We start from the raw sequence: 112,103 nt of genomic DNA on the forward strand, positions 1-112,103 counted from the left end.
ACACGTCTCGATGTTAGATCCGTTCAGTGTTGTTCATCTTATTTCAGTAAGGCTTAAAAATATGCGGACTAACATTGCAACTTTTCACAATAGGTAGTCTAGGCCTATCTGGATTGTGAAATTATTCTTTTTCTTTGTTCGGAACTGACCGTGTTACATTAAAGTGGACACCGCCCACAACCGGTCTACTAAAACAAAGACTTAGACTTTGTTAAGTTTCTTATACATTTAAATATGTAATAAACAACCATTAAATGTAAAACATAACAACATTATAACAAAAATAATCTGTTTTATTCATTGGAAAATAAAATAAGAGTTTTTACAGTATTCATTCACTCGAAAGGTGATTTTTAGTACACAAACTCTAACACGAAGACTACCGTGAACACATATGTTGCGACTGGAATTAGGGTGAGCTTGCAATAAGATCGCAAAATGTGGTTGCTCCAGTGACCATAACATGTGACTTTATTGCACATTCTTTCGAGAAAGTTGCGTCTCAATCATTTTACAGCCTCAATGCCTCGTGGCATGCTCTAAATAAATTTGCGACCTAACCAACAAATTAATATTCTACGGGCAACATATGAATGTACTATGATGAAAAATGAATTGTTTGGACTTCAAATTTGACATAATTATTTTATTTTGACGATTGATATTGAAAGTCCATGTTATTAAAGATTAGGACCAAAGCAATTGGAATTAGATTTGGCACACGTGGGTTTAGCCTCGTTAGCATCTTGGTCAAAATCAGTAGTCAAATTGGCCATCTTTTTCATGTTCATGATCGACCACTAGAATTAAAATGGTTCATAACGGAAATTGTGCCTGAATGAATAACTGACTCAACTCATTTTAAACAAAAATACCCACAAGTGTATGAAGCTGCTGTAGCAAATAGCAAGCAAGAGTATCATATGTCACGGACACATTTTATATCAACTTAAGTACCATAAACAAATTTTAACTAGTCCCTCCGTCCCCAAAGAATATGCACTTTGGGTTCGGCACGGGTTTTAATGTAAAATTAGTAAAGTAAGAGAGAGGTAGAGAGAAAAAGTAATTAAAGTATTGTTAATGGAGAATGGGTCTCACCTTCATAGAGAGAAAAGACTTTCCAAAATTAAAAAGTGCATATTCTTGGGGGACTGACTAAAAAGGAAAGAGAGCATATTCTTGTGGGATGGAGGGAGTACTATCTTGACAAACAAAATATTTTATCCATCCCACTCAAGATGTTCGCCTTTCCTTCCGGTTTTGTTCCACTCATAATGTCCACTTTCTATGTTTGGAAATAAATCCCCGTCTCTTCTCACCTCATTAAAATATTCAACTACATTTTTTTCTCTACTTACTCCACCCAACAACTCCTCTTAAAATCCTGTGAGGCTTACTTACCATTTATGGTAAAAGTGAAATGTGACTCTTATTGTGGGACGAACCGAAATGGGAAAAATGTGACTCTTCTTGTAGGACAGATAGAGTAACATTTACATATTGCATAACCAATTCCCATAAAGACAAAGATAATTGTGTACTACTCCCTCCGTCATGCTTAAGATGACACGTTTTCCTTTTTAGTTTGTCCCAACTAAGATGACACATTTCCTTTTATAGAAACTTTATCTCTCCAATTAATACACTCAATCACTTTTTTCACTCCTATTAAAATATCTATATTTCTTTATCTCTCTGCTTTAATACTTACACCCATATTTTCTCTTTCAAATTAAACACTTTAACTAATAACTCTTAAAATCCCGTGCCGGCTAAGAAATATATCATCTTAGCCAGGACGGAGGGAGTATAAAATAAACGTGACCCATATTTATAGTTTTATACAATAGGAGTAAGATATATGGAATATTAAAGATATTAGTCTTTTTAAATATTCTCTATATTTATATTAATATAATATTAATTTGAATTTTTATTAGTTATTAACATATGTAAAGAGTCGGGTATTTGGACCCGAAATATATCGGGTCAGGTATTAGATTGGAATTTTACATGATTTCTTTGGCAAGGGTATCTAGTTTTTTCGGGCAGGGTACCATGGTCCATGGATACATGTATTTCCACGCGTAACTGACGTTTGAATCTTGAAAATTATCTTACAATTATTAACAGTAAATTAGCCTCCCCTCCCCTGTGCGCGTCTTAGCTTTGCCGCTACTCTTGATACCAATAGTTGGAAAATAATTTCAGATACTTACAAATATAAATGAGATAAACATAAGAATAGTTTATCTAATTTAATATGATATGTATTTATGAGTAGACCGATACCACACTAGATATTTTTACTATAACATTTTCAAAAGCAATTTACAATGAAATAGTAACTCTACATGTATGCAAAATAGTGTCTCTTAATTCTAGTCAAACAAGCACATACTTATCTCTAAAGAAATACCCTAGAAAACAAATTATAGATATGGCAAGAAACTTATTGGATCATATTTATTTTCTCTCAGGTTCCACATTTAATATCCAAATGCATCCAATATGGGCATCTATGTTGGGCATAAAAATTGCCTTAAAATCTTCTACAATACATTTTCTCGTGGCTAGCCAGTATTTTAAACTACAGCCCCAAAATCCGTCCTAACCTATTTCACTATTTTTTACTTTTTTTTCAAAAAGTTATTGAGGAACAATTAAATTAAAATAGAAAAATACAATAAATTGAATACAATACTAAACCATACTTAATATTAAAAAACCGTACAAAGAAAAAAAAAATTTACGTGGGAACAAAATAAAACAGCTAGAAGAATAAAGAAAAAGACACATCAATTGTATCCAATTTTGTGTGAAGCCTATCCATCATGTTTAGCTACATAGTTATCATACCCTCTTCTCGGGTCTCTTCTAACAAACTCATAGTGTAGATCAACGACATCGTATACGATGCATTAATGATCCCCTAAATGTGGACTTCGGCCTGTGCTAATGTGAGTGGCTCGGTCGCCTTAGCCTTGCCCTTTCTATTCTCCGTTTTTTGGCCCATGGAACGAGTCTTTGTTAGCACTACTGTGCCTAAGCTCTCCTCCATATGAGATTTCATGTTGATGGCATCGCCCTGATACTGTTGCTGCTGGCACTAACCTTGGTCCTCTTCAGGCCACTAGCCTCTTAACCCGATGATAATTTCAGTAAATCCTTTACGAGGAGGAAGACGTCGTAGTACTTAAACTCAGCACTCAAATTGTTATTAGAGTACGTCTTTATTGCCTTGTTGTAGATGTCTTCCAAATTTTGGCTGCTGCCTCACATCATTTCAGTGTTGTTGTAGATGGCGGCAAATTTGGAGGCATCTTGTTGGACCTGGCTCCAATGCTTTTGAAGGTGGTTAGGGGAGTGCGGTTTTGCCCACGTGGGCTTACATCTAGTGGTACTTCTCCTAGATCTATCCCCAAAATTGGTTGAATCTTTGGTGAACATTGGGGGACCGCCGGAGAATATTGGAGATCCGTTGATATATGTTAAGGGATCATTCAAATTCATTTTTTGTAAATGGAGAGATAAATGAAATGGGAAGAGATTGGAGTGAAGCGGGGTATTCATAATGTAAAAATCATGTTAAAGACGACAATAGCTGGAGGCGGACACAGGATTTCGACTCTGAGGGGTCCAAATTACTATTAACAGTTGCATAGTGTTTTTTTTATATTTACCTCACTGCAAGTAGTTGTGGCATCATCGGTAAGAAAGTTGTGAGATATATAGATTATAGTGAATGACAAATAATAAAAGAGTGATGACAATATCTTGAAATGCATATGATATTGTCATTAAGAGTCATATCGACAATGTTATGAATATATGTAATATCAACTAAGTACTACGTAATAATAACCAAAATTTTTAAATAAAAAACAGTGTAAAATGGTATGCATGAATTAGACCCTTCATAGGGCTCGAACTCAGATCCCTCTGACAAAAAGGCTAGAGTGTCAGCCAGTTGATATATCTAATGTACATCTAATTCTTGCGAACTCAATGTATATATAATCAAAGTTATAAAAGTTGGGGGTTACATGGGACACCCATGTCCCCATGTAGGTCCGCCAGTGCTAGCGCCGGCAATTTTTCTTCACCCGGCTAGCGGAAAAGCCGGCGCTTTTGCTCATGCCCTAAATAAATATATCTATAGTAAATCTTTATCGAAGAGATGAAATTGATTTTCCATTCGTACCTGCTTTACAGCTTATAATATTTTTTTTTATCTCTTTCCATTTCTGTCCAACGTATACGTACTATCTAGACATTTTTGCTCGTTGCTATCAATCTAAGTTGGATTTTGTGGAAATATGAACGATAATCAATGCAACTCTGTTCATTGAAACAGTTCTGATAATTGGAAGAATGTCGAGAGAAAAAAATATATACTACTATCTCCGTTCCCCAAATATTGACACACTTGACCCGACACGGGTTTTAAGAAATGTAATGCAAAGTGAGTTGAAAAAGTTGGTGGGATGTGAGTCATAATTTTAAAGTATTAATTTTATAATAAAATGTGAGTAGAAATAAGTTAGTGGAATATGGGTCCACTACCAAAAATGGTAAAAAGTAAAATGTGTCAAACTTTCAGGTACGGACCGAATGGTAAACTGTGTAAAACTTTCAGGGACGGACGTAGTACTACTATATTGTCAATTTTTAATATACTACTATTAAATACTATCAAACTCGTCAATTTTTAATGTATTAAATACTATCAAACTGACAAACCCTCTCTTTCGAGGGTAAGGTTAAAACTTAAAAGCTCTATTTTATATTTTAACTTAAAAAATACAAATATTGCTATTCCGATAGTCCATGGAAATAAGACAAGGCTAAAATCAGATCAATATAAGTGGACGAAAGGTCAACGACGACATTGTTCAAATTCTGAAACTAAAATCAGAATTAATTAATTGTGGGCGTAGCGAGCAACGCTGGTTGGTGATTTTTGTCATTAGTTTGGACAAAAACCGTGTGCTATTTAAGCTATGAATACTTTTTCATTTGAAATATTTTGTTAGTATGATTGCTTAACAGAAAAATAAATAGAGAACACAAATGCTACTCTTTTTAGCTGTTGCAAGTCCTCGAGCTCTCTACCTACCCTTCAACATAAGTTCACAATTTATGGTTGCAATTTCATAAAGGTCAAAATATAGTAAACAATTTTTAGTGGGGGATTAAGCCCCAATGGGTCTAATTTAGGGGTGGTTTCCAACAAGTGGCAAAACTATATGCAATATTAAAATCAGTGTACGTATACGTGGTATGGTTGGGTAAATTATCAACGTTATATAAAGTGAGCAAATGTTCTCATACCTCAAAAACACACAAGCCACGTTGCTTTCAACCACCCCAAATGGAAAGGAAAAATTTTTTAGCTAAAAACATTTTCCTCCTATACTTCTTAGGATTAATTTTTCTTGGAGGCATAACACCAGTCAATGCTGCAGTTCGTTGCTGTAAATTTGAAGTAAGTATAAATTTTCCTTAACATTGATAATTGGTTACCAATTTTTCTTCTCTGGATAAGCTATAATCTGATTTGCAGGTGACAAGAGCTTCGCACACTAGGCTATGTACCAAAAAGAACATGCTAACAATAAATGGACAATTCCCCGGGCCAACGCTATATGCTAGAAAGGGAGACTTGATCATACTCGAGATTGTTAATCTAGCCGACCAAAATATAACCATCCACTGGTAAAAATATTGGAAGTTCGCATATATATAATCTAAATCAAATTAATGTAGCATTGGTATAAAACCCTAGATTGTAATTTCAGGCATGGGGTAAAGATGCCGAGATATCCATGGTCTGATGGCACCGACTTTGTGACACAGTGTCCAATTAGACCTGGAAAAAGCTTTAGACAACGGATTATCCTCTCCGATGAGGAAGGCACTCTGTGGTGGCACGCTCACAGCGATTGGTCTCGAAATTCAGTGTATGGTGCCATCGTGATTCTACCGCCGAGGAGGGAGACTTATCCCTTCCCTAAGCCTCATGCTCATGTTCCAATCTTACTAGGTATGTATGTCTAGGTGTGTTTGTTATGTGGGAATGCTTTATGAAAGATACCTATTTTTTATGTTTAATATTAATCATATAATGGTTGGTTGCCACTTGCCACTCATACTCAACTAGTAGCCACCTTTATAATTCTTCATTCTTTTTATTTTGTATTTTGGATTGATCTTCATTAGTTTATTTCCTAACGTTAGATCTGATTTTTCCATCTGTAATCTATTACTTCTCTTATACAGCGCATCTGCTTTTATATATTATACCATATCATTGTCTTTTCGTTTAAATTTTAGTTATTTTTCACTTTTGATACCTAACACTATATGCCTTTTTAGTTTATTATTTATTGAAAAAGACATACTTTTTCTGATAACATGATTATAGTAGTTTAACTAAACCTTAATTATGCTTGGACTGTTGCAGGAGAGTGGTGGAATGCTGACGTGGAACAAGTTTTCGGGAAATTTCTCGCCGGCGGTGGCGATCCCGAGGTCTCTGATGCTTTTCTAATCAATGGCCAGCCCGGAGATTTGTATCCATGCTCAATGCAAGGTGGATTTTATTTAGTATCACAAAAACAGACAACGTTGTTGTATGTGAGTTGACATAGTGATAAAAATGATACTCCCTGCGTCCGTCAAAACCTAACACGTTTGTCATTTTAGGGTGTCTGTCATTTAAATATACATTTACCTTTTTCCAACTTTTAGTAAATAGGCCTCATACTCCATTAACTCATTTCATTCACATTCTACTATAAGATTAATATATAAAAATAGGATTCACATTCCACTAACTTTTTTATTATTTTCATCATAAAGTCAAACAATTCGCACCGATTCAAAATGTATCTTTAATGGGCAGATGAAGAGAGTAATACCTAAGGCCAAAGATCTTGAGTTTAAGCCGTAATTGTTTATAATGCAGATACATACAAGCTCCGTGTGGAATTCGGCAAGCGTTACTTGATCAAATTAGTAAACGCAGTGATGGACAACATCATGTTCTTCAAAATCGGCGGCCACAACTTCACCGTTGTGGGCACAGACGGTGCCTACACGAAGCCGATCAAAACCGATTACGTGGCAATATCCCCGGGCCAGACCCTCGACCTTCTACTCGAGGCTGACCAGCCACCCAGCCACTATTACATGGCCGCTAGAATCTACGCTAGCGGCGGAGAATTCGTGACCATCCCCACCACCGCCACCATCGAGTACGTCGGAAACTACACCGTGCCGCCATCACCCCTCCTCCCATCCTTCCCCGAATTCGACAACTCAGCAGCATCAATCGATTTCACCAACCAACTCAAAAGTCTCGCAACCAATAACTACCCTGTCGACGTTCCTCAGAACGTTGACAAAACCCTCTTCTACACACTTTCGGTGAATCAGCTGCCATGTCGGGAAAGCTCGTGCCTCGGAACGACGAGGCTGCTAGCGAGCGTGAACAACGTGTCGTTGGTGCTGCCAACAACGGACATTCTTCAAGCTTATTACAGAGGAATCAGTGGCGTTTATGATTCTGATTTCCCAGACTTTCCGCCTTCGTTTTTCAACTACACAGAAGGCGTAAAGGTGAAGGAGCAGTCCGGGTCAAGATTCGGGACTGCGGTTCGTGTAATGGAATATAACACGACGGTTGAAGTGGTGTTTCAAGGAACCAACCTTGGCGGAGGCGTTGAGCATCCGATGCATTTACACGGATACAGCTTCTACGTTGTCGGGTCAGGGTTAGGAAACTACGACAGAGTCACGGATCCAGCTAGCTATAATCTTTTCGACCCGCCATTGATGGAAAACATTGCGGTGCCGAGAAATGGATGGACTGCTATAAGATTTAAGGCCAACAATCCTGGTAATTAATTAATTAAAATTAATTAATTAAGATTTGGTCTAGTTAAATTTGTGCATGGACTAATAGATGTGCATTGCAGGAGTGTGGTACATGCATTGCCATTTCGAGCGGCATGTGAGCTGGGGAATGGGAATGGTGTTCATCGTTAAAGACGGGGCCGGCACCAACGAGAAGATGCTGCCGCCTCCCTCGGATATGCCGCGCTGCTGAGGATCTCTCCCCCTATATTTTTTTACCAATTTTTTATATTCGAGTGAAATGGAGAGAAATGAATTGATTGAATGATTTTGTACTCCGTGTTGTAGTCCAGGCATCCTTTTTGAGTCAAAGTTCGTCTTGTATAATAATTCGTCACACTTCTCCGAATTTAATTAACTACTCCCTCCGTCCACAAACAATAGATCACTTTTGCCATTTTGGGACGTCCATAAAAAATAGATCATTTTCTTAAAATGGAAAGTTTATCACTCATACTTTTCCCACTTTTTCTTCTCTCTCATACTTTACTCACTTTTTCTCCATATCTCTCTTACTTTACCTACGTTTTCTTCCCCTCTCTCTTACTTTACCAATTCTATATTAAAACCCGTGCCATACACAAAGTGATCTATTTTTTGTGGACGGAGGGAGTATTCATCAATCTAACAATGATAATATCTATTATTCACACTTTTATACGATATTTAAATGTTTAAATTTGGTATCATTCATATTCTCTTAGTAGACTAATGATTTGAGATAATTGATATAATTACAAAATTATTTGTTTTTCAAAACGAAAGCAAAAGGAAAGAAGAAAAGGGTAGTCATTAGTCAATATAGGAGTGACGGCGAATATGGTGGGTGGTAATGCGCTTGCTGGTAATGTGGTTTCCATGATTCACAGTAATCTGGGATTCGATTCGATATTATTAAAAACAAGAACGATAGTAGATTACTATATAAATCTAGGAAAATGACTTTTGGACATTACTATAATAGGGTTATTTATATTTCCTTCTGTCTCATGAATTTTTTTTTTAAAGATGATTTTAGAAAATAATACTTGTTCCATGTTAATTGTGTTATTTTTTTATTTTTAAAAATAGTGATGATTTAGACTGGTTGCAATATCAAGGATTGGTAGAATTTTTATGCTCTCTTGTGTATGCCTGATGAGTATACCTAGATCTAGTTGTATCGTTGGGTTTGTGCTTAAATCTCTCAATAAAACCTCAACCCACTTTTGCTGGTTAATATAGTGGATGTAAATGATCGATCCCACAGAGATGAATGGAGCGTTATACACTTGCGATGATATTCTGCAAGAGTTGGTTTGAGACCACGCTTTTAGGGTTGAGTTAAACTAAACGTGAATTGAAAAGGGACCTATCCTTATCCTGACCGTTGGATCACTAAGTGCATCATGGTGTGAAATGTGCAGTGTGTGTGTGTGCTGGACTAACAGTGTGCATGTGAAAAGTGAAAACTTACTAAAAATGGATAAACAAAAGTAAAAGGAATAACAGACTATGCTAATGATAGGGCTCGTTCCAACATGGTTTTATGGTGGTTGCTACACTAATCGGACATTAATGTTAGAAAAAGTGGATATTTAAGCATGCAGGAACTGAAAAGCAACAAAGTGGTTAAGTGTTGGTGTGGCTTGATCAAGTTGGGATAGAAGCGGAAAAATTGCCCAGAATTGAAGCAAACTCAAAAGGCAAGAGGAGACGGAGCGACTGAACCTGGCAGCTGTGCGAGTTGATCAAGAGAAGTTGATATCAGGAAGCAGCAAATGATGAGTCAAAAGAGAGAGAAAGGAGAATGTCTTTCTATGCAAGGGCATTAATGCCAAATCATGAGGGTCTTGCCCTATGGATTGGTGCCCTACGCCGTCCTATAAATAGAAGAAGAAATGTGGAAGAAATCATCATCTAACCATTCATCCTCACCACCTCCTGCGGAGAGTCACCCACCATCACTAACCTTACATTTTCACATACACCACAGAGTCAGCATGGAGCAGGGAGATTAGCAGCAGTTAGCATCGAAGTTCGACCACGACCACACTCTCTTCTTCCTCGTCTTGGAGGAAGAGAGCTTAGTTTAGAAAGATCTTTTGTTCGTTTACGATTTCCTAAATCTCGATGGGTTGATACATTTGTTTACTTTATTTTCCGTTCATTTTGAGATGTTTTGTTGAATCCACTGCTACCTTTAAGTTTCCTTTCAGTTAGATAGTAATTTTCAAGTTTCTTTATGTTTTCTCTTGAATCTGAAGTTTGATTGTTGTTTGAGTTGAATTGTTGGCGTTTTTGTTGATTGAAATGGAGTTTGTGATGGATGTTGGTTTTGATCTGGAGTTTTCGGAGTTGGATTTTGTTCTAATCATGTTCGGTTGTGTTTAATTGCTGTTGATTGCTTAGATCTAGTATCGTGATGCTCTGATTGTTGTTTGTTATTTTAGATTTAGTCGTTTTTAGTAGATTTACGTTGATCTGAGTTTTACGTACGTTAGTTGCATGAAATTAGGATAAATACTGTTGATCGGTTTTTATTGTGTTCAAATCGCATGGGTCTAGCTCAGATTTACTTTGTTTCCTATTTTATGTTAGATGCTCTGTTCAGATTTACCGTAATTGCTTAGCTAGTTTATTTTGGTTGTTTAGAGAAGAAGAAGATCGTGGTTAGTTAGAGCAGTAGTCTTTGTCACCTCTTCATGCTTTTCAGCTTTATTGTAGTGCGTCGCTTTGAGTCAGTGATCCCGACTTACTTTATGCAGTGTACTGTCGGTATGTCGAGTTTAGTTGATCAGTTGAAGTAGAAACAGAGTCGTCAGTCTGAGTTTAGTTTAGTTTAAGTTGATCAGTTTAGAAGAGTAAACTTAACCCACTTTGAAGCGCGAAGCAGCCAATTCCCAAATGTATCAAATACAGAAAAAACACCTTCGTCCCTGTGGGATTCGACCTTACTTCCCTTTACTAGTTAATAGTATTGTGGGTTAACGTCTTGAAAGTGAGTTTCGTCATGTTTTGCGTACCCAGCGATAGTTAGATTGGCTAGGGTTGTCTTGATCCGTTGATTAGCGTCTCTTGATCAGTTTGTGCTAAATTTGCGTGAACACTACTGTACACATTAGCGAATACCGCTCTTTCAAATGGCGCCGTTGTCGGGGATGAATGGCGTGATATGTGCATGTGTTTGAAGTTTATGAACAGAGACTTGAAGTTTGGACACTATAATAACCCTGCTCACTAGAGAGACACTGAGTCTAATTGGAGGATCAGGGAAAGAGCAAACCCTGTTACCACCATATCAGGGTTTAACACAGGCGGACAATCCCATTCGAGTTCAGAAGGTGACGAGGATCGGCTCCCGTTTACCTAACCCAAGGAGGAACTTGTTGCAGAGGAAATGCCAGTCATAATGGCTGCCATAGTGGAGGACAATCCTAAAATTGGATCTCTGAATGCTTACTTGAGTGGTAAGCTGGTCGACCAGGCCATTGTGGTGACTCAAGGGCAGTCCAATACTGAGGTGACAAACAATGTGTTAGCCGTTATGCCTCATTTTTATGGGAGGAAAATCGACAACCCATATGAATTCCTGCATGAGTTCTGTAAGCTCTGCGGAATACAGAAGCGACCAAATGGGTCAACTGAGGAGGACTACCGTTTACGAGCCATACCCTTCGCACTTAAGGGGGAAGCGGATACATGGTTCATGAGGCTGCCTCCCAATTTCATCAGGGTGTGGGCCAATTTCAGATCCGTATTCCTAGATTATTTCTTTCCCTCCACAAAGACGAATACCCTGAAGAAGGAGATACAAGGAGCCCATCAGAAGAGCGATGAGACTCTGAGTAAGTATTGTATTGGAGTAGGTTTAAAGGGATGTTGGATGCTTGCCCCAACAATCACATGGTGGAGGTAGAAATTTACAACAATTTCTATGAAGGGATAATACCCAAGAGCAAAGACTTGATGAATTCCTCAAGCGGTGCGGATTTTTTCAAGCTGCGGGTGAGTGAGGCCAAAAAGGTTTTGGATAGATTGATCAATGCCAAGAAAGCCTATGATACGCCATGCACAACACTCCTTAGGCGAATACCAACCAATGCAACCAATGAGCAGCAAAGTGATGATAAGATGGAGGCCAGAATTGATAAACTGGAAAGGTTCGCTTGAAGGCTATGGAGAAAAATACCCAGTCCACAGTTGTTGAGAAAGCTAAAGTGGCATCAGGGTCAGAAGAGATATACCCATACTGTAGTCCGGCTAGAGAGGCTGAATATCCGGTACAAGTGAATCAGTCGGAAGTTGGAATCAAAATGGAAGCTGGAATCCTAAGAAACAAAGGGATGCTCCTTCGATGGATCACCCAAACTTCCGGTGGTCTGATGCCAAATTTGAATCTAAATTAGAATAGATGGAAGATTACGAAAGGAAGAACATGGAAATGAAGATAATATCATTGATGGAGAAGCTTAAGGCAAACTTACACCATACTAATACTATCCATGGCTACAAAATCAAGGATCCACAAACCTTGAAGAAAACATCTATTTGATCCATACTTGAATAACAATTGATGAATCAAGCAACCTAGCAGCTGGAATTGGATAAACCCACAAAAGGGGAAGAACAATCTCTCGGTTCTCAAATTTAGCAATCAACGAACTAAAAAATGAAATAAAATGCTATTTATAATTAAGGCTTCAATCACAAGAAAATGGCCAACATATCTAGCAAAAACATGCGACACCCGGTAGGGTGGCCTTTATTGGCTGCAAATCACCCGTCCGGGTGACACTTTTTTGCCCTTGGATGCCTGCATCTTGACACGCGGTCGGATGGCTTTTATCGGCTAAAAGTCACTCGTCCTGGTCACTTTCTGCAATGCGTGACTTGCGTTAAACGTTCATATTTCCCTCCACCGGACTTCGATTGAAGCGTGCAAAATACTCACGTGAAGCTCTTTCAAAGATGAAGACATCGGTGGCCGTTTTAGAGAGTTTGGATGTTATCCCGATAGACCGATAGTACTTTCAAATGATATTGGTGGACGTTATCTCGATAGCTCTTTCAAAGATGAAAACTTTGGATGTACCCCTTCCAGGATCCTATCATTAATAAAATTGTAAAAGTGAAGAATGAATAATTCTCTAAATCGTTCTCTCTCTTACTTTGTTCTCTCTCCACTTAAACTATTAATTACTCTCACTCATTCCTAAAATTTTGTCACCATTTGACCTAACACGGGACTAAGAAATGTAATACTAGAAAATTAGCTGAAAAAGTTAGTAGAATGTGAGTCTTACTTTTATATATTAGTTTTATAATAAAATGTGACTGAGAATTAGTTAATGGAATGTGGGGTCCACTATCAGAAAAGATAAAAGTGAGAGATGACAAATTGTTTGGGACAAATGAAAATTGAAATAAGTGACAAATTTTTATGGACGGAAGAAGTATCATTTTCCGAAAACTCGTGCAAAAAAGAAGTGTCTCACTTACTGTTCTCCATCCGTCCCATATGGATAGACCATTTGGCAACGACACAAATTTTAATGAGTAATTTACAAAGTAAGAGAGGAGAAAAAAATGTAATTGAAAAGTTGTTAGTGGATGCTGGGGCCCATAAATAATAGAGTATGAGAAAATGAGAACAATAGTTGAAATTGTGTTAAGAGCATCCGCAGCGGTGCTCTTAGCTAAGAGCACCCGTTGTGACGTCGGCGCGGCACATACCATGCTCGTCACTGTGCTCTTGCCGACGGCATGGCCCTGCTGATAGCAAGAGCACCGCCGTGCCGAAGAGCGCGCCTACATGGCGCCTCCTGATTGGCTCAAAAATTCGAAAATTTTCGGAAAAAAAAGAAAATAAATATTTTCGGATTCCGAAAAAAAAATATTTTCAGAAATATAGTTGTTCTGTTACCGTTTTTTTCAATTTTTATTATTTTTAAAAAAAATTTATTCCAAAATCATCTATAAATACCCACATTCATCATTCATTCTTTACATCAAATTATCTCTCATTCATACTTCAATTTTTTTTTTTGAATTTAATTTTAATTTTTTAATTTAGGTTTTTTATTATGTAAGGTTTTATTTTATAGTAATTTGTAATAGTATTTCGGGTATTTTTAATGCATTTTGATATTTTGGAAATGTTTTTAGTGATTGAAATATTTAAATTGAATAATAGAATGTTGGGACTCTTGAGCATGCTCTTGCAGAAGAGCATGGATGTGGGTGTTGTGCTCTTACGGAAGAGCATGGATGTGGATGCTTTAATGGAAGGTTGGGTCGATAAATGATAAAATAATTAAGAAAGAGAAAATATTTTCTTAAATTGATATGAACTATTTATAAGAGACTGACTATTAATAGAGTATAGGCTATGTACTCCCAAACTAGGGAATATTTTCTCCCTTTATAGAGGTTTGAATCTTTAATGTATATTAAATAAAAAGAATATACGTCTAAAGAAGGTGTGATCAATTGTTAACTTTCTTAAGTTGCTAACTTGCTAACTCATCAACGCAGTGTATTAAAAATGTCAACACATAATTTTGTTGAACTTCAATATAATGTGTTGTTATTATGTGTTGACATTTTAATGTCACCGTGTTGACATTTTTAATACACAGCATTGATGAGTTAGCAACGTTAACAATTTAAATAGTTAGCAATATAACGCACCCTCATCTAAGAATAATACATATTGTGAACGTAAGCTTCCCCCAATTTTCCTCTATGAATGTTCTGCCATAGTTTGTGTGATTTACTTCCCTTTTCTAATACTCTCTCCCTCAAGTTAATGAATGAAATTTCTGATACTTAACTTGTCAAGAACTTATGAAAATTTGACCCTATTGCTTTCGTTTGAAAATCTGCGAGTTAATTGGATCGAACAATGAGATTTCTACAATTCCAACTTCAATCATTTTTTTTTATAGATGTCTATTTGCATTCACATGTTTTGTTAAATCATGTTGAATTAAATTTTCTAATATACTCATTGCGGCCTTGTTATTAGAGTGTGACAAGAATTTCAATTTCTCACATTAGCCTTCTAAACCATAATATCTCAATAAATCTATTTTTGACGTATCTGAACTCAGCTTCAGTATTCAACGGTGCTACAACCATTTGTCTCCTTGCTTTGGAGAGACCATGATGGAAATCCAATGCATCATCAACTAGATTTATTTACATGTCTCCGTCGGCAGCATATTGGAATCATGATAATTGAAAGATTGGGATCCGATTTTCAACATTTATTTAATGTGATTTTGTATTTAATTTTGCGTACCTCTCTACGTAATGCATGTGTTATGCATTTTTTTTACTATTCTTTGATTTTGAGATCACATTCGGAAACAGTAGATGTAAAGTTTGTATGCAATTTCAAATATAAATATACAGAAAAACTATTAGTTGATCAAGAAATTTACAGGTCTCAAAATCATTCAACTTTATAACTTTTTTAGTTGAAGGTTAATTTTTTTTTATAAACTAAAACGTAAATCTTCTAACTTTAGGTAGAATATTAAAAATATTAAATTAAAACAACTTTTTTATTTATTTATTATCATTTGGGGATAATTATGTAAAATATCAATTACATTAATATAATTCGTGAATGACTTTTAGCAGTATTGCAAATTCAATAAAAAGTACCCCAATAGTGATTTTAGGAGTATTATGTTACTATTTCAGTGCTCACTAAGAGATTAATGTACATAGCATATGAATTGTTCAAGTTCATGATATTATGAATTGAATTTTTAAATTTGAATATATGATAGTAAAATTTAGTAACACAATGTATTACAAGAATTGTTCAAACGTACTCTATAATAAAGTCCATGCATCCAATTATTATGTTTTCTCATCTTTCATTTTTCTTTTTTCCTTTCCCATCTATAATAAAATGCAGGCATCCAATTATTAAGTTTTATTATTTCTCCTTTCTCTTTTTTCCTTTCCCATTTATCATTGCTCCAACTGGTGTAAGCTGGTAGGTGTTTGATTTGGGTAGGTGGGAACTGGATGCTTATGAAGATGGTGGACATGTAGGTGGATGATCAAATGCTTCAAATATTTTATTTCATTCCTCAACCAAAAACATTTAATGTTTAGTGGTACAAGTTCTAAAAAAAAGTACTACTACTATACTAGTAAGTTTGATTGGTATTTATGTAAATATATTCATAAACAGATTCGTATGAGTAGTGATCCTAATTGGAATATGCATATTTTTTTATGGATAGACGAAAGTGTAAAGATATGAAGTAGTATGTATTTTTTTCTTACAGATAGAAATCATAAAATATCAATAATTTAGTTTTATTTCAGTTCAGAAAACACGTAAGTTTAAATTTTTTGATATTGCCACATTAAAACGATGATAAACAATAATTAAAACATGTTATCAGTTCCAATACCATTTATAATTAATTTTCCAAATTCAAATACTCCCACTGTCTCAAGGTAGTTGAGACATTTCTTTTAGGCACGAGATTTAAGAAATTGGTTTATTAAAAGTTTAAGTAGAGAAAAAAAAAGTAAGAGGGGAAATAAAGTAAGAGAGATGAAGATTTGGGTGTGGAAATAAGATTTTGTGTTGCAATAATAATATACGCCTTTCTATACTTCCCCCGTCCCACAAGTCACATATTTGACGTGGGCACGTGTTTTAAGAATTGTAAAGAATAGGGGGTTGAAAAATTAGTGGAATATGAACTCCAATTTTTTATATTGGTTTTATTATAGAATGTGAATGAAGTGGGTGTGTGAGACCTATTTACTATTTATGGTAAAAGTGAAATGTGACTTTTATTGTGAGACAAATTGAAATGACAAAATGTAACTCTTATTGTGGGACGGAGGGTATATATTACGTATAAGAATTCGTGTTGATAGAATATCTGCCTCTATGCATACGTACACACACAAAAAGAAACACTTAGTTATACACGTTGATAGAATTTTCTGCCTCTATGCATACGTACACACACAAAAAGAAACACTTAGTTATACACGTTGATAGAATTTTCTGCCTCTATGCATACGTTAACACACAAATAACATGCGTAATATAGTCATGTTATCCGTAGCACTGTATCACCCATTATTAACACTACGATAAATTTGGACGCAACAAATTAAATAAAAGTAATAAGTCCCTACTTTGAGTTTGACCCATTGCTGTTTATAGTTTTATAGTTTTTTACGTTTAATATGGAAACGGAGGTCCCCATTCAATTACTTTAACTGAATGCTTATGCAAAAACGCAATTCCGCACTGTCTTTCCAAAAATATTGAGTAGAAGTGGAAATACGTAAACTCAACTAGCACTATAAATACTGAACTATTTTTCTAAATTTTCATTAGAAAAAAAATATGAAGTGTTAATAGTACTAAACAAATTTTTTTAAATCTTAACAAAACTACCCAAAAGAAGAACAAAAATGTTTACGGCTATGAAGAATTTCGTCCATTGCTTGTTCACTATTGTTATGCTCGGAGGCGTAATGGAAGTCCATGCCTCAGTTCGTTTCTTTAAGTTTGAAGTAAGCACAAAGTTGGACTATTTTCTCCACATAATTATAATTTGCGGGTTTTTTTTTATTTAGAAAAACTTAATTTTCTTTCTATTTCTTTCCAGTTGATAAATTCATTACATACTAGACTATGCAGCAACAAGAACTTGCTAACGATAAACGGAAAATCCCCGGGGCCGACTATATATGCTAGAAGGGGAGATTTGGTAATAGTCGATCTTATTAATCGTGCTGACCAAAATATAACCATCCACTGGTAATAATATCTCAACCTTCACCTATGATATAGATCATATTAAATTTAAATTAGCATACAAACCTTAATTAGAGTTATGGTAATTTTAGGCATGGAGTAAAGATGCCGAGATATCCATGGTCCGATGGTACCAACTTTGTAACACAATGCCCAATTCGTCCCGGGAAAAGATTTAGACAAAGGATGATCCTTTCTGATGAAGAAGGCACATTATGGTGGCACGCTCACAACGATTGGTCACGGAATTCAGTATATGGCGCCATCGTTATTCTACCGCCGAAGAGGGATACTTATCCTTTCCCCAAGCCTCGTGCTCATCATCCCATCTTAATAGGTATATCCACACTCTTTTTTTTATATATAAATAAAAGGCTCAAACCAAATGATGGTGAGATTGAGCAATGAGAAAACCAAATACAGACTCTAAACCACAAAGCAAAAACATGCATACAACTAGGGATGTCAATCGGGCCAGCCCACCGGGTTTCGGGCCAACCCTATCCGGGTTGCGAGTCAATCGGGTGCGGGCTAATCGGGTTGTGATTTTTTCGGGTTATAAAAGTTCAACCCTAACCCTAAAAGCTCGGGTTTCGGGCTAGCCCAGCGGGCTAATCGGGTTGCTACCGATAAAATTAACATGCGTTCAATCCAATAAATAATGGTGAAAATTAGTTATATTTATAAAATGTAAAATATTTAATTATGATAAATTTGAGATATATGCTTAAACTTAACATAAACATGATCAATTACTAATATTTGAGATTTATGCAAAATAAAACATAAACATCAAGAAATTTTAAAGCATGTTTTAGAAATTTAAATATATTTTTTAGGGAATTTGAAGTTTCTAGTTTTTATATCTATTATTATGTTAATAAAAATTTAATATATAATTTATATATTTAATATATAAAATTGAAAGTTATTTTTTTAGTAATCTATATTATAAAATAACCAATGAAGTGTCGAATTAGAGTCAAACAAATAGAACGATAGAAATTTTATCGGGTTTTCGGGCCAGCCCATCGGGTTTTCGGGTATGGCCCTAACGGGTTGCGGGTTAATCGGGTGCGAGCTAACCGGACTGTAATTTTATCGGGCTAGAAATTTCCAGCCCTAACCCTGTAAATTTGACGGGCTATTCGGACCGGCCCACGGATTGCGGGCTACATTGACATCCCTACATACAACCACGCCCAAATCTCACGCCTCAAGCAACTAATCAAGATTGCTTTATGTGCTGAAATTTTTCGGTGGAGGATTGTGTTTGGCAGATTGGACACTGAACATGTGAGTGTGTGTTTCTGTAGAAAGACACTAAATACATAGCTTTAATTTAATGGCTGACCACTTGCTTCAATGCAGAGAAATTATCGGCAATTGAAAAGTATGGGGCACCTTGTAAGTTGTAACTAATAGGCTACTAAATACAATTCGGCTATTGAATTTATTATACCTTGCCAGACCAACAACAACAAACCAACATTAAAAACCTAAATTATTATCTTCTTTCCTATACATAATAGTAGGGGTGTCGAAACGGGTAGCGGGTAACGGGTAATTCCCATCCCGACCCGATACCCGCCGGGTATCGGGTACCCGCTACCCGGTGATAGCGGGTAACGGGGCGGGTTCGGGTATCATGATTTTTGGTGTAGCGGGTATTGGGTATCCCGATATCCGCACGGGTATACCCGAAATACCCGATACACCCGATTAATATAGGATTAAGGACTTTTAGTTTTTATTTTAATTAATTAATTTCAGCATTTTTGGTGTAGGGTTTATTTTTAAATCTCGTCTCCTCTCTTCTCTTCTACCTGACTCCTCCGTCCACCCACCGGCGCTGGAGTTCAAGGGAGTTATGAGTGTATTTATTTCTTTTTCCATTCTATATCTTTCGTTTTCTATTTTTCCAACACACAACATACAACTTCTATTTCATTTTTTATTTTTTTCATTCTATTTCTTATAGAGATTTAAAGTGAGTAATGATTATATTATATATTACTCCTACCATGTATTAATAGTACACAGGACGCAACACACAGTTATATTCATACAATAGTTCTAGCACACAGACATAAATTATCTATATACTGTATTATGGAGTATATAGATTCATTTGCTTTGCAATTTAGATTTCAGAAGTGTGCCGACTAAATATTAAAATATGGAGTACAATTAACAAAAAAAATAATAGTCCTGTCGGGGTCGGGTACCCGCAACTTCGGGTGCGGGATACCCGACTCGGGTATCGGGATTACCCGATATGTAGCGGGACGGGTATCGGGACTAAGGTTTTAGGTTAAATCGGGTACGAGTACCCGACGAGTCGGGTGCGGGTATCCGCGGGTACCCGTTTTGACACCCCTACATAATAGCTTTCATAACTAACGATGTAACGCCTCTAACGTCTATAATATCACGTGGTACTAATAGTCCAGCGCCGGCCAAGCCCTTGTTGGAGCGGTGGCTTGGTCAACGCTGGATCCGTCAATTTTTCTTTTTAATAAAAAATAATGTATTTATTTTCTTTTATTTTAATTTCTATCCTATTTTATTATCAATATTTTTTTTTTCTTTTTTTTTTACTCAATAAATATTACTGTATATTCTTAAATCTCGTTCCAAAAAGAAATTCACCACTTGGAAGTGGAAGAAATAATTAAAACATGTTGCACACCCGTCTCTAACATCTGGTTCATGTGACGCATTTAGATTCGTATCTTAAGGCTGTCATGTAACTTAAATTACTCAACACATCCTTAAAATTAACATATAGTCAGATTTTATGAGAACGTATGACAATAACTAAACAAGAATGGTGATAAAATAAGGTTTATATATACACGTGTTCAAATAGTATATTCTTGATGTGAGAATGTGAGATCGCTTGTGCCCCACAGAATAATTTATATATTTAGTGTAATTAGTTCTCACGCTCTCCAGTTAAGATTATTTTAAGTGTTTGGTTCGTAATTGAAAGTGATAGGAAAAATAAGTGGAATTTCGGTTCTATTTTAATATATAGATTTTATAATAAAATATTTTATCCATTTTTTAAAAATAAAAATTCTTTTTTTTTTGTCCGTTTTCTAATAATAGAAACTTTTCATTTTAAAAAATGAACCCCATAATCCATTATTACTAATTTAACTATTCCCTCCATTCCATAGTAATATAGTCATTTTGTCATTTTGGTACGTTCCATAGTAATAGAGTCATTTCTCTTTTTAGTAAAAGTCAACACATTTTTCCACACCTACTTTACTCTCTCTTACTTTTCTCTCTCTTCATTTCTCTACCTTTTTCATTTTCCACTATATTATCTATTTACTTAACTCACCTAACACAATTTTTTTCTTAATCTTCGTGCCAAAAAGAAACGTCTTCATTACTATGGAATGGAGGGAGTACTTTTTTCTCTTCTCATCTCTCTTACTTTTCTCATTTTTTCCTTCCTCACTTATACTTTACCAATTTTGCTTTAAAACACATGCAATTTTCAAAGTTCATATTTCTAGGAAGCGGAGGGAGTATGAGTTATGTGAGTTAGTGGAATGTGGGGTCCACTTGTAAAAAAAACACTTTATCCATCCCTGAAAAGTATGAACTATTTCCTTGTTAGTCCGTTCCTGAAAAGTGAACTACTTCCTTATTAGTCCGTCTCTGAAAAGTATGAATTTTCTAATTTTATAATAGTCAAACAACACATTACCCTGACACATAATTTATTTTCAACTTATATCATTACACTACAATACTAATGATTTAGACCACACTCTCCACAAACACTACTTACATTGCCATTTATCTATTTTTCTCTTCCTTTACCAATTATTATACATTAAAACTCGTACCAAATCAAATGTTTATACTTTTAAGGGACGGATGAAATAGTAAAAATGAAAAGAAACTTCTAATAGGAAAAAAACGGAAATAACAAAATGGAACTTTTAATGGGGACCGGAGAGAGTAATTTGTAAAGAATTTTTAAGAGAATAATCTCACCCTTTTATTTTTCTCCTAGTTAGATTTTACTTAATATTTTCTAATTCACAATTCTAAATATTTATTGTGTTATATTTATCCAGAATATCGAAATTATTTTTTCCAACAGTTTTGAATCCTAAATGAATAGCAATGTTAGGCGAGTGGTGGAAGGCTGATGTACAACAAATGATGGAAGCATTTCTAAAAAATGGAGGTGATCCCCAAATGTCAAATGCTTACCTCATCAATGGTCAACCTGGAGACTTGTATCAATGCTCAACAGAAGGTGGATATAATTAGGGAAAATTATCTTATAAATAATGAACTTTTTTCAAAATTTAATATTTTCCATAAATTTTAAAAGTGGTCAAAAATACTATTCCCTCTATCCCAGATAATTCGACCTAGTATTTCATTTCGGGCCGTCCCACATAATTTGTCCATTTCACTTTTACCATTTTTGGTAGTGGACCACATATTCAACTAACTCATTTTTACTCACATTTTATTATAAAACTAATACTTTAAAAGTAGGACCCACATCCCACCAACTTTTCAACTCACTTTCCATTAGATTTCTTAAAACCCGTGTCGGGTCAAAGTGTTCCGAATTATCTGGGACAGAGGGAGTACTCATAAACTTGGATAGACGTGTGGATTTCTTAATAAATGAATTTTCCGTCCAAGTTTATTGACTTTGAGGAATGTAATTATAATTGTCGATAAAGTTCGAATGACAACATTTTGCTGTTTTAAAAATATCATGTTTTATCCTATTTCTGGAGGTTACGAGTAGGACATCTGGCGAGTCACGTCACTTAAATTTAATCAGAAAATTCATTTTATGAAAAATACGCACATCTATCCAGATTTATAGTATTTCCCACCACTTTTAAAGTTGTTGAAAAATAAGAAATATAAAGAAAATTCAGGTTATTTTCCCATTTATTTATACATGGTCTAAATAGGTATAAATTAGACATTTTGATAAATTAGCATAAAATATTCAAAATGTAGCCACTTTGTGGTGCAGATACATACAAGCTCCAAGTGGAATTCGGCAAAACTTACCTGATCAAACTGGTAAACGCAGTGATGGACAACATCATGTTCTTCAAAATCGGCAGCCACAACTTCACCATCGTTGGCACCGACGGCGCCTACACGAAGCCGATAAAAACCGATTACGTGGCAATATCCCCGGGCCAGACCATCGATCTTCTGCTAGAGGCCAACCAGCCACCCAGCCACTATTACATGGCCGCTAGAATCTACGCCAGCGGCGGAGATTTCGTTACCATCCCCACCACCGCAATCATCGAATACGCCGGAAACTACACGCCGCCGCCATCACCGCTCCTTCCACCTTTCCCTGAAGTAAACGACTCCGCGACGTCAATCAATTTCACCAACCAACTAAAAAGTCTAGAAAGAGGCGTGAACGTTCCGAAGAAGGTGACAAGGAAGTTATTTTTCGCTCTCTCGATGAATCGAAAGCTCTGTCGTGGGAGTTACTGCTTGCGAGCTACGAGGCTCGCGTCGAGCGTCAACAACGTCTCAATGTTGCTGCCGGGGATTGACATTTTGCAGGCCTACTACAGAGGGATTAGTGGAGTTTACACCACTGATTTCCCTGACTTCCCGCCTTCGGCCTTCGACTACACGCGAGATGCAATGCTCGGGGAAAGTTCGGCCACGCGATATGGAACGGCCGTTAGTGTTCTGGAGTATAATACGACGGTGGAAGTGGTGTTTCAGGGGACCAACATTGCTGGCGGAGTTGAACATCCCATGCATTTGCATGGATACAGCTTCTACGTCGTCGGGTCCGGATTGGGGAACTTCGATGGAAAAAGAGATCCACCCAACTATAATCTCATCGACCCACCGTTGATGGAAAATATAGCTGTGCCTAGAAATGGATGGACCGCTATAAGATTTAAGGCTAATAATCCAGGTTCGTTACTATATCAATTATCAATTATCTGATCTAAAATAATCTAAAATGTGTGTTAATATCGTAATTTGTCTTATCTGTCTTCCCAATTGAACTGCCCCTAATGTATGGTATAAAGTAATTAATGTTGCATTTACAGGAGTTTGGTACATGCATTGCCATTTCGAACGTCATCAGAGCTGGGGAATGAAGATGGTGTTCATCGTCAAGGATGGGGAACAACCCCATGAGAAGATGTTGCCGCCACCGCCGAATATGCCGGGCTGTGATGCGCAGCCTCCCCAATTATTGCTTAGGATTTGAAGGTTGTTTATTATGTTATTTATTGGTTAGGGTTTGAATATTCTTTTTTGTTTGAAATACATGAAACATAAGTAATCAAATCTCAATTTAGAAGAAAATAGGTATAGTTGATTTGCTAGACATAGATACAACACATTGTGTACTCTTCTATATAGGATGGATGGTGTCAGTGTTTTAATCCTAATAGAAAACATGTTATACTCTCTTTTTTAAGCAATATCATAGAACTTATTCAGATTAAAATAGAAAAATGGGACTCTTATTCATGGACAGAGGGGGTATATTAATATATCTATTGAAATTACGAAATATATCAACTCCTTATTCAATATTCATACTTTGATTTATGAATATTAATTCAGAGATATATTAATATCAATTGAATTTCAAAATACATCAGTTCCTTATTCGATATTAATACTTTGATTTATGAATATTACTCCCTTCATCCCACTAAAGATGACTCACTAGACCTGCCCAAGGTTTACCGAACCGGCGGTTAAAACCGAAACCGTAACCGTCGGTTACGATTCCGAACCGAAACCGTGAAAATTTATCCGAACCGAAACAGTCGATTTTTGAACCATGGTTCGATTCAGGTTCAAAAAATTTCGAACCGAAACCGTGTCGGAACCATCGGTTCCGGGCGGTTCCAAACTAGAACCGCAAAAAACAGCCGAAAAACCATGAAATCAAGCCGGAACCGCAAAAAACCGACGGTTTGGAACCATAAAAAACCGTCGAAAAACCGCCGGTTCAGAACCGAAACCGAAATCGGCGGTTTTGGAACCGTAACCGTAACCGCGAAACACCCTCTATGAACCGGTTCAACAATTTACAAAACCGGAACCGGCGGTTCCGAACCGTAACCGCCGGTTCATGAACCGTGTGCAGCTCTATGACTCACTTTCCTTTTTGGTTTGTCCCAATCAAGATGACGCATTACTAAAATTGGAAACACCTTTTATCTCTATTTTATTCCCCTCTCTTACCTTACTTTATCTTACTTTACTCTCTCCGCTCACACAAAATTAAGGTGCATAAAATCTCATACCGCCCAAGGAAGAGGTTATTTTTTTTGGAACGGAGGGAGTACCTCTCAGCTCAATATGAGTTGACTGATACCAAGAACTAATATTTGTATTGTGTCAAACTGTTATTATTGTTAGCAAATTGATATCCTTTTTAGTTCTCTAAATTTTACTCCCTCTGTCCCTCGCTGAGTCGTATTTTAGGTTGTCCCACTGTAACTGAGTCATTTCTTTTCTTTTTTTTAACAAAAAACAAACTTATTTACTTTATTCTCTCTTACTTTATCCTCTCTTCATATCAACCTTTTTCATTTCTCACTTTAGTCTCTCTTTATTTAACTCACTTTTAACACAATTTCTTAAATCACGTGTCAAAAAGAAACATCTCATTACATAGGGACAGGGACGGAGAAAGTACTACTATTTTAAACAAAGTTATCACTGAACCCCTCTACTAGATAAGATTGTGTTAGAAAATATACATATAAATGGGAGCATTGGGGTACATCATTCCTTAAAATTATAACATACTTCCAATCACATGCTTCCACGTGGTACGTAAAATAAAAAATTATAAACGCAACAATGCAATATATATTAATGGACGATGTAGATATATTACCACAAATTGCTAAAATTATAAAATACTTCTAATCTTGTGCTGCCACGTGGCACGTAAAATGACAATTGTAAACGCTACAATGCAATATATATTAGTGGACGATGTAGATATATTACCACAAATTGCATTATAAATATAAAATGATTGCATTATAGACATAAATTCTTTATAACGCAAATTAAACAATCTATGCTTACAATCAATGGCAGATCCAAGAACTAAATGTCGTGTGATCGACCAAGAGGAGTAGTAAATATTTATAATAATTATTTAAATTAATTATTTGTATAAACATATGTTTTTAATTTAAATAATTCATGCAAGTGTCAATATTCTTAAAACAACATATTCCACTTTCTTCTTCCCAACATAAGAGGGAACTAGTATAAATTTTTTTGTAACATTCCAATTTTTTAAATATTAATCTATCCATCCCACAAAAATATAAATATATATAATTGGTAAAGTAAGAGATATAAAATAAAAGTAACTATAATATTGTTAGTGAAGAATGAGGCTCATCTTAGTAGAGAGAAAGAAGTTATCAACAATAGGAGTATTTTTATAGGACATTCCAAACCGGAAAATGTCCTTATTTTTATGGGACGGAGGAAGTAAAATAAATTAAATATGAATAATAAGGTTGTAAATTTATACTCCCTCCGTTCCTTGTTAATAGTGGCGCTTCTTTACGGCACTAGATTAAGAATAGTGTGTTAAGTGGATAATGAATGACGTAAGAAAGAATAAAGTAAGAGAGATGAAGACAGAATAAACTAAGGGAGAGGGTTTTTTTGCCAAAAATATAAATTACTCAATTTTCTCAAAACTTCACAAAATAGAAAAATGACTCATTTAACATGGAACGGAGGGAGTGTTATTATAAAACTAAAATTAGAAGAAATTAAGAAATATTTACATGTGTCTAATTTTGATACATAAAAGACATTACTCCCTCCTTTCTGCGGTAGTGGAGGTGATTCGTTCCGGGACGCGATTTAAGAAAAATTGTATTAAGTGAGTTAAGTAAAGAAAGAATAAAGTATAAAATGAAAAAAGGTAGAGAAATTAATAAAGAATAAAGTAACTGGTAATAAAATAACTAAGAAGAAATGTATTGACTTTTACTAAAAAGAAAAATGACATTACTACTATGAAATATATCAAAATTATAAAATGACTACACTACTATGGACAAAATTATAAAATGACTACACTACTATGGAATAGATTGAGTACTATTTAACATAACTGATATTTTAAGATGGAGAATATATTGTTAATGGACTTCTAAGTTAATACAAATAAAGAAAAAAAATTCAAATCCCAATTTAAGATATTTAATCTTTTAAATTTAGTCCGTGTGTTCATGTATTTTAGTTCACGACTAAATATATGGAAGAGAAAACAATAAATGACATCTCCATCACCATTTCTCTCTCTTCGAAAACAAAATCCGGAAGGACTCTTCCCTCCAACTCCTTTCGTTCACGACAATAGCCTCCCCTGCCGAGATGCCGAACCGGACGCCTTAGGGCCGGAGTCCTAAGAAAGTAGCTATCCCGTGGCACTCCGGGACCAGTGGTGGGGTCAGCCGACCCCACCCAACCCATCTGGATCTGCCGTTGTGTACAATGCAAAAATAAATTGTAAATAATGCAATCTTTCTATATATAATGCAATTGATATATGAAAATCCATCTAATCATATAGGATTTTGGAGCGTTTATAATTTTGCATTTTACATGCCACGTGCCATCATGAGTTTAGAACTACGTTATTTTGTAATAAAAAGAATTTCAGCCTCTCTGCACACGTAACACTAATAACATTGGTTTGTTTGTTATATAATTATGGTGTGCGCAAAACTATATCTCCCTTTGTTATTTTACACTGCATTCGGAAGCAACAAATTAGATGAAAGCAATTGGTCCATACTTTGAGTTTGACCCTTTGTTGTTTATGTTTGGATATTCTTTTACGTCTAATATGGAAACGAAAGTCCTATTCAATTACTCTAACTCATTGATTTCAAGGAAAAAACGCAATCCCGCACTGTCTTTCCAGAATTAATGAGAAGAAGTGAATGTAAACTGCAATCAACACTATAAAATACTGAACATATTTTTTCTAAATCTCAACAACCCTTTAGCAAAAAGAAAAAAATTAATAGGGATACACCTAATATTTGAACTACCCGAAGAAAAGAGCAAAAATGTTTACGGCTACGAAGCTTTTCATCAAATGTTTGTTCTTCTGTATTGTTTTGCTAGGAAGCGTAATGGAAGTCCATGCTTTAGTTCGTTCCTATAAGTTTGAAGTAAGCACATAGTCGAAATCGATTTTCTCCACATAATTTATAATTGGCAAGTTTATTTTGATTTACTTTATTTATTAAAAAAGAAAATTTTGATTTTATTTCTAATTTTTTTCAGTTGATAAATTCATTACACACTAGACTATGCTACAGCAAGACTATGCTAACGATAAACGGACAATCCCCGGGGCCGACTATATATGCTAGAAGGGGAGATTTGATCATAGTTGATATTGTTAATCGCGCAGACCAAAATATAACCGTCCACTGGTAAGAATATTTGCAATCATATTGATATTGGACTAATATGGAAAGTTCAATGAAGTAATGGTAATTATAGGCATGGAGTAAAGATGCCAAGGTATCCATGGTCAGATGGTACCAACTTTGTGACACAATGCCCAATTAGGCCCGACAAAAGGTTTAGACAACGGATTATCCTCTCTGATGAAGAAGGCACATTGTGGTGGCACGCTCACAGTGATTGGTCTCGGAATACAGTGTACGGCGCCATCGTGATTCTCCCGCCGAGGAGGGAGACTTATCCATACCCCAAGCCTTATGCTCATCATCCCATCTTAATTGGTACATCCGCGTTCTACTCGACAAAAGTTAATCTTTCTGTTTTTTCGAATTTAGGTGGCTTCTATTCTATCCATCCTCATAAAATAGTGTCATTTTGCCATTTTGAGATGTCTACAAAATATAGTCTCATTTCTAAAAAATACTAACTTTTTCTCATTGTCTTTCTTACCTTACCCACTTTTTCTCCTCTCTTACTTAACTAATTTCTCATTAAAACTCGTGTCACGCACAAATGAGACTAACAGAGGAGTATTAAAGATTGGACATTTTCAACAGGTATGTGTGTCTACGTAGATAGACAACTGTAACCTTCTACTCTTTATTGTAAAGAGAAGAGAACAATGCATATCTGTGTCCCCGTATATAACAGCTACTCCATCCGTCTCACTTAATATGACAAGTTTTCCTTTTTTGTTTGTCCCAAATAAGGTGGCAGTGACACATTTCTAATTAATACACTCAACCATTTATTCTCACTCCTATTTAAATATATATCTTTCTTTCTCTCTCTATTTTAACACACACACCCACTTTTTCTCTCTCCAATTAAACACATTAACTAATAACTCCTAAAATCCCGTGCCGGCCAAGAAATGTGTCATCTTAGCCGAGACGGAGGGAGTACATAATAGTATGACACAAGTAATATGTTTATGTTCATTGAGTATAAACTCGTAGCCTGTCATTAGTTGTCACTAGTTTATTTTTTTCTATCCGCTTGTAGGGCTGGCAAACTGTATGGATTGAGTTGTTATCGAATCAGTATGATATCGACCCAAACCAATAAGGTCAAACCTAACCCAACTCTAAATCATCGGGTTCTTATCGGGTCTCAGCCCAATAACTTCATGCGGATTATTGTGTCATTTTAAAAATGTTAGTCTTATTGTTATATGATAATGACCAAGAATGATATTACACTATAAAATATAATTTTACACTAATAAAATTAAAAGTTAAATATTTTTTTAATAAAAATAATTAAAATAATAATTTTATTTCTTAATGGATAACTCGAACCCGACCCTAACTCGACCCTAACCCAACACAAAATCGTCGGGTTCTTATTGGATTGACCCTATAACCCAAAAATTTTGTTTGTGTCAACTTAACTTCGTGCATGTCCTTGTCGGGTTATCGTGTTAGGTAAAAAATTGTTAGTAGTATTATGTTTGTCAATACTTGTCACACTTATGTTTTTACTTCAATTAATAATGGACCTCACATTTCACTGACTCAATTCCAGTCACATTTTAGTATAAAACTAATATATAAATTTAGGACCCACATTTCGCTAACTTCTTCAACTCATTTTCCATGACATTTTTTTAAACTCATGTCAAGTTAAAGTGTTACAATTAACGGAGGACAAATTGAGTATATAATATATGTAAAACTAATAATTTAAATACTCCATTTGTCCCATAGAAATATACCATTGAGGGTTGGTATCGGTTTTAATATGTAATTGATAAAGTAAGAGAGAAGGAGAAAAATAGTTGAAGTTGTATAGTGGATGGTGGGATCCATAAATGATAACGTAAAAGAGAAGGAGAAAAAAAGTTCTTATTTATGGATATGAACTATTTCTATGGGACGGAGGGAATATACTTTAAAAGGCATATGTACTAAAGATTACTCCATTTGTCTGTCTGTTATTAGGAGTTTGGTCCGTGATTAGGAATCTCAATTCACTTTTATTATAAATCGCAGGTTGACCTCGTATTCCACTAACTCATTTCACTCACATTTTATTATAAAACTAATATATAAAAATAGGTCACACATTTGACTATCCACATTCCTAGTATATTATTCATAAAAAACTTAACTGTAATAAAAAATAAAAATAAAAATAAAAATTCTCATCAGGTTTGAATTCTGGAAAGGGACTTATGAGCATCATTCTTGTTTAATCCGTTGGCATTATTTATTTTGTTCGATATAAAAAGTTTGTTTATAATACCTCGAAACATCTTGTTGGGATAATAATTTTACAAATTGCATGATATCAAAGATAGATTTTTCTTCTCAAAATAGTTTAGATCACCTTAAAATTTGAGGCCTTAAAAATTTGAAATGTCAGGAGAGTGGTGGAGTGTTGACGTGCAACAAATGATGGAGGAATTTCTAAAAAATGGAGGCGATCCTCAACCTTCGAATGCTTTCCTCATCAATGGTCAACCCGGAGACTTGTATCAATGCTCATCACAAGGTAGATTTATCTGCCGCATTAAAAATTAAACGTTTTTCTTTTCTGATTATCCCATTAAAAATGAAAACGTTCGCTAAAATGGAAAGTACAGATACATACAAGATCCATGTGGAATTCGGCAAGACTTACCTGATCAAATTGGTAAACGCTGTGATGGACAACATCATGTTCTTCAAAATAGGAAACCACAACTTCACCGTCGTCGGCTCTGACGGAGCCTACACCAAGCCGATGCAGACAGATTACGTGGCGATATCCCCGGGCCAGACCATCGATCTGTTGCTTGAAGCCAACCAGGCGCCCGGCCATTATTACATGGCCGCTAGAGTATACGCCAGCGGAGGAGAAGTCGTGACCATCCCCGCCACCGCAATCATCGAGTACATTGGAAACTACACACCACCGCCATCGCCGTTGCTTCCATTGTTTCCTCAAGTGAACGACTCGGCGGCGTCAATTAATTTCACCAACCGGCTTAGAAGCATAGGAAACAACGTCGACGTTCCTAAGAAGGTGACAAAGAAGTTATTCTTCACCCTTTCGATGAATCGAAAGCTGTGTCCCGAAAGCTGGTGCTTGAGTGGCACTAGGCTTGCTTCTAGCGTCAACAACTTATCCATGGTGTTGCCCGCGACCGACATTTTGCAGGCTTACTACCGAGGAATCGATGGAATTTACACCCCTGATTTCCCCGACTTTCCACCTTCTGTTTTTGACTACACACGAGATATCATGCGCAAGGAAAAGTCGGCCACGCGATATGGAACAGCCGTTAGTGTTTTGGAGTATAACTCGACGGTAGAAGTGGTGTTTCAAGCGACCAGCATCGCCGGAGGCATTGAACATCCCATGCATTTACATGGATACAGTTTCTATGTCGTCGGAATTGGGCTCGGGAACTTTGACCAAATCCGGGATCCACGCAACTATAATCTCATCGACCCGCCATTGATGGAAACCATAGGCGTGCCCAAAAATGGATGGACCGCTATAAGATTTAAGGCTAACAATCCAGGTTCATTATTACATCATGAAATTCTATACAGTTTGGTATGGTAAATAACTTCTCTGTCTTGAAGTTATTTGACCTAAAATGTGCGTTTTTATTATATTTTATCCTATTTATTCTCCCTATTAAACTACCCCATTAGTATTGATGTTGCATTTGTAGGAGTTTGGTACATGCACTGCCATTTCGAACGTCATCAGAGCTGGGGAATGAAGATGGTGTTTATCGTTAAGGATGGAGAACAACCCCACGAGAAGATGCTTCCGCCACCGCCAGATATGCCGAGCTGTGAGACGCCGCCTCCCCAGTTACTGTTTAGGATTTGAATGTTGTTTATTATGTTTATATTTTTTTTTTGTTTGAAATACATGAAACATAAGTAATCAAATCTCAATTTAGAAAAGCTGACTTGCTAGATATTTGATATGATACATTGTGTACTCTTCCTAGAATAATGTGTTTTCCATATAGGATGGATGGTGTCAGTTTTTTTAGCTTAATAGAAAACATGCTATACTCCTTTTTTAAGCAATACTACAATATAACTTATTCATACTTCATTATTATCTTCTTTCTTCAACCTCCTTATCAATGTTTAATGTATGATATTAACCAATGATTTAAAAATCGAATCGGCCGGCGAACCGGCGAAGCTACTGGTTCATGGTTCAACCGGTCCAACCGGTCTAATCACTGGTTGAACCGTTATACTATTATAAATGTGTATATATATAATTAAATAATATACCAAATATTTTTAGTATATCCCAAAAACATTACACCTCCACCTATAAAAGTTTAGTGAATGATAGAATTTTATTAATTATTTTAATAGTAAATATGATTAAATATATAAATTATACTACTAGTAAGTTATTGTAAATAAAAATTTTTAATAGTTTATGTATAAAATAAATAAGTTCATAGTATTATTTTCAAAAATTAATGCAGCAAAATAATACTATACATAAAGATATATTAATAAACATGAATTAAAAATATATATTGAGTAAATAGTATATAATCAAATAGTAGTACACTTTAAGTATAGTTAATCACATATTCATAATATACATATACGTATTATATAAATAATAATAAAATAAGCAATTAGTGATACATAAATAAAGTGGATGATAGTTAAATATCACTACTAATTACTTTGCCATTTAACACGAATTATTAGTTTATATAGATAAAATATTTCTTGTTTAATATATAAAACTAACTTATGTTCATATTTCTATCAGGAAGTCCTTATAGTGTGGTGGTAGAATTGTTGGTAAGTTTACCATGAGGTCTTGAGTTCAACCCCTATCAAGATTGAAATTTTAAAATTAAATTTTGAAAAGCATTTAAACCGGTTCCCTCCATCATTCTACTAGTGGGATGAGAGAGATCTCACATATTTTCATGGATCAAACATGACACGAAACAAAAGTTACTCAAATAACTCTCTACGTCTATTATAAAACGTCACATTTTGTCATTTCGGATTGTTTGTCATTACATGTCCGAATCCCACTGGGATTATATAAAACTAATATGCAAAATTGAGACTCGCATTCCATTTATCATTTTCACCTAGATTCCTTCATATTTATTAAAACTCCCAAATGTGACAATAATTCATATTTATCTATGCATGCCAAGCTGATCCCTTCCTACTATATAACTTGAAGGTTTAGTCAAAAGAAAATCACGCAAGGCCATAACGCAATTCAGAAAAGTTTTGGAGGAAGATTGACACAAGGTAGTCATAATCTCTTGAGGATTGTGGAAACTATTAATTCTTGGCTGGGCGAAGTAAGGGGTTTGATCAAATGTGGCAAGAGATTCTAAACAACACCCAAAGTCCAAACCCGTCGTTGGGAGCCACGTTCACAAATTTAAAAACATTTGCAAAATAAAGAAATTCACATAAAGAATGTATTTAAGTCCTTATATATATGATTAATTCATTCGTGCATAAAATCACATATTGCAAGCGAAGAACAGTACATTTAATTTATATAAACAAAATTAAATCCTAAATAATGAATTATACGGTCATAAATGTTTACTGTTTAAAGTTTTTCAAAGAATGGAAGATGGCTCGCAAGTTTTCGTATTTGAAGTCAATTATAATAGAATATTTTTTTCAAAAAATATAAAAAATTATGTTAACTACTTGTTCAAGCCTAAATTATGAATAATTGATGCACTATTTTTTAACACTAAATAAGCCTGCAAGTATACAGAGTATATATAATATAGCTAAAGGTCAGTACCGGATATCGAACACGGGTAAAACAAACACAAAGTGTCTATCCTCTACTAAAACTCAATTACTATCTGGAGAACCGAAAGTTTTGGAAATTTTTGAAAACAGAAAACAATAGAAAGCAAATAACAACTAATTAATTGCAAATAAATCATGGAGATAAAATATAGAGATAAAGGGGAATTTCAGGGATGTGCGTTCACTGTTATGGTTATACAAATTCCAAACTACAATACCCTAGCACAGTTATTACTTTGATAAGACGAGTCACCTAGCTTATGCTCATGCAATACAAACGTTGATTACAATATTAGGGTTGTCAATCCTAACACGTAACTCCATAAAACTCCTAAGACCTTTGAAAAGTCCTCACTCTCAATTAACAGTGTCGTTTTAAAGGAAGCTAACTGTAGCGTCTACTAAGTGGATGTAACTCGCTAGAACTCTCTCACAGTTATGAAGCAAATTATATTAAATCATACAAGATTGTGTCACTCAATCATGCAGCATCAAGATTACTTAGGGAAGAAACAAAGTAAAAATAAAACGGATATTAGATAGAAAACTGGAATTGTATAACCAAAGTCGTTACTAACACATCCCTAGAATCCTATGAGTTTAGTTACACATAGTGAAATAAGCTAAACACATAAATTGAAGGGAAAACAATTTGAACATAAAACTAAAGCAAATAAAATCCGTAGGTTGAATCATTGTCGTTCTTGATGTTCTTGAAATACTTCTTCAACTCCTTGCACAATTGAAGTATTCTAGCTTTTGATCTCTGTGAATTATTTTTGCAAAAAGAAGCTCTAGGATTAGGGTTGGAGGAGGAGTCTTGGAGACTCCCCTTTTGGGAGCTATGGAAGGGTGAGTTCTATGAATTAGGTTATGGGGTATATATAGGCTTGAGAAGGATTTAAATTTGGTAAATAGTCTCCTCCAAGCAATAGGAAAGATTTAAATTTCGTTCCCCATAGTAGAAGGAAAAGACTTGGCTTCACAAGGTAATATCTTCTTTCCTTCTTCAAATTTCCGCCTAGACTGCATTTGACAGTTTTGCGCGACTTTGGTAAAACGACCATCACTTTCTCCACAGAACTCCGATTGAGGTGATCTTAGTACCAACTTGAAGCTCTTTTCAAGAAAAAGAGAATGGTTTGTAGAACGCCCTGATCGGACTTCAGGATCACCAGAAAATTGAGTTTGAATACAACTTTCTGTGGCGGGCCGCCGCACCTTGGCCCGCGGTCGCCACGCGTTGTCCTGAAGCTTCCGACTCCTTGTGGCGGTCTCCACGCACTCCCCGGCAGTCGCCGGGCGTGTCTTTGTCTCCGCTAAGCGCCGGCGGTCGCCGGACGCCACCTGAAGCTCTCCAGATTTCCTACTTCACATTTTAACTCCCTTTTTAGGCTGAAATATGCACATTTCTCACAAAACATGTCAAAATACCAAAATGTATAAAATATGCAAATAATGGACATGTAATGCAACTTTGGAATTAAAAACGGGCCAAATTATTACCTTAAAATCTTGCAAAATCCGAGCGTATCAATAATATATATTTCTTCATTACTTAATTTATTTTTCATCTTTAAGATACTAGTATCTATTCATTTGATTGGCTTCTTAATATATAGTTCGCTTTTGAGTTTTGAGTTTTTCATATTTACTACGAAGAAGAAACAATTCAATTCATTAAAATCACTTCTACAAATCAGAGAATATTTTATTTTTTAACTTCATACTACTAGTACTATAAATTATGGCTGCCGACGACTTTTCGTTACACGGATTTTCCACAAAGTTATCAACTTTTAGTAAAAGTATTCTCTGCAACGTCAATTTTTATTTTTCATTATTTTATTACAAAAGTGATCAATTTCTATTTTCAATAAAATAATTCAATTCTTTTTACTTTCTCATATTTTATTCTTGCTGATAATTTTATTATCTTTTTATCTCTTATTTTATTTACTCAACTCATGTTAATAATAAATACTCCCTCTGTCCCGCTTAAGATGACACGTTTTTCTTTTTAGTTTGTCCCAACTAAGATGACACATTTCCTTTTTTAGTAACTTTCTCTCTCCAATTAATACACTAAACCACTTTTTCTCACTCCTATTAAAATATTCACCTTTCTTTATCTCTCTACTTTAATACTTACGCCCACCTTCTCTCTCTAATTAAATACTTTAACTAATAATTCCTAAAATCTCATGCCGGCTAAGCAATGTGTCATCTTAGCCGGAACGGAGGGAGTATTATATTCTGAAAATTCATCACATAAGAAAATAAATCATTTATAATGGGACTGAGGGATAAAAGTATATGGCTTGTTTTGTAATGCAACTTTGGGATAAACTTGAAACTCGTTCAATTGAAAAGATTCTTCGTTCTATTTTATGCGGATTAGCTACGTCTCCAAAACCGTTGCGAACTAGATCCTCTCTTCTCCTATGATCTTCCCATTCATTCCTCATCTGCTCTATATGTTTCTGGAGCATAAGTACAATCTCCTCTTACTTAATGGCAGTAGAGGCAGAGGACCATTGCTGTTCTCATAAAAACCTATCAACATCAGAGTTGGACTATAATCAACAAATAAAAATAAAATAAAGCAAAATTAATGAAAGCAATAGTACGTATATTAGCAAAACACTTAGACTCTAAACACATGCAATAACCATGCACATCAAAGTTATTTGTCATCCGTTGACATCCAATTTGAAAATCTAACATTCCAGATTTTAGTTTGCCATATGTAGTAAAGATGCAAATAGTGTATACTAGGACTATGGGAAGGGGGACTTAAGATTTTTTCTTTTTTAATAATATTTTCTGATTTTTTTAATTTTTAAGAATTTAAAGAAAAGAGGCCAATGGCGAGCTTGCGCCATGATGTGCCGATGGCACGAGCATGCTCTTGCGTAAGGCACGCGTTGTGTTTGCTCTAAGTTTAAGTTTAATATAAATGTAAAATTAATATTTCATACTTTACTCCCTCCAGTCCTGATTAAATATCTCATATTTGATCGGTGCAGGTTTTAAGAAATTATGTAATTTTGTGAAGGAAAAATGGTAGAATTAGTTAATGAAATACGAGTCTCAGTATTTTTTATATATTAGTTTTATAAGAATTATATTGTGATGAAAATGAATTGGTGGAAAATGGGGTCCACTTGAAGGTGAAATGAGACATATATTAAGACATTTTATGAGGATAGGAGGGGAATAGTATTTTTTTTATTTTTTGTGTTAAAAAATTATCCCAACTAAAGTGAGCCGAATGAAAGATAGATACCAGAATATTCAAACCTCAACTTTAGATATAAAATTCAATACCAGAATATTATTTCAAATTCAACCAATCACAGCCCATTAATTTGTTTTAACACTTTCAGGCACATGTGATAATACTAGTAATAGGTAAGCATGGCTTAGTTGTAGGTTAATCAGGCACATGTGATTTAAAACTTCATTCCACTATGAATTATAGCTGCCGACGACCTTTCATTACATTGTTTTTCCAAATTTGCTGTACGCTTTTAGCTATATTCTCTTATTTGATTGAAGTTCAACGGTTTTCATATTATTTAAATAAATTGTGGAAAGTTCAGCAAAGTTAACCACAGATTCATGATCGAAATAGTTCTAATTATTTATCAAAATTTATTAAGGTTGGTTGAAATGTTTACTTATCAAAATTAATTATATCAAAATTTATTAAGGTTGGTTGAAATGTTTACTTATCAAAACTAACTAAGGTTGGTTGAAATCCAATATTGAATCATTAGTGATTGAATTCAAATAAAACCCAGCACTCATATGCTATATTAAAATTATCCAAACTTAATTATTTTTAACTTTTTGGTAATGAAATATACTCTTTTCGTTCCGCCATAGTTGAAGTGTTTCTCTTCGGCTGGAAGATTAAGAAAAAAATGTTTATTGTATTAAATAAGGAGAGAGAAAAGTAAGAGAGGAAGAAAAATTGAGAGAATAAAGTGGAAAAATGAATAGAGTAAGAGGCAGAATGATTATAGAATAGAGAACGTCCGTTAGTATCATATACTACCTCCGTCCCACTCAAGTTGTCAATATTTTCTCTTTACTTTCTCCACCTAATAATTACTCATAAAATCTCGTGCCACTCAAGAATATGGACATCTTGAGTGGAACGGAGGGAGTATAAAAATGACTTAAGTATGATAGAACTTCTTTAATAGAAAAATGATTCAACTATGAGTTAGTTACAAGTGGTTGATATTCATATTTTGGTTGCGACTCTACAAGTGATCAATTTCTATTTATAATAATAATAAAAAAAATCAATACATTCACTCTCTCTCATGCATTATTCTATCTCATATTTTATTATCTCTATTACTTTATCCTCTCCACTTAACTTAATAAATATTTTTCGTAGATTTGGTACCGAAAAGAAATCAATCACTTATGTTATACCGAGAGTATATATGACTTGTTTTTTTAATCGGTAAATATGTCGAGATATTTTCTTCACTGGAATCATATTTTTAGAATGTAATAAAAAAATATTTAATCACTACATCCGTTCTTTGCAACTTTTGGATCAACTTAAAACTCGTTCAATTTAAAAGATTCTTCATGCTATTTTATGCGGAATAAACCCAGGTTATCTAATACGAAGGGAAGAGGAAAGTTAGAGACTAATTACATTTACGTAATGGATTAACATTGACCATCTATGAGTCGACGAAAAGTAATTGTGGAAAAGATCAATTTGTGTAAAGTAGTTGATAAAATTTAACTAACGAAATGGTCAAATTCGCTGTATTTAGAAAATTCAAACAAATTAATGGATGAAAATAAGAAAACCAGAGTTTCTTTAATTGTATCACACGTAAATATTATGGGCCCTTTTCACTTAGAAAAATCTACCATGCACTTTCATCACCATCCTACATCTATAAATACTTCGAATATCTCAAAAAAAAACATACACAGATTAGATTCAAACGTCCTAATAGAGGTAACAAGAAGAGGCAAAAAAAAAAAAAAAAAAAAACTAGCTATAAAATAGAATTAGGAAGCATGAAGTACCTAGTCTTGTTATTTCTTTTAACATGTGCATTCGTTGCTACCCATGCAAAAATTCATCGTCACAAATTTGTTGTAAGTAATATTCTTATTCTTTTGCATTATATCTTTCGCCAACACAATATGTTTTTGAATTTACAATTTTCATGTTGTTTTAAAAACTTTGAAAATCAACCTTTCATTTTGCAATTACTATGTCTCCAAAAATAATTACTACAATATTGTGTCGTTTATCAGTTCATTAAATATACTCCCTACGTCCCCTAAAAATAGAAACTCTCTCCTTTTTGGTCCGTCCCCTAAAAATATAAACTTTCTATTTTAGGAAATTTATGTCTATCTAATGAGATGAGACCCGTTTTTCACTAATACACTTTTCTTTTTTTACTTCTCTCTTACTTTACCAATTTTGAATAAAAACTCATGTCATTTCAAAAGTTCTTATTTTTGGGGGGACGGGGGTGTAGTTGTTTTAGGTGGACATGCACGCATAACATCTTTGAAAAACATAAAATGTTGGTTTTGAAATTGAAAGTGAAAGAAAGGTTGTTTTATAATCTAAAAATGAAACAATTTCCAAGCTATGCATTACAATCCTATGTTCCCTATTCCTATAATTGCAGTTGAAGGATACTCAATACACGAGGTTATGCAGCAACAAGAGCATATTAACAGTGAATGGGGAATTCCCAGGCCCAACATTACATGTTAGACAAGGAGATACTCTTATTGTTGATGTTATCAACAGAGCAACCGAGAACGTAACGATTCACTGGTAATTACCACTACCTAATCATAGTATCAATGTGTTCAAAATCGAAGAGATTTTCGTAAATTAGTTGATTTTATAAATGCAGGCATGGAGTGAAACAACCGAGATATCCATGGTCAGATGGTCCCGAATACATAACCCAGTGCCCGATTCGTCCTGGGACCAGGTTTAGCCAAAAGATCGTATTTTCTGATGAGATAGGTACTCTGTGGTGGCACGCTCACAGCGACTGGTCTCGAGCTACTGTGCATGGTTCGCTCATCGTCTATCCAAAAGAGGGCGATTCTTATCCCTTCCCCACTCCTGCTGCTGAGATTCCCATCATATTAGGTGTGTTGATTTTTTGTTTGTTAAGTCGCTTTTCCATCTTGAATCATCATTTTATAGTATTATGATCATATGCACCTAGTACTACTATATAATATTTCTTTTAAGTTAGTGTAATTTCTAAACATAACTAATTATTGAATATAGAAAAGTGATCTAGAAACGTGTAGATAATGATTAAATAATAAACCTTAGTTTCTTCAAAAATGTAAACAACCGTATTAATAAAATATTGCATTCAAAACAAAGACACCCGCTATTTATAAGCGACTAGAAAACCCTAGGGACCCAAAAGGAAATAAAACGAAAACTAGAAATTAAACGATTAAGCTTGAAAAAACAGTACTATATTTTTGTATTTTTTTCGACCTCTAATCGATGTCTGGTGGCCAAATTCCGTTGTAATCAGTATTAATCTCTTATTGAAAAATATTTGTAATATAGGAGAATGGTGGAAAAGAGACATCCAGGAAGTCTTGTCTGAATTTTTGGCTAGTGGAGGCGACCCAATCATTTCTGATGCCTTCCTCATAAATGGTCAACCTGGTGATCTCAATCCCTGCTCTAAACCTGGTAACAAACCATTGTGACAAATTAATACATGTATATGTTTTATTTTTATATAGTAGGTTTTAGTCTTAATTTTGGAAATGAACACAGATACATTCAAGGTGAAGGTCGATCATGGGAAGACATATCTATTCCGAATGATCAACGCAGTGATGAACAATATAATGTTCTTTAAAATCGCCAACCACAACATCACCATAGTCGGATCGGACGGCAGCTACACGAAGCCATTCGCCACAGACTACATTGCAATATCGCCCGGCCAAACCATCGATTTCCTGTTGGAGGCCAACCAAAACCCTAGCCATTACTACATGGCTTCGAGAGTGCATAGCGTTGCCGGAAATTCATCAGAAAACACGACCACCGCCATTGTCGAGTACACTGGAAACTATCCCAACTCGTCTTCCCCCCTGTTCCCTACACTCCCCCCGATAGACGACACCATAGCCTCTGATAGTTTCACAGCGCGGCTGAGAAGCTTAGGTGGCGAAGATCACCCAATCGACGTCCCTCGGGAAGTAGAGAAAACGTTTTTCTTCACACTCTCAATCAACACATTTCCTTGCCCTGAATGTACTGGGCAAGTGACTGGCCAACGGCTGAAGGCAAGCATCAACAACATCACATTCGTTCAACCGAGAATCGACATTCTTGGAGCGTATTACAATCAGATTCCAGGAGTCTACAACGAAAGCTTCCCTAGAAACCCACCTTTCACATTCAACTACACCGCGGAGAATATCTCTAGCATCTACCGTACGCCTCAAAATGGGACAGAAGTTGCAGTGTTGAAGTATAATACGACAGTGGAGGTTGTGTTCCAAGGTACTAATCTTGGTAATGGGGTATATCATCCGATGCACTTGCACGGCTACAGCTTCTATGTGGTTGGAATGGGGACCGGAAACTTCAACAGGAAAAGGGACTCGGTCGGGTATAATCTTGTTGATCCTCCTCTGCAGAATACTATTGCTGTTCCAAGCAATGGATGGACTGCCATTAGGTTCAAGGCCAACAATCCAGGTAAATCACATTCACTTTTATTTATATAGGGATAATCCTAACCCTAACCCTAACTCTGTACCTTTGTTGTAGGTGTTTGGCTAATGCATTGTCATTTGGAGAGGCATGTTAGCTGGGGAATGGAGATGGCGTTCATTGTGAAAAATGGCAAGACTCCGGATGCGAAGATGCTGCCTCCGCCTCCGGACATGCCCAAATGTTGAGCCGTCTAAAGGAAATATTGAACAATTTCAATCTTACTCTTCGTGTGCTTCATTTATTTTTATTTCTTATATGTCAATTGTGTGTTTAACATAGTTTGATTTCTTAAGTGTGATATTAAATTGCTATGTCAGTTTGTAAGCTAAGAGTGAATTCATTTTCAAGAATTAATAAAATTTGTGTTGTGTGTGCTTCTAAAGTCAGATCTTCTATAGCACAATTGTGTTTCATCTTTTAATGCACCCATATACAAACATCATGTGGCGATTTTGTGTATTAAAATTAACGGTGTTAACTAACTATTGATTAATACATCGTGCGTGTCGGGTCGTTATTTGGCCAACCTGTTAACGACACGACCCAATAAGGACAAACACGAACACAACCCGTTAAGAAAACCCTAAACCCAAACACGAACACAACTCGTTAAGAAAACCCTAAACCCGAACACGAACACGACCCACAACCCTCAAATCCGAACACGACACGAACCCATTAACGACACGAACCACTTTGGGTCAGGTCAACACGACACTATTACAACTCGATAAGAACCTGATAACACGGTAAGAACCTAATAACAACTGCTATTGATTAACAAAAGTTACAAACTTTGAATCTGATCATTAAGAGTCTAATTAAAAACCTAAAATCTGATTACACAATGTGATTTGATGAACAATAACATCAATAGATTCATAGCAAAGAAATCAAACAAAAAAAATACTCCTTCAGTCCGTGAAATGTTGTCCAGTTTTGTCATTTTGGTCTGTCCGTGAAAAGTTGCCCACTTTGTTTTTTTCTACTTTTGGTAAATGAACCTCACTTTCCACTAACTCTTTACACTCACATTCTATTATAAAACTAATATATAAAAGTGGGACCCTCATTCCACTAACTTTTTCAACTCACTTTTCTTCACATTTCTTAAACCCGCACCGAGTCAAACTTGGACAATATTTAGTGGATGGAGGGAGTATCATTTTTAAAATGCTAAAAATTAATAATATTATAATATTATTTCTAAACGGGTAACCCGAACACAACACGAACACGACACGAATTTTTCGTGTCCTTAAGTGTCGATCTGATTAGGACACGAACCCAATAAGCTTTGACCCAAACCCATTAATTTCGTGCGAATTCGTGTCGGGTTATCGTGTCGTGTCAAAAATTGACGGCCATAATACGTATAGAGAAAATTTCAACTCTTCCTTCTAGCCATTATTCTTCTCACATATAACCAAAACTTGACACTCTCCATACACCATTCCTAATAAAATCACCTCTCTAGAAAATCACATAAAATTCATGTGTGATTTGGCACAAATTTTAAGAAATGTAAAGGAAATTGGTGGAAAAGTTGAGTAATGTAGGTCTTACTTTTATATACTTCATCTAACCCATATAAATAAAGATATTAGTAACAACACGTATTTTAAGGCATGATTTCTAATGTTCACAGAGAATACTCACCTCATTAGAGAAAAAGAAATTACCAAAAATAAAAGTGGACTATTTTTTGGGAGGGATCAAAATGGAAAGAGTCTCTATTTTTATGGAACGAATGTAGATTAGTTTTATAGTAGAATGTAAGTGTAAGAATTTAGTGGAGCGTGGGATTCACTACCTAAAACAAAAAAAATGTAAGTAAAACTTTAAATTGTGTACGTCCCAAAATAGTACTTTCGAACACTATTTTGTGGATAGAGGGAGCAACAAAAATATCTCCACCTTTTCCTTTGAAGGATATAGTATTACATGGCAGGTTTATATCAAAATGACAACCCAAATGAAAGTGACAACCTACCACCATTTGTAGCCATTAGGATCTATTAAATGGATGGATGAAATGGTTTTAAAGGATTAGAGTACGGAGTGCTTGTTTATGATAAAAATCTTGATTGTAATGGTAATTAAGAGATCGGATGGCTATTAATGGTGGTAGGTTGTGATAGCTCTTGGTAAAGGTTTAAAAGTGTAATAGACTCTGTGTCGTGCGCCAACTAGCCAGGAGGGACCCAGATCTAGTCTTGTCGTTGTACCTAAACCTTCGTATCAAAACTTCAACCCACTTACACTTGTGATTCGGAAAGGGTTGGCTTGCTGCCACGTTTTATGTGGGTTGAACTAACTAGGATGGACTGAAGCGAAAAAAAAGGATCTATACCTAAATTAACTAGGAGGTCGGGTGTGACTCAAAATGCAACGTGTCATGAAATGGAGTATGTGAATATGAGGAACTCGACTACTAGTGTGAACCTGAAATGAAACTGCTAGATGAGACTTACTGAAATTAGGCTTGACAAAAGGTAAAAGCAACAAGCAACCATAGATCCTAAATAACTACCTAGGTGTAGAAAAGCTTAAAAGTATAAAGTACAAAAGCACAAAGCATATATTTGGTCCCTTTCTTTGATTCTGGTATTTTCTTCCTCGCCAAGCAAAACTAACATAAATCAACAACTTCCATGGATGATCAATCTTAAACCCCCGAAATTATAAATGCAACGAAAATAGAACAGAATTGAAACCATGCATTTTCTTGTTGCTGCGTCTGATTAAAACATGCAAAACACTCGAGAACCGTCAGATCTACCTTGAACTAGGCATAACTAAAACAAGCACTAAAATCTAAGCTAAGATCAACACAAGATAAACCAAACAAAAGCTTTATATCTTAAAACTAGATCAAGATCCACGATTAACAAAACAAAATCAACCACGAATCCAACAACGATACGAAATCTACCACGAGATTTAACTAAGGAAATCTGAAAACTAAACAGTAGAAAGCTTCAAAAACTGAAGTGGAAATTCAAAAGAGAAAGTAAGAATGTTTATGCTCATAACAACATTGAAACTGTTTCAGACCAGCTGCGATGGTTGGAACGAAACTGGCATGGTGAACGTCCCCTTCAGCTGGAAAGGTGTTGAACGGAAAAAAAAATGAGGCGTAAAGAATGATTTTCCGAAACTCTTTATCTTCATGTTAAGCCCCCTATTTATAGGACGGTGTGCCCCAAATGCCTACAATTATCGCTCTATTGCATTGACATTTTTACCCCTTCAAAATCTTATATCTAGTCTCCCTAGGGTCTACTGATCAGTTTGCACTTTTTTTTCTCGTTTTCCACTTAGATTTTTCTACGGCTCCCCTTACACAAGTCTAGACCCTCTTCCTGCACTTAGCAAATAAATTGTGCATATTATCTGTTTAAGCACGATAAACAAACCAGTAATCAAGACACAAAACTCGACTTATAAGGTTTAGCAAATAAATTGTACATATTATTTGTTTAAGCACGATAAACAAACCAGTAATCAAGACACAGAACTCGACTTATAAGATTGTTATTCTAATTATGGTGTTAACATAGTGTTCCCCGTATATAGCATCCATATGAGTGTGTGACCAAATGGAATCTAAAATGAGAATCAATCTCATCCCATTCGATATCAAGATCCAAAGAATCTTGCTTTTACCACTGCAATGTGTCGTTGGATTATTTTATTTATTTTCCTTTAATTTCATTTGAAAATAGTTTTAGTGTCGAAATGTCGATGCCTTTTTCCATCTCAAAGTAAAACAGACATTATCTAGTATTGAGCATATCAGTCAAAAGTTATTTGTAATTTTTTACACTAACAACATAAGTGAACATATTAATTCACAAGTATTAAATTAAACTGCCTTTAATTTGATACACTTTCTACGAAAAAATATTTTGAATTCAAAATTTATGTAAAATCAAAGTTTGAAATATTATTCTAATTAAATAAAAAAATAAAATTAATTACTATTATCAACAATGTTTTCTATATATTTTATAATTTTATCCCAATAATGATATTCTAGAAATTACTAACTGATACTCCCTCCGTCCCCGATTAAGAGTCACACTTTTCCATTTCGGTTCGTCCCTAATTAAGAGTCACACTTCATTTTTACCATAAATAGTAAGTAGGTCTCACATTCCACTAACTCAATTCACTCACATTTTATTATAAAACCAATATAAAAAAATGGGTCTCACATTCCACTAACTTTTTCAACCAACTTTTCTTTACATTTCTTAAAACTCGTGTCCGGTCAAAGTGTGACTCTTAATCGGGGACGGAGGGAGTATTTAAAAGAAGAGCAAATTGCATATAAAGTCATGAACTTCCAAAATAGTTTGGTTTTTCTCGTGAACTTTAAAATGTTGCATGAAAAGTCATAGTGTATTTTATCAAGACTGTAAATTTCTCTTTCGACCCGACTCGATAGATTTTTGACAAAAACTTATTCTACGTGGTGCGCCGGAGGCATGACTTGGCAAATGACAAATTTAGGTTCAATTCGAATTGTGGAATTAATGCTACTTTTATGCTGAATTAGACTTGTATTGTCACGACCGCACTTTCTAAGGATAGAAAGCTCGGTTGATCGCGACTAGGGGAGGATGAAAGAAGCGGGGAAGAAAGGGGGAAAACGGTGGCACAACTGAACTTGAACTGAAATAACTTGGAATAATATATATCAGAATGCATAATACAAGGAGTGTAAACTCGACTTTTACATTGCAGCGGAAGAGTCAAGAGCAGATGACATCGTGTATGGAGACACGACGCATCCAAGTACTATTCTATCGAAGGATCTTCATTTTCCTGTGCTCAACACCGCCCGCCGTCATCACTGCTCAACCTGCACATTTTTAAAACATATGCAGGGCTGAGTACTTGGTGTACTCAGTGGACACGTGCCGAAATATATTTTACTGAAAAGAAAACTGGTTTTGTCAAGCCACTACTGAGTGAGCTCGGGGTTTTATCTTAAAAGGCCCGAGGACACTAAAAGCATTTCTATATAAAAACTGTGACTGTAGTCTATTTTTCCTGGAACAAATACCATATCTGGAACTGAGTGAACCGGGTATGTATGGGCTGACCCCACTTACAAACCGCATTCACTAATTCCTGGTGAACCGAAATTCACGAACTCTTGGTCTAGTAGGGACGTCGCCCTTGCTAGACAAACAGATAGGCAAAGTTCAAAACAAAACTTGGCAAGACAAAACATACTGATAACTAAAATAACTGAAAGAATTCGTACTGGGAACGTAAATAACTGTACTGTATTCAAACTGCAAAACATACTGGGAACATAAATAACCAAAAGCACATTCGTATAAGGCTCACGTAATATCATATCACAATAGCACTTTTCATAAAAACTGTACTTTAAACATAATACTTCTCATAAAAACTGTAACATACTTTAAACTGAAAGCTCACTAAAAATATATTTCTCGTAAAAACTGTAACATTAACAGAAAGCCCATAATATACTTATCATAAATACTGTATATTAAACAGAAAGCCCACGTAAAATACTTCTCGTAAAGAACTGTACTGTAAATAGAAAGCCCACCTTGTTCGCTTAATTTCCTTTAATTGAATTTCTCGCTCTGGTCTTAACTTGCGGAGATAGTCCTTTGTGAAAAACATAACATAACAACATACTAATTAGACTCGAGACAAAATCTCATACTTATAGGAATGCATGCCCTAATTAATTTCTTTTATTCTTTGCTTACTACTTGGAAAATTCTAGAACTTGCATATTAATTAAATCGGGAAATTTAATTAAATCGGGAAATTTAATTAATAGAACTTCTTTATTAGGTTTAATTATTTCTGTGACCTGAGAATGTCGTCTCCCTCTTTCTTTCTATTTCCTTAACAGCAGACCCTTCAACATTTTTTTGTCTTCGAAACTTGCAAACAATTGCGCATTTAACCGGGCTCCCAAATAAATTCCATAAATTTCAGCCCAATCATAAATAATTTAATCTGGCCCAAAATTCCAATCAAATTAAAAGGAGCAGCCCACTTACAATTTTGTTTGGGTCCATTTTAATTTCCCTCACCATTCTTGCCCCAATCCTCAACTAAATTAAATCCTCCCTGGCCCAAATCTCAATTAAACAACTAGCCCAATTAAATCAACAATATGAGCAACCCACTTATACTCACTTCATCGGTCCTCCTCCCCCAAAATCACTGAAATCCCTAACTCCTTCTCTCTCCTTTCTCCGGCGAACTCCCTTTCCAATCTGAAATTCCTAGACCGGAGAGCCGAAAGGCATCGCCTCCCTCCTTCTTGCCGCGACGCAGCGCTCCAGGCTGCTCGTCCTCGTGTAGCGCTCGGGGTAGCTGCTGTCCGAGAGCTTGGAAGCTGCTCGTCGCTGTCTCCCGTCGCCGTCGCCGACGTCTCCAACTGCAGCCGGCGCTGCTCGGTCCGCTTCTCAGACCAGCGCTACTGCCGCCTCTCCCATCCTCCTCTTCTCCGTCGAATTCGCGTCGTCCTGACGGATTTCCGGAGCTCCTTTGCTCGCGGTCGGCCACAGCCTCCGTCGCCGCCGGTTCGTCGCCGGACAGCCCTTCGGTTGTCGGCCTAAAGCTAAGTCTTCTGTCTTATAGCCTATTTCCCTTTTGTTTACTTCGATTCTTATTAAGTGTGAGCTAGTTTCTGTTCTTAAACATGAGTTTCGTAGCTGAGGTTAATTGTGAAAATCTGTTGGGCGAGAAAAGGCCTAAGCTGGTTGTTCTTGTGCTTACTGTGGTGTGCATTAGAAGTGAAATAAAGCTTTAGGTTTTCTTATCCTAAGCATGACATTTTAGAAGAGGCAGAGGGTGTGCAAGTGCTTTACTATATCCTTCCATTTATTCCCATCATGTTATTAAGATCTGAAATGGTGGTGCTCTAAACATGCTTGTGCTTGGTTTCTACATGAGCATGAAATGAGGGTGTTGTGGAACTACCTGCTGTGCTGTGGTGATGAAACTGGAAGAGAAACTGATGTGTTCTTGCTAGCTTAGTCTACTCACTGCCCCTTTCACAAAGTTCACTCTCACTGTTGCTGGAAAATTCTCATGGTGTTTATGAGAGTGTTCATAGGTGGTGTGGAGGGGAATTTATAGGCAGAGTGTGTACTCGTGAGGCCTTAATTGGAGCTGTTGTATTCCCTTGTTCTCTTCCTGCAGCAAATCCTCTTTATTGTGATTCTGCAGCAAAACTTTAACTGAAAATTGGCTCCATATGGGTACCTAGTACTTAGCTATTAACTTCCATTGTTTGCTTGTGGCTGGTGAGAAAACAGGTGCTGCATTAGTGTGGAGGATTTGCAGGATTGACTTGCCCCTTTTGGGTAAGTCTTTGGTCTTTCAACTAAAGGGAGGTTGTCTCCTTCCTCATGGTAAGAGTTCCTTTTAATTTCTTTTGTTCTTTAGTAACTAAAGCTGGTCTCTACTTTGCAGGTTGGGAGAGGACTTGGGCTGCCAAGCTGCTGTCCGAGACGGGCTTGATGCCTCGGGCCCAACAGGCTGATCGGATAGGGCCGACTTATTGGGCTTCAAAAGGGCGTGATGCGGTTCACAAGATTAGGCCCGTTGTTTATAGTCTTGTGATTGTAGTCATGATCTGTTTTTTTTTTCTCAAACTCATAAATTCATGCACTTAATTTTATGTAATCTGAAACATGTTCTTGATCCATTATTTATTTTGGGCTTAACTTCTCTTGTACTAAATGAAATTTGAAAATACTCTTGATCAATCTTAATGTGAAATTCTCCTTTGATCGTCTTAACGATCATCTTGTTAAAAAAAAATTTTGTCTAGCCATTCGGCGTTCCTTTTAGAAGAGCTTAAAAGATGTCCAAAAGTCGGGGTGTTACATGTATGTTTATGTTGATTCGTATTCTGAATTCAATTTGTGAAATTCGATTAGTATGTTTTCATTTGTGCTACTTGTATATTTGTGATAAGTCCACGGTCAGGGATTGCAAAGATAGAAGAGAAACAATCAGAATTAATGGAGCTGTGCGCCACGTAGGATAAGTTTGTGTCGCAAATCTATCGGGTCAGATGTGAAATTTACACAATCAATAAAGTTCATGACTCTTCATGCAACATTTTATGTTCACGCAAAAAGTCAAACTATTTTAAAAGTTCATGACTTTACATGCAATTTGCCCTTAAAAGAATAAATCAACATCATCTAGTTTCCAATCTAGTAGTCATAATTAGTTTTTATGTACTCCTTCCGTTCCTTCATAGTTGGGTCATTTTTCCATTTCGGGAAGTTTATTCATAGTTGAGTCATTTCCATATATAGTAACTTATTTCTCTTTCTTACTTTACTCTCTCTTACTTTATTCTCTCTACTTTATTCACTTTTTACTTTATTCTCTCTACCTTTTTCTCTTTCTTACGTTTTTATCTATTTATTTAACACACTCAATATTCATTTCTTAAAACTCCGTACCGAAAAGTTCCGCCTCAACTATGAGGGAACGGAGGGAATATTGATTAAGGATCGATCTTAGGAGACAATGGTTGACGCAGGATTTTAATGCTAGGTCCATATTATTGTTAATATTTTTTACATATTTTTAGCATTAACTAATGAAAAAACAATTCCGACTTGAATATTACATATCTAAAATAGAAATGAATAATAAGACATAAATCATTTGAAAATCAACAATATAAACTAAAAAAAAAACCAACTATAGTGTCGGTGTCAAAATAAATTAAGAATATTTATTTTTGTTAAATAAAAACATAAGTTATAAATTAAATTTACTAAGAGTATGTATGTGGTATTTTATATTGCTAACTTATATCCTTAAATTGCTAACTACAACTAAATGATAGGCATTAGATCATTAAATCAAGGTATAAAATCGAGTATCAATGCAACGTGCAAAAAATGTCAATCAGGGGTATTCATGTCAATTAACAAAAAATTAATTATAACTAACTTTTTAAAAATATCTCTAATCTTTAAATAATTATAACTATCTCAATTTAAATTATTTTTTCACAGAAATATCTTATTAACTCCAAGAGTGGACTCAGCAAGAAATTCATAGAGTAATCAAACTCCAACTAGCTAGGTTCTGAATAATAAAACCTTATTTCAAGCTCCTCTTGAGGATGTTATCAAACGAGACTCACCTGGCGCACGATTCAATATAATAGCAATCCTAGCACCGCTAGATATTAATCACCACTACCCAATATACCAGTCTTATTGGGTTGCGAAAAAACCCGCACCATTTGGTAAGTCAAAGTAGTGCATCATCAATACCGTATGCTCAATGCTAACGTACATTGATTAAGAAACAATAATTAACAAGACCTCGTCTTTCAGTAGATAGCATAAAGATATGTCTCGCTGTTAGATCCAATTCAGTGTTGTACCACACCAACGTCATCTTATTTCAGTAAGGCTTAGAAATAATCGGACTGACATTGCAACCTTTCACGATAGGTAGTCTAAGTCTATCTAGGTTGTGAAATACTTCTTTTTCTTTGTTCAGAACTGACTGTGTTACCTTAAAGTGGACGTCGCCAACAACCGGTCTACTAAAACAAAGACTTACACTTTGTTAAGTTACTTACACATTTAAACATGTAATAAACATCCATTAAATGTAAAACATAACAACATTATGACAAAAATAATATGTTTTATTCCTTGGAAAATAAAATAAGAGTTTTAACAGTATTCAATCACTCGAAAGGTGATTTCTAGTATACAAACTCTAACAAATTATTATGGGACGGATGGAGTAATCAGCAATAGCGAGAACAAATCTGCAATCGTTTGAATAAACTATATTAGGAACAAGTATAATAAAGTAATATGTAAACTGCAAATACTACTTGGTAACACTGCAATTTAGTAAGACAAAAAACTGTTACAAATGATGTAGGAGAGTAACACTGCAATATTCGTAGGGTAAAACTGCAATCTGGTAAGGTAAAAAACTACTCCCTCCGTCCCATTATAGGAATCAATCTTGTTATGGGCACGGGTTTTAAGAAAAGTAAAGAATAGTGGATTGTAAAAGTTAGTAGAATATGGGGCCAACTTTTTTATATTGGTTTTATAATAAAATGTGAGTAAAGTGAGTTAATAGAATGTGAGACCGACTTACTATTTATGGTAAAAAGTGAAATGTGACTCTTATTGTGATACGAACCAAAATGACAAAATGTGACTCTTATTGTAGAACAGAGGGAGTATTACGAATGATACAGGAGCGTAACACTGCAATATTCATAGAGTAACACTGCAATTTGGTAACTAACTGAAAATAGGAAAATGCCGATTTTGCCCTTCAGCGTTTTTTATGTTCCAATTTAAATAAAATGGGTTTCCACATGGCAGCTTGAGAATCACACGATCTTCAAATTTAATGATCTGAAATAGTGGTATGGTGTTACAATAAAGAGGGTTGTCATATTAATATACCTCTATATATAAAGATTTGGTGTGAAGAAAACAATCATTAATAGCTATACAAAATTAACCAACTAAAATCAAGCAAAGAACGCTTGCAACGGGATTCAACACCTGATCTGTGGTTGCACACCACCTGCGCGCGCTGTTAAAGTATTGTTTATTATAGTATGAATATACAATATATAGTAATATTGAAAGGGACATTGGTCCCTAATATCATGGAACTTTCAAAAAGTTGGGTTTTTCCCACGAACTTTCAACTTGATAAATAGTATCACGAACTTTACCTGAGTTTGTTTTTTCCTACCGGCGATAAAATTTCGACTATAGTAATGAATTGAAAAACAATTTTGAAGGGTGTGCTTAATGAAAAACTATCCTCAAAGATTAAAGAACTGGAAACTCTCGAAGTTGTTGAGAAATTAAGAAAAAAAATACCTAACTTATTAAAAGTTCCATGATATTGAGGGCCAATATCCCATAACGAAAATAGTTGGGGTTCCCAAGGACCCACCATGTTCCGACGTGTGTATCATGACCATGCATGCACATGTATAACAATACTTCAAAATTTTGTGGTGTTTCTTTTTCTCATTTCTATATTAATCCTTCCGTCCCGGCTAAGATGACACATTTCTTGGCCGGCACAGGATTTTAGGAGTTATTGGTTAAAGTGTTTAATTGGAGAGATAGTTGGAATCACACAAGTTTTAATGCATGATTGGTAAAATTATAAAACTAGAAAGAAAATTTATTACTCCCTCCATCCCATAAAAATAGTTGCAATGGGTATGACACGAGAATTAAGATAAAATTAGTAAAATAAGAGAGGAGAAAAATTGTATGGTAAAGTAAGAGAGAGGAGGAGAATGGTAGTTAAAGTAGTGTTAGTGGATAGTGGGACCTACATTATTAAATTGATATAGACTTTCAAAATTGGAATGCGCATATTTTTGTGGGACGGACGAAAATGGAAAGTGCACATATTTTTATGGGACGGAGAAAGTACTATATATTAGTGGAGAATGAGACTCAACTCATTAGAATGTTAGTACAAAAATTTAGCCAAAAATGATATTCAATAAACTACTAACTACTTCCTCTGTCCCACAATAATTGTCACTCTTATTGTGGGCACGGATTTTAAGAAAAGTTGGTTGAAAAAGTTAGTGGAATGTGAGACCCATTTTTTTATATTGGTTTTATAGTAATAAAATATGAGTGGAGTGAGTTAGTGGAATGTAGAAGCTACTTATCATTTATAGTAAAAGTGAAGTGTGACAATTATTGTGGGACGGATGGAGTATATAAAAGAATAAATCTACATCATCTATTTTCCATTCCACTAGTCTTAACTAGTTTTAAGTTATTGATTAAGGATCGATCTTAGGAGATCATAACCATGCATGCATATGTATAACAATACTTCAAAATTTGTTGTGTTTCTTTTTCTCATTTCTTTATTATGTTTGACGAAACTGTCGAATTTAATTACAAGAGTTTCATGCAAGTTCTTTCATACAAATTTGAGCGTGAAGTGATCAAGACATTGATAAGAAAACAGGAAAAGAAGCTAGGAAGGGAGAATAGGAGAAGTACAGAGAAAATGTCATGATGTTGCAATTCTAGAATGTTTCCATGCCAATATATAGCTCTGTTCAATTGTGTTTTTGCTAGGAGATAGTACTTTATTTGCAGGCATGCCATTCCATATTACTAAAATCGCAATTCCAAAGTCCTTGTGAGAATTAACTGAAGCTGTTCTGATCTGCCTTCACCTTGTTACACACATAATGTCAAACAAAGAAGTGGTTCTTTTTCCATTGCACGTTATTTGTCGCCAACTCAATTGCCCGCCGTGCCCTGAGAAGCATGGTCAACAAAAAAAATATGTAACAGCAAATCGAGGATCGGTGAAGAATTATGGATATCTGGTAGGGGTGATAACTCATCCAGGGATGGAATTTTATGAAAATGTTCATAAAATTCCATCCCTAGATGAGTTATCACCCCTACCAAACATGCCATTAAATATAAAGGCACTCTGCAGTAGAAGTTACCTCCCGGATATAGTATCAGGTATGTGTATAACCCGGTATAGGCACTCCTGACTCTGAGCACAATTTTGTATACGCGTTTTGCAATCTTCGCGTCACGGGTCCCACCATACCATCTCCAACTATACGTTCATCAAATTTAAGGACCTAATAAGGTTGAAGCAATGCATTAAGGGGGTGTCTGGCTAAACTTATTTTAGAGAGGTTTCAAGAGCTTATAGGATGTAATGTCTTAAAAGCTTATAAACTGTGAAAGTGTTTGGATAAATAAACTTACTATAAGCTAGTGGGAGAATTATCAGTAAGAGACAGAAAATGAGATGAAAATGAAAGTGTATGTATTGAAAATAAAAAATCATATAAAAAAATAAGTTAGAGTTGAGGAACTTAGAAGCTTCTAAGCTCTTTAAGAGAGAGTTTTGCCAGGCATTTTTCTAAAGGTTATAAGATCCTAAGTAGCTTATGCCAAGGCATCAAGAGTTGGAAAGCTAGAAGCCGAGAAGTTTATCTTTAAAGGTTAGGAGTGTATAAGTGTATCTTTAAATATTATCTTTATTTTATTTCCTTAATATTATCTCACATGGGCCACATATATACATATATAGTACAAGAGACTAAGCTAGATTATTCACACCACCGATGGGATACTAATATTCCTAGCAAAAATGTACCAATGCTATGGCAGGAATTTAAGGCAATAAGTGCACAGGTAATATGTTTTCTCTTAGTACCTAGAATCTACAAAAATGCACATCCTGGATATTTAGGACTAGAAGAAAATAAGGGAACAAAGACTTCTCAAAAAAGTGATAAGATGATCCAACATAAATCACAATATTACGAAGCATGAGATATCGGAGAATAACATAATATCACGAATAACTTACTGGACTGAGCTCTCCCATGGTTCCTGTTGTGAAGACCTGCAACAAAGCTGTCAACTTTAATATATTTGAATTACAAAAAATAAATTAAGTAGAAAACTTTAGAATGCAATGGCTCTTAATAATTAGTTCATCCTTATTGAACTCTATATAGGATTACAAAAAACAGACCTCATCTGCTGTATGGAACTCTGACAAACTGATACGTCGCTCAACCATAACTAAGTTCTCATTCACTGCAAGGTCTATAACCTATGGAGAAAGTTTTATCATAAAGAATATCACAGAAATATGTACAATTCTTTGGAGCAGAATATTGTGAATCTTACAGTAGCACGAGTTACACCAGGAAGACAATAATCACTGTGGGGAGTAGCTACACAACCTTTCTTCACCAAAAACTGCAGTATGCCAATATCAAAAGATTAAAACGTTTAATATTAACAGTAACAATAAATGTAAAATACAAAAAACAGGACCCATTTAATCCAACCCAAACTCCCCTTAAAAGATAGAATCATATAAAACACTTGAAGTCTAGATACTAAGGTGGTGTTCGGTGTGAGATTATTTTAGTTAGAGGGGGTTGGCTATGCCTAATTATCACATGCTTATCCATCTTGGATTGAGTTGTAAGATTCAATTTCATGAACCAAACACACTACATATTTAATCCCGAGATACAATCTTGCAAACCGAACAGCCCAACCCCTAAGAGTATAGATAAGATAATACAGTACAACTGTATAAGGCAACACCAAATTCTTCCAATTCCCTCATCTTACCTCTCAATCTCAATCTAGTAATATATTGCATTTGAAAATGAATATTAACATTACAAATCAAATACTCCTGGAGTATAAGATAACAAAAAACGACAAGAAAAACAAATAATTCATCAATTAAACTCTTTATAGTGGGATCCTGGAAATAGATTTTGACAAGAATTATTATTAGTTTGCAGCTTCAGCTTTCTCCACTTGATGAAACTTCAAACAGCTTATGAATTGGAGAATCATGCAGCTGAAAGGGATGTGGGAGATTGTAGATTTTTGGTCAAGTGAATGAACTTACAATGTTTGTTGCATTTGTTTCTGATACATATCCATCTTTATCAAGCATGATGGCATCATCAGCATGTGCATTATTCCCTTCTATCTGCACAAGTTTAAAATATGCCAAGTGAAGCTAAAGACGAACTGGACAGCATAATGTTGAACGGCCTCATATAAAAGATCCTTCTGTTTAGAAAGGAGTGACATTAATATTTAATCTACTATCTAGAACATTACTTACATGCAGGCAAGTTATTTTGTATTAAGGCCTTGCTCGTGGACATATTAAATAAGCGAGTGGTAAAGAAATTCAAACACAGAACATTCATCCGCCAATCTATACAATGTTCAATTGCCATCTCATCCAGAAACTTAAGCTATAAGAGAGGACATTATTCAAATTTTATATCTTCAGCATGTCATAAAATTTGTAATGTCTTTAATATCATTTGAGAACTGGCAGATACAAATTAACTGAATTTGCATATGACCGACCTTGGCAAGAATATTGTTAAGCAGATTGTTGTGGTGGATTTTCGAATCCAAATTCTGCAAAATAAAATAACGGTTGCTCGTCAAAGCATTGTAGTATTAACTAAACACAAACATATGAGTAATGACCATGGAACCACAGAGAACACTAGACATTCAAATGCCCTAATTAAACCACAAAACTATATACCATCAGATTACAGTAATAGTCAGTAGTGAATTAGCAATTGTTAATCTCCTGATTTATGATTCAAGTGGTGTATTATGATTTCCGAGTTCATACAAGCTTTCTTATGTGAAATAGCTAGAAAGTAGAATCATAACTCAAATCCAATGCATAATAAGCAAAACTCAGGCAAGCATTTGCAGCTAATTAAGCAGCTCAGGTGATCATATATAAGGTGAAAACCACATAATATAAAATATAACTAAAGTACCAATCTTGTTAGTGGAGTCATGTTCAAAGCATGCTCAATAGATTGTTGTGAAGAAAATTATAATAACTGGGATAACAATTTACACAATACATAATATTTTGTTGATATTCTCGTGTTGGATTTGGATGATATGCTCAAGTGAAGAGCAGGAGAAAAGAACTACATGGAACTAACAACAAAGCAATCATGTGAAATAAGAGAAATAGTGGGAACATGTACTGCAAAGATCTTACATTGGGTGAATTACGGCGTGTGGTAGCCGTCACCAAAACTATACCCTTTTCATTGTCATATACTGGTGGCTTCCATTCAGCAAGCACTGCAAAACAAAGAGATTGAAACTGTCTTAATTTAAAGGTGATTTGTGATGTTTAAAAATTGACAGTGTTGCATATAGCAGCCATAATCATATTATAAGATTTCTAGCTTATTTAACATTGTTTTAAACACATTGCATCTTACCAATCAAAGTACATCCATATTGGTTGAAAGTTGGGCTCATTCCAGATGTGACCTACGAAATAGATAAAGGAATGATGAGGAGATCTTGAATATCAGCTGATAAATTTATAAAGAAAGTTGCTGCAACATGAGCTGAAACCTTAAATACGATATCAGGAAATATAAATGGTAATTAAGGAAGAAGGGCAACCTTACACGACAATGCTTATTTGTTAACCAGGGATTGTGCAACTCAAATATTTGCATGTGAAAATTAGGTTCTGATTTTCTGTTTCCTTAGCGAGAAGTTTCACTTGCTTATTATACACAAGGAAACCCAGAAACTTCCTACACTGATGCTCTCACTGAGTTAAACTAACACTCTATATGTTTTATACAGAAAAAATAACTCTCAGTTCAAAGTATCTTCAGTGCAACAAGCTATGAACCAGAATTTTATGCACCACCACTGAGTGCCAAAATCATCAATTCCATTATCCTCTTAGGATGTATCAGAAGATTCCATTTTCTATAATGAATGTAAAAACTATCACCTCCACAATTAAAGTAACTATGTGAAGAAGCTCCCAATAAAGGGGAATAATATAAAATAATGAACCTTTCACTTCTTTCAAGGGGTGGGAAACAAAGAATTAGGGGACAGAGGATAAGAATTTCCATCTCTGCCCATACTGTTGTCACAGAATTTAGGATTGGCAAATCCAGATGCTTGTTAGCATAATGTTTAAGCTTTATCATTTCTTGATGGATTGATAAACTTCTGACTAAACCACTGAGGCATATCAGTATCAGGAAATTTCTATTCAAAAAAGTTTTTACCCAGAACTAATAGCGACGTAATCCCTCCTTCCCAACAAATCAAAATGTGTGTCCACTCCACTTTCAATAATTTTCTATCATACGATACCCAAAAGAAATAGGAGGAACAAAGGTAAAATATTACTGCGACAAAGAAGTATTTCCCGCACATATCAATTGAAATCTGAAATCGTTAGAATTCATATCATTAAATACAAACACAAATAAAAGGCTAGGTGACAAACCTTCTTGTCACGAGTCAGAGTCAATCTGACATGCGCATTATTAAACATTTCATTTCTTATCAAAGTTTTGAAAATTGCTTCCTTCACCTGCAACAAGTTTCACATAGAACCAAGGCATTAATAGGTGATTCCAAGCACTATTCTATCAAAGTAGGTGCCATCTTGTATAATCCATGTAGCAAGTTCATATCTCCATTTGCGACGATTAAAGTAATGATTAAAGGACTTTGGCTAACCTGCTCACGAGTTGGTACATTGCTAAAAGCCAGCGCTTTCGCAGAATCAAACAACCTGGACAAAGAGAACCAAATACATAGTCAAACATAGCAGACACAGGCACACAAGTATATAATAAGCAGAACTCGAGCATAATTTAATAACCCTTCTGTGAAGAAATTTCCAAACCATAAGAGATGTTAAGAAGATGCCAATTTTTCTTAAATTAAAATTTTAAGAGTACTGCATTAGTTCATGTTTAGAAAAATCAACTTAACTTGTTTGGGTGCACTACATGGACCTTGTTTTCTACTAGTCTATATCAAAACCATCTCCAAAACCAAACCATCACTGATGAAATATAATACTTTGTTATATCTTGTTTATTCACCTGTCTAAATGCTCCTCCAATTTGAATACTTTGCCGTTATAAATTCGAAGACCCTCCCAAACTCCATCTCCACCTTGGACAATTGAGTCAAATACTGAAACCTAAAGCGTCCACAAGAAGGAAAAAAGGATATTAAGGGTTGCATTATCTTTAGTGAGACCAGCAATAAATATGAGTTTTGACTTCGGAGTAGAAAACAGAAAACAACTCATACACTGTTAATTTCAGATACATAAATAAATGAGATTTAGTAACAATGAGAGGGAATCTAGCAATGCTATAAATCTCAAAAATTAACAAAGTATCATACTTTTGCACTTTCTCGAGGCATAATCTGATCACCAACCCAAAGAAGCAACTTCTCATTTGTAGAAACAGGGAGTTCAGGTTGGGCACAGTTTGATGATCCCCTAATATAGCACCTAAGCAAGTTGTACAAAGGTAAACTTTGATCCAGCAAGTTGTACATAGATGATGGAAATGGCTGAAAGTAAATTGAGAGATCAAGAATTAGTCTCTAACCATAAGTGTTCAATAATCCATTTAATGGATTCAGCAGCATTTGTAACATATCAGTGCCTTTTACCAATAGGGAGCCCAGACGCCATCAAATGGTTTTGGTCCAGATTCCCATCTGAAAGGAAATTTCAAAGAGTCATGCACAATGTGTTTGCAATTTGAGTAAAAACATAGCAGTTTTATTTATTTTAAAAATACCTAAAGTCATTTGCTCCCATTTGTCTTTGTTCCAAATTTAACTAGAAAATAATTCAAGGTAGTCAAGACAAAATCCCCACTCCAAAACCATAGACACTCCTAAATCTGAGCAGGCACCGGCGATCAAGCATAAATGGAGAGTGTGTGTGAGAAAAAGGACTTCTCATTCCCCTCCCAGGAAGAGAAGATCCTCTCATGGTGGACAAAATTGGCACATTCCAAATCCAACCTGGATACATCAAAAATTGCAAGGAATATGTCTTCTAAGATGGTCCGCCTTTCGCCACAGGCCTCCCCACTGAGGTCCCATTCTCGCCGGAACAGTCAAGGATATTGTCACACACTATCGGTCGATGATGGGGCTGCCCGTGGAGCATGAAACTGATCAGAAATTTGGGGCTAAGAGCTTTTAGAGGATTTGGAAAATCGATTGGAGGGAAGGGGACTCCATTGTTTGGTTAAGGAGCTTCTCTAACAAGCTGGTGAAGGACCACAGGGGTTGAAGAAAATTGCAGAAGATAAAATGAGAAAGGAGTATAGGATTAGTATACTTATTGGGGAAAAAAAACAGATTGACCATCAATTTTGATGATTCTGTCACTAATCCTAATCTATTCCTACTCCACACTCACAGCAAATTAAAATGGACCCACCATCACTTAATAAAATTGGTCATGTTTATAAGATTATTTTATTTTGTTGTGAGTGTGGAGTAGGAATGGATTAGGATTAGTGGAGTAGGTGATCCTTACGGTCAATATCGGGCAAAAAAGCGGACCAAATCGATAAGTTAAGGACACATATGTACCAAACATAATCTCATCTGGACCAAAATCATTAAACATCCATATGTATGTTAAGACCAGAAATGGACTTTAGTCTATATGACATCAAAATATTTGTTCCTCATTAGATCATGTCGTTATTGCTCTAGTTTAGCTGATCTGAGACATTTTGTTTCAGTGAAAGCTTGGAAATCAATAGTGCCATTAGAATTGAAGGTCTACCAGTCGTCATGTTATGAATTTAGGACATGTTCTTACTTCTTAAAATAAGTTGCTGAATATCTAAGCATACTTTGGGTTCATCGGAGAGATGTTCTGCTCATTGTCATTTGGTATATACTGATAAATACGACAGATCTTAGTAGGCTGACATCTGTCACCTTTCAAAGATCTATTACCATATTAAGACATAAATAATGACTCCTAACTTTTTCCTTACTTGATCGATTAGCGTCATTTAACTCTATAGATGTCCAATTAAGGTGCAGTGCTTCAATGCTATACGTTGATAATTACCCGTCTTCACTGGTTACCTAAGGGTGGCATAGGAGTGCTTTCCTATTTATGACACAGCTACAATCAAGATTTATAAAATGGGTTCCTTTAGAAAGCCGTTGAAGATCACAATGAAGGAGTGAAAGTTGAAATAATGCAAAACAGAACATAGCACTTGTTGAAACAAAAGACTTAGAGTGGTGAATAATTACCTTAACGAATCTGTACTTCTTTTCTCCAGGAGCGAAAATGATCTCTTGTATAACCTTATTTCCATCTGACTCCTCCTCATCAATACAGATAGTGCTCTTTGTTCTTATATCAATTTTTTTTTGGGGGGGGAGGGGAGGGATTAAAGGATAATCCTTCAAAAAATTCATAAATACAACAGTTCCCTTCTGAATAAAAGTCATCATAAATAAGGAGTATTCAAATTGAAACAAGCATCAGTTCAATTTCACCAATCACATCAAAAATCGTATTGACAATCGGAAGCTCACCCATTTTGACAGGAGTTCTTCTCTGTAAGGCGTTTGCTCGCTTGTAACTTGCAAATAGTTGGCATATAGAGGTTCATCCAGAACTTCCGTGTCATCTCTCTGGCCGAATCAAAATAAATCCAGGTTTACAATTATAATCATCACAGAACAATAATACTAATACACTCCATGTGAACTAAAGAAATCGGTAAAATTAAACTCCAAATCTATGTCCATTTTAAAAATTGGAGGGAAAATGGCAGAGAAAGACCAGAAACCGCCATGGAAGAAGAAGAAGAAGAAGAAGAAGAAGAAGAATTAGAGATGCCCACGGTCCAGTTCAGAAAACCCGAAGGGAATCGCGAGGGTGTTTCGCGGTTCTGGTTTAGATTCCCAAACTGCTGGTTTCGGTTTCAGTTTCGAACTGGTGGTTTTTATGGTTTTCACTGTCTCGAACCAATGGTTTTTTGTGTTTCCTGCTCGATTTTTTGGCATTTTTTTTGCAGTTCCAGCACGATTTCAATTTTGGAAATTTGGACCTGAACCGACCCACAATTTAAATCTCATAGTTTAATTGGCAATTGCTAATTACAATTTTACGGTTAAACGTCTGAATCATTAAAAAAGAATTAACCGCATTTGATTGACAAAACGGTCGACAAGGAAAGAAGAAACAAGAGTAATTTTTATTTATGGACAACGGGGAGTGTTATATTGCTAACTGATAACTTAATTACTAACAGCAACTAATAATAGCCATTAGATATTCAAATTAAGTCCCTAAATGTCAATACGATCAACGAAAAACGTCAATAAGGCCATAGGATTAATTCCAAAAAAATATCAATAGGGGTATTAATGTCAATTAACTGCATGTAGTTATAACTAACTTTTAAAAGAAATCCCAAAACTTTAAATTCATATAACATATATCAAATTAAAGATAATTTCATAAGGATTCCAACGATATCCTACATGCATATGTTCCGACGTTAAAATTTTAAAAAAAAATCGAAATTTTTTTATTTTTTCGTACAGCAGAAATGTCAACATACTATATAAAATATGTCAATATAATACATGTAGAATGTCAATATAAGCAATGAGTTAATATTCTCAAAGCATTGTGTTGATATTTTCAAAACACTATATTGACATTTTCATCAAAAACTCTAATTTGGAGTTTATTTTATCTTTTTTGCTTTTATTAATAAAAACGAAAACTACACATGGCAAATTTAGACCACACATTTTCTAAAATCATATGGTCTTAAATTAGTTGTAAAAAGCAATCAAATGTTAGTAATTGATCCCTCCCTTATAGACAACATTGTAAAAAGTTACTTATACAAATTAGTAAATTACTGTAGGAGCCTTAAATAGGCGAGAAAATTGTTAATCAGTTATAACTAATTACATTTTTAATCCTCAATCATAATAACTAATTACATTTTGAATTCTCTACTATTTCAACAGTCCTCGGTCATGAAACATACTCGGATTAAACTCAAGCAACAAGATCCTTTAGTGCAAACTAGAGGATGTCAATTCAACCTGAAATTCGTGGGTCGGCCCAAATAGCCCGGTAAAATAAGTGGGTTAGGGCTGTAATTTTATAGCCCGGATATAAAACGAGCTAAACGAGTTGACCCGAATAGGTTGTCGGGTTAAACGGGTTGACCCGACGGATTGCAACTTTTAATTAAAAAATATTGAGTTTTAGGGACTTTTGTATTTTGAATTTCATGTGGCACAATCATTAGTCTTTTTCAATCACATTTTGCATATTTCCACTCAATCTCATACTATCAACTTTCAAATTCCGTATTAACTCATTATTCGTCCCATCATTTGTCACTACTGTCATACGACCACCAAAGTAAGTCAATACAAAACTAAGAATTAAACCATCAAAATTTCAATATATTTATCATTTTAATAATGATTCATGTAAGATATGATTTTTAATTTTCATAAAGAATTAATTATGAACAATGTCAAAATAATGACACAAGTACAAGCCTTAATTGAAATTAATTGATTTAATTTTGATTTATCTTTGTTTAGATTGTAGTTGATCGAGATGGAAGGCTTCTCTCCAACTATTTTTGAGGTAAACTATAAAAATTTTGAAACTTTTATATGATTCTATCACTAGGAAGAAAAATATCTAAAATTTAAAATCATTTTATTGAGGAAAATTTGATTACAAGAGATCAATTTTGAAACTTATTAGGCCCGAATAGCCCGATGGGTTAGCCCGGAACCCGGCGAGTTAGGGTTAGGGTTGAAAATTTATGACCCAAAAAATTCATAACCCGAATAGCCCACACCCATATAGCCCGAAAACCCGAGTGGATTGGCCCAAACCCGAAAAGGTTAGCCCGATTGACATCCCTATAAAATACAATAACATAACCAGGGTCTATGTTCACGGGGGCAATTTTCCCACTTCAACTTTCCATTATACATAAATATATACTCCGTATGTAATTTTGTTATACTATATTTCTTTTGAATAAATTGCCCCCTAGTATTTTATAAAAAAAAAAACGTGTTGCTCTTAGGAAAAGAAAGAGAAGTCCAGACATATAGTTAATCATAAAAAACTTAGTTGCCTTCCATAAAAGAATACGAAAATTCAGCGCAGTTAAAGTAACAAAGACGCGAGTATCTAGAACCGATTGAGAAAAATATTTGAGAAGAGAAAAAGTTATGTACAAATTTTAAACATATTTATATGTATTTATATTTTGCCTAGGGCTGGGGAAAAATACCGAAATATCAAAATACCGGCCTTATTGTACCGAAAAATTACCGAAAATATCAAATTTTCGGTATACCATGACTTTCGGTACGGTATGATACCTTACCGAAAGATTCCGATAAGGTAACGGTATGAATTTTCAAATACCGCGGTATACCGTTGCATAATGAAATTCGGTATTTACCGTAAATTAAGGTATATACCGTAAACTAAGGTATATACCATAAAAATATAAACACAATAAAATATATTTTATATATTTTTAAATTATAAAATCTATTGTGACATATATAAATATAATTATGAATAAATTATAGTATTTAATTTATTTTTAAAATTATAAAATATAAATAATATTTTAAAAACTCTAATTTTCTATTTTAATTGATGTTGAAAGTCAGGTATACCGCAAAAGTAAGGTATATCGAACTTCGATACGGTATCGGTATGGGAATTCGTCATACCGAAAATAAGGTATACCGAAGTTCGGTATACCGGAAACTTTGGTAAGGTAAAGGTATGACTTTTTTGCATACCGTATTTACGGTAAGATATACGGTATGGTGGTTTCGGTAAGGTATACCGTACCTATCCACCCCTAATTATGCCCCCTCTTATACAATATCCCGGCTCCGCCCCTGAACATAACATAGAAGAAGAGAAAAATATGGTACCTGAGCAAAAGCATACATAAGGCTTGTGCTGAAGGAGCGCGGCGAGGACCACAAGTGTATCACCTCAACTTCTTGTTTCACCATTTTCGACTCCACCGTCTCAATCTCACACGCTCACTCTCCAAATTTTTTCTAAGTATGCAAGTCAACGAAGCTATCATCTATTCATGTCTTGTCTGATTCCCCCAACCGATAAAGCGGCCGACACCAAACTTCATCTTTTTAATCATGTGCTCAAATACACACATATTTTATTTAGTGCTTTGAAAACCACTCCATCTTATCTTATGATGCACTAAACTTGGTTATTTTATTTGAAAAATGATTAGGAAGACAACGGTTTGAGATTTTAATGCTACTCCCAAATTTTCATACTTCCTCCATCCCAAGAAGATGAATTCTTTCTTGGGTGATATGAGATTTTATGCAGTTTTTTTATGTGTATTAGATGAAGAGACAACTGAAAAAGAAGAAAAAAAAATAGAAATAAAAGAGATTTTATTTTTATTAAGGGGTCCTCTTGGATTGAACAAACTAAAAAGAAAAGTGAATCATCTTCAATAGACGGAAATGGAGTATTAGAATTTTTTTTTTTTAACAAGGAGAATACTAGAATTAGCCGTTAATTATTTTAAATGAATAATGATTTTATTATAGGGCAATTGATTGAATTGTGAATTTTTACACAAAATTAAAATTTGATCCCTTAAATATAAATTTTACTACTCTCTCCCTCCCACTATGAGTGAAACATTTCTATTTTGACACGAGATTTTACGTAGTGTTATTTTGTGAGTTAAGTGGAGAGAATAAAATAAGAGAAAGGAAAATAGTAGAGAGAATGGTGTTTGTATTTTTAAAAATGTGTCATTTAGAGTGGGACATCCCAAAAAGGAAAACAATTCACTTAGCGTGAGACGGATGGAGTATTATTTGTTTGGGATTTCCCACAATTAATTATTCCGGTAAACTATTCATCTTTTGTGTTCTACTTATACGTGCATGGCATGAGAATAATAGAAAAATAAAATTAAAAGGAAAAAAATTAAAACATAAAAAAGACAGTCTACTTTCTTTTTATTTCTCTTCATCAAATGCACCATGTCTATGTTCTTCTAATTCTCATCCTTTGCGCAAGCGTAGTCATCTCCTTTCCCTCACCTGGCAGGCCGGTTAAGGGTAGCGGCAGCCGGCAGCCACGACACAAATGTGTAAGAGATCCATTCAAGTATTTATATTGTTCAAAAAAAAATACAGTACTTTCAATAACAATAAATTAATACTACAGCCTACATTTAGGGAGAGAGATAATGTACTGGCATGTAAGTTCACCTGTGTTGAGTGCAAAATGCAAGTCGTAATTAAATTGATTTGTTGAAATCAACACACTTTTACCCTAATGAGAGACTCATATTCATCTTGGTTTTAGGAGCTAGATTTAGTTTGATTTATTAGTTTTGGACTAGTTTTTATTGCTTTTGTTGTCTATCTTTCTATCAATTGGTATTTTTTGAGTTTGCTGAGATTTGAAGGAAATAAAGGGTAAAATAATTATTTCTAGTCAATATTTCAAAGTCATTAGTCTCTTCATCTTCAAAAGAGCTTCACGTGAATAGTTTTAACGTCTCAATCAGGATTATAAAGAGAAATTTATGGTCATTTTGCAAAGACTAAGCAACACTCTAATGAGGTCCACTCAGATGAGTAATTTAGAGCACTCACAATAGAGAGCCCTCCCAACAGCCCTCCAAAAGCCCTTCCAACAACCCTCCATTTTTATTCATTTTAATTGTTGATGTTTATCAAATATTAAAACAACAAAAATGAAATTAATTGAAAAAAAAAACATTGAAACACTTAAACATGCTTCTTTAAAATTGAAAAAAAAAACTTCTAGTACAATTAAAAAAACAACCATCTACCAGCTTCTACACGCCGCTCGGCTCACTCGTTGGCATCCTCCCCATCATCACTAGCATGCATCCCCATCGATGGGCAACCTCATATTGCGCTTCATCATTTGACAAGAGCGTATCTTTCTTAATGACGGGTCGGTTGTCTCGGCCAACGTGATACCATGTCCAACAGGTGCTTCGACACTTGGATCTTGACAGTTTGGGACAGATCCGAAGCGGCCGAGCTCGATTGGACTTCCGCAGACTTGCTGGAAGTGCTTTCGACATCCGCGTCGCCCTTTTTGGCCCATAGGACGCCGGAGGCAAGGAACTGGGTAAGGTTTTGGATCGGCATTGTCTATGAGGTCGACAGAGTTACTGCCAGTGCTGCTGCTGTAGGTGCCGGAAACCCGAAGCTTCGTCCGCTTCGTGCCACCCGCCTCCAACCCCTCTGAAATTTGGGGAACTCCTTCAAGACCAAAAAGGCATCACAGTTCTGGAAAATCGGGTAAAGCCTGTTCCTGGAAAACTGTCAGAAAAACAATTCTTTCACGTCATCCATACTCTGGCCGATGGTCATCGAGCGGATGTTGTTCTCGTAGATGCCGCTGAATTTGGAGGCGGCGGTCTTTATCTGGTCAAACGTATCCTTCCCTGATACGATTCCATAACCCCTCCGTGTGTGATTACTCGGCATAACAGGGTCCTCCACGACAGAGACCCAAATCTTCGCAAGAGTAGTGGGTAGACCGTCCTCTTGGGTTGACCTGCAACCTATGATGACTCGCTGAATAAGTCATTGCTTGACGGGACGGGATCATCCGCTCGAGCGGCCAACCATCTATGGGCCAAAAGACATTGTCCCTGACATTGGCACCGCCGAATACGCGGCCAAAGGAAAGGTGATACGCTCAGATTTTGCACTGTTTTAAAGCCATTATTAATATTAATAAATTAATATAAATAATTGATAGTAATGAATTAATATAATCAGATTTGGTGTGAAGAAAACAATCATTAATATCTATACAAATCCAACCAGCTAAAATCAAGCAAAGCGCGTTCGTAGCGGGATTCAAACACTTGACATGTGGTTGTAAACCACATGCGCTATTAAATTCTTGTTTATCGTAGTATGCATATACAATACTCCCTCCGTTCACCAATAAGTGTCTCATTTTGCCATTTTCGTTATCCACCAATAAATGCATCTTTTATACTCCCTCCGTCCCACATTTAGAGTCACTTATTGTTATGACTTGGATTTTAAGAAAGGGTTGAAGTGTAATAAATGAAGTGAGATAGTAGAGTGTGTAATAAATGAAGTGAGATGGTGGAATTGGTTGAAGGTGGGTCCCTTTTGGCTTTTGATTTTTGTTTTGATTTATTTTAATGTAGATAATGACATTTTTATGTAATTTTGATGAAGAATGAGGTAAAATTGTATGACCAAATATGGAAAATTCTAAAAGTGACTTTTAAACTGAGACGGACTTTAATGACAAAAAGTGACTCTTAATCTGTGACGGAGGAAGTATTACTTTTGGTAATGGATCTAACATTCCACTAACTTTATTTCACTCACATTTCAATATAAAACTAATATATAAAAGTAGAACCCATCTTTCACTCGCTTTCTACTATATTTCTTAAAATCTGTGTCCGGTCAAAATTGGCCTTGTATGGAGAGAGTACAGACCCACTTTCTTTTTTAGGTTGTCCCATCCAAGATGACTCATTACTAATAATAATAATCCCTTATCTCTACTTTATTTACTTTGTTACTTTATTCTCTCCACCTATCACACAAAATAAAAGGGCATAAAATCCCGTGCCGCCCAAGGAAGAGGTCATCTTCTTTAGGACATAGGAAGTAACATTGAAAATAGTTGGGGGACCCAAGAACCCCCCATGTTCCAACGTGTGTCTGCCCCTGTTAGGAGATCATGACCATGCATGCATAAATGAGCATAGCATATCAAAATTTGTGGTGTTTCTTTTTCTCGTTTCTTTATTACTTCTGACCGAACCGTCGAATTTTATTTTACATGCAAGTTCTCACATACAAATTTGAGCGTGGAGTGAGCAAAGACATAAACATTGATAAGAAAACAGGGAAAGAAGTTAGGAAGGGAGAATAGGAGAAGTACAGAGAAAATGTCATGCAATTCTAGAATGTTTCCATGCAAATAGATAGCTCAGTTCAATTGTGTTTTTGCTAGGATATACTTTATTTTCAGTCATGCCATTCCAATGATTCCATATTACTAAAATCGCAATTCCAAAGTCCTAGTGAGAATTAACTGAAGCTGTTCTGGTCTGCCTTCACCTTGTTACACACACAATGTCAAACAAAGAAGTGGTTCTTTTTCCCTGAGAAGCATGGTCAACAAAAAAAAATATGTAACAGCAGATAGAAATCAATTGCATTGCCGTGGTTCAAGTCATAATTCAGTTACTATAATTTATAAAATAATATCGGTTTCTTCTAAATATAAAGATACTCTGCAGTAGAAGTTACCTCCCGGATATAGTCTCAGGTATGTGTATAACCCGGTATAGGCACTCCTGATTCTGAGCACAATTTTGTATACGCGTTTTGCAATCTTCGCGTCACAGGTCCCACCATACCATCTCCAACTGTACGTCCATCAACTTTAAGAACCTAATAAGGTTGAAGCAATGTATTAAGGGGGTTGTATGCCTAAACTTATTTTAGAGAGATTTCAAGAGTTTATAGGATCTAATATCTTAAAAGCTTATAAACTGTATGAGTGATTTATAAGCTAGTGGGAGAAGAGATGAAAATGAAAGTGTATGTATTGAAAATAACTAATCATACAAACAAATAAGATCCTAAACAGCTTATGCCAAGGCCAGTGATACGCATCAAGAGTTGGAAAGCTACAAGTCCAGAAGTCTATCTTTAATTATTAAAAGCCTACAGTCTATCTTTAAATATTACTGTATCTTTATTTCCTTAGGTTTTTTAAGAGTTCAATAAATACATCCCTTCAGGTTTGAAAGCGATGTTGAATCTTGAGTTTAGTTTAAGGATGGTAATACACCTATCATGCCTCGTAAGAGGATTGTTTATCAATATCTACTCTGTTACGCCACCGATGTGGGATACTAATATTCCTAACAAAAAGGTATCGATGCTATGGCATGAATTTAAGACCAATAAGTGCACAGGTAATATGTTTCTCTTAGAACCTAGAATCTACAAAAATGCACATCCTGGATATTTAGGACTTGAAGAAAATAAGGGAACAAAGACTTCTCAAAGAAGTGATACGATGATCGAACATTAATCACAATATTACGAAGCATGAGATATCGGAGAATATAACTTACTGGACTGAGCTCTCCCATGGTTCCCGTTGTGAAGACCTGCAACAAAGCTGCCAGCTTCAATATATTTGAATTACAAAAAATAAATTAAGTAGAAAACTTTAGAATGCAATGGCTCTTAATAATTAGTTCATCCTTATTGAACTCAATATGGGATTACAAAAAACAGACCTCATCTGCTGTATGGAACTCTGACAAACTGATACGTCGCTCAACCATAACTAAGTTCTCATTCACCGCAAGGTCTATAACCTATGGAGAAAGTTTTATCATAAAGCATATCACAGAAATATGTATAATTCTTTCGAGCAGAATATTATGAATCTTACAGTAGCACGAGTTACACCAGGAAGACAATAATCACTGTGGGGAGTAGCTACACAGCCTTTCTTCACCAAAAACTGCAGTATGCCAATATCAAAAGATTAAAACATTTAATATTAACACTAACATTAAATGTAAAAAACACACTTCAAGCCTAGACACTAAGATCTGTACAAGGCAACACAAATTCACCAATTCCATCATCTTACCTCTCAATCTCAATCTAGAAATATATTGCATTTGAAAATGTAAAACATATTAGAGAAATGAATATTAACATTACAAATCGAATAATCCTGGAGTATAAGATAAAAAAACGACAAGAAAAACAAACAATTCATCAATTAAGCTATTTATAGTGGGATCCTGGAAATAGATTTTGACAAGAATTGATATATATATAGTTTGCAGCTTCAGCTTTCTCCACTTGATGAAACATCAAACAGCTCTAGCTTATCAAATGGAGAATCATGCAGCTGAAAGGGATGCGGAAGATTGTAAATTTTTGGTCAAATGAATGAACTTACAATGTTTGTTGCATTTGTTTCTGATACATATCCATCTTTATCAAGCATGATGGCATCATCAGCATGTGCATTATTCCCTTCTATCTGCACAAGTTTAAAATATGCCAAGTGAAGCTAAAGACGAACTGGACAACATATTGTTGAACGGCCCCCTCATACAAAAGATCCTTCTGTTTGGAAAGGAGTGACATTAATATTTAATCTACTATCTAGAACATTACTTACATGAAGGCAAGTTATTTTGTATTAAGGCCTTGCTCGCGGACATATTAAATAAGCGAGTGGTAAAGAAATTCAAACACAGAACATTCATCCGCCAAGCTATACAATGTTCAATTGCCATCTCATCCAGATACTTAAGCTATAACAGAGGACATTATTCAAATTTTTATATCTTCAGCACGTCATAAAATTTGTAATGTCTTTAATATTCATTTGAGAACTGGCAGATACAAATTAACTCAATTTTGCATATGACCGACCTTGGCAAGAATATTGTTAAGCAGATTGTTGTGGTGGATTTTCGAATCCAAATTCTGCAAAATAAAATAACGGTTGCTCGTCAAAGCATTGTAGTATTAACTAAACACAAACATGAGTAATGACCATGGAACCACAGAGAACACTAGACATTCAAATGCCCTAATTAAACCACAAAACTAATACCATCAGATTACAGTAATAGTCAGTAGTGAATTAGCAATTGTTAATCTCCTGATTTATGATTCAAGTGGTGTATTATGATTTCCGAGTTCATACAAGCTTTCTTATGTGAAATAGCTAGAAAGTAGAATCATAACTCAAATCCAATGCATAATAAGCAAAACTCAGGCAAGCATTTGCAGCTAATTAAGCAGCTCAGGTGATCATATATAAGGTGAAAACCACATAATATAAAATATAACTAAAGTACCAATCTTGTTAGTGGAGTCATGTTCAAAGCATGCTCAATAGATTGTTGTGAAGAAAATTATAATAACTGGGATAACAATTTACACAATACATAATATTTTGTTGATATTCTCGTGTTGGATTTGGATGATATGCTCAAGTGAAGAGCAGGAGAAAAGAACTACATGGAACTAACAACAAAGCAATCATGTGAAATAAGAGAAATAGTGGGAACATGTACTGCAAAGATCTTACATTGGGTGAATTACGGCGTGTGGTAGCCGTCACCAAAACTATACCCTTTTCATTGTCATATACTGGTGGCTTCCATTCAGCAAGCACTGCAAAACAAAGAGATTGAAACTGTCTTAATTTAAAGGTGATTTGTGATGTTTAAAAATTGACAATGTTGCATATAGCAGCCATAATCACATTATAAAATTTCTAGCTTATTTAACATTGTTTTAAACACATTGCATCTTACCAATCAAAGTACATCCATATTGGTTGAAAGTTGGGCTCATTCCAGATGTGACCTACGAAATAGATAAAGGAATGATCAGGAGATCTTGAATATCAGCTGATAAATTTATAAAGAAAGTTGCTGCAACATGAGCTGAAACCTTAAATACGATATCAGGAAATACAAATGGTAATTAAGGTAGAAGGGCAACCTTACACGACAATGCTTATTTGTTAACCAGGGATTGTGCAACTCAAATATTTGCATGTGAAAATTAGGTTCTGATTTTCTGTTTCCTTAGCGAGAAGTTTCACTTGCTTATTATACACAAGGAAACCCAGAAACTTCCTACACTGATGCTCTCAATGAGTTAAACTAACACTCTATATGTTTTATAAAGAAAAAATAACTCTCAGTTCAAAGTATCTTCAGTGCAACAAGCTATGAACCAGAATTTTATGCACCACCACTGAGTGCCAAAATCATCAATTCCATTATCCTCTTAGGATGTATCAGAAGATTCCATTTTCTATAATGAATGTAAAAACTATCACCTCCACAATTAAAGTAACTATGTGAAGAAGCTCCCAATAAAGGGGAATAATATAAAATAATGAACCTTTCACTTCTTTCAAGGGGTGGGAAACAAAGAATTAGGGGACAGAGGATAAGAATTTCCATCTCCGCCCATACTGTTGTCACAGAATTTAGGATTGGCAAATCCAGATGCTTGTTAGCATAATGTTTAAGCTTTATCATTTCTTGATGGATTGATAAACTTCTGGCTAAACCACTGAGGCATATCAGTATCAGGAAATTTCTATTCAAAAAAGTTTTTACCCAGAACTAATAGCGACGTAATCCCTCCTTCCCAACAAATCAAAATGTGTGTCCACTCCACTTTCAACAATTTTCTATCATACGATACCCAAAAGAAATAGGAGGAAAAAAGGTAAAATATTACTGCGACAAAGAAGTATTTTTCCCGCACATATCAATTGAAATCTGAAATCGTTAGAATTCATATCATTAAATACAAACACAAATAAAAGGCTAGGTTGACAAACCTTCTTGCCACGAGTCAGAGTCAATCTGACATGCGCATTATTAAACATTTCATTTCTTATCAAAGTTTTGAAAATTGCTTCCTTCACCTGCAACAAGTTTCACATAGAACCAAGGCATTAATAGGTGATTCCAAGCACTATTCTATCAAAGTAGGTGCCATCTTGTATAATCCATGCAGCAAGTTCATATCTCCATTTGCGACGATTAAAGTAATGAAGGACTTTGGCTAACCTGCTCGCGAGTTGGTACATTGCTAAAAGCCAGCGCTTTCGCAGAATCAAACAACCTGGACATAGAGAACCAAATACATAGTCAAACAAGTATATAATAAGCAAAACTCGAGCATAATTTACAATTTTTCTTAGATTAAAATTTTAAGAGTACTGCATTAGTTCATGTTTAGAAAAATCAATTTAATTAACTTGTTTGGGTGCACTACATGGGCCTTGTTTTCTACTAGTCTATATCAAAACCATCTCCAAAACCAAACCATCACTGATGAAATATAATACTTTGTTATATCTTGTTTATTCACCTGTCTAAATGCTCCTCCAATTTGAATACTTTGCCGTTATAAATTCGAAGACCCTCCCAAACTCCATCTCCACCTTGGACAATTGAGTCAAATACTGAAACCTAAAGCGTCCACAAGAAGGAAAAAAGGATACTCATTAAGGGTTGCATTATCTTTAGTGAGACCAGCAATAAATATGAGTTTTGACTTCGGAGTAGAAAACAGAAAACAACTCATACACTGTTAATTTCAGATACATAAATAAATGAGATTTAGTAACAATGAGAGGGAATCTAGCAATGCTATAAATCTCAAAACATTAACAAAGTATCATACTTTTGCACTTTCACGAGGCATAATCTGATCACCGACCCAAACAAGCAACTTCTCATTCGTAGAAACAGGGAGTTCAGGTTGGGCACAGTTTGATGATCCCTTAAGATAGCACCTAAGCAAGTTGTACAAAGGTAAACTTTTCTCCAGCAAGTTGTACATAGACGATGGAAATGGCTGAAAGTAAATTGAGAGATCAATAATTAATTAGTCTCTAACCATAAGTGTTCAATAATCCATTAATGGATTCAGCAGCATTTGTAACATATCAGTGCCTTTTACCAGAATGGTGCCATAAACTTAGCAAAGTTATTTCAAATTGAAAATATTGTTCTAACTCTATCTATTTGTTCAAATATTGCTCCATGAGCGAAAAATCTAGCAAAAATGTAACTCGTGCATAAAAATGCAGACAAATGCAGGTGCTCTATCACTTACAGAGGGATACTCATTCGGTGGCTCAAAACCTGTTGACTTATGCGTATTCTTATACCAACAGCGAGCCCAAACGCCATCATATGGTTTTGGTCCAGATTCCCATCTGAAAGGAAAGTTCAAAGAGTCACGCACAATGTGTTTGCAATTTGAGTAAAAACATAGCAGTTTTAAATGGATTTACCAATGTAGTAATCTATGAAAACTAAAGCATCTGGTCCTAAACATATGGTCATTTTATGATTTTGTTCCTAACTAATCGATTTGGTCCGTTTTTTGCCCCATTTTGTTGGAACCGACAAAAAAACGGTCAACCCATTTTTTACTCAAGTAATATACTAATCCGGCTAATTAGGCACTAAAACATCTTTAACTAAGTATTTTATTTTTATATTTTAAAATTATTATTTTTATTTATAGTAAAGGTCAATTTTGGTCCTAAACATATGACTAGAATACGAATTCTGCCCAAAACATTCACTTTTTAAAAAAAATGGGTTCATAACAAATGAAAAAAACGTAGCTGAAGTAGTCCTTTTTTACGGTTCCGTAAAAAAACTAAATGTCAGCGCTAATTGCACAGTGGCATGACCGTTAGTTTTTACAGAACCGTAAAAAAAGGACCACTCCGACAAGGATTTCATTTGTTATGGACCTGTTTTTCAAAAAGCGAATGTTTTGGACCAAATTCGTATTTTGATCATACATCTAAAACCAAAATTGACCTTTACTCTTTTATTTATTTTTAAAATACCTAAAGTCGTTTGCTCTCATTTGTCTTTATTTCAAATTTAACCAAACTCTCATTTGTCTTTATTTCAAATTTAACCAGAAAATAATTCTAGGTAGTCAAGACAAAATCCCCACTCCAAAACCAGACACTCCTAAACTTAAGCTGGTATACGTTGATAATTACCCGTCTTCACTGGTTACCTAAGGGTGGCATAGGAGTGCTTTCTTATTTATGACACAGCTACAATTTAAAAATATGTATACCACATTATGCCAGTTACTGAGCAAATAAGTCTTCGGCTTCGAATGTTAAGATGCAAAGGGAAGTACATGTACACAACTCTGAGTTCTTAATCGAGAAAACTAAAACAAATGAAGCCAGCTAAGAACAGTTTCTTGGCATTATAGAAAGCCATTCAGACAGATGTAATATTCTATAAGATTGTTTTGCCAGATCATTGCATATCATGAAACTAAAAAACAGACAGAAATTCATAAAATAGTGGAAACTTCTAAGCAGACTCAACAAAGCATGCCAGATCACAGTAAAACTACATTATCTATATTGCGTACTCACTTGAGCATAGCAGTTTGAAATGGAATACCAAGATCACCACACAGACCACGTAATGTAGCCTGCAAGAAGGAGACATGAAAAATCACTCATACAAAATAAGTAAACAGGAAACTGCCACTGAGTGTCTAGATACAACAGCTACTAAGTGAAGAACTTCAAATATGATGGGAATATTGAAGGGAATAAATTCACTGGTTAAAATTATTGGATTCATCTAGGGAAAAACTAAGAATACGAGATCAACTAAGGAGTAAGGATCCAGAGTTGACTGTTTATGCTTGCATAGAGAGCCAAGAATGAAAGGCTATCACCAGATTAGAATGCATAATGTTCATCGATCATAAATTCAATAAGTTACAACAGTCAAGGAAACCAGAGTAATAGCTTTTGAGTATCAACTGGTCTAAACCTCAGGATCTTCTCGCATCATATCTGAATCAATGACAGGAGGGGTTTTTCCTTGATCACAGAGCTCATGGTAAATGGATACCAAGTTACAATACCCCAGCATATTAAATGATGGTGGAGAAACCTTGTTGTAGGATGTCTGACACAAGAACATATCAAATGTCAAAAACAGAATGAAATATTAGATTCACAACGAATAAGTTCCCCCACCAAGTGAAAGAGTTCAATCCACAACATTTAGGTTTACTTAAATAGTTTTAGGGTTAGTTCTATGAAGAATATCATAGGTAAATTATCCAGTGGGAAAATTACTGTAAGACAGTGGAGTGAAGCAAGTAGATTCAAGTATACAAGTGATTTTAGACATATAGGCAAGCTCAATTACCACCACGTCGAGGGGATTCCTGATCAGCATGCAGTGCTTTCCTCTCTTCAATAAGTCCGATGATAGGCCTGGCAGACGTTGACTAGCTATATGCTGAGAACAACAAAAATGAAGATAGACCAAAAAACTTAGCATATTCTTATTACAATATCTGAATTCTTCCAGATCAAAACCATAATATCATCTTACATACCGGACGTGACACTGAAGATCAAAATAGAAGGTTCAAGGTTCACAGTTAAGGTACATATACATGTTAATCCTAAGTTCTTTTAAAGAACTAAGAATATATTTTTAACTGGATCATCTAATCAAGATAGGTTCCTTTAGAAAGCAGTTGAAAAGAAGAAAACCACAAAAGAAGATCACAATGAAGGAGTGAAAGTTGAAATAATGCAAAACAGAACATAGCACTTGTCGAAACAAAAGATTTAGAGTGGTGAATAATTACCTTAACGAATCTGTACTTCTTTTCTCCAGGAGCGAAAATGATCTCTTGTATAACCTTATTTCCATCTGACTCCTGCTCATCAATACAGATGGTGCTCTTTGTTCTTATATCAATTATTTTGGGGGGGAGGGGAGGGATTAAAGGATAATCCTTCAAAATATTCATAAATACAACAGTTCCCTTCTGAATAAAAGTATCATAAATAAGGAGTATTCAAATTGAAACAAGCATCAGTTCAATTTCACCAATCACATCAAAAATCGTATTGACAATCGGAAGCTCACCCATTTTGACAGAAGTTCTTCTCTGTAAGGCGTTTGCTCGCCTGTAACTTGCAAATAGTTGCCATATAGAGGTTCATCCAGAACTTCCGTGTCATCTCTCTGGCCGAATCAAAATAAATACAGCTTTCTAATTATAATCATCACTGAACAATAATACTTGTAATACACTCCATTTGAACTAAAGAAATCGGTAAAATTAAACTCCAAATCAATGTCCTTTTTAAAAATGGAGGGAAAATGGCGGAGAAAGACCGAGAAACCGCCATGGAAAAAGAAAAAGAATTAGAGATGCCCACAGTCCGGTTCGGAAAACCGGAAGCGAACCGCGACGGTCTTTCGTGGTTCCTATTTCGGTCCAAAACTGTCAGTTTCGGTTTCAGTTTTGAACCGGCGGTTTTTCGATGGTTTTTTTTACGGTTTTCACTGTAATGAACCGACGGTTTTCTGCGGTTCCCAGAGTTTTTTTTTGTTTCTGATTTGGAACCACCACCAAGAACCGACGGTTCTGAAAATTTGGAACCTGAACCGACCCACAATTTAAATCTCATAGTTTAACTGACTATTACGATTTTACGATTGGCTCGAATTGTGAAAAAAGAATAACTTGTGAAAAGTTGCTTAAACAAATTACAATAAGTGCCTTATATAGGAGAGAAAGTTGCTAACGATTAACTAATAAAATGGAATAACAACTTTAACGAATAAAAGACTAACTAATTACATTTTGAATTTTCTACTATTTCAACAATCCTAAACATACTTGGATTAAAGTTATTAAACTCATGCAACAAGATCCTTTTGAAATTCATTTTAGTACAATAACATAAAATAGAAGAATGAGAAAAATATGGTACCTGAGCAAAAGAATACATAAGGCTTGTGCTAAGGGAGCGTGGTGAGGACCACAAGTGTATCACCTCAACTTCATGTTTCACCATTTTCGACACCACCGTCTCAATCACTCACTCTCCAAATCTTTTCTAGCTACACCAGTCAACGAGGCTATCATCTATTCAATTTATCTTATTCCCCTAACCAATAACGCCTGACAACAAACTTTATAGTATATTCAATCTTATTTATCATGTGCTTAAATACACACCTACTATTTTATTTATAAAAAAATAATATTAAGATACTGAATTTTTTATGGAGTAGTACAAAATAATGGTCTGTACGAAACAGCATCCCTGCCTGGCTTTGAGATCCAATCTCATCTTTTCTTACCATGAGATCCAATCTCATCTTATCTTATCATGCTATCATGCACTAAACTTGGTTATTTTAATTGAAAAATGATTAGGACGACAACGATTTGAGAGTTTAATGCTACTCTCAAATTTTAATACAAGCATTAGCTGTTAATTATTTTAAAAGGATAATGATTTTATTATAGGGCAATTGATGGCTATTGTCATAAATTTTGAGTGAATTATGAATTTTTACACAATATTAAAATTTGATCCTTAAAATATTAATTTTACTACTATTTGTTCAGATTTCCCACAACTAATTATTCCGGCAAACCTGTTGCATCTTATGTGTTCTACTTACTACTTACATGGACATTATATGGCATCAGAATAATAGAAAGTAAAATTAAAAAGGAAAAAAATTATTCCCAAGGAAGATGACCCTTTTCTTAAACGGCACGAGAATTTATGCAACTTTATTTTATTATGAAGTGAAGAGAGTAAAGTAAGAGAGACAATAAAATAAAGAAAAATGTGTTTATATTTTTAGAAATGAGTGAGACAAACTAAAAAGGAAAGTGAGTCATCTTCAATGAGACAGAGTGAGTATAAAAAAGACCCATTGTGATTAACCCGAATGTCCCAATCTAATTGACCCAAAGGTCCCAATATGATTTCAGATCTAGGGCAAGACTATCACAGATCCTCTTTAATCATATGATTCATATAATTCCAACACTATATGTCAAATACATTCATTGCACCAATCACATATGCATATAATATTATACCATCAAATTATCCAATATACTACCTCTGTCCCATCAGAAAAGAAACATTTTCTTTTTTTTGTTGTCCCATTAAAAAATGAAACGTTTCCTAAAATAGAAACAATACTTATCTTTACTTTTCTTCTCTCTCTTTACTTTACTCTCTGCTCATTAACTCACAAAACAACATTGTATAAAATCTTATACTAGAAACCAAATGTTTCATATTAATTGGGACGGAGGGAGTAATGTATAAAACATACATATTGCACCAATCCAATATTCACTCTAATTCAATATATAGTAATCAATAACATAATATATGTAAAATAAAAAATGTGATTTATATATTCCTTAATCCTAACTCACAAATTTAGCCGAACTTCTTGTTCCACTCCTTTTGAATATTTTCCTTCTTATTTGGCATATCTCCTTTATATCAGCCGATATTTTCCTTCTTATTTGGCATATCTCCTTTATATCAGCCGAGAAAATATCTCTCTCCGGCTCCTCCTATTGTGTAACCTCCCCTCTTTTTTCGTCTTCTTTTCGTCTAACTATATAAATATATAGACAAGTTATCAAAGTCGGTTCTTTTTGCCAACTTTTAAATCATTTATATATCTTTTCTATTATATATACTTTGAGACTAATTTTAAATTCTTAAATATTTTGGAATTATCTTTAACAATGACACCTTATGCATGAAACGCATGTAAGGATTTTAATTTAAACACATAAACTATATATATTAAAACATGTCATATTTCCCAATTCTAGTAAAGCTAACGTGTAATCATATACACGCTTCGTGTACAAATATACTAGTGTTTATATTTCCATGCATGCACACCATTATATGTATTCATATATATCTACTTATGCTTATCTTTCATTGCTTATAGCATCATATTCAAAAGGGTTTTTGGCTTTTTAAACCAAAACCTTTTCCCGAATTCTGGTTTTTCCCATGAACTATGAGATTTGTTTTTAAAACCACGAACTTTCATTTCGTTAGGATTTTCCCAACCCGATCCGAATAACACATTTCTGGTAGAGAAGTTGTCGAAAAAATGACATAGACGCCAGATATATGACCCTGAAACGATGTCGTTTTACGACTCAATCACATTTAAACATTACCCAACTCACCTCAAATCGAATTCAACCAGCAAATTAAACCCTAAAATCGAATTCCGGCATCCTCGTTCATCCGCTCACTTCGAAATCAGACGTCTTCATTCTATATCAGGTAGGTGAGGAGGTTGCTTTTGGCAGTCCTCGTTTTGGGCGTGCCGGCTGCGGATGTCCTGGCAGTGGGCGACCTGACCGTTAATGACAAATAGGATTAAAATTGACACGTAGACAACCCGGGTTTCGCCGTTGACCCGCTAGGGGAAAATCCTAACAAAATGAAAGTTCGTGGTTTTAAAAACAAATCTCATAGTTCATGGGAAAAATCGGAATTCGGGGAAAGATTTTGGTTTAAAAAGCCATAAACCCTATCCAAAATTAAGACCAAATCTACATCCTTAGATTTTAAAATGAGTGGATGAGATTGAATCTTACGAATTTCATAAATAGTAGACAAAATATCAACAAAATGGTAATATCGTCATTATGTTATCATATGATCATTTTCGTGAGTGTTTTTTTATATCAACGTAGTGTATTACAAATATCAACAATATGACATAAGAATATCAACACTAGTACAAGAAAATATCAACACATATTTATTGAGATTTTTACATGGTTTTATTGAGATTTTATATAAAAAAAATATCAAATTTCATCATTCGAACGTCGTCGGAACATATGCAATTGAGATCTCGTTGGAATCCTTATAAAATTATCTTTACTTTGATATATTTTTTGTGAAAAAATAATTTAAATCGAGAGAGTTACGTAAATTTAAAGTTTTAAGATGATTTTAATGAGAGAGAATTGACATTAATACCCCTTATTTTTATTTAATAATTTTCTTAATTAAAATTATAATCCATGTGGCATTATTTCAACCACTAGATCTCCTAATCTAATGGCTAAGATTTAGTTTTAATTTGGGATTGCTAATTAGTTAGCAATTGATCACTCCCCTATCTAATTAAACCAGTTAACTAATAGTCTATATATGGGGATTGATCAATGGCTAACTAATTAATAATCCCAAACTAAGACTAAATCTTAGCCATTAGATTAGGAGATCTAGTGGTTGAAAGAATGTCACATGGATTATATTTTTAATTAAGAAAATTAATAAAATAAAATTAGAGGGTATTAATGTCAGTTCTCTCTCATTAAAATCATCTTAAAACTTTAAATTTATGTAACTCTCTCGATTTAAATTATTTTTTCGCAAAAAATATATCAAATTAAAGATAATTTTATAAGGATTCCAACGAGATCTCAATTGCTTATGTTCCGACGACGTTCGGATGATGAAATTTGATATTTTTTGTTTTAGTTTTCGTAAATGTTGATAACCAGATTTTTATCAACAAATAAATCAAAAAATCTCAATAAAATCATGTAAAAATCTCAATAAATATGTGTTGATATTTTTTTATACTAGTGTTGATATTCTTATGTCATATTGTTGATATTTGTAATACACTATGTTGATATAAAAAAACATTTACGAAAATTATCATATGATAACATAATGATGATATTACCCTTTTGTTGATATTTTGTCTACTATTTATTGAGATTCGTAAGATTTAATCTCATCCACTCATTTTTAAATCTAAAGATGAATATTTGGTCTTATTTTTGGATTAGGGTGCTATAAGCATTAGAATATGACCCGTCTATATATATATAATAGTCCATATTTTTGTTTTGTTCACATATAAATATATATAATAAATAACTTGAATACTACGTACAATTATTATATCAATTCTCCGTGATTGAATAAAACTATCTTCCATTATATCCGAAAAATATGTTTGTAATGCTAATAGCAATAGTAATATGTTGTTATAAAATTATATTTTCAGGCTAGGGATGTTCTTCCCCTTTTTTGAATTTTTTCTGCAAAATTCTATATCCACTATGCTAGCAGAAGAGCCATAACCAAGATTATACCTATTACTTTAAAATAAAACTAATTTCAAAACCATGTGCAAAATTCTATATCCATTATGTTAGCAGAAGAGCCATAACCAAGATTATACCTATTACTTTAAAATAAAACTAATTTCAAAACCATGTACTGATTTTATAAAATGCTAAGAATATCACATCTGATGACTAAAGCAAAGTCTAAAAATTTGGAACAACATTTAAACCATTGGAATATAATAAAAACACATTTTCCAACATTTAATACGACTTGAAAAGACAAAATTTATTTGGTTTCTTGGTTTATAGTGAAGAGATTTAGATTATATGCAATGGCCAGTTCCACATGATTAATTTCTTTGTCACGGGAACTCTATCCCAGGCAATTTTTGACTATGAAATCTTAGAATTCTTATTTCTCAGATACTTTGGTTCTAACAAAAGACCCTCAAAGAAATTTATAAAAACATCATAGCTTTATGAGATTGACACAAGATCCACAACACTAGAGATATCAACACTACCTCTTCTGTGGGACAAACTAAAAAGAAAAGTGTGCCCAGAGTATTTGTCCTAGCGACAAGGAGCTTAGACATTATTGTATGAGGTGCTGAGTTCGAGCCCTCTTGATATCATTTGTAATTTCCTCTTTTATATAGGAGATTATTTAAAAAAATAAAATAAAAAAACTGAAAAGGAAAGCATGACATCTTTTGTCGGAGACCCAAAGCTTCGTCTACTTCGTGCCGCCCGCCTCCAACCCCTCCTAGAATTTAGGGGACTCCTTCAGGACCAAAAAGGCATCCCAATATTGGAAAACCAGGTAAAGCCCGTTCTAGGAGAACTACCGGAACAACAATTCTTTCACGTCGTCCATACTTTGGCCGCTGGTCATTGAGCGGATGTTGTTCTCGTAGATGCAGCTAAATTTGGAGACGGTGGTCTTTATCCGGTCAAACATATCCTTCCTTAATACGGTTCCACAACCCTTCCTGTGTTTGATTACTCGGCATAACGGGGTCCTCCACGACAAAGACCCAACTCTTCGCAAGAGCAATGGACTCCTCCGGAATGTAGACCGTCCTCTTGGGTTGACTCGCAGCCTTTGACCAATGCCCAACGCGCTTGGAGCATACCAAAAGCTCACTCCACATCCTTTCGCGCAGCCGCTTGTCGTTTGGAAAAATAAGTCCTCTTCGGCTCAGTTGGGTAACTGATTATCTTCACAAAAACGGGCCAAGTGAGGTATATGTCATCTGCCAAGTAATACCTCATATGATACTGGTTGTCTTTGGCGTTGAAGTCGGCCAAGGGGCTTATTCCTTGGAATTGGTCGTTGAAGAGAGGCGAGGACTGCAGAACACTGAGGTCGTTGTTTGACCCGGACACATCGAAGTACGCATGCCAAATCCATTGTCGCTGGTCGGTAACGTCTTCCAGAGTGATGGTCAGGGGCATGCCTTTGAACCCGGTAGTAAACTGGCCTCTTCAAGCAGTCAGACAGTTCTTCCAATGACAATTCATACAATCTATGTTTCCCAGCATCCCGGAAAGTCGTGCACCCTCCCGCGCAAATCGAGCAGGAAATGGAATCTTGTGCGGTCGGCTTCCGCAGATAGGAGGGGCCGAAAATCTGGATCACGGGTTTACAATACTTCTTCAGACACTCGCGACCAGTCGTGTCAGCGACGTGAAGATACTCGCCGAACATGTTGGCAGCTCCTCCGCAGGCCAACTACCTAATTGCAGTCGTGCACTTCTGTAGCGGCGACAATCCGGGCTTGCTGGAACTCCGAGTAACGCGCAGGAATAGCTCTCCCTGCATTTTGAAATGCTGATGGAATATCGTTGGGCCCCAACGTGGCTCCTCGACAAACACTAATCCGCGTACAACCAGTCGTGAGCCGCGGAGTGGTCACGGGCGACCGATGATGCTGCCGGATTGGCCTAGGGACCACCTCCTGGTTCGATTCTCGACGGCGTTGGTCCACCCTTGCTATCACGCGTTGTATTACACGGTTTATTACTTCGTCGTCAGAGCTACCAGAAGCCATTGATATTTTCAAGAGAGAAAAATTATAGAAAATGTGAGAAGATTAAAGATGTTGGTGTGGGAAATGGAAAGAATGGGATGAAGTATTTATAGTAGAAAATATGGAATAAAGAAATTCAAAAAAAAAAAACGTATGGGCTGATCACTGCAATGGAAGGTTGATCGTCGGCCAAGGCCGATGCATCGGGCATATGACGTGAGGAGGGATGGGTCGTTCACCGGCTCGTCTCTTGCAATGGAGGGCCGATCTTAAGGCCTGGATATCGGCACTCCCTTTGCTATTGCTCTAAGGAATTACTTGTGTTTCAAATTACTCCACTTTTTATGTTGTACTTATGTCAGGAATTATTTGTCTTTGAAACGATTATGCTTTTTGTAAAGATGAAGCTTAATTATTAAGATGTTTCTCTTTCATCTAATATGTTGGGATTCAACTCATCACAAACATAAATTCTCCGTCCCATTAAAATAAGAACTTTAGAGACGGCATGAGTTTTAATTCAAAATTGGTAAAGTAAGAGAGACATAAAAAGAAAAGGTGATTGAAGTATTATTAGTGGGAAATAGGGTCCACCTTATAAGAGATAAAAGACTTGCCAAAAATAGGTAGGGGCTATTTTTGTGGGACAGAGTAAAATAGAAAAAGACGACTATTTTTTTGGGACGGATAGAAAACCATTACGGATGATCTTTAATAAAATAATACTCACTCCATCCCTCATTTGAAGTTCCCGGTTCGATTTGGCACAAATTTCAAGAAATGTGAAAGAAAGTGGTAGAAAAAATATAATGGAATGTAGATCCCCCTTTTATATACTTCACCCATCCCATAAAAATAGAGATAGTTGGAATCACACAAGTTTTGATGCATGATTGGTAAATTATAAAACTAGAAAGAAAATTTATTACTCCCTCCGTCCCATAAAAATAGATGCAATGGGTATGGCACGGGAATTAAGATAAAATTGGTAAAATAAGAGAGAAAGAGGAGAATTGTATGGTAAAGTAAGAGAGAGGAAGAGAATGGTAGTTAAAGTAGTGTTAGTGGATAGTGAGACCTACATTATTAAATTGATATAGATTTTCAAAATTGGAATGCACATATTTTTGTGGGACGGACGAAAATGAAAAGTGCACATATTTTTATAAGCTGGAGGGAGTACTATATATTAGTGGAGAATGAGACTCAACTCATTAGAATGTTAGTACAAAAATTTAGCCAAAAATGATATTCAAGAAACTACTAATTGATACTCCCTCTGTCCCACAATAATTATCACTCTTATTGTGGGCACGAATTTTAAGAAATGTAAAGAAAAGTTGGTTAGAAAAGTTAGTGAAATGTGAGGCCCACTTTTTTATATTGATTTTATAATAAAATGTGAGTGAAGTGAGTTAGTAGAATGTAGAAGTTACTTACCATTTATAGTAAAAGTAAAGTGTGACTATTATTGTGGAACGGAGGGCGTATGTAAAAGAATAAATCTACATCATCTATTTTCCATTCCACTAGTCTTAACTAGTTTTAAGTTATTGATTGAGGATCGATCTTAGGAGATCATAACCATGCATGCATATGTATAACAATACTTCAAAAATTTGTTGTGTTTCTTTTTCTCATTTCTTTATTATTTTTGACGAAACTGTCGAATTTAATTACAAGAGTTTCATGCAAGTTCTTTCATATAAATTTGAGCGTGAAGTGAGCAAAGACATATTGATAAGAAAACAGCAAAAGAAGCTAGGAAGGGAGAATAGGAGAAGTACAGAGAAAATGTCATGATGTTTAGAAAATGGACAAAAATATCCATTCCCACTGTTGCAATTCTAGAATGTTTCCATGCCAATAAATAGCTCAGTTAAATTGTATTTTTGCTTGGAGTGATTTTATTTGCAGTTATGCATTCCATATACTATTATTTTACTAAAATCGCAATTCCAGAATGCTAGTCTGCCTTACACACAATGTCAAACGAAGATTTGCACATTGTGAGTGGTGACCTTGCCAGCGCTGAACGAAGGTTTCCGCCCTTTTTATTCTTTGTAATAACTTCGTGTTAGCCAACTCAATTCCCCGCCGTGCCCTGAGAAGCATGGTCAACAAAAAAAAATATGCAACAGCAGATAGAGATTTAAGTCATAATATCTTACAATAAAATTCGATAGTTCAGTCAAATGATAATCTCCGTTTGAAGAATTAGGGATATCTAAATATAAAGGCGCTGTGAAGTAGAAGTTACCTCCTTGATATATAGTCTCAGTTATGTATATAACCCGGTATAGGCACTCCTGACTCTGAGCACAATTTTGTATACGCGTTTTGCAATCTTCGCGTCACAGGTCCCACCATACCATCTCCAACTGTACGTCCATCAACTTTAAGGACCTAATAAGGTTGAAGCAATGCATTAAGGGGGTGTCTGGCTAAACTTATTTAGAGAGGTTTCAAGAGCTTATAGGATGGAATGTCTTAAAAGCTTATAAATTGTGAAAGTGTTTTGATGAATAAGCTTATAAGCTAGTGGGATTAGTTAGAGAGAGAAAATGGAAGAGATGAAAATGAAAGTGCATGTGTTGAAAATAACAAATCATAGTAAATTATTTTTGTAGAAAGATTGTTCCTTGTAAGTACAAACAAATAAGTTAAGAGTTGAGGAAATCATTTTTATAAGCTTATAAGCTCTTTAAGTGATAATTTTGCCAGGCATTTTTCTAAAGGTTATAAGATCCTAAACAGCTTATACCAATGCCAGTGATACGCATCAAAAGTTGGAAAGCTACAAGTCCAGAAAACCATTAATTTTATAGAAGTCTAACTTTAAATATTACTGTACTTTATTTCCTTAGTATTTTGAGAGTTCAATAAATAAGTCCCTTCAGGTTTGAAGGCGATGTTGAATCTCAAAGAAGTGATAAGATGATCCAACATTAATCATGAGATATTGGAGAATAACATAATATATCACGAATAACTTACTGGACTGAGCTCTCCCATGGTTCCTGTTGTGAAGACCTGCAACAAAGCTGTCAACTTCAACATATTTGAATTACAAAAAATAAATTAAGTAGAAAACTTTAGGATGCAATGGCTGTAGGATCAGTCTCTTAATAATAAGTTCTTCCTGATTAAACTCTATATAGATTACAAAAAACTGACCTCATCTGCTGTATGGAACTCTGACAGACTGATACGCCGCTCAACCATAACTAAGTTTTCATTCACCGCAAGGTCTATAACCTACGGAGAAAGCTATCATAAAGCATATCACAGAAATATGTACAATTATTTGGAGCAGAATATTATGAATCTTACAGTAGCACGAGTTACACCAGGAAGACAATAATCACTGTAGGGAGTAGCTACACAGCCTTTCTTCACCAAAAACTGCAGTATGCCAATATCAGAAGATTCAAACATTTAATATTAACACTGGCATAAAAAGTTAAATTATAAAAAACAGGACCCCTCTAATCCACCCCAAACGCCCCTTGAATATTAAAAGATAGAATCATATAAAAACAACTTAAAGCCTAGATACTAAGAGAATAAATAAAACAATATAGTACATTTGAAAATTCACCAAATTTTCTCGTCTTACCTCTCAATCTCAATCTAGTAATATATTGCATTTGAAAATGGCAAACATATTATAGAAATGAATATTAACATTACAAATCGAATACTACAAGATTAAAAAAGAGAGACAAGAAAAAAATAAAAATAAAAAACAATTCATCAATCAAACTCTTTATAGTGGCATTCCTGGAAATAGATTTTGACAAGAATTAATATATATCTAGTTTGCAGCTTCAGCTTTCTCCACTTGATGAAACTTCAAAGAGCTCTAGCTTATCAATTGGAGAATCATGCAGCTGAAAGGGATGAGGGAGATTGTAGATTTTTGGTCAAGTGAATGAACTTACAATGTTTGTTGCATTTGTTTCTGATACATATCCATCTTTATCAAGCATGATGGCATCATCAGCATGTGCATTATTCCCTTCTATCTGCACAAGTTTAAAATATGCCAAGTGAAGCTAAAGACCAACTGGAATAGCATAATGTTAAACAGCCACCTGATATAAAAGATCCTGCTGTTTAGAAAGGAGTGACATTAATATTTAATCTACTATCTTGAACATGCCTACTTACATGCAGGCAAGTTATTTTGTATTAAGACCTTGCTTGTGGACATACTAAATAAGCGAGTGGTAAAGAAATTCAAACATAACATTCATCCGCCAAGGTATACCATGTTCAGTAGCCATCTCATCCAGATACTTAAGCTATAACAGAGGACATTGTTCAAATTTTACATCTTCAGCATGTCATAAAATTTGTAAGGTCGTAAATATTCTTTTGAGAACTGGCAGATACAAATTAACTCAATTTTGCACTATAACCGACCTTGGCAAGAATATTGTTAAGCAGATTGTTGTGGTGGATTTTTGAATCCAAATTCTGCAAAATAACAGTTGCTCATCAAAGCATTGTATTGTAGTATTTAGCTAAACACAAACATATAGTAATGACCATATCAAGGATAACTATTAGGTTTCATCTCTTGGAAAAACAGAGAACATTAAACATTCAAATGCCTAAATTAAACCACAAAATTAACATCATCAGATGACAGTTATAGTCAATAGTGATTTAGCAATCGTTAATCTCCTGATTTATGATTCAAGTGGAGTACTATGATTTCTGAGTTCATACAAGCTTTCTTATGTGAAATAACTGGAAAGTAGAATCATAACTCAATTCTAATACTCCCTCCGTCAGTCCGTCCCACTCAAGATGTCCACCTTTCCTTTTTAGTTTGTCCCACCCAAGATGTCCACTTTCTATATTAGGAAATAATCCCTCTCTCCTCTCTCATTAAAATATTCAATCACATTTTCCACTCTTCTTTATCATACAAACTACTCCACCTAAAATCTTGTGCCATTCAATAATGTGGACATCTTGAATGGGACAGAGGGAGTACCTAATAAGCAAAACTCTGGCAAGCATTTGCAGCTAATTAAGCAGCTCAGGTGATTATATTTAGGTTGAAAACCACATAGTATAAAATCTAACTAAAGTACCAATCTTGTTATTGGAGTCATGAAGTAATATCACAATAATTGGGATATCAATTTACACAATACATAATATTGTGTTGATACTCTTGTGTTGGATGATAAACTCAAGTGAAGAGCAGAAGAAAAGAACTATATGGAACTAACAACAAGCAATTATGTCAAATAAGAGAAATAGTGGGAACGTGTACAGCCAAGATCTTACATTGGGTGAATTGCGGCGTGTGGTAGCTGTCACCAAAACTATACCCTTTTCATTGTCATATACTGGTGGCTTCCATTCAGCAAGCACTGCAAAAGAAAAAAGATTGATACTGTCTTAATTTAAGGGTGATGTGTGATGTTTCGCATGCAGCAAAGCTACAGAGAATTATAGTATTAAAAAAATGACGGTGTTGCATACCAACAACTACAGGCACACATTTTTGGATATAAAATCTGAAGAAATAATATATAGCAGCCATACTCACATTTTAAGATTTCTAGCTTATTTAACATTGTTTTAAACACATTGCATCTTACCAATTAAAGTACATCCATACTTGTTGAAACTTGGGCTCATTCCAGAAGTGACCTACTAAATAGATAAAGGAATGATCAGGAAACCTTAAATATCAGCTGAAAAATTCCAACAAGAAAGTTGCTGATACATCAGCTGAAATCTGAAATAAGATATCAGGAAATATAAATGGTAATTATGGTAGAAGGGCAACCTTACACGAGATGCTTATTTGTCCAGGGATTGTGCACTCAAAATATTTGCATGTGAAAATTAGGTTGTGATTTTCTGTTTCTTTAGCGAGAAGTTTCACTTGCTTATTATACAGACAAGACAAAATTAACCCTCAGTTCAAATTATATTTAGTGCAACAAGCTATGAACCAGAAGTTTATGTACCACCACCGAGTCCCATAATCATCAATTCCAATATCCTCTTAGGATGTATCAGAAGATTCCATTTGCTAAAATGAATGTGAAGACTCATCTCCTCAACTAAAATAATGGTGTGAAGAAGCCTCCATTGAAGGGGAATAATACAAAACAACTTAGAAGTTTAGATGGATCACTCAACTTATTATGTTGCAATGACAGACACTTATGCTAAAGTTTGCTTATGTACTCATGTAAATGTGTATGAGAAACCTATCTTCCGCAATTGATCACCCAATAACCATTAATAACAGGTAACTTGGTCATAAGGTAAATAAGTTTTTTATATTCCTTGTCTGTCCAATAAAAGATCAATTACTTTGATTTTGGAAATGCATTTCCCTTTCAGTTATTTGTTCTTATGGATCCAAGGGATGAAAAATAAAGAAGTAGGGGACAGAGAATAAGAATATGCATCTCCATCCATACTGTTGTCAAAGAATTTAGAATTTTGCAAATTCAGATGCTTGTTGGCATAGTCTTTAAGCTTGATCATTTCTTATCAGAAAATTTCTATTCAAAAAAGTATTTAACCAGATCTAATAGTGACGTGGGCCTTCCTCTCAACAAGTCAAAATGTGTGTCCACTTCCAATAATTTTCTATTATACGATATTCAAACGAAATGAGAGAAATAAAGGTAAAATATTACTGCGACAAAGAAGTATTTCCCGCACATATCAGTTGAAATCTGAAATCATTAGAATTCATATCATTAAAAACAAACAAAAATAAATGGCTAGGTTGACAAACCTTCTTGCCACGAGTCAGAGTCAATCTGATATGCGCATCATTAAACATTTCATTTCTTATCAAAGTTTTGAAAATTGCTTCCTTCACCTGCAACAAGTTTCACATAGAACCAAGGCATTAATAGGTGATTCCAAGCCCTACACTCTATCAAAATAGGTTCCGTCTTATATAATCCCTGTAGCAAGTCAATATCTTCATTTGCGATGATTAAAGTAATGAATAAAGGACTTTGGCTAACCTGCTCACGAGTTGGTACATTGCTAAAAGCCAGCGCTTTCGCAGAATCAAACAACCTGGAGAAAGAGAACCAAATACATTGTCATACATAGCAGACACAGGCACACAAGTATATAATAAGCAAAACTCAAGAATAATTTAATAACCCTTCTGTGAAGAATTTTCCAAATCACAAGAGATCTTAAGAAGATGCCAATTTTTCTTGAATTAAAATTTTAAGAGTACAGCATTAGTTCATATTTAGAAAAATCAACTTAACTTGTTTGGGTGCACTACATGGACCTTGAATTCTACTAGTCTATATCAAAACCATCTCCAAAACCAAACCACCACTCATGAAATCATTATTAGATAAATTGGGTTCAACAACCACGCAAGAGAGACTAAGAGTATAACACTTCGTTATATCTTGTTTATTCACCTGTCTAAATGCTCCTCCAATTTGAATATTTTGCCGTTATAAATTCGAAGACCCTCCCAAACTCCATCTCCACCTTGGACAATTGAGTCAAATACTGAAACCTAAAGCATCCACAAGAAGGAAAAAGGATACTCATTAAGTGTTGCAATCTCTTTAGTGAGACAATTGCAGCAACAAATACGAATTTTGACTTCAGAGTAGAAAACAGAAAGCAACTCTGTTCATTTTAGACACATAAATAAATGAGATTTAGAAACAATGAGAGGGAATCTAGTAAATAATAATGGTAGAAAAGGTTAACAATATAAACCTCAAACATTAACAAATATCTTACTTTTGCACTTTCACGAGGCATAATCTGATCGCCAACCCAAACAAGCAACTTCTCATTCGTAGAAACAGGGAGTTCAGGTTGGGCACAGTTTGATGATCCCCTCACATAGCACCTAAGCGAGTTGTACAAAGGTAAACTTTGCTCCAGCAATTTGTACAAAGAGGATGGAAATGGCTGAAAGTAAATTGAGAGATAAAAAATTATTCCCTTTGAGATAGCAAACCATAAGTGTTCAATGATCCATTTTATGGATTCAGCATTTGTAACATATCAGTGCCTTTTACCAAAATGATGCCATAAACTTTGCAAAGTTATTTCAAATTGAAAATAATGTTCTAACTCCATTTATTTGTTCAAATATTGCTCATTGAGCATAAAATTTAGTAAAAGTGATAACCCATGCATAAAAAAGCAGACACATGCAGGTGCTCTATTACTTACAGAGGGATACTTTTTTGGTAGCTCAAAACCTGTTGATTTGTGTGTATTCTTATACCAATAGGGGGCCCACATGCCATCAAATGGTTTTGGTCCAGGTTCCCATCTAAAAGAAAAGTTCAAAGAGTCATGAACAGTGTGTTTGCAATTTGAGGAAAAACAAAGCAGTTTTAAAGGGATTTACAGTTACCAATGTAGTAATCTATGAAAGACTAAAGTCCAAATCTGGTCCTAAGTATACGCTCGTTTTATGATTTTTCTCCTTAACAATATATTTGGTACCTTCGTGTCGATAACTTATCGATTTGGTCCATATTATTGCCCGTTTTTGTCAGAACCGTAAAAAATTAATGGTCAACCCATTTTTTACTCAATTTATATACTAACCCGACTAATTAGGCACCAAAACATTATTAACTAATTATTTTATTTTTATATTTTAAAATGATTTTTTTAAAATCTAGTCATTTTCTCGCATTTGTATTTATTCCAATTTTAACAAGAAAATATTTCAAGGTACTCTTCACAAAATCCCCACTCCGGGCACTCTGAAACCAGAGATGGCACCCATCAAGCTTAAATGGAGGGTGTGTGTGAGGGAAAGGACTTCTCATTCCCCTCCCAGGAAGAGAAGATCTTCTCATGGTGGGCGAAAATCGGTGCATTTCAAACTAAACTTTGACTACACCAAAAATTGCAAGGAGTACGTCTTCTACGACAGTCCGCCTATCGCCACAGGCCTTCCCCATTGCAGTCACATTCTCGCCGGAACAGTCGAGGATATCGTAACACACTATCACTATCGGTCAGTGATGGGGCTTCCTGTGGAGCATGAAATTGATCAGAAATTGGGGATTAAGAGCAGAGAGGATGCGCTCAAAATGGAGATCCAGAATTACAATGAAAAGTGTCGCAGGATTGTGCAAGGGTATGTCAGCGAATAGTAGTAGATTGAGATGAGGTGAAGACGGGAAGGTGGATCGATTTTAAGAATGATTATAAAACTATGGATTTGAAATTCATGGGAGTGTGACTGTGTGGTGGTGAGAATGTGGGGAATTGATTGGTCAGGGGAGCGGACTACATTGTTTAAGGACTACAAGGGTTGAAGAAAATGGCAGATGATAGAATGAGAAACGAGAATAGGAGAAGACCGATTTCTTGTCTTAGTTTTGCAAAATATTTTCTGATGTTTTTATTTCTTTTTCATTAAACTGTCAAATTATTTTTGAGAAAATAATGATTCAATTTAGGCATGGATTAGTACACTGATTCGTCAAAAAAAGGATTACCCGTCAATTCTTTATGATTCCGTCAATATCGGGCAAAAAAAATGACCAAATCGATAAGTTAAGGACACGAAGGTACCAAACATAATCATCTCGACCAAAATCATAAAACAACCTTATGTTCAGGACAATAAATGGACTTTAGTCTCTATGAAATCAAAATACTTGTGCTCATTAGATCATGTCGTTATTGCTCTAGTTTAGCTGATCTGAGACATTTTGTCCCGGTGAACACTTGGAAATCAATATTGCCATTAGAATTAAAGGTCTACCAGTCCTCATGTCATCCTTTTAAGTGCAAATCATTCTATTATGATTGCATTATGGCAGACACCTAATTCACAATTTCCGTTCCATATTATATGAATTTAGGACATGTTCTTACTTCTTAAAATGGGTTGTTCAATAACCAAGCTTACTTTGAGTTCATCAGAGAGATGTTCTGCTCGTTGTCACTTGGTATATACTGATACATACTATAGATCTTAGTAGGCTACATTTGATACCTTTCAAAGATATAGCTATTAACATAACAAGACATAGATAGAGACTTTTTTTAACTTTTTCCTTACTTGATCGATTAGTGTCATTTAACTCCTTATGACTTTGTACAATTCAGCTGCAGTGCTTCAATGCTATACTTGGATAATTACCAGTCTTTACTAGTTACCTAAGGGTGGCATAGGAGCGCTAGTCAATCTTTCCTATTTATGAGACAGCTACAATCAAGATTTACAAATAAGTATATAACTAAACTAATAGATTATTAGTATTCTCTTGTTATAACCACATTATGCTAGTGGCTGAGCAAATAAGTCTTCAGCTTCGAAGTTTAAGATTCAAGGGAAGTACATGTAATCAACTCTGAGTCCTTAATCGAGAAAACAAAAAACAAATGAAACCTGCTAAGAACAGTTTCTTGACATATAGAAAGCCATTCAGACAAATCTAATATTCTATAAGATTTAATTGCCAGATCATTGCAAATCATGAAACTAATAAACAGGCAGAAATTCCTAAAATAGTGGAAACATTTTAGCAGACTCAATTGAAGAGGTCGCAAGCATGCCAGATCACAGTAAAAACACATTATCTATATTGCGTACTCACTTGAGCATAGCAGTTTGAAATGGAATACCAAGATCGCCACACAGACCACGCAATGTAGCCTACAAGAAGGAGACAGGAAAAATTACTCAGACAACATAAGTAAACATGAAACTGTCACTGAGTGTCTAGGTACAACAGCTACTGAATGAAGAACTTCAAATATGATGGAACCCTACATCATATAGAAGGGATGAAATTCCCTGGTTAAGATTCTTGGAATCATCTAGTGAAAAATTAAAAATATGAGAATAACTAAGAAGTAAGGATCCAGGGTTGATGTTTTATGCTTACATACAGTGCAAATTGTTTACATTAAGTTAGAGAATAGAAAAATATTTATAGTCCTGAATATACCCACTCAACTGTATGAGATATACAACAGTTAAGGAAACAGAGCAATAGTTTCTGAGTTATGAACTGCTCTAAACCTCAGGATCTTCTCGCAGCAAATCTGAATCGATGACAGGAGGGGTTTTTCCTTGATCACAGAGCTCATTGTAAATGGAGACCAGGCTACAATACCCCAGCACACCAAATGATGGGGGAGAAACCTTGTCGTAGGATGTCTGACACAAGAACATATCAAATGTCAAAAACAGAATGAAAGATCATTTAGATTCACAATGAAGAAGTTCTCCCACTAAGTGAAAGAGTTTAATCCATAAAATTTAAGCCTACGTAAATAGTTATATGGTTAGTTCTATGAAGAATTTCATAGGTAAATCATCCAATGGGAAAATTAGTAGTATAAAATACTGGAAAAAATAATTACTGTAAGACAATGAAGTGAAGCAGGTAGGTTCAAGTATACAAGTGATTATAGATGTATAGGAAAACTCATTTACCAACACGTCGAGGGGATTCCTGATCAGTATGCAGTGCTTTCCTCTCTTCATTAAGTCCGGTGTTAGGCCTGGCAGACGTTGACTAGCTATATGCTGAGAACAATAAAAATGAAGATAATAAATTTAACATAATCTTATTACAAAATCTGAATTCTTCCGGATCAGAACCATAATATCTAGAGATCCAGCCTAAACATCTTACATACAGGCCATGACAGATAACTAAAGATCGAAATCAAAGGTTCAAGGTTCACAGTTAAGGTACATATTTAAAGAAGGCCAGGAGATGTAAAAACCCAAAGACCCTCAGTTCCTTGAAAGAACGTGAGACAGCTTTCTACTAAGAATATATTTTTAACTGGATCATCTAATCTACATAGGTTAAGCAGTTTGAAAGGAATAGAATCACAAAAGTGTTGACTTACAAAAAATTTACGAGGACGGTCACAATAAAGGAGTGCCAGTTTCTCCTTCTAAAATAATGCAAAACAGAACATAGCACTTGTTGCAACAAAAGATTTAGAGTGATGGATAGTTACCTTACAGAATCTGTACGTCTTTTCTCCAGGAGCGAAAATGATTTCTTGTATAACCTTATTTCCATTCGACTCCTGCTCATCACAAAAAATAATTATACAAATGCTCTTTGTTCTTATCTCAATTTCTTTTGGGGGGAGGGGAGGGGAGGGATTGAAGGATAATCCTTCAAATAATCATAAATACAATATTGACAAGATCCCCTCTTGCAAACATCTCACTCAGTTTCCCTTCTGAATAAAAGTAATCATAAATAAGTATTCAAATTGAAACAAGCATCATTGTAGCCCTTCAGTTTCTCAAATGTCTATACTATCCTCACATCAAAAATCGTTTCACAACCGATCAAATGTATTGAGAGAGATGATAAGATCAAACTCACCAATTTTGACAGGAGTTCTTCTCTGTAAGGCCTTTGCTCTCCGGTTACTTGCAAATAGTTCGCATATAGAGGCTCGTCGAGAACTTCAGTGTCGTCTCTCTGGTGGAATTAAAAGGGCAAAAACAAATTTCATCACCAAAACAACGCATGCAATATGTGCATCTTCAATACAGATCAATAACTGAAGAAATCGGCAAAAAAAAATTGCACATTATTCCCAAATCCTCAATCCTAAATCTCCAGCAATACTGTAAAATCAGATAGAAAGGGGGAAAACTAAAACGAAAAATGGTACCTGAGCAAAAGAATACATAAGGCTTGTGCTGAGGGAGCGCGGTGAGGACCACAAGTGTATCACCTCTACTTCTTCAGTCACCATTTTCGACTCCACCATCTCAATCACACACTCACTCTCTAAAATCTTTTTACTGCAAATTTTGAAACTTTACTAGTCAACGAGGATATGATCTATGCAATCTTATCTTAATCCTCCAACCAATAGACGGCTGACACCGATCTTTAACTTAAATATGAAAATTCAAACAAGTGGTCGTCATGCATTAAACTTGGTTATTTTAATTAAAAAATGATTAGGACGACGTTACTGTGAGAATATTGAAACTGTTTGAGATTTTATGGTACTCTCATTAACGGTTGACTATTTTATTCTATTTTACGGTACTCTCATTAACTATTAACTAAATAAAATTATTCATAAATTCTGCATTCATAATACCTTTATGTTTGGCACGCGATATTGGAATTGAAATTTATGGAATTGAATTAGATTGTTCGGTAAAATGAAGTATTCGTTCCGTCCCACTATATAACACTTATATTTGATGTGAGATCTAATTATCATTAATGATAGAAGTGAAATAAAATTCTGACAAAATGTGACTCTTACTGTGGGACGGGAGGGTAATTAATAGTATAATATTGAATTTGAAGAATTTGTTAACACACACAATACAAACACTTCACGCAATACATACTCTACGCATGTTATACACAAAATACATACTCCCCCCGTCCCATTTTAGTAGTCCCGGTTGAGTTCGGCACGGGATATAAGAAATATATAGGAAAGTTGGTGAAAAAAGATAGTGGAATGTGAGTCCTACTTTTATATATTAGTTTTATAATACAATGTGAGTGGAAAAAGGTGAGTGGAATGTGGGCCTATTACCAACTATGGAATATTCTAACCGGAACTCCTATAGTGGGACACCCAAAAGTAGTAAACCGAGACTGCTAAAGTGGGACGAAGGGAGTATTACATACACACTATAAACAAAATACACACACTGGCACACTATATACAAAATACACACATTCCACACACTATACACAAAATGTGTGAACTGTGTGAAAAATATGCATAGTGAAAAGTGTGTAGTGTGTGAAACGTGTGTAGTGTGTTTGAAATGTGTGAAGTGTGTGTAGCTAATATGCTCGGATTTTTTGCACTATTTTAATGTCATTATCTGGTCCATTTTGAGTGTCAAAGTTGCATTACATGTCCTTTATTTGCATATTTTATCTATTTTTGTATTTTAACGTGTTTTGTGAGAAATGTGCAAAATAGAGCATAAAAAGATAGCAAAAAGTCGAAGATGGAAATCTGAAGTATTCAAGTCAGCCATTGACCTCTGGCAGCCATCGACTGTTGTCCTGTAGCGGTCCGCTTTAAAAAATTAGAGCTAAAAAGAACACACCCGGCGACCGCTGGGTTGTGCGCAGCGACCGCTCTGTTAGATCCAGTAGCTACGGAATACTTTGCAGCGACCGCTGATCGAGATACATAAGCTACGGGATGATTTGCAATGACCGCTGGACAACGTGCAGCAGTCCACTGGAAAACACGGCGCACATATTTGTCCTAATTTCTCTCTAAGACTTGCCATACTAGAAGAATGATTTACCATATTAGAAAAATTCGGCCATTAAGCTATAAATACCCCCTCAAGCTTTAACAAAAAGGGAGTCTTTTTCTACATAATTTCCAGAGTACATTCTTGAAGTTCCTTCCATTGTTCATCAAGATCCAAGCCGTTTGGAGTGTGGATTCAAGAGAAGATCGAGGCTACTGCATTCAACCTTTGGGTTTTATTATTTTAGTTCTCATGTTTTCATTGTTTTCCCTACAAACTATGTGTTTAACTTATTCCATTATATGTAACTAAACTCATAGAATTCTAGGGATGTGGTAGTAACGACATTGGTTGTACAGTTACTATTTATTTAACATCCATTTTGTTCATTACTTCACTTCTATTCTAAGTGATGGATAATTGCTTCACGTTTGAGTGACATATTTTTGATGATTTATTGGCTTGCAACGAAATCATGTGAGGAGGTTTGCGAGTTAGAAGAGCGAGAAGATCAAGAGTCTTATGTTCTTTTGGGAGTTACAAATCTAGGGATTGACGCCCCTGGTGTCTGTAATCTACTTTGTGCCGCATGGGCAATATTTATGTAACTCGTTCTAGTAAAGTATGTACTGTGCTAGGGTGTTATAGTTGAAACTTGTATAACCATAACTATGAAAGCACATCACTGGAATTCTCTATGATATTTACTTGCAATTGTTCTTTATTTTCGTTGTTTTTACATTTTTTTACTTTAAAAAATCCATAAATCTTTGTTCTTCCAGATAGTAGAAAAAGCTTAGTAGGCCTTTGTTTGATATCCGGTACTGACCTTTAGCTATACTATATATACTATGTATACTTGCATGTTTATTTAGTGCTAATAAATAGTGCATCAGTAGTAAGTGAAGTATGTGTATTGTATGAAGTATGTGAAGTATGTGTACTGTGTGAAGTATGTGAAGTGCGTGTAGTGTGTGATGTGCGTGTGTGTGTATGAAGTGTTTGTAGTGTGTGAAGTGTTTGTAGTATGTATGAAATGTGTAGTGTGTGAAATGTGTGTAGTATGTGAAGTGTATGTAGTGTGTGTATTGTGTGGAACGTGTGTATTATGCAAAGTGCATGTAGTGTGTGAAATCTATGTAGTGTATATGAAATGTGTGTATTGTGCAAAGTGTATGTAATGTGTAAATGTGTATAGTGTGTTTGAAATGTGTGAAGTGTGTATAGTATGCGTAGTGTGTGAAGTGCGTGTAGTGTGTGAAGTGTTCGTAGTGTGTGAAGTGTGTGTAGTGTGTGTGAAGGTGAAGGGTCTATAATGTGTGAATATGCTATAACTGTGGGAGAAAGGCCACATAGCTGGGGATTGTCGGTCGGAGGATAAGCCACTAGAAGGTCATGTTATGATAACCGGTGGAGCATTGTCTTATGATGAAGAACGGGAAATGGAAGCACTAGTTTCTCTAAGTGACAGAGAATTGGAGTCTCAAGGATCAGCAACTAAAGAAGAAGAAGAAGATTCTGTGCCACAAAGTATCTAGATTTAGAATTGAATTACAATTCCAATTGTTATCAATTTCACAATTTGAATTCCATATCAAAAGTACAAATAAGTACCTGGATATACTTTACACACACACCAACAAACACTCACAAACACACACACACACACATTTACAGTCACACACATACATACAAAGTTACACACAGATACAATTACACACACAAACAAACACACACACACATACACACACAAACATACACACACAGTTACACACATACTCACACAAAGTTATACACACATACTCACACATAGTTACACATACATACACACAGTTACACCACACACACGTTCACATACCCACATACAGTCACACACAGTTACACAGACACACATGCACACACTTAGACACACAGTCACACACACACACATAGTTACACACTTAACACACAGACACATACTTACACACACACACAACATACACACACAGAGCGCACACACACGACACATACTACACACTTACGTGAGTGTGTGCATAATTTCTATAAATTCAATTTTTTTTTATCATTTTTATCAAACAAAGGATTTTGAATAGAATTCTAGTTCCAAATTCGTGTATCGAATGGATATTTTTGCAAAAGATTAAAAAAAAGATCGAGAGAGGAAAGAAGAAGTGTGTATGATTGTGGATTTAGTTATGAATTTGGTTCATGCAAAAGGCACTGCCGTGTTTATAGGAAAAATGGATAACACACACTTCCATCAACATTAAAAAAATTGTGCCTGACCCGGTTACTGTGATTATCCTTACAACATTAAAACAAAGTCTTTTCTTAGAGAAAATGATGCTTTAAACTGTTTAAAGATTCCTCTTGCAACAGAAGAAAAAAATGTGATTCGATACATGATGACTTGATATTTTATTGTCTTGAGTACCACTTCAAATTTGTTGCATTTTGTTTATATCAATTTCATTTGCTAGTGCTTTTAGCACGCTAGCGCACATAATTACTTTTAGCATCTAAAATACAAAAATTTGTTTGTATTGGATTATTAATAATTTATTTAAACTTCAAATGGTGACTCATGATAATATAAAAATTTCTATTATTGTTACAAATAATATTAAAATAATGAATTAAAAGCAATCCAAGATTTGTTTTAATACTATATAGCAACGGTTACAAATATGAACACTGCCACTAATCATATTTAAATCCAACAAATTCTCTACCTGTTTTAAAAGCTACCCCTCATGCATGCTTCGTTGCTGACCTACCAAAATATTACCACTAATAATTAGGCATATTAGTTACTTCATATACATATTGGTTTGTAGTGAAGAGGAAGAAAATGCTAGTTCAAAGCTTTATAGAGAGGCTTAGGCCCCTTGTGGGGATCAAGGGCTGGGATTACATCGTGTTATGGAAGCTTAGCGATGATAACAGGTTACAAAATTAATTAATTAACCTAAGTCCAAACCATGTAGCTCTTAATTATTGTATGATCACTTTGTTTTTCACTGTTTGGGTTTTGAAGGTCGATTGAGTTGAAGGATTGCTGCTGCGCTGGACGGGATAACAACGCGCACGAGCTTGGCTTCGATGTTTCTTCTAGCCCTCCTTGTAGAGATGTGATGTATCCTCATCCAAGGGTCAAGTCCTGTGATTTACTGGACCTCATTCCTTCATCCATGGTCCTTGATTCTGGGTAAGTATCTAACTAGTTGGCCTTTTTTCTGATCGGTTGGACCAGCCTTCTATCAAACTGGCCAAATTTAAAGCCTCATTCTTTTTTTTCAGTTTTCGTCGAGATATACTACAGAGTCAGTTAAATTTAGCTAATTGTTTCAACTCTATCTGATATTGTTATAGTATTTTATTTTTCTTTCATTTTCCAACAAATAGATTCAGTCCTAGATATTAATTGATGTTGTAATACATTTGTAGAGTGCATGCACAAACCTTGTGCTCAAACCAACCTAGTTGGCTCAATTACTCACACAGCACAGATTCAAGCCTCTCATCACAAGTAGGTTCAATTTTGAAGATTTCACTTTTTTTTCTTTAACATGTAATGTTATGATCCATTTTTCTAACTGTAGGAAGCAATTGGAACTCGAGTTTTGATCCCGTTGTCCGTGGGACTAGTGGAGCTATTCGTGGCTGATGAGGTTAGCAATAGTGTTGAACTTGAAAACATGATAGTTATGATTAGAGATTAGAGAGTAACATATGGTGATGTGTAGGTGGCTGAAGACAAAGGGGTGATGGATCTGATCCGGGTGCAGTGCAGCATTGCGTTGGAGCAGCAGACAATGAGCAACTCGGGGACAACGGATTCCTTCTCCTCAGCCCTCTTCCAGCAGCAGATGTCATCACCTGACTTGCCTAATGACATCTCCATTGACAGGATCCAGCTCTCCGACAGCATGTTCCTCGAAGGGGACCATTGCATCTTCACCCCATCGATGGAGAACGCGTTCCAGGAGGCGAGCAGAGGGACCAAGTGGGTGGAGGAGGACAACAGATCTGATGATTCGGACGAGGATGATCCCAAGTACAGGAGGAGGAGTGGGAAGGGGCCCCAGTCGAAGAATCTGGAGGCCGAGAGGAAGAGGAGGAAGAAGCTAAATGACAGGCTTTACGCCCTACGTGCACTGGTGCCTAACATCTCCAAGGTAAGTAAGGCCTAACTAATCACTACCAAGGCCGGGGACACGTGTAATTAGTTATATATATTATCTAAGGATGTATTCGGATTCATACCCTAAATATATGCAAAACACAAACACTTGTCAGTCCATTGGATCTTGTGATCTAACGGTTAAATTAATGTCACTGTGTCATCTAATAATATAGATATACTTGTGATGCAGTTAGACAGAGCTTCGATCCTAGGGGATGCGATTGAGTATGTGAAGGAGCTGCAGAAGCAGGCGGACGACCTGAAGCTGGAGCTGGAGCAGCAGTCAGACGATGATCACGATGAGAGTGCAAAGAAGACAGTGGAGGAAGGCTCGTTCCCACAGATTCAGAAACGCGGTCCTAAGCGTGAGCAGGAGAGCCTCTCCACTGGCTATCATACAAACAAGAGTGATCAGCAGATGGAGGTATAATACTCAGATATTCATTACTAGTAGGTTTTTATAAATTACTACATATTGTTTGGTGATTGAAGATGAATTTGTGCAGCCTCAAGTGGAGGTGTACCAAGTGGATGGGAAGGAGTTCTTTGTCAAGGTTTTTTGTGAACATAAATGTGGTGGCTTTGTGAGATTGATAGAGGCCTTGTATGCAATGGGACTCGAAGTAGACAATGTCAACACAACGAGGCACACTTGCTTGGCTTCCACCATATTTAAAGTTGAGGTAAAATATACTCCCTCCGTCCCAGATAATTCGACCCAGTATTCCATTTCGGGCCATCCCACATAATTTGTCCCATTTCACTTTTATCATTTTTGGTAGTGGACCTGATATTCCATTAACTCATTCCTACTCACATTTTATTATAAAACTAATACTTTAAAAGTAAGATCCACATCCCACCAACTTTTTCAACTCACTTTCCATTAGATTTCTTAAAACCCGTGCCGGGTCAAAGTGCCCCAAATTATCTGGGACGGAGGGAGTACTAAATAAATTCAACAATTTCTACCGCTAACTCTTCTATCTTTGAGTTATCTGGTCTAAAATGATCTAAAATGTATGTTCTTATCATGTTTTACCTTATCTATCTTAGAGGAAGAATGAGGAGACTGTGGAAGCTGATGATGTGAAAGAGTCATTGTTGGAGCTTACGAGGAATCCGTGGCCGAATAACGGTGCAGATATGGAATCGGAAACGGGGAACGACATGGATGCTATGAATCACTACTGCCACATGAATTCTCGACATCATCTACATTGATTTACTCTCACCCAAAGCTAGTAAAAACACACACACACACACACACAGTCATAGAATAAAGAGATTATTCCTTACTTTATGCATGGAAAGCGTTGATGGATTTGTTGTTAGCCACATGCCTTATACTAATATGAAATCACCTTCAATCGATTAGCGTTGTTTTTTAGAGGAACAAAATCGGGATTTCGAATTTTCTGTTAAGTCTTGCTATTTTTTTTCTCAAACATAATTATTTCGGAAACTTCAACATATTAAACAATTTTCAGACGAAAGCAACTTAAAAATTCAATTCCCCCATACTCCATGTACAGTTTACACTATTGAGTTATTTTGTTTGCTTTTCAAAAATTTCTAATTTATCCAGTATTTTAAAAACATCTTTCACTATTTCGTATCCATCATTTTAACTCTAAAAACCAATAAAATTTATATACCAACAGTACCCCATGATAATATTTGTATCTCTTATTTGAGTGAATTTAAAAATGAGAAATGATAAAATTCTTTTTTCTAGAAAATGATTAAAAATAAAGAAGGATTTAAATGGAGAGAATTTTCTCACCCTTCATATTTCACAAATGAGAATGCGGAAAATATCAGATCGGATTCATATGATCCAAAAATATAAAAAGAGAATTAAAGAAATGAAATCAACTTTTCATAGATTGATTCTTCAAACTATACAAACATGAAATTCTCGTTGTTTATACAAAAACTTACGAGCTAAGAAAGCAAGTAACATATCTAACTAACTTTCTAACTAACACTTCATTCCTATCTAGAAGTTGACGAGGCATCTACTCAGCAGCTGCCTAGACGCTGACGCAGCATGCATGACAAACGATGCCACCTTATTCTTCAACTTCCATCTTTACTTCTCTCAAATGCTCAAGCTGCATGAACATATCTTCATCATCTTTCACAGAGAAATTATAAAATTCCTTTTTTCTAGAAAATGATGGAAAAGAAAGAAGGATTTAAATGAAGAGATTTTCTCGTCCTTCATATGTCATGGATAAATTTACAACTTATCAACACTTTACATGCAAACTTTACTAGTATATTATAGTACTACCAAACTTGAAATAATTAGTTTAGATGAAAATATCATAATTTTATTTATTTACTTATGTGGAAGTCAATCATGCAAATATCTAAAACTATATAAAATGGCCTTATTTTAAAATATATATAATTTATGGGATGAATTTCAATATTTATAAAATATGTTATAACATATGTAGAGAATGAAGGTTTGAAAAAACAGTTCATTCATTTGCTTCTATTTTATAATATTATTACACAATTCATAATGATATTTATGGATATTTAATATTGTCATTGATTGGTGGAATAATTAATTGGTTTCACTACCCAAAAGACATGCAGAGATGTGTGTAATAGTTTGTCATAATAATTTTGTAAAAGATTAGTAATCCTCATCTAAAATTTATAAATTTTTAAATTCATTCGCATAAATTAGAAAATAATTTAACCTTTCATTCTCTGCAATGATTATGACATGGAACTATAAAATTCATGGAACTATAAAATTCATAATTTCAAAAATAAACATATCGATCGTAAAAGCATATATACTATTTTTAATATGCACAAAAATTGCACCTAGCTTATGATTAAACAAAATCTAATACTTCCATAGAGATTGTCTCTGGAAATAGAAGAAAAGAAAATACAAATATTAAGTTCTATCTTAGTATAAGAAATAATGCGTTTCCCCTATAAAGTCTTGACCTTGACCCCATCAATCAATGAAATTAAATATTCAGTTTTTTAACGTTCTTTTTTTCATATTAATAGGTTTGATTGTAGGAAGTTAATTAATTTTATTGCTATTATAAGTGGAAGAAGCAAAAGTTTTTGAAAGAGACTTCTATTTTGCTACTATAAATATAAGGTATTTGATATCTTATAATGCACACGTTTCTATCTTTTTCTCATTATATTCTTTGCTGAATTTTTTGCAGAGAATTGATTCGATTTTAGGTGTCCTCTTGACTCTCCATCGATATTGATTTAATATGAGGTAAGTTTTCTATGTGATGATTTTTATTGTGTATTAATAATACTTGTTAACATTCTCAATTCTTCACATTTAATTTTATTACTTTAATATTATCTAAATTATTTAGTTATTTTTATATTATTTATTGAATGCCTATCTTTTAAATTTGTTGTTATTACGTGTGTTTTACATAACAAAATAGTTACAAGTTAATTTGGTCTAGCATTGATTTAAAACCTATTTATTTACATTATAGAATATTTATATAGAAAGTAGTTCCTGAGATGTTATAGTTTCAACTGATTCTAATATATTATTTTTATTATTATATTATATTTAATTGATCATTAAATTAATCCTGTACTATTATAATTGGAATCTTTTGTAAGCCGATTCATTTTTTCTTCATCTAGCTTACTCAAATGATATTTCAAATGTCCCTATTCATGTATTGTGAATTAGAGCTCTCCAAATTTTTTAAATTTGTTATAAATTATTTCAAGTTTATGGTATGTTTAGTTGTATAATTCATAATTATTTTGTTTACAATTGTTATCTAATAATATTGTTTCTAATTTCATTAATTAATTTACGATCTAAAATTAAAAATGTCTTAATCTGTGCATCTCACATGTGTGATAAGTCTGATGGAATTTCCATTCCGAGGTTTGATATTTCCCATTGTTTCTCATTATTTATATTTGTTTCTGCACTTGACCTGTCTACTTGCTTTCGTTTTGCAGGTTCCCCTTAATCGTAAACGTTGTTGACGGTAGTAGCAATGCCTCCTTGCTATTATGGGATTGAGAATATGTGCAAAAAGGTGATGACATTCAACTTAGCCATGAGGAGGTATTTTTTATGATATAGGAGTATCAAAGTATTTCTGGAGCTTAATATGTTTTTTTATATGTTTTTATTTTTTCCCCGTTTGGAGATAATTCTACTAAATTGACGAAAGACTTATGGGGGCAGACTTTCTATTTAGAAACCAAGTGAAAAACAGTTCTAAATATTGAATTAATCATCCATATACTATGAACAAATTTGCAATGACCCTCGAATTGTCGAGAAGTATACTCCTCCAACTTTGGACTCAAAGATTTCAAATCCAGAACTGGAAATCTATCATAATTTGGATGGGCCTTCTCTTGGATCAATATTATTATATTAAATTGTAAATATTTTTTTTTTCAAATTAATCGAGAAGCATATTAATTTTAATATAATTATATTGATCCAAGAGAAGGCCCATCCATATTATGAGAAATTTCCAATTCCGAATTTGAAATCTTTGAGTCCAAAGTTGGAGGAATATACTTCTAGACAATTTGAGGGTCATTGCAAATTTTGTGTATAGTGTATGGATGATTACTCCAATACTCAGAATTGTTTTTCACCCGGATTCTAAATAATAAAATATGTCCCATAAGTTTTTTTCAATCTCAATAGGATTATATTCATCGCCTCCAAACCAGAAAAAAATTAAAAAATATATATAAAATAAACATGTTAAGCTCCATAAATACTTTGATATGTCATAAAAGTACCTCCTAATGGCCAAGTTGAATGTCATCAACTTTTTCCCCAATAGTTGCACACATTCCCGATCCTATAATAGCAAAGAGGCATTGCTACTACCATCAATAACGGTCACGATGAAGCGGAACTTGCACGACGAAAGTAAGTAGACATGTCAAATTCGGAAACAAATATAAATAATGTGAAACCTCAGAATAACAAACCATCAGATTTATCAAACCTCATAATAACAATTCCATTAGACTCATCATATTTCAAAAACAAAATATTTCAGTAAAAACCCAGACATGATTTTGAGCTTATAAAAGCATTTGTTAACTTGGCCTATATTGAATTTATTGGAGCAAAAATAAATAAATAATAATGAATGATGTGCTTATACTAATTATATGCACTGCCTTCATTACTGGCATCACTACTTGTGCATAATTCGTAATGAGTTTATGCGTATTGCATATCTTTTCTATCAAAAGCAATAATTTTAAAATGATTACACAAGTAAGCATACACGATCTACATATAACAGAATCACATGCATAAACACATAGCAATATATTTTAAATAAGTGAAATAATCTGACTAATTTAATCAAGTTTCTTAGTCATCGAATCAAAGGTTTACTAGCCTAGATAGTCATTTGAAAAGTTGAGAAAATCCTATCTTTTATGTTTTATGAAATAAATTAATAGAATGATATAAAAGAAATTATAGTAAGTGAACTCAAAATTATAAATCCTAGGAATATATTATTAGTATGTTGACATAATACAAGAGATCATTTGCAGAAATAGTATGATTATCTGTCAGTTGTCACCAATAATTACAGTGTACTCGAACATTGAAATTCATATGATTCTTTGAAAAATTGCACTCACAATATATAATATGTCACTGTACATATATACCATTTCGTAAGTTTTAAAATAATTTGTCAATATATATTATTTAAATCATGTTTTTATCGAGGAAACGTAAGTTATTACCATAACTAATTTAGAGATATTGTCATTACAATATTGCAAAAATCCTAAAATCTTAAAAGTCATTAAAGATTGTAATTGTGCAATAAACCCACGCATAATTTAAGTTCGATTTCCATGTACAACTGGCCAAGCACGTGACTGTGAAAATCATTTTTTTTTTTCTGTTTGAAGGCATGCATGTGATTTCTTGGGACCATTTCACCTTTCAAACTCAAAATTTCTTTTCCCTTTCTAAATGGAAACGATAAAGCGAATTATTGTTAATAGAGGGAGGTATTTTGGGTAAATATTGTCTTGGTGTGATTCTTGAAATGGGCAAAACTATAGGGATGCTACATTTTGCTTTTGGAGATAAAGATTCTATACTTTTGTTTTGGTTGTTCGTTTAATATTTTTGGTAATGGCTAATAGGTTACAATTTATTTGAAGGTGTTCCAAAAAATTGTGGTGCTCGTTCATCTGGCATACAGCTGTTGTCTTCTTTTATAGGTTCAATGGTTAAACTTCAAAACTGTGATTTGTGATTACTTAAGTTAAAACCCCAGCCCCTCTCTCATACTCCCATGTCCGGTTATAGGGGTCCTATTTTTGCTATTCAGTCCGTTCATTAATAACAGTTCGAATTCACATTATAAAGGGTAATAGACAATAATCTACTAACTTATTCAACTCATATTTCAACTAAAATTATACTCATATGTCATTAATGAGAAATTTTTAAAGTAAAAGAGTGAATGAGAAAAAGTAGGTAAAATATAGGAGAGAATGAGAAAGTGTGGGTAATGTATGATAGAAAAGGATAAAAATTGAGAGAAACTTTCCATTTTTTGATGAGACTATAATTTGTGATGTATACTACGAAAGGGATAAATTAGACTATTTTTCATTAAACAGATGGAATATAATAAATAAATTTATATAGTCCAGTTTGATCAATCGTTCGTGCAACGGTGATTAATCAAGCTTCAAACAACTACTAGTACTTTTTTTTTTCAAAAATTGATAATAATATTATATTCAACTATTCTTTCTTTAATTCACAATTTTTTTAATACTTATTCTTTCCCACTTATGAAGTCTCAATTGAGTTCGGCATGTATTTTAAGAAAGGTAGATAAAAGTTGATGAAAAAAGATATAATGGGATGTAAGTTCAATTTTTATATACTACTCCCTCCGTTCCATAAGGATAAGCATTTTGGGTTGAACACTTGTTTTAACACAAAGTGGTAAAGTAAGAAAGAAGTAGAGAGAAAAAATAGTTAAAATATTATTAGTGGAAAATGGATCACACCTTATTAGAGAGAAGAGAATTTACAAAATTAGAAGATTCATATTCTTGTGGGACGGACTAAAAAGAAAAGAATGCATATGCTTTTGGGACAGAAAGAGTATGCGTTTTATATTAAATGCCAGTCAAATTAAGCTAATGGAATGTGTTACCATTTATAAAATATTTTAACTAAGACTCCTATTATGAGATGCACTAAAATGAAAAATTGATACTTCTAAAATAGGGGAGAGGGAGTATTAATAGACATGATACTCATTTTTGCCCTCGATTGTTAATTTAGTTGCTTCGTTTACCTTTCCGTACCCAGCCCAAATTTGAAAATGCTAGTAAAGTATACCCGATTTCTAATATTTGAAAAAATTTCAATTTTATCCGAACTTTTATTAATTATATCAAATATATGCAAATTATGTATTTATTGACTTATCCATGAGTTCAAAAGTTTCAGGTATGTGGTTGCTTATTTTGTTACGACATAATAGAGCAATTGTGTAATCAAGGTGAAACATAGAGAAAACACAGATTTACGTGGTTTACCAACGTCGCGTTGGCTACTTCCACGGGCAGAAACAGAGAACATATTATATTTAGATTGTTTTCAAAGTACTGAATTATGCACCCTACTTCTATATAAATAGGCACACATACAACGGGCTAGGCCCAATATAAAATTAAGATCTAAAACAGAAACATGTCACAACGTCGGGACCCTCGTTCGGCTAGCGACAAACTATACGGATTAAAGGCATACTAACATAGTTCTATTTAAATTCAAATACTCCTATATTTAAAAAAAATAATTGTTTAAATATATTTTTTACTCTTTCCTTCCTTAAAATAATGTTCCATTTTGATATTACATAATATTTACATTTTAAAGTCTTATTCACCTTTTTTCATTCTAAGTAAATGGATTCTACCATCCATCTAAATCATTGCACTCACAATCTATTATAAAATTAATATATAAAAGCGGAGTTCATATTCCACACTCATCTTCCTATTTTCTTCACAAAGTCAATTAATTTCTAAAATCGAAGTAAAAATGAGACTACAAATTTGATTAGACTCCATATCAATTTCTAGATCCTGTCATTGTTTAGCTTAGCCTTAGCGGACAATATATGTAGGTATATACATGTGCGCGCTATGGTCAATAAGTGAAATTCTGTAAAAAAACAAAACAAATCTCAACTCTTGGATCCTTAGATTGGATGATTGTGATAAGTTACATTATTAGACTAAAATGCTCCACTACTTTACTAAAATATGTTCATTATTAGCTAAGTTACATTATTAAATGATATATAACATTAATTTGATCATGGACTATAAGTAATTTGATTTTGAACCGTATTTAACTTCACATGTATTCCATTGTTATTGATACGTCATACGTGCGTTGTATTCAATGTAGGTGCATCCGTGTTTATATAATGAATTATGTGAAAAATGAATAAAAAAATATACACATAATAATATCACATCAATATTACAAGGTAAAAATTCGAACTGTAAGATAAAACTTAACATTAGATTAGAATCGCATGATACGACACACGTGTCTAGTTCTCTTACAATATTTGTTCCTATATTTTCGGATCTAACAAGAGATAAAATTCAAATCAAATAATTTGAC

General features: G+C 34.8%; 9 protein-coding genes and 2 long non-coding RNA genes across 14 annotated transcripts; 6 read left to right on the forward strand and 5 right to left on the reverse strand.

Moving 5' to 3' along the window:
- Positions 1-5,357: 5,357 nt before the first annotated feature.
- Positions 5,358-8,377, forward strand: LOC125212415 (laccase-14-like). The gene is made up of 6 exons (XM_048112589.2): positions 5,358-5,491; positions 5,570-5,721; positions 5,805-6,049; positions 6,470-6,598; positions 6,974-7,906; positions 7,986-8,377. Exons 1-6 carry the CDS (start codon positions 5,378-5,380, stop codon positions 8,114-8,116), a joined length of 1,704 nt encoding a protein of 567 aa, XP_047968546.2. The 5' UTR covers positions 5,358-5,377; the 3' UTR covers positions 8,117-8,377.
- Positions 8,378-17,348: 8,971 nt separating this feature from the next.
- On the forward strand, positions 17,349-24,181 carry LOC125202398 (laccase-14-like). The gene is made up of 6 exons (XM_048100789.2): positions 17,349-17,472; positions 17,568-17,719; positions 17,809-18,053; positions 21,876-22,004; positions 22,752-23,675; positions 23,815-24,181. Exons 1-6 carry the CDS (start codon positions 17,371-17,373, stop codon positions 23,976-23,978), a joined length of 1,716 nt encoding a protein of 571 aa, XP_047956746.1. The 5' UTR covers positions 17,349-17,370; the 3' UTR covers positions 23,979-24,181.
- A 3,615-nt stretch (positions 24,182-27,796) lies between these two features.
- On the forward strand, positions 27,797-32,289 carry LOC125202409 (laccase-14-like). Its single transcript, XM_089064004.1, has 6 exons — positions 27,797-27,951; positions 28,067-28,218; positions 28,289-28,533; positions 30,620-30,748; positions 30,840-31,763; positions 31,920-32,289. The coding sequence occupies exons 1-6, from the start codon at positions 27,847-27,849 to the stop codon at positions 32,081-32,083; spliced, it is 1,719 nt and encodes a 572-aa protein (XP_088920130.1). The 5' UTR covers positions 27,797-27,846; the 3' UTR covers positions 32,084-32,289.
- Positions 32,290-39,026: 6,737 nt separating this feature from the next.
- LOC125202148 (laccase-14-like) lies at positions 39,027-42,200 on the forward strand. The gene is made up of 6 exons (XM_048100500.2): positions 39,027-39,180; positions 39,729-39,880; positions 39,963-40,207; positions 40,649-40,777; positions 40,865-41,800; positions 41,873-42,200. The coding sequence occupies exons 1-6, from the start codon at positions 39,100-39,102 to the stop codon at positions 42,001-42,003; spliced, it is 1,674 nt and encodes a 557-aa protein (XP_047956457.2). The 5' UTR covers positions 39,027-39,099; the 3' UTR covers positions 42,004-42,200.
- Positions 42,201-46,493: 4,293 nt separating this feature from the next.
- Positions 46,494-47,479, reverse strand: LOC125202571 (uncharacterized). Its single transcript, XR_007173118.2, has 2 exons — positions 47,415-47,479; positions 46,494-46,688 (listed from the first exon to the last, which is right to left on the reverse strand). It is a non-coding gene; the product is annotated as an uncharacterized LOC125202571 (long non-coding RNA).
- A 508-nt stretch (positions 47,480-47,987) lies between these two features.
- Positions 47,988-49,557, forward strand: LOC125202852 (uncharacterized). Of its 2 annotated transcripts, none has more exons than XR_007173202.2 (2): positions 47,988-49,242; positions 49,304-49,557. It is a non-coding gene; the product is annotated as an uncharacterized LOC125202852 (long non-coding RNA). The 2 variants fall into 2 exon arrangements; XR_016135148.1 differs by having other exon boundaries at positions 47,988-49,194.
- A 4,242-nt stretch (positions 49,558-53,799) lies between these two features.
- Positions 53,800-65,404, reverse strand: LOC125186525 (branched-chain-amino-acid aminotransferase-like protein 2). Its single transcript, XM_089064820.1, has 18 exons — positions 65,254-65,404; positions 61,834-61,932; positions 61,546-61,617; positions 60,320-60,415; positions 59,859-59,908; positions 59,647-59,758; positions 59,337-59,437; positions 58,966-59,020; positions 58,730-58,816; positions 57,687-57,738; positions 57,458-57,543; positions 56,791-56,844; positions 56,315-56,398; positions 55,570-55,641; positions 55,412-55,492; positions 55,244-55,279; positions 54,360-54,503; positions 53,800-54,162 (listed from the first exon to the last, which is right to left on the reverse strand). Exons 1-17 carry the CDS (start codon positions 65,335-65,337, stop codon positions 54,375-54,377), a joined length of 1,350 nt encoding a protein of 449 aa, XP_088920946.1. The 5' UTR covers positions 65,338-65,404; the 3' UTR covers positions 53,800-54,162; positions 54,360-54,374.
- Positions 65,405-69,306: 3,902 nt separating this feature from the next.
- LOC148931534 (branched-chain-amino-acid aminotransferase-like protein 1) lies at positions 69,307-78,901 on the reverse strand. Of its 2 annotated transcripts, none has more exons than XM_089063898.1 (20): positions 78,749-78,901; positions 77,895-77,993; positions 77,611-77,682; positions 77,160-77,252; positions 76,776-76,913; positions 76,367-76,425; positions 75,061-75,163; positions 74,626-74,799; positions 74,311-74,411; positions 74,007-74,061; positions 73,775-73,861; positions 72,729-72,780; positions 72,500-72,585; positions 71,836-71,889; positions 71,354-71,437; positions 70,832-70,903; positions 70,674-70,754; positions 70,506-70,541; positions 69,670-69,813; positions 69,307-69,521 (listed from the first exon to the last, which is right to left on the reverse strand). In XM_089063898.1, exons 1-19 carry the CDS (start codon positions 78,830-78,832, stop codon positions 69,685-69,687), a joined length of 1,659 nt encoding a protein of 552 aa, XP_088920024.1. In that variant the 5' UTR covers positions 78,833-78,901; the 3' UTR covers positions 69,307-69,521; positions 69,670-69,684. The 2 variants fall into 2 exon arrangements, with proteins under 2 accessions (XP_088920024.1, XP_088920025.1); XM_089063899.1 differs by having other exon boundaries at positions 77,611-77,713; positions 78,749-78,879.
- A 5,168-nt stretch (positions 78,902-84,069) lies between these two features.
- Positions 84,070-84,637, reverse strand: LOC148931535 (uncharacterized). The gene is made up of 2 exons (XM_089064821.1): positions 84,489-84,637; positions 84,070-84,412 (listed from the first exon to the last, which is right to left on the reverse strand). The coding sequence occupies exons 1-2, from the start codon at positions 84,635-84,637 to the stop codon at positions 84,070-84,072; spliced, it is 492 nt and encodes a 163-aa protein (XP_088920947.1).
- A 2,106-nt stretch (positions 84,638-86,743) lies between these two features.
- On the reverse strand, positions 86,744-97,803 carry LOC125213697 (branched-chain-amino-acid aminotransferase-like protein 1). Of its 2 annotated transcripts, XM_089064248.1 has the most exons (20): positions 97,632-97,801; positions 97,337-97,435; positions 96,957-97,028; positions 96,418-96,510; positions 96,001-96,138; positions 95,573-95,631; positions 93,177-93,279; positions 92,736-92,909; positions 92,402-92,502; positions 91,982-92,036; positions 91,744-91,830; positions 90,584-90,635; positions 90,267-90,352; positions 89,388-89,441; positions 88,904-88,987; positions 88,293-88,364; positions 88,137-88,217; positions 87,957-87,992; positions 87,220-87,365; positions 86,744-87,063 (listed from the first exon to the last, which is right to left on the reverse strand). In XM_089064248.1, exons 1-19 carry the CDS (start codon positions 97,728-97,730, stop codon positions 87,237-87,239), a joined length of 1,674 nt encoding a protein of 557 aa, XP_088920374.1. In that variant the 5' UTR covers positions 97,731-97,801; the 3' UTR covers positions 86,744-87,063; positions 87,220-87,236. The 2 variants fall into 2 exon arrangements, with proteins under 2 accessions (XP_088920374.1, XP_088920375.1); XM_089064249.1 differs by lacking the exon at positions 89,388-89,441 and having other exon boundaries at positions 97,632-97,803.
- A 4,206-nt stretch (positions 97,804-102,009) lies between these two features.
- Positions 102,010-104,773, forward strand: AMS (basic helix-loop-helix (bHLH) DNA-binding superfamily protein). The gene is made up of 8 exons (XM_048100618.2): positions 102,010-102,156; positions 102,248-102,418; positions 102,658-102,739; positions 102,813-102,881; positions 102,957-103,388; positions 103,587-103,820; positions 103,903-104,079; positions 104,453-104,773. The coding sequence occupies exons 1-8, from the start codon at positions 102,062-102,064 to the stop codon at positions 104,618-104,620; spliced, it is 1,428 nt and encodes a 475-aa protein (XP_047956575.1). The 5' UTR covers positions 102,010-102,061; the 3' UTR covers positions 104,621-104,773.
- Positions 104,774-112,103: the final 7,330 nt, after the last annotated feature.

The sequence above is a fragment of the Salvia hispanica genome, chromosome 2 (assembly GCF_029641045.1).
Source record: "Salvia hispanica isolate PSC_SH4W2 chromosome 2, Shi_PSC_v1, whole genome shotgun sequence".
In the NCBI taxonomy this organism is placed as follows: Eukaryota; Viridiplantae; Streptophyta; class Magnoliopsida; order Lamiales; family Lamiaceae; genus Salvia; species Salvia hispanica.

Coding starts and splice junctions, on each gene's coding strand:
- LOC125212415 (XM_048112589.2), top strand. CDS start 5,378: ATGGAAAGGAAAAATTTTTTAGCTAAAAACATTTTCCTCCTATACTTC. Junction 5,722..5,804: donor CAAAATATAACCATCCACTG/GTAAAAATATTG, acceptor TTGTAATTTCAG/GCATGGGGTAAAGATGCCGA. Junction 6,050..6,469: donor TCATGTTCCAATCTTACTAG/GTATGTATGTCT, acceptor GGACTGTTGCAG/GAGAGTGGTGGAATGCTGAC.
- LOC148931535 (XM_089064821.1), bottom strand. CDS start 84,637: ATGTTCGGCGAGTATCTTCACGTCGCTGACACGACTGGTCGCGAGTGT. Junction 84,413..84,488: donor TGCTCGATTTGCGCGGGAGG/GTGCACGACTTT, acceptor GACTGCTTGAAG/AGGCCAGTTTACTACCGGGT.
- LOC125213697 (XM_089064248.1), bottom strand. CDS start 97,730: ATGGTGGAGTCGAAAATGGTGACTGAAGAAGTAGAGGTGATACACTTG. Junction 88,988..89,387: donor TTAACAATATTCTTGCCAAG/GTCGGTTATAGT, acceptor AAACTTGTGCAG/ATAGAAGGGAATAATGCACA. Junction 87,366..87,956: donor CCATGGGAGAGCTCAGTCCA/GTAAGTTATTCG, acceptor CAACCTTATTAG/GTCCTTAAAGTTGATGGACG.
- LOC148931534 (XM_089063898.1), bottom strand. CDS start 78,832: ATGGTGAAACATGAAGTTGAGGTGATACACTTGTGGTCCTCACCACGC. Junction 77,253..77,610: donor AGAAGTACAGATTCGTTAAG/GTAATTATTCAC, acceptor TGTTGTTCTCAG/CATATAGCTAGTCAACGTCT. Junction 74,062..74,310: donor TTGGAGGAGCATTTAGACAG/GTGAATAAACAA, acceptor CTCTATGTCCAG/GTTGTTTGATTCTGCGAAAG.
- LOC125186525 (XM_089064820.1), bottom strand. CDS start 65,337: ATGGTGAAACAAGAAGTTGAGGTGATACACTTGTGGTCCTCGCCGCGC. Junction 58,817..58,965: donor ATGTACCAACTCGTGAGCAG/GTTAGCCAAAGT, acceptor AACTTGTTGCAG/GTGAAGGAAGCAATTTTCAA. Junction 55,493..55,569: donor CTGGTGTAACTCGTGCTACT/GTAAGATTCACA, acceptor CTTTCTCCATAG/GTTATAGACCTTGCAGTGAA.
- LOC125202409 (XM_089064004.1), top strand. CDS start 27,847: ATGTTTACGGCTACGAAGCTTTTCATCAAATGTTTGTTCTTCTGTATT. Junction 28,219..28,288: donor CAAAATATAACCGTCCACTG/GTAAGAATATTT, acceptor TGGTAATTATAG/GCATGGAGTAAAGATGCCAA. Junction 30,749..30,839: donor GTATCAATGCTCATCACAAG/GTAGATTTATCT, acceptor TGGAAAGTACAG/ATACATACAAGATCCATGTG.
- LOC125202148 (XM_048100500.2), top strand. CDS start 39,100: ATGAAGTACCTAGTCTTGTTATTTCTTTTAACATGTGCATTCGTTGCT. Junction 40,208..40,648: donor TGAGATTCCCATCATATTAG/GTGTGTTGATTT, acceptor TTTGTAATATAG/GAGAATGGTGGAAAAGAGAC. Junction 40,778..40,864: donor CAATCCCTGCTCTAAACCTG/GTAACAAACCAT, acceptor AAATGAACACAG/ATACATTCAAGGTGAAGGTC.
- LOC125202398 (XM_048100789.2), top strand. CDS start 17,371: ATGTTTACGGCTATGAAGAATTTCGTCCATTGCTTGTTCACTATTGTT. Junction 18,054..21,875: donor TCATCATCCCATCTTAATAG/GTATATCCACAC, acceptor TAGCAATGTTAG/GCGAGTGGTGGAAGGCTGAT. Junction 22,005..22,751: donor GTATCAATGCTCAACAGAAG/GTGGATATAATT, acceptor TTTGTGGTGCAG/ATACATACAAGCTCCAAGTG.
- AMS (XM_048100618.2), top strand. CDS start 102,062: ATGCTAGTTCAAAGCTTTATAGAGAGGCTTAGGCCCCTTGTGGGGATC. Junction 102,419..102,657: donor TCCATGGTCCTTGATTCTGG/GTAAGTATCTAA, acceptor ATACATTTGTAG/AGTGCATGCACAAACCTTGT. Junction 102,740..102,812: donor ATTCAAGCCTCTCATCACAA/GTAGGTTCAATT, acceptor TTCTAACTGTAG/GAAGCAATTGGAACTCGAGT.